This window comes from Rana temporaria, chromosome 11 (assembly GCF_905171775.1).
Source record: "Rana temporaria chromosome 11, aRanTem1.1, whole genome shotgun sequence".
Lineage (NCBI taxonomy): Eukaryota > Metazoa > Chordata > Amphibia > Anura > Ranidae > Rana > Rana temporaria.
This window is the reverse complement of record NC_053499.1, coordinates 13899679-14043857: the sequence shown is the minus strand read 5'-3', so window position 1 is coordinate 14043857 and position 144179 is coordinate 13899679. Positions and strand designations below refer to the sequence as shown.

General features: G+C 44.5%; 1 long non-coding RNA gene across 1 annotated transcript; it reads right to left on the bottom strand.

Moving 5' to 3' along the window:
• Nucleotides 1–42403: 42403 nt before the first annotated feature.
• Nucleotides 42404–134329, bottom strand: LOC120917057. The gene is made up of 4 exons (XR_005744162.1): nt 134104–134329; nt 46267–46321; nt 43023–43156; nt 42404–42777 (listed from the first exon to the last, which is right to left on the bottom strand). It is a non-coding gene; the product is annotated as an uncharacterized LOC120917057 (long non-coding RNA).
• Between the last annotated feature and the right edge of the window lie 9850 nt (nt 134330–144179).

The following is a 144179-nucleotide window of genomic DNA, read 5'->3' as shown; positions in this document are numbered from 1 at the left end:
AAAGGGGCATTAAATACCAGGATTGCATTACATACAGAATGCAGAGTTCAGCTGGTTACACACAGAGTGCAGAGCTGTCACTTGTAAACACAGAAACCAGACTTCTGCGTTTACAAGTGATTGTAGTGAGCAGGAACCAGAGGGTCTGAGCCAGAGGTGGTGGAACTGAGTTCCCCCAAGTTCCCCCTGAAAAAAAGCCCTGACGGTAAGTATTGTCCTCTGCCTAAAAAAAGCTCTTTTAAAAGTTGGCCTACTTTCCCCACCTTAAAGTTGCCCAGTTCTTCTACGAGTCTGTGCCGACAGTATGTTGACCATTCTCTTTAAAGACTCAATGAAACGTCATCACACAAGCAACCTGAGGATTGTTTTCCTGACTCCACTCTCAGTTTTTCTTTTTTTGCTTATTCGCAGGATATAAATGGAGAAGGGGAGCAAACCGTGTCAAACTGGTGGCACTTAAGATAGGAGAAAAAAGCGTCCTTATAAATGTTTCAGCATCATGATCCTTTTGAAAAAGTTCAAGACCGGGACAAGATCTGTCATTTGCTGAAGAGTCGAGAGAGATGCCGACTCTGCGTAATGCAAGCTTGACATCAGAGGCTATCCAGACTGAATGGGGTTTTTGTGTGTTCAGATCTTAGAGAGCCAGGCTGTAGCAGGTGAACTAAGGTAAAAGTTTACTAACCACTTCAGCCCCGGACCATTTGGCTGGCCAAAGACCAGGGCACATTTTGCGATTCGGCACTGCGTCGCTTTAATTGACAATTGCGCGGTGGTGCGACCTGGCTCCCAAACAAAATTGGTGTCCTTTTTTCCCACAAATAGAGCTTTCTTTTGGTGGTATTTGATCACCTCTGCGGTTTTTATTTGTTTGCGCTATAAACAAAAAAAGAGCAACAATTTTGAAAAAAATGCAATATTTTGTACTTTTTGCTATAATAAATATCCCCAATTTTTTTAAAAAATATGTTTTAGGCCGATACGTATTCTTCTACTTATTTTTGGTAAAAAAAATATCAAGCTTATATTGATTGGTTTACGCAAAAGTTATAGGGCCAGATTCACAGAATAAGTACGCCGGAGTATCTGCTGATACTCCGGCGTACTTTCAAGTTTGCTGCGTCGTATCTTAATTTGTAATTCACAAACAAGATACGACGGCATTTGGCTAAGATCCGACAGGCGTACGGCTTCGTACGCCTTCGGATCTTAGGATGCAATACTTCGGCCGCCACTGGGTGGAGTTTGCGTAGTTTTCCAGCGTCGGGTATGCAAATTAGCTTTTACGGCGATCCACGAAGGTACGCGCGTTCGTTACATTCTCTTACGTCGGTTTTTCCCGTCGCAAAGTTAAGTGTGCTATTTACACCATCCATGTTAAAATATGGCCGCCGTTCCCGCGTCAAATTAATTTTTTTTTTTTTGCGTAAGACTTCGGAAAATATGAAAGTACGTTACGCACGTCGCCGTTCAAAAAACACATCGGGACGCCGTAATTTCGCGCAAAGCACGGCAGGAAATTTCCAAACTGAGTATGCGCAGAACGTTCGGCGCGGGAGCGCGCCTAATTTAAATGGTACACGCCCCATTTGAATTAGGCGGGCTTGCGCTGGACGGCTTTACGTTACACCGCCTTAAGTTTACACGCAAGTGCTTGGTGAATCAGGCACTTGCGCTGAAAACTTGCGGCGGTGTAACGTAAAGACGATACGTTACGCCGCCGCAGATCTATGTGAATCTGGCCCATAGCGTCTACAAAATAAGGGGATAGTTTTATGGCATTTTTATTATTACTTTTATTTTTTTTACTAGTAATGGCGGTGATCAGTGTTTTTTTTTATCGTGACTGTGACATTATGGTGGACACATGGGACACTTTTGACACATTTTTGGGACCATTGTCATTTTCACAGTAATCAGTGCTATAAAAATGCACCGATTACTGTGTAAATGACCCTGGCAGGGAAGGGGTTAACCACTAGGTGGCGCTGAAGGGGTTTAGTGTGTCCTAGGGAGTGATTCTAACTGATAGGGGGAGGAGCTACCAGTGACATTTCAGCGATCACTGCTCCCGTTATTTTCATTGTCTTCTTCTGATACGGCTAAAGTCAGCTGTTCTTTTCCAAATTTCGAACTCTCTGACTATCTGTTTGGGGGAGCATACCCTAAAAATGTCTCTTTTTTTTTTTTTTTTTCTACTGACACCCCCCTCTTCTCACCCTGGGCCTGGCTGTGGAGACACCGAAGAAAGAAACACCGGCAGTGAAATGATTTACATTAATGGAGATCCACAACTACTCAAGTAATTGAATTTCCTTCAGCTGTATCAATGTTTCCATTACGGCTAAACTTTAGTGTAACCGAGAAAGGTGGCAATCAGGCAGACAAAATACCGCTTCATTCCCACTCTATAACATTACATCACATCCACTGCAAATCAGAAGAGCCTCCAAAAAAAAAAAAAAAATATGAAAAAAAAAAAAATCATAATGAAGACGAGGATTCGGCTGGGCAAGAAATAATCAGAAAGATAAATCTCTCCTTTATATTTCTGTGGCTGTTTGCACTGTATCCATGTGTAAGCAATAGAAATATTATAGAAAGCATTTCATGTTGAACAAATGCAATCACTCTGCTCTGCTGTTTGGTAATGAGAAGGGATTAATTCCTATTCATAAATACACTAGCTGAACGCCCATTAAAATTCCGCCGGCGGTTTTGAAGATGACTTTCGGATGACAACTGAAGCCTTTTTTTTTTTTTTTTTTTTTCTAAGCACTTACCGGCACCGTTTTATCTAAATTGTAGCTTTCCTTCAAGAACACTGTCTGCTTCTTTTCTCCAACCAAGCTGGAGCTTTTAAAATGATATGCAATAGTGCAATTTATTCATCACATTTTAATTACGGAAGTCCTCCTTTGTCAAGTATTTAGCCATATTTACTCATTATTATACAATTAAGTTGTTTCCATATTAAAGTGAACCTGTATCGTTTTAATTCCCCAATCGGACTGAAGTGATAAAAAAAAAAAATAATAATTAATAGTGCATAGCCCAAGGGTGGTCTTGTCAAAGTATACATGGGTAGAGTTGAGCGAACCCGAACTGTAAAGTTCGGGTTCGGTACGGACTTTGGGGTTTTCCCGAACCCGAATAATTGGAAAAAGTTTGGGTCCGGGATCGGAGTTCGGGAAAAAAAATTCACTGAGGTCCCCGCAAATTCAATAACCAGACCCTTTAGGTCTGGTATGGATATTAAGGGGAACCCCGCCGTCAAATTTAAAAAAAAAATGACGTGCAGTTCTCCCTAAATATCCATAACCAGACCCGTTATCCGAGCACGTTGACCTGGCCGGCCGCAGAAAAGAGGGGGGGACAGAGTGCAGCCCCCCCTCTCCTGAACCGCACCAGGCCACATGCCCTCAACATGGGGAGGGTGTCCCCATGTTGATGGGGACAAGGGTCTCATCCCCACAACCCTTGCCCGGTGGTTGTGGGGGTATGCGGGCGGGAGGCTTATCAGAATCTGGAAGACCCCTTTTAAAAAAGGGGACCCCCACCATTTCACGAAGGAAGTGTAAATTCTTGTAAAAAAAAAACACACACACACAGTAGAATAAAGTCCTTTATTAATAAAAAAAAAAAAAAAAAACTCCAGCGGTGATAATCCACTCGTTCCCGGCTTCCTGCTCCAACGTTGTCCCGATCCAGCGACGGCTGCGGGTGATCTCCAGCGATGAGAAGATCCAGCGGCGGGTGATCTCCGCTCCAGCGATGAGAAGATCCATCCATCCGGAGAGCAGCATCGCCGACCTCCTCTCACCGCTGGACACAGCCCAGCGAATGACGCGCTGAAGCTGTGACATTACTTATATAGAGGAGGCAGGGCCACCCGTCACGTGACCCCGCACCCTCTGACGTACCCTCTGCTACGTCACTGGGGAAGCCCAGGAAGAGGGAAGACTCTGGGCTTCCCCAGTGACGTAGCAGAGGGTACATCAGAGGGTGCGGGGTCACGTGACGGGTGGCCCTGCCTCCCCTATATAAGTAATGTCACAGCTCCAGCGCGTCATTTACAAGAATTTACACTTTCTTCGTGAAATGGTAGGGGTACAGTGTACCCCATTACCATTTCACACAGGAGGGGGGGGGTCAGGATCTGGGGGTCCCCTTTGTTAAAGGGGTCTTCCAGATTCTGATAAGCCGCTACTCCGCCGCAACTTTGAGAGGCAAGTGCTGTATTCACAAAGCACTTGCCTCTAAAGTTACGGCGGCGTAGCGTAAATCTGCCGGCGTATGAGCGCGGAATTTAAATGTTAAAGATGTGGGCGTGTTTTATGTTAATTTTACTTGACCCAACGTAAATGACGTTTTTTCTGAACGGCGCATGCGTGGGGGTATCCCAGTGCGCATGCTCGAAACTAACCCGCAACAAGCCAATGCTTACGACGTGAATGTCATTCTACGCAAAGCCCTATTCGCGAACGACTTACGCAAATAACGTAAAACATTTTAAATTCGACGCGGGAACGACGTCCATACTTAACATTAAGTATGCCTCATATAGCAGGGGTAACTTTACGCCGAAAAAAGCCTTACGGAAACTACGTAAAAAAAATGCGCCGGCCGGACGTACATTTGTGGATTCGCGTATCTAGCTAATTTGCATACTCAGCGCGGAATTCGACGGAAGCGCCACCTAGAAGCCAGCGTAAATATGCACCTTAGATCAGATGGCGTACTAAGACGTACGCCAGTCGGATCTAGCCCAGCTTCAGGCGTATCTTGTTTTGTGGATACAAAACAAAGATACGCCGGAGCAAAATAGAAGTTACGCGGCGTATCAATAGATACGCCGTCGTAACTTCTTTGTGGATCTGCCCCTAAGTAGGTAGGAGGCAGACTGCCTCCCCTTTGCACCTATCACTCTCATGCCGCGTACACACGATCGGTCAAACCGATGAGAACGGTCTGATGGACCGTTTTCATCGGACCAAACCGATCGTGTCTGGGCTCCATCGGTTATTTATCCATAGGTTAAAAAAAATCAATCTTGTTTTAAATTTAACCGATGGATACCTAACCGATAGAAAAAAAAACGATCGTTTGTAGGCACGTCCATCGGTTAAAAATCCACGCATGCTCAGAATCAAGTCGACGCATGTTTGGAAGCATTGAACTTCGTTTTTTTTCAGCACGTCGATGTGTTTTACGTCACCGCGTTCTGACACGATCGGTTATTTAACCTATGGTGTGTAGGCGTGACGGACCATCAGTCAGCTTCATCGGTTAACCGATGAAAACGGTCCATCAGACCGTTTTCATCGGAGGGACCGATCGTGTGTACAGGGCATTAGTGCCATCATGGGGCCCCCAATTTCAGGGCAGGGTGGGCTCAAAGACCAGCTGCTTTGGGGAAAGTGCAGGGCTCACATGCAGCTGGGGCCCCTGGGCAGTGCCCAGGTGTGCCCTCTCATTAAGACAGACCTGGGTATTGGGCATTTAACATTGTCATGATATAGAAGGAAGATTATTATAACTAGCTGGGATGGTGGTTGGCACCGTCGACTTACAAAGAGACAGTGGGGTGGATTTACCAAAGGCAAATAGGCTGTTCTCTTTGCAAGGGTAATTTCCCCTTAGCTTAGTAACCACTCTATTTCATCTTAAAGGTGTTCTAGCTGGTTCAGGTCAAGACTCTGCGCAGGCCAGTCAAGTTCCTCCATCCCAAACTCCACCAAAAAAAGAAAAGAATGTTATGAAATAGAAAGGAAAACTGAAGGGATAGAAATAGAAAAGGGAAGGAAAACAGGGATAAGGAAATGGAAAGAAAAGGAAAAGGAAAGTTATAAAAGAGGAAGGGAAAGAAAAGGAAAATGGAAGGATGATAAAATAGGGGTATAAAATAAAAAGGGAAAGGTAAAGAAAAGAAAAGTGTTATAAAATAGAAAGGGAAAGGTGTGGAAAGAAAGAAAAAGGGAAAGCAAGTAAAAGGAAAGTAAAGTAAAAGGAAAGTTATAAAATATAAAGGGAAAGATGTGGAAAGCAAAAGAAAAAAGGGAAGGAATAGGGAAAGTAAGAAAAGGCAAGGAAAAGGAAAGAAAATGAAAAAAGAAACGGAAAGAGACAGAAAAGCATAGTTATAAAATAAAAAGGGAAAAGTGTGGGAAGGGAAGAGGGATGGAAAGAAAGAGCAAGGAAAAGGAGAGAATAGAAAAAGGAAAGTTATAAAATAGAAAGGGAAATGTGTGGGAAGGGAAAGAAAAGGAAAAGGTAAAAGGGATGGAAAGAAAAGAAAAGAGGGTTATAAAATTGAAAGGGAAAGGTGAAGAAAAGAGAGGAAAATAAAAGGAAATGGAAAATTATAAAATGGAAAGGGAAAAGACGTGAAAAGGGAAGTAAAGGGGAAGGAAAGGAGAAGGAAAGAAAAGGTAAGGAAAAAGAAAGTCATAAAATAAATAGGGAATGGTGTCGGAATGGAAGGAAAGAAAGGGGATGGAAAGAAGAAAAGAAAGTTATGAAATGGAATGGAAAAGGGAAGGAAAAAGGGACAAGGAAAAGAAAAGAAAAATTAAATGGCAAGAAAGGAGTAGAAATAGGGAAAAAGGGGAAAGAAAAGGTAGGGAAAAAAAAGGAAAAGAAAAAGGAAGGGAAACGTAAGGGAAAAGGGAAAGAAAAAGGAAGGGAAAGGTAAGGGAAAAGGGAAAGAAAAAGGAAGGGGAGGTAAGGGAAAAGGGAAAGAAAAAGGAAGGGGAAGGTAAGGGAAAAGGGAAAGAAAAAGGAAGGGGAAGGTAAGGGAAAGGGAAAGAAAAAGGAAGGGAAAGAAAAAGGAAGGGAAATGTAAGGGAAAGGGAAAGAAAAAGGAAGGGAACGTTAAGGGAAAGGAAAAGGAACGTAAAGAAAAGAAAAGCGGGTTATAAAATTGAAAGGAAGAGAAAGGAAAGGAAAAGGAATGGAAAGAAAAGAAAAGCGGGTTATAAAATTGAAAGGGAAAGGTGAAGTAAAGAAAGGAAAAGAAAAGTGTTATAAAATAGAAAGGGAAAAGTGTGGAAAGAAAGGAAAAGGAAAGGAAAAAGGAATGGAAAAGGAAAGGAACAGGAACAGTATAAAATAGAAAGGGGAAGACATGGAAAGGAAAGGGGAAGGAAAGAAAAGACAAGGGAAAAGGAAAGTCATAAAATAAAAAGGGAATGGTGTCGGAAGGGAAGCAAAGAAAAGGGATGGAAAGAAGAAAAGAAAAGAAAATTATGAAATAGAATGGAAAAGGGAAGGGAAAGGAAAAGGGAAGGAAAAGGGGACAAGGAAAAGGAGTAGAAAAGGGAAAAAAAGGGGAAAGAAAAGGTAGGGGAAAAAAGGGAAAGAAAAAGGAAGGGAAACGTAAGGGAAAAGGGAAAGAAAAAAGGAGGGGAAAGGTAAGGGAAAAGGGAAAGAAAAATGAAGGGAAACGTAAGGGAAAAGGGAAAGAAAAGGGAAGGGAAAGAAAAAAGGAAGGGAAACATAAGGGAAAAGGGAAAGAAAAAAGGAAAGGAAACATAAAGGGAAAAGGGAAAGAAAAAGTAAGGGAAAGGAAAGGGAAAGAACAAGGAAGGAAAAGGGGAAAGAAAAAAGGAAGGGAAAAGGGAAAGAAAAAGGAAAGGAAAGGTAAGAGAAAGGGAATTGAAAGTGAAAGAAAAACAAAAGAAAGGGAAGGGGAAAAGAAAGAGTTGAAGATTGAAAAAAGGTTAGGTAGATAGATAAATACTATCACATTACCTTTTCCCTACATGGAAAGAACCTTAGCATTCACTTTATGATATCTTTTTATCATACATTTGTTTTCTTTATACACCACTTCTACAAAATCAGATACAACTATGCTAAAGCAGTCCTACCAACGCAGCTTGAAATTCAAGAAGCAGCCCAGTGGAATGTTCCATCTGTGATAACAGAAGAAAAACCTGACTGCCTCGCTCCAAGCCCCACACACTGAAGAGCCTCAAAGCCGGCACGTGTGAAATAAAAAGACAGGCAAGCCTTGTGTCCTGGATATAGTCTGTGAGATGTCACATCCAATGACAGCCTCAGTGCGGAAGCCACTATACGAAGAGGCATTGTGTCAAAGAGATGCCCACTGTGACTCCAGTCTAATACTCCAGCTTGGCCAGCATTCAGGAAAGTGAGGAGAAATCCTTACACCAGCAGTTTTTACTGCGTCGTCTTTCTCCGGTGAAAGGACAAAATGAAGACGTGTTGTGTTTTATCATGTGTTGTAGAACAGACAGGACAAGGGAAAGGAGCAGAATAGCAAAATTCAGCTCGTCTATAGAAGACAAGAGAAGAAGATCCCTTCTGTACTGTGAAATAATTTAGGCCTTATTTTTGCATCAGTCGGTGTAATGTTATGTGGTTGAACGTTTATCTTCCGATATCTGTAAACGAGAAATTTCAGTCTTTGGTTTTCTCATTTCCTCCTCCTGCCTTTTCCAAGTCCCATTATTATAAGATTATGGTGCTTTAGCAAAGATCTTCCAACCTGACGTTATTTCTTGCTTTATAGGCCAAGCTGCCTATATTGATGTGTTCAGATCTTGAAAATATATCTCTAATGTTTTTTTGTTGTTGCAAACTGTCAACTGTACAAACAACTAAGTGGCAGTTAGATTTTTCAGGTTTGGGTGTTTATTTATTGGTATTTTATTATTAGTAATAATAATGATAACTTATTTAAAGCGGAGTTCCAGCCTGTATACCGTATATACTCGAGTATAAGCCGACCCGAATATAAGCCAAGGCCCCTAATTTGACCATAAAAAAATGGGAAAACGTATTGACTTGAGTAAAAGCCTAGGGTGTCCATCTGCATGCCTCACTTTGCCTCACTGTTTCCATCTGCATGCCTCACTTTGTCCATGCCTCACTGTGCCCATGCCTCACTGTGTCCATGCCTCACTTTGGCGAAGGCAGATGTGTCACTGTGTCCATCTGCATGCCTCACTTTGTCCATGCCTCACTGTGCCCATGCCTCACTGTGTCCATGCCTCACTTTGGCGAAGGCCATCCTCACCACTAGAGGCTCTGGTGCACACAAAGCTGGGTCTTAGACTCCGCGCCCTGGGCGATCTTGGGTTCACACTTCCTCTCTAATCACAGCAGTCGGCCATAGGGTTCACTACCCTGTGGTGCATCCCTGACCCCAACGGGGTTCACTTGTCACCTGGCCGCAGGTGACCTGACAGTTTGAACAGCCATGAATCCGGCCGACGTGTCGCTCCTCGCAAACGATCCATTACAGGGCATTGTTTGCAGACTCGAGACGCATGAAGCTAATCAGGCTCAGGTGATGCGTTTCCTTCAGGATCTGGCTTCCCGCTTTGATCAGCTTCAGACCTCGTTGGAAACCTCGAATCCGCAACCCCATGTACAACCAGCGGCTGCGCCTGTCGCACCAGTCGCAGAGTCGCATTCACTAAAGCTACCACCTCCAATCAGTTTTTCTCGAGACTTGCAGGGGTTTCCTTAGCCAATGTACTATTCATTTTGAGCTCCTGTCCCAACACTTTCTGTCTGATCGGGCTAAGATAGCCTATATTATTTCCCTTCTCTCCGGTGAAGCCTTAGCCTGGGCTGCCCCTCTGTGGGAATCGAATGATCCAGTGGTTTCTAGCCTGTCTGTTTTCTTGAAACTTTTTCGGAATATCTTCGAAGAACCGATTCGTGTCTCTTCAGCGGCCAGCGCCCTTTTACGTCTCCGCCAAGAATCCCGTTCAGTGGGACAATATGCTCTTCAGTTCCGTATCCTCTCAGCTGAATTGAGCTGGAACAATGAGGCCTTAGTCGCAACCTTTTTGCATGGCCTTTCTGATAGAGTGAAGGATGAATTAGAAGGAAGAACCATCCTCACTGATCTGGACGGAGTGATCTCCTTTTGTAACCAGATTGATATTCGCTTTCAGGAAAGGACCCTAGAAAAGCGACGCCAGCATTCCTTGGTCCTTAGTCAGCCTGAGCTCCCCTCTCTTCGACCCGTGGAGCATCTCCTGCCAACTGAGGAACCCATGCAGCTGGGTCGGACCAGGCTATCTCCCGAGGAACGTTCTAAGCGCAGAACTCTGGGCCTGTGTCTACTGTGGGGGCAAAGGTCATTTTCGTGACACTTGCTCTCTTCGCCCGGAGAAACGCTCGGGTTCAATACATCTGGAAGGTGGAGCCAAAAATATCACCTTCACCTTCCCGTCTTCTTCTTTCTGTGTCCCTTCATCTCGGTGCTTCTTCTCGTTCGGTCTTGGCATATCTAGATTCCGGAGCCGCTGGCAACTTCATGGACTGGGAAATCGCATCATCCATGAGACTTACCCTCTTGCCCCTCACCACGCCATTGGTGGTCTTGGCGATTGATGGCACTGTTCTCCCAGGGGGCCTTATTCGCTTCCAGACACTTCCTGTTAGGATTTCAGTAGGGACACTTCACCAGGAGTGGATATCCTTCCTTATCCTACCTAAGGCCTCAGCTCCTATCGTTTTGGGTCTTCCTTGGTTAAGGCTCCATTCTCCACACATTGACTGGACTGCCGGACAGATCCTGGCTTGGGGTCCCTCCTGTTCCACGTCCTGCCTACCCAAGGTTGCCCCAAAAGAGAAACTTCCTGTTGCCACCATTCCAGTATCTTTTGCTCTTCCTACTGCATGTAGTGGTGTCCGGGATGTGTCCTGCAATAGTCAGGCTGACGCACTTTCTAGCCCATCTGGCACTCTGAATGAGGAGCCCGCCTGTGAACCTGAGCCGATCATTCACTCCAGGTTACCTTTGTCTGTTCCTAAAACGCACAGCCAGGCTAACTTGTCTGCAAGTTCCACAGTCGCTACGCCTTGTGATGCAATTCATGTAGTCCCTAGACCTGACTGCGCTATTCAATCGGCCTCTGAATCAGCTATGCCAGGCCAGCCCATGCCCAGTGAGTCTCCTACCTTTTCTTGTTCAGGACCTTCTGCAACCTCGACTCATCCTAGTACTATTACGTCCATTCAAACCTGTCTAAGGGGCCTCAGAGTTCCTCTGATCTCTGTCCAGTCTGATGGTCCTGTACTAGATGCCCAGTTCATCTTTAAGGGTCTGGAGAATCCTCCTCTCATTCCCTTACGTATTCCTAAAAGGCCTTTAGTCCTCAATAAATCCTCTTGTCTTCTCCCTACTTCGGTTCTGGTCAATGAGGATATTCTAAAGTATGAGGTTACTCAAGTTCTGGATTCTCATCTCTGCAGAGGCATTCTTCAGTACCTTGTGCTTTGGAGAGGGTTTGGTCCTGAGGAGGTGTCTTGGATTTCTGCATCTGAGGTCTTTGTGCCCCATTTGTTGAGAAGGTTTCATCTGGGATTCCCCTTTAGGCCTGGGTCCAGGCTGGGGAGGGGGAGGGGCCATTAGAGGGAGGGTACTGTCATGGATATGCAATAAAGTCTGGCAGCTTACCTGATCTCCATGTGTTCATTAGAGGCCTGACCCTCCTTCTGACTGTCTTTTATCACCTTCCTCCCTGTATTGCTCCACCCTAGGCCATCCCAGGAAGCCTATATTAACCACTGCACTGCTAGTCTGCTTTGCTGTTCAACCGTGTTGTTAGCTTTAGTTCCTGTCTGCAGTGTGCTATGATTATCTTCCTGTGTATCGTTTTTTGCTCATCCCTGACTTCTCCTGTTTGCCTGTGATCCTGACCTTTTGCCTGTCCCTCGGTTACCCTTGTCTGCCTGTTGTCCTGATCTTGGCTTACCCATCACTATCGCTTGTCCTGCTTGCTGCTTCCCCTCTCTCCCTGCGGAGCGTGACCTAGGTGATCCCAAGGGTCGCGACCTGGATCCAACTGCAGCGAAGGCCATCCTCACCACTAGAGGCTCTGGTGAACACAAAGCTGGGTCTTAGACTCCGCGCCCTGGCCGATCTTGGGTTCACGCTTCCTCTCTAATCGCAGCAGTCGGCCATAGGGTTCACTGCCCTGTGGTGCATCCCTGACCCCAACGGGGGGCAACTTGTCACCTGGCCGCAGGTGACCTGACAAAAGCAACCCATCTATGGCATGAAAAGTATGCCCATGTCTGAAGAATAGCATGGTGGCAGTTATTCTTGGACCCCTGACCTCAGAGGTTTAGTAGCAGTTGAACCCCCCCCATGGGGTAACTACTACATTTATAAAATAGCAGCATTTCCAACTGCCATGGCCGTGCTCGATCCAAGCCAGGATTATATATGATCAGTGTTCTACACAGTCAAGAAACAAAAGGTGAGACCGTGTATGCTCCAATATGACCTCTGCTCACTCCGGGGAGATGATCTCCATCTGCAATATCACCGTGGCTAAGCTACTTCTAAGTACATCGACTAGACTGATATCATCAGGAGAAGAACAGAAGACACTCAGAACTGTATTTTCTGCTCTCCGCTAAAGGATTCTCTGGCTCATCTGAAGCCGCTTAGAAGTTTCATTAAGGTCGGGGAAGGAGACAGTGCAAAGCCTTCACATTTCAAAAGTTTTCGCTAAGTCTGGTCGATTCAGCTTAAGAAAAAGCCAACGGAGGGACTCGGCGGATGGGGAATCCAAGCAAGCTAAAAGGGCACCGAGGCTGTGCACGGAGGCCTGCGATATAGATTTACTTCTCCCTGACATTATAAAAAGGAAGAATAATCCACTTCTGTACATATAATTATGGCTCTGAATTAGAAAAAAAAAAGATTTAAAAGATTTTCTGTGCCGAAAGGGGACTGCGGTCTATCAGAAAACCGGTTCTCATGTTAATAAATTTTAAGGATTAAGACGGAGGCAGAAAATGAATCCTTTTACAGGGATATCTGAAAAAAAAGATATCATACACAATTTGAGAACTTGGAAGTTTTTTTTTTTTTCTTCCTTACCCACATTGAACAGAGAAGGATAAATAGAGGTTTATAAGTGAATGTCATTGGAGTCTTGTGGTGGGGTCGAAGGACTGGGCATGCTTTCAGAGATATATAAAAAGACAATGAGATGAGCAATGATAATACAAGAAGTTCTGCTCTCCATGGTGATGAATTAGGATTAAGTTTAATGAATCCTCTTGTATTGTATTGTGCTGCCTCCCTTTATATTGTAAAGTGTTGTGCAGATTGTTGGCTTTATGTAAATCATGTATAATAATAATATTAATAATAATAATCATTATTATTCTTATTATAATTTACCCTGCATCCATAAGGGCGCACGGCCACCGTCCCCTCTCTCCAGCCACCCACTCTATGACATCCCACTCTTTGACCAATGGATAGATTCATGAATCTATCTATGGCCGCCGCTGATACTCCCTATTCAGGACCCTTTTCGGGCGCCAGGCACCTGATTAGAGCCATATGCCGCATACACACGATCGGACATTCCGACAACAAAACCGTGGATTTTTTTTCAGACGGATGTTGGCTCAAACTTGTCTTGCATACACACCGTCACACAAATGTTGTCGGAAATTCCGATCGTCAAGAACGCGGTCACGTACAAGACGTACAACAGCAACGTACAAGACGTACAACGGCACTATTACAAGGAAGTTCAATACCAGTCGTGTTAGTAGAAGTTTGGTGAGAGACGATTCGCGCTTTTCAGCCTTGTGCTTTTCAGTCCGTTACAGCGGGACGAATGTGCTATCTCCATTACGAACGCTAGTTTTACCAGACCGAGCGCTTCCGTCTCTTACTTGATTCAGAGCAAGCGTGGAATTTCGCGCGTCGGAATTGTCTACACATGATCGGAATTTCCGAGAACAAATTTTTTTGTCGAAAAATTTGAGAACCAGCGCTCCAATTTTTGTTGTCGGAAATTCCGACAAAATGTTCGATGGAGCCTACACACGGTCGGAATTTCCAACAAAAAGCTCCCATCGAACATTTGTTGTTGGAAATTCCGACCGTGTGTACGCGGCATAAGGCTCTAATAGGCGTCAAAAATTGTGACCTGCGAGCACCGTGTTTGGCGCTCACAGTTCACCCAGGTGTGTTAGAACAGCGAATGAATATTCGTTGTTCTAACAAGTGGTTGTTTTCACTTGTTTATCACCTTTTTAATAAATACCTTTTTCTTTCACTTATATGCGTTTCTGGTCTCCTCTATGCAGTCACACAGTCTGGTCTACTAGCTTCCCTGACAATATTAAAGCCTATTTAAGCCTCTGGCTTTAATCAGTGCTTCAAAAAAAACAGCCCCTCCCCATGCGCCGGTGTCCTGAAAGGGGTGGACCCATGGATGGGGAGGAGGCGATGGACGGGCGGGGCGCGCCCGTTCGCACTTAAAGTTTGGGCCGCCCCTGGTCTTCTCCTCCTACCAAAAAAAGTAAGAAGCATAAAAATGTGCCACAAAAAAAGCATCAATCGCACGTGCATAGATTTTAACCTAGCCTTGTATACATATATTAGGATATATTGCCATGTGTCGCAGACATGTGCGCTTTTCTTTCATTTACTCCAGGTAGAGTGCCATACCGAGGTGGTGGGGGAGGGGATTTCTCTTTGTCTGCCTGTCAGCCGGTGAAGATAAATGTTTCTTTGGCAAAGACGTGTCAATATAAAGAGCAGTGCATCACCGGGGTCGGGCTGGGAGAGGCGGCAATCCTTTCACTGATCACAGGCTCGGAAGGTTCATTAATAATGAGCAGATGACACATGACAGCAGATGAGATAATCTGCAAAGAAACCCGAGATAATGACTGATTTCTACATCAAGAGAAAGACTGGATCACCAAGACGACGCCTACCGTAAGTCTCCGCACAAACGCCCGCCGCGCTAAATACGAAGGCATCGCCATTATTATTTTCTCAGCTTGTATTATGAGAGTAACATAATTGTGGGGATCGGACAGGTACAGACGGAGGTGAGTTACCGTACATCTGCGCTGAGCTCATTTATCACAATACGAGGCAGAAGACACAATGGTGGTTCGCTCTTCAGTGTGGAAAAAATATACCGATAATGGGCACGTCACATATCTTATTTAAAGCGGAACTTTTTGTAACTTTTTTAGTAGTTTTCATCGCAAGTGCTTTGTGAATCAGGCACTTGCGATGAAAACCTGCGGCGGTGTAACTTATCTACGATACGTTACGCCGCCGCGATTCTACGTGAATCTGGCCCTTAGTTACTCTTTAGAATTTTCGGATTTTATTTCTATTTTTCGGATTTTCTCATTTTTGATTTTACAAATTTATGAATTTTGCAAAAATTGCGATCATAACAAATGACCCCAAAACGAAAAAAAAAAAATTAAATTTTTCGTTCACACAACTGGGTGGCCTCATAGTTACAAAGTTACATAGTAGGTGATGTTGAAAAAAGACACAAGTCCATCAAGTCCAACCTGTGTGTGTGATTATATGTCAGTATTGCCTCGTATGTTGTGGTCGTTCAGGTGCTTATATAATAGTTTCTTGAAACTATCGATTCTCCCCGCTGAGACCACCGCCTGTGGAAGGCAATTCCACATCCTTGCCACTCTTACAGTAAAGAACCCTCTATGTACTTTAAGGTTAAACCTCTTTTCTTCTAATTTTCTTTTCTTCTAATTTTAATGAGTCTTATTCAATTCCCTTCCGCAAAAAAAGTATTGTACATTAAAATCATACCCTCCTCTCAAGCGTCTCTTCTCCAGAGAGAATAAGTTCAGTGCTTGCAACCTTTTGTCACATACCTTACAGCGGACGCTGAGAAATTGGGGGCGGCCTCTCGCACGGTCCCGGTCCCGGCACCCCCTGGAGGTGAGGACAGGGAATGCAAGGGGCACTAGAGGGTGCAGGTGCCTGCTGTTTTAGAGATAGTCTCTTAAAGGCGCTGGGAACCTTTTCAAGTGCAGGAGCTGCAGCAACCAGACGTCAGATCCGTTCAGGGAAGATCAATATGGATAACAGGTGAAGGCAGGAGTCGGCAGCAGACAGGCGGTGAGGAACCAAATCAGGAAACAAGATCGTAGTCAAAGTCCAGGCCGGGGTCAGTATAACAGGCAGAGGCAGGCAGGCAGGAAAGGAGAAGGGTAGTCAAATAAGCCAGTTATTTCAGGAACAGGTCAATCCGGGTAAACAGGAACACAGGTATAGCTGAAGAGACAATCCAGCACTGACGCTCAGGGGATTCACATTTAAATAGAGCGCCGCATGCCACGTGCCGGGTCCTATACGACCCATTCTAAGTGTCCGTGCATGCGCATTAGCGCTCACAGGCCAGGAATTCCTTGCTGACACCCGGAAGTGGGTGTTTGCAGCACTGGGTCTCTGACACCTTTCCTCATAACTAATATCCTCCAGACCCTTTATTATGTTTGTTTCTCTTTGTTGTACTCGCTCCATGCTCTGGGAGCGCTCTGCGCGCCGAGGCCACCCTTTTTGGTAACCTATTACAGCCTCTGGCTCTAATCAGGTGTTTTAACCACTTAAGGACCGCCTAACGCCGATATACGTCGGCAGAGTGGTACGGCTGGGCACAGGCACGTACCTGTACGTTCTCTTTAAGTGCCCAGCCCTTGAGTCGCAGGTACGCGCCTGCAACCCGGTCCGAAGCTCCGTGACCGCAGGACTCGCGGACCCAATCGCTGCCGGAGTCCCGCAATCGGTCACAGGAGCTGAAGAACTGGGAGAGGTGTGTGTAAATAGTCGCAGTGCCGAATAGACATGTGCACACTGAAATATTTTGTTTCGTAATTTTGTTTTCGTCCGAAAAATAAATTTATTTAGTTACTCCCGAAATTCGTTTTTATTTATTTTGTTTTTCGTAAAAAAAATGCATTCGTCCGAAAATCCAAAAAAGATTCGACAGAATCTTTAAAAAAAAAAAAAAAATGTGACTCTTCGTGTCTCTCTACGTCGAATCTTCATGTCTCTCTACGTCGAATCTTCATGTCTCTCTATGTGGAATCTTCATGTCTCTCTATGTCGAATCTTCATGTCTCTCTACGTCGAATCTTCATGTCTCTCTACGTCGAATCTTCATGTCTCTCTATGTGGAATCTTCATGTCTCTCTACGTCGAATCTTCATGTCTCTCTACGTCGAATCTTCATGTCTCTCTATGTGGAATCTTCATGTCTCTCTATGTCGAATCTTCATGTCTCTCTATGTCGAATCTTCATGTCTCTCTACGTCGAATCTTCATGTCTCTCTATGTGGAATCTTCATGTCTCTCTATGTCGAATCTTCATGTCTCTCTGTGTCGAATCTTCATGTCTCTCTATGTCGAATCTTCATGTCTCTCTATGTCGAATCTTCATGTCTCTCTATGTCGAATCTTCATGTCTCTCTATGTCGAATCTTCATGTCTCTCTATGTCGAATCTTCATGTCTCTCTATGTCGAATCTTCATGTCTCTCTATGTCGAATCTTCTCTCTCTATGTCGAATCTTTTCTCTCTATGTCGAATCTTTTCACTTTATGTAGAATAATATTGGACTAATAGAGTTAAGGTTAGGCACATTCGACCGCAACGAAAACGAAAATAAAGCATTTGTTTATGTTGGATCTTTCGGTTTTCGTTTTCTGTGCTTTCGTTATCGTTTGACAGGGGGGTCAAACTACAACTGCCAACAAGTAAACTGGGAGTGTGGAAGTGACACCACTAAAAATGTGGTGTCACTCTCCTGGGCTTGTGATGTCTGGCACATAAGAGAGCTGGCATATGTATATTTCAACTGTGTTTTACCTGTTCTCCCGGAGATCAGCTTTATTCGAATTGAACGATTTCTTCAGATGAAAAAAGTATTCCCAATAAGAAAACTCGAGTTCCATTTTCATAGCAGGGAGAACACTGTCAGCCGTCCCTGTGATTTCTTCACAAGATGACGGATCGCATCGCCTCTGCTTCTTCCCTTCATGCCCACAAACCAATCAACGATAAAAGGCACGTGTAATAATTCATAAGCCAGGTGGTGTCACTTATTTCATGAAGCTTAAACTTCTTCTTTTCTCTCTCTCTCTCTCGGTCTCTCTCTCTAACTCGTCCCCATTTCCCCAGAAAGCTGATGACAACACGAAAGCAAATCCCATCTCAGGGTCTTTCAGGCTTCAGGAGAAATATTTTGCTGACGCGTCTTAAAAGCTTGTATGAAAGATTTAACAATAGCAGAGGAAAGTGTTGAATGTGGCTTTCTCCGAAACCTTCTTGACATGCAGATGGAAGTGGAGTGTCTCAAGACGCAGCATTTTCGTTGTGGTTGACTGGCTAACCCTTTCATCACCAGATGTTGTGCATCACTCCCAATCCCCCCCCCCCCGCAACGGAGCCATGTTGTTCTGCTGGCAAGACTGCGTGAAGGAGAGAAAAAGACACAAAAAAGTGTAAATTTTTTAAAGTTAACTGCTTGAGGACCACCGCACGCATGTATACGTCTGCAGAATGGCATGGCTGGGCACAAGGGCATACAGGTACGTCCTCTTTAAGTGCCCAGCCGTGAGTCGCAGGCACATGCCCGTAACCCGGTCCGAAGCTCCGTGACCGCAGGACTCGCGGACCCGATCGCTGCCGGAGTCCCGCGATCGGTCACAGGAGCTGAAGAACGGGGAGAGGTGTGTGTAAACAGTCGCAGTGCCGAATAGACATGTGCACACTGAAATATTTTGTATACCCTCAGGCTTTCACACTGAGACTGCAGGGCAGGAGATTTTCAGGCGGGAATTTAGGTGCTATTTTTAGCGCTAAAACGCCTGAAAAACTCCTCAGTGTGAAAGGGGTCTTAGGATTGTTTAAGCATCTTAAACGCTTGGGCGTTAATTCATTTTATTGGCCAGAATAATAATTTATTGAATAGATTTACCACTTTAAATAATAATAGTGTCCGTCTTTAAATTTGAAACATCATATCAAATTGTAAGTGTGCAAGGATTTTCCCTAATGCCTCGTACACACGATTAGAATATCCGATGGAAAAATTCAGATTTATGCCCCATCAGACTTTTTCAGTCGGAAATTCCGATGGAGTTAGAAAGCGAAAGGAACTCCGACAGAGAAAAAAACACGCATGCTTGGAAACAATTTGATGCATGCTCGAAAGCATTGAACTTCATTTTTCTAGGCTGGTCGTAGTGTTGTACGTCACCGCGTTTTTGACGGTTGGAATTTGGTGTGTCTGTGTGTATGCAAGACAGCTTGAACGGAATTCCATCTGAAAAACCGGTCGGAGTTTATTCCGAGGGAAAAAATGGTCGTGTGTACAGGGCCAGTGGCGTAGCGTGGGGGGTGCAAGGGGGGCCACCGCCCCGGGCGCAAAATTTAGAGGGGCGCTGTCACGAGTGTGGAGTGGAGGGAGCGCCAACAACAGATGGGACATAGCAACATATGCATGAGGGTCACCACTCCAGGCTTCACCAGTCATTATCAAGCCGGCTCTCCTCTTCCCTACAGCCACCGCTGTCTCACACAGTGGTTCATATGACCAGACTGGAGCTAGCTGAAAATAGGCAAGTCCATGGGTCAGGGGGGCGCAATATACTTGCCTCGCCCCAGGCGCTGACAACCCACGCTACGCCACTGTACAGGGCATTAGGTCCGTCACCACCACCAATATACTGTATAGCCGTACTCCTCACCATGTGGTTTGACCCCTTATCAATGGAGGTCTCTTAGGGTTTAAAACCTCTCAAATGGCCCACAGGGCACTTGCTCCAAAATGGTCTCGCTAATATCAATCTCCGGTAAATTCCATGAATGATGAGAGCAAAAAGGAAGCATAGCACACATAGCGTAATGCTGTTAAAAAAATGCCAGTTTATTGTTAGCAATTGTACTCACGTAAGACAGAAGTTACTCATCGAGATTCAAAACCCAGCACATAATGTGATGATGTCAGTCAACGTGCCCCACCCGACGCGTTTCATTAAAAATACAGTCTTCAGGGGAACCAGGAAGCACTTCCTACAGAAAGTTGATGGTGACTGTAACGGTAGTCACTTTTGGGCACAGATTGAGCCAGGAAATAAGGGACATATGTTGGATTGTTTTAGCATGGGACAGTAATCCACAATATACTCAAGAATGTCTAGAAGAACTAACCCAACAGGTCAATAATTAGTGTGAGTCATTCAATGTGGGGACACATACTGTTGAGGTGTTAATTGAGTCTGGCTCCTAAAATATTTCATTGTGCTATGCTAACTAACCCTGTATTGTGTGAAAGTTCTATTGATGCTAATATGTGTTGTGAGTTAACACACTCTAAAAGTCACGATGTTTGCCATGTCAGCTATAGTAATTGATTCATGTAGAGTCGGTGCCAAAAAGTCTGTCTAAGATGTGGATTGAGGGGGACTCGTTAAGCACCCATTGTGTGATGTTGTGGGTGGAGTGAGTCATTGTCCAGATTTGTAGGTAGATTCAGGTAGACTGGATTACATTTAGGGCGGCGTAGCCTAGCCTGTTTAGGCTACACCGCCGTAAATTAGCTAGGCTAGTAGTGATTTGCAATCTACTTACCTGCTAATCTACGGCGGCGTAGCCTCAAACGAGCGGGCGTAAGGGCGCCTAATTCAAATTGGTTGGAGCGGGGCGTGTTGTATGGAAATGAGGCTTGACCTCACGTTTTTTGACGTTTTTTGCTACTGCGCATGCGCCGGGCGCCTACATTTCCCAGTGCGCATTGCGGCTAAGGACGCCGTACGGGCCTATTGATTTCGATGTGGACGTAAACGACGTAACTCCCGATTCGCGGACGACTTGCGCAAACGACGTAAAAAAATCGAACCTCGCGGCGGGAACGGCGGCCATACTTTAACATTCCACTTCATAGGCGGAATAACTTTAGGCCGCCTAAGGCCTTACGGAAACAACGTAATTCGACTGCGGCGGCCGCGCGTACGTTCGTGAATCGGCGTACAAGCTCATTTACATAATCTACACCGGCCGCAATGGAAGCGCCATCTAGCGGCCATCAACAACATTGCAATCTAAGATAGGACGGCGCAAGCCTTCGTATCTTAGATATGTTTAAGTGTATCTCTGTTAGAGAATACACTTAAACATAGGTCGGTGCAGATTCAGAGTTAGGTTGGCTTATCTGTAGATAAGCCGGCCTAACTCTTTCTGAATCTACCTATTGGTTTCTAACTGTATATAACCAGCTGAGTTTACCATTAAAGTGTTCATCCGTTTGGAACCAGAGAACAGAGCTGTGTGTCTTGTTATTCTGGGGAATGGAATGGGTCGTGTCTGCTGGATTGTGGAATGTCGGATAAGCTGTTTTGGGTTGGTGGAATGGAATATCGTAAACGGTGGTAACCCCTGACCGTTACAGTGACCCTAGATGATGCCTGAACAAAGATGAAACCATCCTTCTGGAGAAAAAAAAATCAGAAGCAGGCATTGTTACGGGGAATACTGTGATCTTTGTAAGAGGTAATAATTGCAAGTGTTATACTGACAATTTATTAAACATTCATCACTTAACATGAAAAAATATGAGCCTAGCTTTAACTAGGCCTCTAGAAACTCATTATTCAATATGTATTTTTCTTTTTTATGTCTCCTAATTGCCATGCTTAGTAGGTAGGCATTACAAAACACTGACAATATAGAGTAAGCAAGCACAAGGTGAACAAGAGACTAATAATTTATTTCAAAGCCGCTTTGAACTTCACCTCTTTTGTAGCGAGAAGAGAGGAATGGTGGGAACATACTGAAAAAAAAAAATGAAAAAAAAAATCTGTTTCAAAGTAACGTAAAACCTCAGAGACCAATTATGAGACAACTGTGTACCTACACGGTTCATGTCTCTATAATTTTTAACATAGTATTTTGGAAATAATCTTTTAATCTTAAAAAAAAAAAAAAAAAATACACAACGGATGGAGGATTGTCATCACAGGCCTATAGCAGTCAGTATGCGAAGGAAGATGTAATGGGCCGAGGTGTTCAGTTTTTAATGGTAAGGTTTCCTATTTTTGATATCGGTTATATCTTCCTCTCCGGAGATTAAGAGCAGCCAAGCAGATACTTGGCTACACCTGGATCAGTCTAATAAAAGGCAGATGTAGTAGGAACCATAATGCCTCTGGAATTGGTTAGCAGGTTACACAGTGAGAAAAAAAGCAACCCTACTGAGAGCAGCTGCAGTATTTAAAGAGGAACTGAGCTCTTGAAGGCTCTGCCTAGAGCAAGAGGCAAGAAGAGGTCAAAGGACTAGTCAACGGCATTACCTTTGGTCTTCCTGAAGCTGATCTTTTCCCCATTACTTACCATTGCTTGTTCTGCGCTGTGTCTTCGTGTAGAGGTGGCCATCTGGTAGAGGAGCGAGGCTTTATATAACGTTACTCCTGCTAACGTTACTCCTGCTATATGAGGCATAGCCAATGTTAAGTATGGACGTCGTTCCCGCGTCAAATTTTGAAAATTTTACGTCGTTTGCGTAAGTCGTTCGCGAATAGGGCTTTGCGGAATTTACATTCACGTCGAAAGCATTGACTATTTGCGACGTGATTAGGAGCCGTGAGAAACGTCATTTACGTGGGGTCATGTTTTTTTTACATAAAACACGCCCACCTCTTGACAATTTGAATTCGGTGCGCTTACGCCGGCAGATTTCCGATACGCCGCCACAACTTACGGAGCAAGTGCTTTGTGAATACTGCACTTGCCTCTCTAAATTGTGGCGGCGTAGCGTAAATAACATACGCTACGCCCGCACAAATTTACGTGGCCGTACCTAAATCTAGCCCATAGCCTCTACAAATCAGGGGGTAGTTTTATGGCATTTTTATTAATATTTTTTTTTTACTAGTAATGGCAGCGATCTGCGATTTTTATCAGTACTGCGACCTTATGGCGGGCACTTCGGACCCATTTTTGGGACCATTGGCATTTTTATTGAGATCAGTGCTATAAAAATGCAGTGATTACTGTAAAAATTTCACTGGCAGGAAATGGGTTAACACTAGGGGGCGAGAAAGGGGTTAATTATGTTCCCTAGGTGTGTTCTAACTGAAGGGGGGATGGGACTGACTAGGGGAAATGACAGATCGCTGTTCATACATTGTATGAACAGACGGTCAGCCATTTCTCCCCCTGACAGGACCAGGAGCTGTGTGTTTACACACACAGCTCCCCGGTTCTCGCTCTGTAACGAGCGATCGCGGGTGCCCGGCGGTGATCGCGCCCGCCGGGCACGCACACTGGCACCAGGGGCGAGCATTGGGCGCCGGAGGCGCGTGCGCGCCCCTAGTGCCTGAAATGCGAAATGACGTTATATTACGTGATTTCGCGCAGCCGAGCCGACGGCTGGTCGGCTAGCGGTTAAACTCTAATGTACACAATGTTATTAATTCTATGGGCACCTGCCGACATGATGACTGGTAATCTGATGACTGGTGGGGTAAATGATGAAGATGCACCAGGGGAGGTAGAGAAAGCACTGACCCACAAAATGAATGAAATAGAAGCAGGGGGATTCGCAGGGGGAATTGCATTCAGGCGAACGGAAATTCCGATAGAAATGTGTTTCATCGGAAAAATACACACAGACAGAATATCCGATGAAAAGCTTCCGTCTGACTTTTTCCGTCGGAAATTCCGCTTGTGTGTACAAGGCATTAGTATTCACAAGCATCTAGACCAGTGGTCTCCAAACTGCGGCCCAAGGGCCCGATGCGGCCCTTTGCTTGCCTTTATACGGCCCTTGGGGCACTATCCCTCCCACTGATATGAGACACTATTCTGCTATCTGACACCGACAATGGGGCACCATTTCTCCCACTGACACAACTAATAGAGCACTATTACTCCCTATGATACCAGCAATGGGGCACTATTCCTCCCCCTAATACCAGATGTTCACCAACAATGATGCCAGGAAAATTTCTACTCCAGCTGGCCAAAGTCCGGCCCTCCAAGAGTCTGAAGGACAATAAACCGGCCCTTTGGAGACCCCTGATCTAGACCTATGCACATTCCCAGTTGAGGCTCTTTCTTTATCTGCGGTTAAAGTATTCACCATCTCAGTTCTTACATCGTGGTGAAGAGCTTTAAGATGTTACTTCTAGAATAAGCAAGGGTTATTTCTCCTGAGCATGCCCCATGACATTCGATATTTTCCTTTTCTACAATTCCATTCCGTTTCCCTCGTTAACATATGATGTTCTATTTTTTCTATCTATATTTAATGAACATTTGGTTATTTTTGTGTGTGGGAGATGAAGAATCTTTCGAGTAATGAATATTTTATTTAAAACTTTTTTTTTTGTTAATTTCAATGAGTTGTTCATCATCTAGAGCAAACAAGCTGGAATACAAACCTTTAAAAGGACGTCTTTACATATCAATATGCATTCAGCGCTGCCTTATATGGATGCTTATGAATGTTTAATGAATATTTATATTTTAGCTGGATAGTTTGTTACCAGCGAGGGGTTAAGCATGAAATTATTGATGGGATGGAGTTAAAAAAATTATGTGTTTTTTTGTTTTTTTTTTAGGTTGAGTTGTGTGAGGAAGAGAGAGAATGAGAGCATGGGGAGACATAGGAATACAGGTGGGGAGGTGGAGAGAAAAAGAAGGAAAAAAGGAAAGAAACATGTGAACCATGGATGAGAATAAAAGAGAGAGACAGAGGGATGTGGACATACAGGGCCGATCCTAGGCAGGGTGCACAGGGTGCATTGCACCCAGGCACCTGCAGAGGTGGGGGCGCCGAACATCTAACAGACTCTCTAACAGAAGGCCTCTCTGTGTCCATCACAGAGGCATCTCTCCAGGTCCCCAATGAAGCACTCTGTTCTCTTCCTGTATTTTGTTTATTGTTAAGAGATCATGTAAGGATCCCACGTTAATGAAGACTGGGGGAGCATCTCTGTGGTTGAGTGATATAGAAACATTTGTAAAGGGGGGAGTTAGTAAAATGACGACGCCCATATGGGGGCGCCAGAAATATTTCTGCACCCGGGCGCCTGTGACCCTAGGATCGGCCCTGTGGACATAGGGGGGGAAAAGGTGAAAGAGAGAAAAAAAGCGCAGGAGAGAAAGAGAGAGAAAGACAGAGAGCAAGAGAGAGAGAAGGGGAATGTGGACAAATGGTGAAAAAAGAGAGAGACAGAGTGAGGTGGGCAAAGGATGAGAAAGAGAAAGAGGTGGTGGGTTATGGACAAAGGGTGAGAAAAAGAGAGAGACGGTGGGAGGTGGACAAAGGGTGGGAAAAGGTGAGAGAGAGAAAGAGAGGGGGAGAGAAGGAGAGAGAAAGAGAGAGGAATGTGGACAAATGGTGATAAAAGAGAGAGACGGAGCGAGGTGGGCAAAGGATGAGAAAGAGAGAGAGGTGGTGGACAAAGGGTGGGGAAGAGAGAGAGAGATACAGTTAATGGGTGAACAGTTCGAGCCATGCAAAAGTTTGGCCCAAACATCATCTGTTCGTGTGAACACCCAAATTTTCGGGACGCTCGGCGGGATTTTCGGCCCTCACATCACAAGGGGGTGGTACCACCAAATGACGTCACCAGGTGGCCCTGCCCTTTACCTTGTTAAAAAATGTCAAACGGCATTCACCGGTTAGTCTTCACAAGAAAAGCATTTTTTTGCTTTTTTTTTGCGGGTCTGGCTGTGCGACGGGCGTCGTGATTGACGCTGGATCGAGGGACTTTATTTTTTTTATTGTTAAAGGGGTCTTCTAGATTTCGATAAGCCCCCTGCACACAGACCCCCACAACCACAGCCCAGGATTGTTGGGAAGAGGCCATTGTCCCCATCAACATGGGAAAAAGGTGCTTTGGGTTGGGGAGGGGCACCCCCCAATGTTGAGGGCATCTGGCCTGGTATGGTTCAGGAGAGGGGCGTGCTCGCCAACCCCACCCCCTTTTCTGACCTGCTGGGCTGCATGCTCAGATAAGGGTCTGGTATGGATTTTGGGGAAACCCCACGCCATTTAAAAAAAAGTGTGAAGTTCCCTTTAATATCCATACCAGACCCAACGGGCCTGGTATGGATTGGGGGGAGGGTACACCATTTTTGGTAAACATTTTTGTATTTTTTGTCTTTTTTTTTCTTTATAAATAGCAGTTTTGCTGCAGCAGGTTCAATACACAGTGCAGATGCACCACTTTACAGGCAGACTAAGGGGACCCCCAGGCACGATATTTAAAGCGTAACTCCACTTTTGTTGAGAAAAAAACATTCCCCTCTGGGAGATCTATGTACATTGCTAGGATTATAACAACCTTTGTTGCAGATTCCTACCTTTTGTTATTCTGAAGTTATCCATGTGTGTCTGTCTGTGTCTCTGTTCTGTTTGGGTCTAATGGGAGTGGTTTCATAATTAACTGTCAGGTGTGACAGCTGCAGGGCACTAATGAGGAAATCTGCTGGGCCTGCATCCCTTAGATGTGTTCCTATTGAAAGTATCTCTCAAAAATGTTTATTTTTGTTGCAGAGGATGCCTGAAATGTGATTTATATCTTAGACAGACTTCTAGGAAAATGGTGAGCACTTGCGTGTAAACTTACGGTGGTGTAACATAAAGGCGTCCGGCGCAAGCCTGCCTAATTCAAATGGGGCTTATACCATTTAAATTAGGCACGCTCCCGCGCCGGACGTACTGCGCATGCTCCGTTTTGAAATTCCCGCCATGCTTTGCGCGAAGTGACGTCATTTTTTTGAACGGCGACGTGCGTAAAAAAAAAAAAATTGAAATTCGACCCGGGAACGACGACCATACTTTAACATGGCTCGTCTAAAGTTGAGCCATGTTAAAGCAGGCTTAACTTTGCGACGGGAAAAAACGACTAGCGACGACGTAACGAACGTGAAAACCTTTGTGGATCGCCGTAAAAGCTCATTTGCATACCCGACGCTGGAAAACTACGCAAACTCCACCCAGCGGCGGCCGAAGTATTGCATCCTAAGATCCGACGGTGTAAGTCAATTACACCTGTCGGATCTTAGGGCTATCTATGCGTAACTGATTCTATGAATCAGCCGCATAGATACGACGGTGTATCAGGAGATACGCCGTCGTATCTCCTCTGTGAATCTGGCCCTCTGTGTACAGAACAACTCCATGTAGCCATATTGCAATGCATTCTCAGAAAATTACAGCGGCTGCAGATTGAAAAGGAACGGTAATTTTTAATATCATTAAATTACAATATAATTAGTGGCGTAATTATATGTGCTATTTTATTTACCCTTTAAAAGAATTTTTCACTTTTAGTGTTTCACTTAAAGCATAATTAAAATCACAACTCCTGTAAAAAGGATCTTTAAAAAAAAAAAAAAAGGTTTTGCATTGATACATGTCCTCCAGGGCAGTACCCAGGCTCCCATACCCTTTTTTATGACCAATAACGTGTATATAAGCTTTCAAAATGGGCACTTTAGATTTGTTTTAAGTACAGGTCCCATAGACTTTAATAGGCTTTGTGGTGTTCGGGTCTGTTTGAGAGTTCTGGCGCAAACTGAACCGGGGAGGGGGGGGGGGTGTTTGGCCCAACTCTATTTGTTTTGTTTCGGGAATTATTTGTTTATTTTTATTTTTTACTTCTTTTCTTTTAGTGCCGGTTCACACAGGGGCAACCCGACTTACAGCGTGACTTTGCAAGGCAACGTCAGCGCGACTTCAGCGCGACTTGTAAGAACTTACAACGCAACTTAAAGTTGCCTCCAGGACAGGCGACTTTGGCTGTGGCCAATCACAAAATAATCAGCTCTGTGGGAGGGAGGGGTTTGCCTGAGTAAACTATTTTCTCTTCCTGTAAAGTTGCTTCAGTTAAGACAGTGATCCGACTTTGGAGGCGACTTCCATTGAAATCAGTAGTTGCCTTGAAGTAGTACAGGAACCTTTTCTAAAGTCGGAGCGGCTTCCGTAGTGAGCATTAAGACGGCTCTCATTCACTTCAATTGAATTTCTCATGTCGCGCGACTTGGAACGTCACAAGTTGGATCCAAGTCCGCGGTAGTGTGTACCGGCACTTACGTTTTTTACTTATCTTAACCTTTGTAAATCAATAAAACAGAATAAAAAAATAAAAAAAAAGAGAAAGACTGAACATTTAAATTCTTTCCTACGTTGAGCCATGACAGGTTCTCTTTAAACATTATTTTTTGTGCAGTCATTTCCATTTTCAAAATCAGGGCATGCAGATAATACAGGGGTGATTACTATGGTATAAAACTGGGAAGCATCATGTTTGACACACAAAATCTAAACCTTCATTGTAACATCAGACGCGATATGCGGATATTGGTGCATTTAACAAGACACTCATTAAAATTAATAAGATGTATAACTGTATTCTAGACTCCTGCGTGGCTCGGAGAACAGAGTTAATTAACCTCATTTTATAGTACATATTGTGAACAATTAGGCTCCTTTTTAGCACTCATTGTTCACCCCCCATCATTAGATAAAAAGGCGAAATGCTGAGTGGACTCTAGCACTCTGGGAGCAACTAATAAATACACAGCGGACCCCCCGTATGAAAAATGGTTCTGAACAGAAAGTGTTTGTGCCACCAGTAGCACCTGATTCTTATGTTCTGTACTTCTATGGACACGATGCTAGCAAGAAACTGAATGGTTATCATGGACAGTTTTCAAAACTGCGATCAAACTTATTTAACCTCTTTGCGCTGGCAGTACACATATATTCGGCCTCTTGGCGGGTGGGCCTTAACGCCAAGAGGCCACATATATGCCTACCAGAATGTGGGCTCCCAACTCAGTTACCGGCGGCTTTTGGAAAGCTCCTGATCTCTACTTGCGCTTGGGAGCTTTCCGATCATGTGACCACTGTGACAGCCAATCACAGTAGTCACATGATCAGAGACCCCCCCCCCCCCCTCAGGGCATCAGAAACCTCTTGAAGTGTTGGGAGGCACCAGTGTTTTCAAGTTTAAAGGATAACCTTTTAGGGCAAATAAAAATAATACAGCATATATCGTTACAGAAGCCATATTGTATTTTAATGTTACTAAAAATGACCTTTTCTTCTCAATCTGCAGCCGCTGTAATTTTCAACTTCTCCATTTAACCTCCCTGGCGGTATGAAATTTGGCGTTTTATACTGTAGGTCTGTAATTCTTAGGAATAACTCACTTAAATCTGGCCAAACAGGAGTCTAGTAGGCATCCCGGGTATGAATTTTTTTAAAAAACAAAATTATAATATAATAAATAATTATAAATAATTATAACAAATAATAATATAATTATAATAAAAATTATTCAATAATGTAATCAACTCAAAATCACTGAAATTTGCTCAGTTGCAGAATTGTCGCTGTCATTACTTTTATTTTTTTATGACGAATTTCCCCACAAATCGCTATCGCACAATTCTGCAAGTGATTATAATTTATTATCGCTGTTTTCTAGCTGCTCTAAAACCATTTTTGACATAAAGGGACACTTTTGGTTGCTATGGACAATCTACAGTTTGCAGGCAGAAAGAACAGTTTTTATTTTATAAACGTACATGTAGGGCACTGGGCAGACCACTAGGGACAAGGGGGTGTGTATTTTTTACATACAGTACTGTAATCTATTAGATTACAGTATACTGTATGTATTGTGTTTGTTTACCTTTTTGAATTTGGTGCTGTTCTCCGCTCCCGTGCGTCGTAACGTCTCAGGGAACGGAGATCGGAGGCACACAGAGGCACTGTGTGAATCGAGCGAGGTCCCGCTCACTCACACAGCGCGGTGGCATCGCTGGATCCAGGAACAAGGTAAGTAAACCTAGCCTGTGGATTCAGCGACTTACCGATCATAGCACAAAAATCTCACCCTGAGTCAGACTCGGGAATACCGCCAGGGGGGTTAAAGTGACATACATCTAGCATCTAGATTTAGGCTTTCTTCATAATTACGAAGTTTATTCTTCAAGAAGGACAGGCAAAAGACAATGCTTACATATTGGCAGCTGATAACACAACATGGCAAGACGGTAATTCAGATGGTTTCAGAATTAGATGGTACATCTCTCTGCTGGGCTTCCATAGTGAAAGCTTCCTGCTGGGTGGGCTTCCTACCCCCATCTCCCTGCAGGGTCGGGTGACCCCGAGGTCCTTAGCTAGCTACTTAAACCACATGGATTCTTATACTGTTTTAAAAGCCAAGCTAAGCATATTTACTTTTAGAATAGCTCCAAGAGTGGTGATGAGCTCCTGTCACAAACGTAACACCCACTTGTATATATTAAGTAACACATCTCCATCCATTGTCTTGACATAGAACTCCAAAAATACATGTAACCTACACAGCAACTGACCTTCGTCTGTCCTCAAGAAACCTCGAAATGACCATGTTTAAATATTGATTCTCAGAAACTTTTATCACATAGAATAGTAATAAATTCGAAATCTAACATACCGCAAGCACAGCACCCAGTTTGCCCTGGATCAGCATCATGACTTGCCATGGTGCTGGGATGGCAGTTGCCAGCACCATACCGACCAATGGTACTTTAGGACCAGGACGCATTCTTTGCTTTAGTAATGGCGGCTGACCCGCCCACGATGTGCCAACGCATGATGCTGATCCAGTGAAAACTGGAGTGCCACAATATTTTGCACACTTCTAAAGCCTCATACACACAGCCAGTTTTCCCGTCGGGGAAAACTGTGAGGATAGCTTTTGGCTGGGAATCCCGGCAGTGTGTATGCTCCTCGCAGTTTTTCTGACAGGAAAACTGCCCAAAAACCGCCGGACAAAAAAAGAGAACCAGCTCTCTTTTTTCTCACTGGGAAAACCGGCAGACTTTTGTAGAGGGAAAGACTGACCGAGCAGGTTCTCGGCTTTCCCCTCGGGATTTCCCATGGGAACTTTTCCCATGGGAAATCCTGCACGTGTGTACGGGGCATAAGAGTGCCATTACAGAAATGCCCCGTACACATGTGTGGAATTTCCGACGGGAAAAGTTCCCGTCGGAAATCCTGAGGGGAAAGCCGAGAACCTGCTCAGTCAGTCTTTCCCCCTACACAGGTTTTCCAAACAGGAATGCTCCATGCTCCATCGCAGTTTTTCCCATAGGAAAACTGCCAAAAAACGTCTGGCAAAAGTCTGCCGGTTTTTCTGGAGGGAAAAAAGAGAACTGGTTCTCTTTTTTTGTCCGACGTTTTTTGGGCAGTTTTCCCATCTGGAAAACCGGCCGTGTGTACGAGGCTAAAAAGACTGAGGCCCGGATTCACGTAGAGCCGCGTAAAATTGTGCGGGCGTAACGTATCTGATTTACGTTACTCTCCGCAACTTACACGGGCAAGTGCTGTATTCTCAAAGCACTTGCTCCGTAAGTTGCGGAGGCGTAGCGTTAATCGACCGGCGTAAGCCCGCCTAATTCAAATTTGGATCAGGGGGGCGTGTTTTATGCAAAACTACTGTGACCCGACGTGATTGACGTTTTTGCGGAATGGCGCATGCGCCGTCCGTGGAATTTCCCAGTGTGCATTGCTTCAACGTACGCCGCAAGGACGTCATTGGTTTTCGACGTGAACGTAAATGACGTCCAGCCCCATTCACGGACGACTTACTACGCAAACTACGTAACTTTTTCAAATTTCGACGTGGGAACGACGGCCATACTTAACATTGGCTGCGCCTCATATAGCAGGGGCAACTTTACGCCGGGAAAAGCCTAACGTAAACGTCGTAACTCTACTGCGTCGGCCGCGCGTACGTTCGGGAATTCGCGTATCTAGCATACTCGACGCGGAATTCGACGGAAGCGCCACCTAGTGGTCAAAAAAAAAATGCAGTTAAGATCCGACGGCGTAAGAGACTTACGCCTGTCGGATCTAATGGATATCTATGCGTAACTGATTCTAAGAATCAGACGCATAGATTAGACGGGTCAGATTAGGACTTACGACGGCGTACATGGCGCTGCGCCGTCGTAAGTCCTTTGGGAATCTGGGCCTGAGAATCTGCACTTGCGTTATATATTTATTTCATGCAAAGCACAGCATTTACTATTTCTATTTCATAAACTTTTCCTCTTTCTGTCCAATTCAATCACATTTAGTTTCCCCATTCTTGTTATTGAATATCATTCCGGATGTGCCCATCTGTAATTTCAGAGTCAGTACTTTTAGCATCTGCCTGTTTATATTTAAATAAGAAGCCTTTTAATTCACAATCCATCTCACATCTATTGAGACAACATAAAGATTTGAAGTGGCTATTATGACGTGAGCAAACATTAATTTACATGGAAAATTAGACTGCAGGGCTGCAGGTGAGCACAGTGTGTGCGAGGTGAGAGATGAAGGACATACATAAAAATATAATCATAATGTAATATTAATGCGCAGGAAATAATGTGCATGCTGATGTAGGAGTGCGAATTGCATGCAAATGCAGACATGTAACTCCCACATAATATTGTATATACTGCACATATTGCATTAAAATGAAAATATTATGTATTTATGGCAAGCTTACAATTTATTTGTATTATTTTATTATAATTGTATACTATTCTAAGCTATTAATGTTGAGTTTATCTTAACAAGTACACTTCTCATGCTCTTTTTTGAGTGGTGTCCTCTGTCCTGGCACCAAATGCTGCCAGTGTGCACCACTCTATCACCATAGATAGATTCAGGCGCTGTGATTGGACGCCTGATAGAGAGGAAGGAAGAAGACATTGAGAAGCGTGCAGGACACCGCCAATGACCCGCTGCGAGAAAGGTAAGTCCCGGGCGATGCACACTGGCAGCATTTGATGGGGCACAGTAGCGGCAATTGATGGGCATACTGGCAGCATTTAATGGGGCACAGTAGTGGCAATTGATGGGCACACTGGCAGCAATTGATGTGCACACTGGCAGTAATTGATAGGTACACTGGCAGCAATTGATGGCACAGTGGCTATGTTTGATGGGCACAGTGGCGCCGTTTGATGGGCACAATAGCTGCGTTCGATGGGCACAGTGGCTGCGCTTGATGGGCACAGTGTCTATGCTTGATGGGCACAGTGGCTGCTTTTGATGGCACAGTGGCTTTGTTTGATGGGCACAGTGGCTGTGTTTGATGGCACAGTAGTTGCGTTGGATGGGCACAGTGGCTGCAATTGATGGGGGGTTTTTTTCAGTTTGTTTGCGTCCCCTCAAATAATGTTGGCACCAGCCGACACTGGTCTCAGCAATTTATTTAATCCATCCATGGCCAGTTTTTTTCAGCCCCTAGCTTCTTTTATATTTGCATCCTCCAATAGTGAGCACTCCTTGCCATAATTCCCAGCTCTGTCCCAGTCCACCCAGGAGTTTGGGGTTTTTCTCGACCCAAAACGTTGTCTTTTTCAGCTCCCTTTAAACAAAAGTACATGAACTGCAACAACAGAAAGTAAAACGTTTCCACTCTCTGCAACTGTTAATTTGTCTGCAATTATCGGGGTGTGACTGCCGTAATGAATGTCTACAATTCTCCTCGCCTACTGTAGGCGGCTGGAAGTTGTCAATGGCAAATTAGCTTCAGCTGTAAGCAATTGACCAACTGGCGGATCCGTATGATGCCAAGCTGGCAGTGATGACTTGAGCAAACGGGATACAACACATCTCTGCTGCATCATGACAGCATCAGCAAACAAACACTTCAGTGTTTTTCTTCTTCTTTGGAATTTGTGGCTTCAGCTTAAGTATGTTTGACTCATGCTCAATTAAGCTCCTCAGCAGTAAAGTGACATTCATTCTCATGGGATCTTCCACATCTGTCACATCGTCCCAGCTAGTCTGATTGCTTGTTGTAAAGTAGAGTGGGAATCAGCATGCATCTGCAATCAGATCTATTAAGAATATATGAAACCCCTACACCATTAGGGTGCCCACGTGTCCCGGATTGCCCGGGACTGTCCCGCAATTGACATGTCTGTCCTGTGTCCCGGGCACCTACATTCCGGGACAATACAATGTCCCGGAATGAAATAGAGCACACAGTCACTCCCTACTAACTAATAACTACATTTCCGGAACTGATTGCTAGGGCCAGCGCTGCCTGGTGTCTTGCAACCAGTGACAATTTACTCTCAAACAGTGAGGCTCGGGATCAAGGCCTGCGCCTAGTGCAGCGCTGCTGTCCCCACCCACCTCGGCACCTCCTCCTTCTCTGGCACCCAGCGGCAAGCAGCAGGGACTTGTAGGATCTTCACTCCCCAGATAGCGACTCCACTCCTTTCCTTCAATGCACGGGCTCATGCAGAGGGAGTGACAGCAACACTGCATCTGGTGGCAGGCTATGGGTGGCAAGCAGCACTGCATCTGATGGCAAGTGGCACATTCAGCTGACAAATAATCCACCGCCAAATTCCCCAACCCCGCCCCCCTCATCTTTTTTTGGGGAAGGTGAGGGGGGCGGGGTGTCCCTGATTAGCAGTTTTGAAATGTGGTCACCCTATACACCGTGGCCCGGATTCACATACATTGTCGTATCTTTTCGGCGGGCGTAACGTATCTCAGATACGTTACGCCACCGTAAATTAGGGTGCAAGTTCCGTATTCAGAAAGAACTTGTGCCCTAAGTTACGGCGGCAGTATGTGGTCCGGCGTAAGCCCGCCTAATTCAAATGTGGATGATGAGGGCGTGTTTTATTTAAATTAATGGTGACCCCACGTACTTGACGTTTTTTTACGAACAGCGCATGCGCCGTTCGTGAAAGAATCCCAGTGCGCATGCTCGAAATTACGCCGCAAGAATGCTTTAGATGTGAACGTAACTTACGTACAGCCCTATTCGAGAACGACTTACGCAAACGACATAACATTTTCAAAATTCGACGCAGGACGATGTCCATACTTAACATAGGATACCCCTCATATAGCAGGGGTAACTTTACGCCGGAAAAAGCCTAACGTAAACAACGTAAAAAAAATGCGCCGGGCGTACGTAAGTTTGTGAATCGGCGTATCTACCTTATTTGCATATTCCTCGCGTAAATATACGGAAGCGCCACCTAGCGGCCAGCATAAATATACAGCCTAAGATTAGACGGTGTAAGACACTTACGCCGGTCGGATCTTAGGGAAATCTATGCGTAACTGATTCTATGAATCAGTCGCATACTGTAGATATGACCCCGCACACTCCGAGTTACGACGGCGTATCCGGAGATACGCCGTCGTAACTCCTTTCTGAATCCGGGCCCATATGTGGAAGTATAGTGTGGTTGACATGGCAGCACAGTTTGGCCTTATAGGTCTGCATACTGGTGAAACCAATTACTATTATCTTATTTATCGGCGTATACCGCGCACTTTTTTGCCCTAAAAATCAGGGCAAAATCGTGGGTGTGCGATATACGCCAATACCCGATTTCCCGCGCCGAGTTTAAATACTGCGCCGGCATATACCGAGCGCAGTACACTCGTGTATAGTCGGGCAGGCTCGGCTCCTCTCGCGCTCACGTCCTGGACGTACAGGACGTGCACGCGAGAGTAGCCGAGCCTGCCCGACTATACACGAGTGTACTGTGCTCAGTATATGCCGGCGCAGTATTCAAACTCAGCGCGGGAAAGTGGGGATCGAGCGGGGAGGACGCCGCAGAAAGATGTCGGACCCGACGAAGAGGACACCCGAAGCTGCAGACGGACGCCGGACCCGACGAGGCCGCCGATGGACGCCGCGCAAGACACCAAAACTGTAAGTACTAAAATCTTTTTTTACAGGAATGTCGGGTCCACTTTAGGGGTGCGCGCTATACGCCGGAGCGTGCAATACCCCGATAAATACGGTACTCTACTGGTGTTTCTTGACAATCTCCTCTAGCTTTGCACCTCTTACCTTTGGTGGGTGATGGGAGACGCAGAAGAGGCAAGACCCCATGCCAGTGGCTGAAAGTTTGCTAAGGACATCAGTAATAGTGAAAGAGGGAGCACAAACTAAGGCGACGTACCTGTACGTGCCTGTGCCCAGTCGTGCCATTCTGCCGACGTATATAGTCGGTAGGGGGTCTATGGTTAAAGCCATAGATGGCCAAGTTTTCAGTACAGAGCATAAGACGAGCTCCCATATACATGCATGCTGTGACAGCCAATCACAGTGGCCACATGATTGGGAAGCCTGCCCTACCCCCCTTCCCCCCTTTCCTAGGTGTAAAGACCCACTTAATGGGATGACAGGACTGGGCAGGAAGGGGTTTTTCTGACTGGTTGCTATAACTTCCTATGACTGACTTAAAAACAAGTCTTGTTGTTCTTTGCCTAATTGAATTAACCTAATTATTATGTGGATATCGTATGTTGCAGGTCGCCCTTTAACATGCTATGCATATGCTATATATATTTTTGGTTATCTAGCGCTTTATATTTTACAGATCCTTGGATGGTAGCCAGCCTTTTTCATTCTATGATCCAAGCATTGTTTGCTTCTGAATAATACCTTATTGGAATTTCGTTTTAACTTTGCAGAGGAATGATTCAGATAATTCAGTGCTACTTTATCTATTTGCTTTCATAAGCTTTGGTTTAATATAAAGCTTCCAGAGCGCAGCTGACATTCTATCTTGCCATTATCAGTAATACGCCATAAAAATAATAATAGCCATCTTGGCCATCTTGTGTCAGATACTGCAAAATGGGAAGATCCAGCTCTCCTTAAAGTATTTGTGAAGTCAACTGAAAAAAATATAGCAAAGTATTCCAAATTAGTTTCTCATGCTCTAGTAACCCCTATTTTATAGCAAAAATCTATCATATACCTTATTCAGTGGTCACTAAAGCCTCCCTTCCTGTCCTTCTTCCAAGTATGGCCATTGTAAGGGGTTAAGGTTCTGAAGCTAGGGTCCTTCCTTAACTGTTACATATGGTTGTAAGGGGTTTCAGAGTGAATATTATTTCACCCATTTTAGTAGAATTCTAAAAAGCCTTGCACACATAGGCCCGGATTCAGAAAGAATTTACGTCAGCGTATCTATTGATACGCCGCGTAAATTCTAGCATGCGCCGGCGTATCTTCTTTCTGTATTCAGAAAGCAAGATACGCCGAAATTTGGCTAAGATACGACTGGCGTAAGTCTCTTACAACCCTTTACAACCCCTTTATAATTTAAAGGGGTTGTAAAAGTAAAAAAAAATGTTTCCCTAAATAGCTTCCTTTACCTCAGTGCAGTCCTCCTTCACTTACCTTATTCTTCCATTTTGCTTTTAAATGTCCTTATTTCTTCTGAGAAATCCTCACTTCCTGTTCTTCTTTCTGTAACTCCACACAGTAATGCAATGCTTTCTCCCTGGTGTGGAGAAAGCCTCTTGAGGGGGGAGGGGGCGAGCAGGAGTGTCAGGATGCCCACTAACACACAGCTCATTTCTCTATCTGCAAAGTAGAGAGCGTCCCGACCCTCCTGCTCGCCCCCTCATTTTTTATCATTTTTTTTTACAGATAGAGCTTTCTTTTGGTGGTATTTAATCACCAATGGGTTTTTTTTGTAATGAAAATGTTTTTCTTCCTTAACCACTTAAGCCCCGGACCAAAATGCTGCCTAAAGACCCAAGGGGTTTTTACAGTTCGGGACTGCGTCGCTTTAACAGACAATTGCGCGGTCGTACGACGTGGCTCCCAAACAAAATTGGCGTCCTTTTTTCCCCACAAATAGAGCTTTCTTTTGGTGGTATTTGATCACCTCTGCGGTTTTTATTTTTTGCGCTATAAACAAAAATAGAGCGACAATTTTGAAAAAAATGCAATATTTTTTACTTTTTGCTGTAATAAATATCCCCCAAAAACATATATAAAACATTTTTTTTCCTCAGTTTAGGCCGATACATATTCTTCTACCTATTTTTGGTAAAAAAAATCGCAATAATCGTTTATCGGTTGGTTTGCGCAAAATTTATAGCGTTTACAAAATAGGGGATAGTTTTATTGCATTTTTATTTTTTTATTTTTTTTTACTACTAATGGCGGCGATCAGCGATTTTTTTCGTGACTGCGACATTATGGCGGACACTTCGGACAATTTTGACACATTTTTGGGACAATTGTCATTTTCACAGCAAAAAATGCATTTAAATTGCATTCTTTATTGTGAAAATGACAGTTGCAGTTTGGGAGTTAACCACAGGGGGCGCTGTAGGAGTTAGGGTTCAGTGTGTGTTTACAACAGTAGGGGGGTGTGGCTGTAGGATTGACATCATCGATCGAGTCTCCCTTATAAAAGGGATCACTCGATCGATGCGCCGCCATAGTGAAGCACAGGGAAGCCGTGTTTACACACGGCTCTCCCCGTTCTTCAGCTCCGGGGAGCGATCGCGACGAAGCGGCTATAAACGAATAGCCGCTCCGTCGTCCCGGATCGCTCCCCGAGGCTTGCCGACCGCCGCATGTACCGGGGGGGGTCCCGATCGGACCCCCCACCCGCATCAAGCAGAGGACGTATAGGTACGTTAATGTGCCTGTCCGTGCCATTCTGCTGACGTATATTTACATGAGGAGGTCGGCAAGTGGTTAAAAAACAGTTGCAACTGGTAACCATGAACTGGTGGGAATGTATAACAGCTGGTTAATAAAGTAATAACTTTACTGTTGTGTTATTTTTTGATTTAAAAAAGTGTTTTTTTTTTTTTCAAAAGTGTAAGACCGCTGCACAAATACGGTGTGACCAAAAGTATTGAAATGACTGTCATTTTATTCTCTAGGGTGTTAGAAAAAAGAAAAATATAATGTTTGGGGGACCCAAGTCATTTTCTAGCAAAAAAAAAAAACCAACAAGTTTGAAAAATAGGCCCGGTCCTTAAAGTGGAGGTCCACCCTTAAAAAAAATAGCCAAAAAGGCTACAAAAAATGTGAAAACTTTTTTTTTTTATACTTACCAGAAGTGGCTGTTACTAGGCAGATCTCCTAATCTGCCACGTCCTTTTCCGCGGTGGCTTTCTTTCTTCGCCTCCTCGCGCTGCCTCCTGGGAAATGGGGGAGCGGTGTCTTCTTGGACCTTGTGTGTGTCCCAGGAGACATCCGCCCATTCACATAGTGCCGCGCGGCTCGCGCATGCGCAGTAGGAAATCGGGCAGTGAAGCCGCAATGATTCACTTCCTGATTTCCTCACCGAGGATGGCGGCGGGCCAGCCGAGACCCAATCGATTACTCGGCTTCGGGCTGCCGACGTCGCTGGGACCATGGACAGGTAAGTGTCCTTATTAAAAGTAATAAGCACAGTGTTTGTAGCTGCTGACTTTTTTTTTTTTTTTTAAGCCGGACCTCCGCTTTAAGTGGTTAAAAAAAATAAAAAGTTACCTTATGATATACTACATATACTGTATGTTGCTATCTATACATCATGTATTTTTATTTTTTCTGTGGCCAAATCCATGTTTAGCTCATGTCCTCAAAGAAATGTCTCCATCGACTAATTATAGAGATGGAAATATGCATTCACAGAACTGCCACCATCCAAATGGCACATACTGATACATACTGAGGTGGGGGGCGTTTTGCACTGACCTTGTGTGGCTTTGCTGTTGTCCTTGTGAGTTGAAGTGTTCAGCTGAAGATTTCTTGCATATACTTTGAATATATTTGAATGTAATAATCCATCTACAATGTAAAGACTCAATTTCTATAGACCAAAGTGTACTTTGCCTTTTTCGTATATCTTTTTAAAGACTGAACAATTTTATTTTCCACTCTGTGGGTTGAGTATAATGTGCCCCTTTTTGTATCTAAGTAATTTAAAGCTAAAAAATAATCGAAATAAATAAAGTCTAGATATTGTAGTCATGTATAATAATTGAAACCTGTTCTCTGTTGATGTTTTCCAGATCTGTACCGTTTTATCGCATGAAACAGCTCTACCTTTCCTCTGTGCAGAAGCTTCCTGTAAGCAAGACCGCTCACTGCTGCTCTCTCTCCTTGTGCAGAGTGACTGGTCTTGTCTCCGCCCCCTCCTATAGTTTTCTACAGGCAGCCTGTAGTGGGTGGAGCCTACTGGGTCCCTCCTAGGGATGAGCTTCGAGTTCGAGTCGAACTCATGTTCGACTCGAACATTGCCTGTTCGCCGAACAACGAACAATTAGGGGTGTTCGCGGCAAATTCGAAAAGCCGCAGAACACCCTGTTAAAGTCTATGGGAGAAATCTAAAGTCTTTCAGGGTCTTTCCCAGTGACGTACGAGGGTGCGTCAGAGGTGGCGGGGTCACGTGACGGGTGGCCGCTTCCCCTATATAAGAAATGTCACAGCTCCAGCGCGTCATTCCGCTGGGCTGTGTCCAGCGGAGAGTGGAGCTCCCCTGCTGCGCTCTGGACGGATGGATCTTCTGCATCGCTGGACCGGACCGCTGATCATCCGTCGCTGGAGAGATCATCCATCGCTGGATAGGAGACAGTGGATTCACATCGCTGGATTTTTTATTTTTTTTATTAATAAAGGATTTTTTTCTACGGTGTCTGTGTGGTTTTTTTTTTTTAACTATTTACACTTCCTTCGTGAAATAGTAGAGGTACAGTGTACCCCATTACCAATTCACATAGGGGGGGCCAGGATCTGGGGGTCCCCTTTGTTAAAGGGGTCTTCCAGATTCTGATAAGCCCCCTGCCCGCAGACCCCCACAACCACCGGGCAAGGGATCTGGGGATGAGGCCCTTGTCCCCATCAACATGGGGACATCCTCCCCATGTTGTGGGCATGTGGCCTGGTGCGGTTCAGGAGAGGGGGGGACGCACTCTGTCCCCCCGTCTTTTCTGCAGCCGGCCAGGTTAACGTGCTCGGATAAGGGTCTGGTGTGGATTTTTAGGGGCACTCCATGCCATTTTTTTTTTTTTATTTGGGGAGGAGTTCCCCTTAAAATCCACACCAGACCTGAAGGGCCTGGTAATTTAATTTGGGGGACCCCCACACATTTTTTTTTTCTTTATGAATGAATCATCTCTGTAATTGCCAGAGCCGACAATTCATTAGAGCCGCAAAGCCGGTTTTAAATGCTGTTTTTTCTTTCAGAAATGACACTTTGTGCAGGGACAGTTCTATGTACGGGAAACATGCGCTTTTTCACATGCTGACTTTACACCCCCCCCAGGTACGAAATTTAAAGTAATATTTCACTTTTATTGTTTCACTTTTAGCATTATTAAATTCACTGCTCCTGAAAAAACGGCAGTTTTTAAAACTTTTTTTGCATTGATACATGTCCCCTGGGACAGGACCCAGGTCCCCAAACACTTTTTAGGACAATAACTTGCATATTAGCCTTTAAAATTAACACTTTAGGTTTCAAATGTTCGAGTCCCATAGACTTTAACAGGGTTCTAAAGTTCACACGAACATTTGGTGTGTTCGCAAGTTCTGATGTGAACCGAACAGGGGGGTGTTTGGCTCATCCTTAGTCCCTCCCATAGCTCTGCACAGGCTATGTACAGCACAGTGATGATGTCACTGTTGCTTTTATATGACAATATCAGAGTTTGCAATGGCATTGGTTGCACACAGAGTGGATTTGTAGCCTTTGGGGCTATTTAAACTTTTGTTTGTGCCTATTGTTTAGATTCAAACATTTAGATACGATGATCTGCATATTATTTATCTTTCTTGGGTTATATTGTAGAAGAATCCAGACCACTGTCTTGATCGGTGAGAATATAACATGTGTTTATTGAACAAATATACTTGGAACTTAAATGTACTAGATACAAAGGTTTAAATCTATTCCTCAATAGCCCCAAAGGCTACAAATCCACTCTGTGTGCAACCAATGCCATTGCAAACCCTGATATTGTCATATAAAAGCAACAGTGACATCATCACTGTGCTGTACATAGCCTGTGCAGAGGTATGGGAGGGACCCAGTAGGCTCCACCCACTACAGAAGGCAGCTCGCCTCCATTTCCCAGGAGGCATCGTGAGGAGGCGAACACTGCGGAAGAGTAAGAGGCAGATTAGAACGATCTGCCTAGTAACAGCAATTTCTGGTAAGTACCGTATTTATCGGTGTATACCGCGCACTTTTTTGCCCTGAAATTCAGGGCAAAATCGTGGGTGCGCGATATACGCCGACACCCGCTTCCCGCGCTGAGTTTTAACTACTGCGCCGGCATATACCGAGCGCAGTACACTCGTGTATAGTCGGGCAGGCTCGGCTCCTCTCGCAGTCACGTCCTAGACGTACAGGACGCACTGGACGTGACCGCGAGAGGAGACGAGCCTGCCCGACTATACATGAGTGTACTGCGCTCGGTATATGCCGGCGCAGTAGTTCAAACTCAGCGCGGGAAGCGGAGATCGAGCGGGGAGGACACCGCAGAAGGACGCCGGACCCGACGAGGACACCACCGAAGCCGCGGGCGAACGCCGGACCCGACGAGGTCGCCGATGGACGCCGCGCAAGACACCAAAACTGTAAGTACTAAAATCTTTTTTTCACAGGAATGCGGGTCCACTTTAGGGGTGCGCGCTATACGCCGGAGCGCGCAATACCCCGATAAATATGGTATATATTTTTTTTTATTATTATTTTTTACCCTTTTTAGCTTTTTTTTTTTTTTTTTTTTAGGGTGGACCTCCACTTCAATATTCGTTCCCTTTAATTGCATCCCTTTTTTATGATCCTGAGCAGATCCTTTCTGCCAAATACAAATGTTTTGAAAATTAAACCTCCGGTGGTCATAAGATGTAAGTTGAAGTTTTAGGACGATTTCCAGCACTTAATGCGTGCCGCACTTATGCCCATTCTCTTTCTCTGAATACATAAAAATGCTCACATTGAAGGTGAGAGGTATATTTCATGCTTCCCCAGATGGATGTGTGGGTTTTAATTCTGACATTCTCAAATGCATTGCTCCAAGCTTAACCACCTATTTTTTATTGAAGGAAATATTATAAATGGTAAATCTGCTGGTTCTCCACTTCTTCCTTTTATCTCTTAATTTCCGAAACCTGAAGCGTTTAGAAAAAAAAAAAGAAAAAAAAATTGGTGAACTTTTCTTGAAAAGGAGAAGAGAACAGACAAACCCCAATGGACTCCCTTTGTATTCATGCTATCTAGTTCAATGTTCTTCTATTCAATAAATTGTTCTATGGAAATTCAGTGAATAATAATAACTAAAACACTTTCAAATACTGGCCTACTGTGAATGTATATTTCGCACACATTTGTGGTAAAGGACCAAAGTGATATTTACCGTAGTTATAGGTGGAGCCTGGTGGGCTGAGTCAGCCTTGGCTTCTTTTATAGTTTGGGAGCCCCAACAGCGTGACCACGTCTTTTATTTCTAAGCCGGTCCTATAAATATTTCGGACATAAAGCCCCAGTGGTCTGTAAGATAAAGTTGAGGTTTTAGGCTGACTTTCAACCGCAAATGCGTGCCGCACTTAGCCTTTTCTCCTTCTCTCCGAATACATAAAAATGCTCACATTGAAGGTGAGAGGTATATTTCATGCTTCCCCTGATGGATGTGTGGGGGTTTCATTCTGACATTCTCAAATGCATTGCTCCAAGCTTAACCACCAATTTTTTATTGAAGGAAATATTATAAATGGTAAATCTGCTGGTTCTCCACTTCTTCCTTTTATCTCTTAATTTCTTCAACCTTAAAGCGGGGGTTCACCCTTAGAGGGCACTTTTTCCCCTTAGCTTCATGCTCGTTTTTACTAGGGGAATCGGCTATTTGTATTAAAATATGTGCAGTACTTACCCGTTTTCGAGCTGCATCTTCTTCCGTCGCTTCCGGGTATGGGCTTCGGGAATGGGCGTTCCTTCTTGATTGACAGTCTTCCGAGAGGCTTCCGACGGTCGCATCCATCGCGTCACGATTTTCCGAAAGAAGCCGAACGTCGGTGCGCAGGCGCAGTATAGAGCCGCACCGACGTTCGGCTTCTTTCGGCTACGAGTGACGCGATGGATGCGACCGTCGGAAGCCTCTCGGAAGAATGTCAATCAAGAAGGAACGCCCGCTCCCGAAGACCCATACCCGGAAGCGACGGAAGAAGATGCAGCTCGAAAACGGGTAAGTACGGCTCATATTTTAATACAAATAGCCGATTCCCCTAGACCGAACGAGCAGGAATCTAAGGGGAAGAAATTTTTTTATTTTAGAAATGGGTGAACTCCCGCTTTAAGCATTTAAAGGGGTTGTAAAGGTACAATTTTTTTCCTAAATATCTTCCTTTACCTTAGTGCAGTCCTCCTTCACTTTCCTCATCCTTCCATTTTGCTTTTAAATGTCCTTATTTCTTCTGAGAAATCCTCACTTCCTGTTCTTCTGTCTGTAACTACACACCGTAATGCGAGGCTTTCTCCCTGGTGTGGAGTGTCGTGCTCGCCCCCTCCCTTGGACTACAGGAAAATCAGGACACCCACTAACACACAGCTTCTTTCTCTATCTGCAACGTAGAGAGCGTCCTGATGTAGTCCAAGGGAGGGGGCGAGCACGACACTCCACACCAGGGAGAAAGCCTTGCATTACTGTGTGGAGTTACAGACAGAAGAACAGGAAGTGAGGATTTCTCAGAAGAAATAAGGACATTTAAAAGCAAAATGGAAGGATGAGGTAAGTGAAGGAGCACTGCACTAAGGTAAAGGAAGATATTTAGGGAAAAAAAATTGTACCTTTACAACCCCTTTAAGTGGTTAATGCCGATTGATGTAGGATTCACTGGAAACAACATGGGGATGTTTAAAAAAAAAATCAGCTTTAAGTTAGTTTACTATCACTTTAACCACTTAAAGACCGCCTAATGCCAATATACGTCGGCAGAATGGCACGGCTGGGCACAATCACGTACCTGTACGTGATTGTATAATGCCCAGCCGTGGGTCGCGGCGCGTACCCGCGACCCGGTCCGAAGCTCCGTGACCTCGGCCGTGGGACTCGCGGACCCGATCGCCGCTAGAGTCACGCGATCGGTCCCCGGAGCAGAAGAACGGGGAGAGCTGTGTGTAAACACAGCTTCCCCATTCTTCACTGTGGCGGCGTCATCGATCGTGTGATCCCTTTTATAGGGATACACAATCAATGACGTCACACCTACAGCCACACCCCCCTACAGTTGTAAACACACATGAGGTCACACATAACCCCATCAGCGCCCCCTAGTGGTTAACTCCCAAACTGCAATTGTCATTTTATGATCGCCGCTATTAGTAGTAAAAAAAAAAAAATAATAAAAATGCAATAAATTATCCCCTATTTTGTAAACGCTATACATTTTGCGCAAACCAATCAATAAACACTTTTTGCGTTTCTTTTTTTACCAAAAATATGTAGAATAATACGTATCGGCCTAAACTGAGGAAAAAAAAAGTTTTTTTATATATTTTTGGGGGATATTTATTATAGCAACAAGTAAAAAATATTGAATTTTTTTCAAAATTGTCGCTCTATTTTTGTTTATAGCGCAAAAAATAAAAACCGCAGAGGTGATCAAATACCACCAAAAGAAAGCTCTATTTGTGGGGAAAAAAGGACACCAATTTTGTTTGGGAGTCACGTCGCACGACCGCGCAATTGTCAGTTAAAGCGATGCAGTGCCGAATCGCAAAAACTGGCCGGGTCCTTTACCTGCATTTTGGTCCGGGTCTTAAGTGGTCAACAAGTCTACATGAGAACATCTCAGATATTTCATAGTATACAGAAAATATATGATTTTAAAGTGGAGTTCCACCCATAAATATAACATTACATCAGTAGTTTTAAAAAAATGTCATTAGTCCTTTACGAAAACATTTTTTTTTTTTAGATGCCTTCAAAGTGTTGTTGCTAGGCAGAATAGTTAATCTTCCCACTTCCTGCACCTAGGTGCTTAATGCTTCCTAACCTACACCGCACAGACTCCTGGGAATGTAGTGGGTGTAACTTTCCAGGAGTCTGTGCACTCCCCAGTCTCAAAGAATCATGTGACTTGGACAGCACAGGTGCTGAAACCTGATCTGACACTTCTTGTGCAGCACTGAGCATGTGCGAGATCTGCAAGGCTGAAATCCAGGAAGTCATACAGTCTGGCTTCATGATGCCCACACTTAAGATGGCCCCAGTCAATTTCTATTTTATAAAGTGTCTAAATGCTGTAACAACCTAACAAAACGGACCTTAGTTTACAGACTAACTTTACTAGAATACATTAAGCTTGTGTATTACAGGGGTATTTATATATAAAAAGTGAAATTGTGGCCGGAACTCCGCTTTAAGAAATACAAAAATAACCCCTCGAACTCAAGTTTTACCATGCGTTTCCGCAATGCAAACTCTGCATAGGGTCTTACCTTCTCTTATTCAAATGACAATGGCGGTATCAGGAAAAAGAGCCGTAAGGACGCAAATTACTTCTAACTTATCTAAAAAGGCTAATTTGTCCGACAGATACCCACACCATTTGTATTCCTGATACAAGTAAAATTATTCTGTAAAAGCCATTGCATTTTATTACCTCAATCTGCAAGTACAGTCATTAATTTGGAAGAAGGTGAGCAGCATCTGTTAATCTGAAAAAATACAAAAAAAATTAATAAAAACGTATTTTTTGGCAGCTGATGACCAAATAATTAAACAGCTTGAAATAGTTCAATACCAATTAGATTCTGCATATTAGACAGTTAATTTAAAGGATGCCAAAAAAAAGAAAAAAAAAAGAAAAGTAAATTGATCAGCATGTAGCAACTGGGCACGGATTATTATTTTGATAGTTGAAATTAATTAATGTGCGCTAAATAAATAAATGATTCATGTTGGAGAGCAAATAATTATTTTAAGGAGCAGAACAAAGCGTAGGATTAAATGACATTTTGATGATGGATCTTGTGCCGTCTTGAAATCGTTTCAGTATTATAAACCTTTTCTGTTTTTTTTTGTGTGTTTGTTGTATAAAAATAAGAAGATGCAATTATCCCTCGGATGCAAATATCTTCGGAGAGGCCACGTTTCCGAGTTCACTTGCGATGCTTTCATCGCACATTCTGCTGGACAAGGCTTTAACCACTTGCCTACTGGGCACATACACCCCCTGCCTGCCCAGACGAAATTTTAGCTTCCGGCACTGCGTCGCTTTTACTGACAATTGCGCGGTCGTGCGACGTGGCTCTCAAACAAAATTAACGTTCTTTTTTCCCCACAAATAGAGCTTTCTTTTGGTGGTATTTGATCGCCTGTGCGTTTTTTTGTTTTTGTTTTGGGCTATAAACAAAAAAAGAGCGTAAATTTTGAAAAAAAAAACACAATGGCCCAGATCCACGAAGCAGTTACGTCGGCGTATCTATTGATACGCCGCGTAACTTCTAGGATGCTCCGGCGTATCTTTGTTTTGCATCCACAAAACAAGATACGCCTGAAGCTGGGCTAGAACTGACTGACATATGTCTTAGTACGCCGTCAGATCTAAGGTGCATTTTTCCGGCGGCCGCTAGGTGGCGTTTCCGTCGAATCCCGAGTCGAGTATGCAAATTAGCTAGATACGGCGATCCACGAACGTACGTCCGGCCGGCGCATTTTTTTTACGTCGTTTGCGTTCGGCTTTTTCCGGCGTATAGTTACCCCTGCTATATGAGGCGTACTCAATGTTAAGTATGGCCGTCGTTCCGGCGTCGAATTTTGAATATTTTACGTCATTTGCGTAAGTCGTTCGCGAATAGGGATTTGCGTAGAATGACGTCACCGTCGGAAGCATTGGCTTGTTCCGGTTTAATTTCGAGCATGCGCACTGGGATACCCCCACGGACGGCGCATGCGCCGTTAAAAAAAACCCGTTGTTTAGTGATTGTCAGCCAGATGCAGTCGTATCTTGTTTTGTAGATACAAAACAAAGATACGACGCGGGAACTTTGAAATTAATCAATATGTAGATACGCCGGCGTAATTCTTCTGTGGATCTGGCCCTTAATGTCTGTTTACCTGCACTGTCATCAGGGGCAGACTGACCATTGTGGCACTCGGGCACTGCTCGAGGGCCCCATGCCACTAGGGGGCCCCATCAGGGTTGCAAGGCTAAGTAAAACCAGGGACAGTATGTACAAATCCTTTTTTTTTTTTTTTTAACATCTGTCCCTGATATGTCTGAAAACGACATGCTTTTGATGTGAAATTCCTCAGATTTTGGCTGTCCCACCTCTGCATTGCCTCTTGGCGTAGTGGCCATCTGCAAGCCCAGGGGCCCCATAATCTTCTATTGCCCGGGGGCCCCATGAGTTGTCAGTCCGCCCCTGACTGTCATCATTGTAGGGGCCCCAGAGCATTACTTTGCCCAGGGGCCCATGAGGCTATTAAGACGGCCCTGTTTACACTAGCGTTGGCCACAGTGGATTGTTCTTCAGAGGGTGTTTGACTGGCCATGAGCAGGTGTTATGTCTCTTCCTCACCACCTTTTTTTAACCCCTAAAAACGGATATCACTATGCTGCAACCATATGCATTCAACCAAGTTTTAACTTTGTTTGCATTGGTACTTGTCCCCCTGGCAGTGCCCAGGTGCCCAGGGTCTTTGTCAATCCCTTCCCTGTTAGCCTTGAAAAGTGATTTTCAAGACTCTCCTTCAATGGACTTTAATGGTGTTTCGCATTAAAGTTCACAATTTGTGGATTTTTGGAACCTGCCCTCGAATCAAAAACCCAAGTAGATTCGCTCATTGCCATTGACGACCATGGCAGCAATCAGGGGAGCCATCAGGAATTATGGGGCCCCTTACACAGCTTCAGGCATGGGCCCCCTGGAGCAGAGAAGCGGGGGGGGGGGGGGGCTGCTGCAAATTGAGAAGCGGGGGGGGGCCCTTTACAAAAAAAAGAAGAAATAAAGAAAAATATGTATTAAAAAAAGGGGGGGGGGTAGACATCCGGGGCCCTAGGGACCTTTGTGCCTTTTAATAAAAAATAAATAAATATATATGAGTATATATATATATATATATATATATATATATATATATATATATATATATATATACAGTATATATATACACACAATTTTTTTTTTTTTTTTTTTATAAAAATAGATTACAAAAAAGGGGGGTTGCCATCCGGGACCTCTGGGCCCTTTAATAATAATTAAAAAAGAAACCTCTGGGCCCTTTAATAAACAATATATATATATATATATATATATATATATATATATAAAAACATTTATAAAAAATAAAAAAGGGGTTTTGCCACATGGGGCCCTGGGGACCTCTGAGCCCTTTAATAAAAAAAAAAAATATATATATATATATATATATATATATATAAAAAAGAAAAAAAAGAAATAAAATAATATAAAAAAAAACATTTTTTTATAAAAAAAAGGGGTGTTGCCATCCGGGGCCATGGGGATCTCCGGGCCCCCCCTACCCCTAAAAAAAAAATTGTCCCTTTAATAAAAAATTTTATAAAAATATATTTAAAAAAATCTTTTTTTATAAAAAATAAATAAAAAAAAGAGGAGTTGCCATCTGGGGCCCTGTGGGCCTCCGGGCCCCTTACAGGTGTACTGCCTGTACCCCCCTGATGGCGGCCCTGGCAGCAATACACCAGAGAACAACGGCTGTGTGATGTTGCTGCATATAAAGCCATTAGCAGACAACTTTGGCTATTAATACTAATCAGAACTTTTATTTTGTTCCAGCCAGCCAGTACACAAAGCCAAATCGTTCCCCCGACAGACTGCAGCTAAAACAGCACAATAAACACCTAATTTACCAGGAGGATATAAAAATAATTATCCCACTCCATCCTCCTGGAGAAAAGTGCACATCAGCAAGCCCTTCTCAAAAAAAAAAAAATTAAAATAAATAAGTCACTAATCTCTTAATAAATAGACGTATGTCGCCCGGTTGCCGTGGCAACCCAATGCTCACGATGGCAGGGAGTTCCGCAATAAAGAAAGATCACGCAGTGCAAATCAAAATATTAATCAGCCGATAAGAGCAAAACAAATAATGACGAGGCAACCGCTAAGACGAGCCGGCGATATGAGTTCATGGCGACGGGGAGAGCGGCGTGGTTAGAGAGACAGGATGTAATTAACGAAATTACAGGGGCACTCTGAGTGAACTTTCAACGAGAAGTAAAGAAATAAAAGTTTGGAACACTTTGGCGCGATTGTTTTTTTTCTTTTCTTCTTCTTTTTTTTTTTTGTAGCAGCATTTCACTCGTTCTGTCTGCCTCAATTATCAGTCTAGGCCAGGGATCCTCCAACTACAGCCCAAACTACGGCCCTCCAGCACATCCCATGCAGGGCCGTCTTTATAGCATGGGCCCCTGGGCAAAGTAATGCTCTGGGGCCCCTACCATGATGACATACAGTTAAACAGACATCAAGAAGGTAGGAGGCAGACTGCCCCCCCCCCTGTGTATCTATCACTCTCAGTGCCATTATTGGGCCCCCAATTTTGGGGCAGCGGGGGCTCAAGGACCAGCTGCTTTGGGGAAAGTGCAGGGCCCCCCCATGCAGCTGGGGCCCCTGGGCAGTGTCCAGGTGTGTCCTCTCATTAAAGCGGGGGTTCACCCTAAAAAAAAATAAAAAATTCTACCATGCCATCCAGCATACTAGCGCAAGCTACAGTATGCCTTTCTTTTATTTTTTGGCGCCGTACTCACAGTTTAATCCCTTAGTTAAGTCTCCCTAATAATGGATTCCTACTAAACTTTGGTCGTTGTTTATGTTTTCTAACCTTCAGCCAATATATATGTTACAGATCTTTGATCCCTATTTGTTTACTGCTGCTCCAGGAACCGCGATTGCTGAACCATAGCAATATCTGATTTTTGGTGGGTTTTATCCCCCTCCCGTTCCTTTTGAGTACCTTCAATCGGACACTGCTGTATATGCTCTATGACAGTAAGTTAATATAATTGCTTTGTTCCCTTGCAGTCAGCTATTTCAAATACGAGTTTATATCATTTTTTCTCAAAAAAATGTTCTTTCTTTTTACTCAGGCCCCATACACACGAGAGGATTTATCCGCAGATACGGTCCAGCGGACCGTATCCGCGGATACGGTCCGCTGGACCGTATCTGCGGATAAATCCTCTCGTGGATTTCAGAAGATTTCTATGCGATGGCGTGTACACACCATCGCATTGAAATCCGCGCTGAAATCCTCTGCCGATGACGTGTCGCGCCGTCGCCGCTATTATGACGCGGCGACGGGCGCGACGCTGTCATATAAGGAATTCCACGCATGCGTCAAATCATTACGACGCGTGCGGGGAATCCCTTTGGACGAATGGATCCGGTAAGTCTGTACAGACGAGCGGATCCATCCGTTGGAATGGATTCCAGCAGATGGATTTGTTGAGCATGTCAGCAAATATCCATCTGCTGGAAATCCATCCCAGGGGAGATTTCTCTGCGGATAAATATCCGTTGGCGTGTACACACCATAGGATCTATCCGCAGAAACCCATTTGATGGGATTTATCTGCGGATAGATTCTATGGTGTGTATGGGGCCTCACTCTAATGATCTATACTACCTAGTTGACTATACTGTATATCCTCGTCCCTACTGTGCATTCTCCAGGGCAATTGGTAGCCGCGATGAGCCTCGGCCCGCCTTCCTTTTTGATGTCCCTATGGGGTCTCCCTCCATTGACTGATCTGCTCACATCTATGTTCACCTTGCCTCTTTAGAGTCGGTTCACACTAGGGCGACACGACTTCCAGCGCGACTTTCAGAGGCGACTCCGACACGACTTGAACATGAACCACAGGGCGATCTGGGGAGATTTACAACACGACTTGAAGTCGTCTCCAGGACAGGAGACTTTCCAGTGGCCAATCAAACAACAATCAGCTCTGGGAGAGGGAGGGGGAGGGAGAGGTTTGCCTGAGAAATGTATGTTATCTTCCTGGAAAGTCGCTTCAGTTAAGACAGTGATCCGACTTCTGAGGCGACTTCCATTAAAAATCTATGGGTACAAATCGCCTACAAGTCAGATTGAAGTAGTATAGGAACCTTTTCTGAAGTCGGATCGCCTTGAGTCGTGTGTATTAACACCGCTCCCATTCACTTCCATTGTTTTTCTCTACAGCGCGACTTGGGACGACTTGAGGGGACATGAAGTCAGATCGCAAGTCGCCCCAGTGTGAACCGGCTCTTAGACATACAATTGGTATAAATATTAACAATGAATTGTTGTTTGTTGTTTTTATGCTAATTTATCTATATATTCTCCTTGTCATTATAGCAAACTTAATTTAGAGGCTTTTTGAAGAAGCGCTACAATAGGCGCGAAACATGTCAAGCCACAGCTTTGTAAACAACATCATACAGACATCGAGTCTACGGCTCCTCAATCTCTTACAGGATGTACCCATTATGTAAACTGTTGGAGTCTATATCTCCTAGAATTGTTTCCTTAGTACTTGTCGATATCATTATATGTAATCCTATAAGATTTGATGGGCTATTACAAAGGCTGTTAAGTTTGTTTCTATACAGTTCTCCTTGAACTGAGCTTTTATATGTAAATTGTCTCCCCTTTTGTAATAAATCTCTTTTTTTATATAAAACTTATTTTGAAATTTGACTATATCCTTACCAGAACACAGTGCCTATAAAGTCCATGACTTGCCCAATTGGTCATTTTCTTTCTCTCAAACTTATTTAGGACGTGGCACATTGAATACCCTTATGTATCCACATGAACACTACATGTGATGATACACTTGAATTCTCCCTTTTTTACTTATAACGTGCCTGCAATTTTTGCAAAGTTTCTGGTTTCCTGGAATTCAGCTTTAAGGTTTAGCATACATAGACATCAGACTCAGACAAAGGCGTGCGCACAGGGTGTGCCAGGTGTGCCCAGGCACACCCTAATCACCCTGTGCAGAACAGATTCCCCCTTCTGACCTGGCTCCCTCCTTCCCCCCACAGCACTGCCGAATTCCCTCCTCTCCCACCGGTTGTTACTTTGAAAGTTTTAGGATGAGTGGGGGAAGGGGCCAGTAAATATGCCATTTACTGGCCCCTTCCCTTTCTGAATAAACATGGTGAGTGATCGGTAGAGTGTGTTTGAGCTTTGGGGTGCACACCCTAATGCCAAAGGCTGCGCACACCTATGGACTCAGAAGAAAGGCAAATACAAATATGCATAGCATGCCAGACACGTTTAGTATTGATATTCTGTACATCATATCGTATTCGAGAGACGGTAAGAAGTCAAACTAGGCCAAGTCTGAGAATGCTTCTCCCGTATCACAAGCAGGGGTTCCCAAGTGCTGATCAATGGGACGGGGTGAACCAGCGCACTAAACCTGAAGGCTGAAGTAGGCTGTACTTCGCTTGTGAATCTCAAGGTTTGATTTTCATTCACGCCCGGAGTGTACCTTTAAGATGAAATGCTGTTCAAGGTCATTGTCTGATAAGTCCATGGTAATTTATTTATGAAAGGAGGTCACTGTGGGAGACATTTTGCAAGAACTGCCTTTAGGGGTTAATTTGTATTTTTTTTTTTTATGAGTATCATGTTTGAAAGTATCACGCATGGGGTTGGCCTAATTTATTTTTTTAATTAGTTTCTGGGCGTAAGGCAATTAGAATGTGTGTGCGTGTGTATTTAGAATGTGCTTAATTAAAATGAGAATAAATTATATTTCATGTGTACATAATACACATTTTCTCAGCAAGTTACCCCGACGACGTGGAGGGTTTTAATTAATAACAGTCATAAAAAAAAACTTTGAACAGCAGATTACAAGACAAATAACTGAGCGGCCAAGAGTGCGGAGGCTTTTCTTCTGAGATTACAAAGGCTGCCTTGTGATTTATTCATAGTTAAAGTCATAGGGGCAGATTCTCGTAGAATGGCGCAAAAATGGGCGGGCGTAACGTATCTCATTTACGTTACGCCGCCGCAAGTTTTTCAGGCAAGTGCTTTATTCACAAAGCACTTGCCTGTAAAGTTGCGGCGGCGTAGCGTAAAACACCCGGCGGAATTCAAATTCGGCGGGTAGGGGGCGTGTTTCATTTAAATGAAGCGCGTCCCCGCGCCGAACGAACTGCGCATGCGCCATCCCTAAAATTTCCCGGCGTGCATTGCGCTAAATGACGTCGCAAGGACGTCATTGGTTTTGACGTGGACGTAAATTACGTCCAGCACCATTCACGGACGACTTACGCAAAAGACGTAATTTTATAAATTTTCGACGCGGGAACGACGGCCATACTTAACATTGACTGCGCCTCATAGACCCAGGGGCAACTTTATGCCGGGAAAAGCCTAACGTAAACGTCGTAACTTTACTGCGTCGGCCGCGCGTACGTTCGGGAATTCGCGTATCTAGCTAATTTGCATACTCGACGTGGAAAACGACGGAAGCGCCACCTAGCGGGGAAAAAAAATTGCAGTTACGATCCTACGGTGTAAGAGACTTACGCCTGTCGGATCGAATGGATATCTATGCGTAACTGATTCTAAGAATCAGTCGCATAGATACGACGGCCCAGATTAGGACTTACGACGGTGTACATGGAGCTGCGCCGTCATAAGCCCTTTGAGAATCTGGGCCATAGGGTCAGTCCATTTTTGGTAAGTGCTAAAGAGTTAACTTGGGGCCCAGCCAAAGCCCATATCCCGCTTTGTCCCCAGATTCCCCCAAATGGGCTGTTATGCTGAGTTTATATTACTATACTTACCAATGGCGGTTCGTCCATAGAGGGCGCAGCAGCGCCGCCCCCTCTGGCTCTCACCGCCACTGAGTCTAATAACATGTTATTGTCGCCGCTGCCGCCCACTATTCAGCTGGCCGGATGTTGAGCGCCAGCCAGCTGAATAACGGCAGCTGGTTGGCTGTAGGGAAGTGCCTATCAGAGCCCTCTGGGTCCCCGGAAGCTTATCCTCAGAACGCACGGGGGGGGTGCATTCCTTGGAAAAGACTGACAGGCTTCTCAGCCAATCAGGTTGGCCAGTTCTGGCTACCGGTAACCTGATTGGCTGAAGCGTCATCGAGGGCGGAGAAGACATCGAGGGTCGAGGACGTGGATCTCTGACTCCAGTAAAGGTAAGTGCCGGGCGGGGGGGGGGGATTTTACAGGGCACAGCGGCGACGAAGGGCACAGTGACATCAATGGGCACAGTGGCGACAATAGGCACAGTGGGGATAATGGAGACAATTGGCACAGCGGCATGAATGGGCACAGTGGCTACAATTAAAGGGCACAGTGACATCAATGGGCACAGTGGCGACAATTAAAGGGCACAGTGGTGACAATTGGCACAGTGGCGACAATTGATGGCACAGTGGCTGTGTTTGATGGCATGGCACAGTGGTGACAATTGATGGCACAGTGGCTGTGTTTGATGGCACGGCACAGTGGTGACAATTGATGGCACAGTGGCTGCGTTTGATGGCATGGCACAGTGGCTGCGTTTAATGGCATGGCACAGTGGTGCAAATTGATGGCACAGTGGCTGCGTTTGATGGCATGGCACAGTGGCTGTGTTTAATGGCATGGCACAGTGGTGCAAATTGATGGCACAGTGGCTGCGTTTAATGGCATGGCACAGTGGTGCGAATTGATGGCACAGTGGCTGCGTTTGATGGCATGGCATAATGACTGCATTTGATGGCATGGAACAATGGTTTTACAATAAAAATAAATAAATAAGCTGATCATTGCAAGCACCCCTTTCATTGATAAATGGTTTGTCTCATCTCTGTAACTGATACATTCTGCTGGAGAGCTTGTTCTTTTGAAAAAAACACATACTTGCTGGCTGGATCGCCGGATAAAACTAGAAGAAAGAAAGCATAAAAAAAATAAAATGAATGCAGCCATCACATGCAGGAAATGGTGAACTGTAATATAATAAATATTTGCTTTTTGGTTTAATACAACTTTAAAAACATCAGCAGGGCCCTGCTAAATAAACCATACTATAATGTTCATATCTATAAAAGATGTATAGCCTCAGTGGTTATTATCCATGGGGGAAATAGGAAATCCTCTCCCCCCCATAGATGATAACTACTGAGGCTATACATATTTTATAGATATGAACATTATAGTATGGTTTATTTAGCAGGGCCCTGCTGATGTTTTTAACCTTTTTATAGGGTGTTAAGATTGTTTTTCTTTTTCTCTTTGTATGTATGTGTGGCTTAAATATGATAAGATTACACAGTATTGCTATTATATTTTTTTGAGTACTGTATATAACATGCATTATAAGCAACGTTATCACAGGCCATATGTTTTTTCTCATTATGGGGTGACAGCTGCATTCATTTTCTTCTTTCAATCTTCTTTTGCTTTATTATCACCTGGTAATCCTGCAAATAACACACTTCCTATCCCTGGGTGGCTATGTCACTCCTCCACTGTATCTATGGAGGGAACCATGGTTGGCAGTGGCACCCTAAGCTGCTCTCCTGATTTGGACTACAAACATGTCCATATCTCTCCATCTCCAGTACACGGGCAGGGCTTGTGGGAATTAGATGAAAGGAAGAAAGATATTCTTTAGTGTGCCTCACAGGAAGTGATAAGTACACCGCTTTTCTGGTTAGGATCAACACATGTTTTCTGTATTTGCTTGTAGGATAGGGTGACTAGACATCCCCAATTCCCGGGGACAGTCCCCAGATTGAGGGCACTGTCCCCAAAGCCAGTCTGTCCCCAAAATTGTCCCCAGGTTGCAGTGGCATGGGGGGGGGGCATCTGGTACTCTCACCCCGGGCGCAACATTTGGGGGGGGGGGCCCAGCCCAGGGACTCCTATAGTCCAGTGTGTCCCGTGTGTGTGAGAACATCGGAGGGGAGGGGTGGTGCAGAGCGTACGACAGCTATTGGAGAAGCTCTTGGCAGGAGATACTGAGGCGCGACTGGGTGTCGGGAACAGTATCTGGTCCTGGGAGAAGCCCTGCTTAGATTATCATGGAGGCCATGGAGAGGTGAGCAAATTCAACCGATCTACACTGTTCATGTAGGGGGGGGGGGGTGAGTAGTGCAGGAATCAGGTAGTTCAGTGTAGTGGTCAGTATAGAACTCAGGTAGGTCAATGTAGGAATCAGGTCGTTTAGTGTAGTGGTCAGTGTAGGGATCAGGTAGATCAGTGTAGGAATCCGGTAGGTTAGTGTAGTGGATAGTGTAGGAATCAGGTAGGTCAGTATAGGGATAAAGTAGGTTAGTGTAGTGGTCAGTGTAGTTGTCAGTGTGGAATCAGGTAGGTCAGTGTAGTGGTCAGTATAGGAATCAGGTAGGTCAGTGTAGTGGTCAGTATAGGAATCAGGTAGGTCAGTGTAGTGGTCAGTATAGGAATCAGGTAGGTCAGTGTAGTGGTCAGTATACGAATCAGGTAGGTCAGTGTAGTGGTCAGTGTAGGAATCAGCTAGGTCAGTGTAGTGGTCAGTGAAGGAATCAGGTAGGTTAGTGCAGTGGTCAGTATAGGAATCAGGTAGGTCAGTGTAGTGGTCAGTGTAGGAATCAGGTAGGTCAGTGTAGTGGTCAGTGTAGGAATCAGGTAGGTCAGTGTAGTGGTCAGTGTAGGAATCAGGTAGGTCAGTGCAGTGGTCAGTGTAGGAATCAGGTAGGTCAGTGTAGTGGTCAGTGTAGGAATCAGGTAGGTCAGTGCAGTGGTCAGTGTAGGAATCAGGTAGGTCAGTGTAGTGGTCAGTGTAGGAATCAGGTAGGTCAGTGCAGTGGTCAGTGTAGGAATCAGGTAGGTCAGTGTAGTGGTCAGTGTAGGAATCAGGTAGGTCAGTGTAGTGGTCAGTGTAGGAATCAGGTAGGTCAGTGTGGGAATCAGGTAGGTCAGTGTAGGAATCAGGTAGGTCAGTGTAGTGGTCAGTGTAGGAATCAGGTAGGTCAGTGTAGTGGTCAGTGTAGGAATCAGGAAGGTCAGTGTAGTGGTCAGTGTAGGAATCAGGTAGGTCAGTGTGGGAATCAGGTAGGTCAGTCTAGGAATCAGGTAGGTCAGTGTAGTGGTCAGTGTAGGAATCAGGTAGGTCAGTGCAGTGGTCAGGTAGGTCAGTGTAGGAATCAGGTTGGTCAGTACTATTGTACTAGTGGAAGGGACTCAGGAAGTGCTAAAAGTCTGGTGGGGGTGCAAATTCCTTGCCTTGTCCCGGGCGCTGACAACCTACACCACTGACTGCATATATAATTTGAGGAGAATATGTGTATAAAATAGATTACCATTTGCCAATAAAAAAAAAAATATGTCCCCGGATTTCATTTTAAAAATCTGGTCACCTTATTGTAAGAAGGATTCCATTATTAGCTATTAACCATTTTAAGACCAGGCCTTTTTCTGTCACTTTTTAAAAATAACTTTATTTTGCCCAAAAATTACTTGAAACCCCCTCCAAAAATTATATATAGATTTATTTTGTTAGCAGAGACCCTAGAGAATAAAATGGCGGTCATTGCAATATATCATGTCACACTGTATTTGCATGGCGCGCTTTCAAACGCAATGTGTTTGTTGCAGTTTTGTTCTTTGGTTTAGTTATCCATTTTTGTTAGGCGGCCCACTTTCAGATAAAAGTGATCCCAGCAGCAGATTCGCCATGGGATGACTTTTATAGGTTGTTTCCAGGTTTACCGGAGCCGAAAGGTAAACCCGGAAGTGATCCATTCTGCCCGATGGTTGGACAGGAAGTGAGGGCCTCACTTGGCTCTATGCCCTTGGAGGACCAGAGCGACCTCTGACATCACTTCCGATTCTTGGCCATCAACTTTTTTTTTTTAAGTCAAAATTACATTTTTTTTATTTTGCTTTTAAGGGTAAATATGAGATCTGGGGTCTTTTTGACCCAAGATCTCTCAATAAAGAGGACCTGCCATGCTTATTTCTACTACATGTGATAACAAAATAAATAGAGGGACAGTGTAAAATACAAAACAAAAAGTAATATAGATACGATTTTTTTTTTTGTAAGTGCTGCATCCCTCTGTGCTCGCACACAGCAGCGAACGCATATGTAAATGGTGTTCAAACCACACATGTGAGGTATCATCGCATTCGCAATCATTAGAGCAAGAGCAATAATTCTAGCACAGGAGATTTTTAAGTACTGTAGTTTGTCACAATTCCACAAATGTGCGCAATTTTAAAGCGTGACATGTTGGGTATCAATTTACTCGGCGTAACATCATCTTTCACCTTATATAAGAAATTGGGCTAACTTTACTTTTTTTTTCTGTTTTTTTTTTTATTCATTAAAGTGTATTTTTTCCCAAAAAATTGCATTATGTCACACTGTGTCACACTGTGCCTGGCGCATCTTTCCGCCAGGCGCAGCGTATCTAAGATACACTACGCCGCCGTAACTTATTTTTTTCGAATACTCAAAGAATTTGCGCTGTAAGTTACGGCGGCGTAGTGTATCTTTGGCGGCGTAAGGGCGCGGGATTCAAATGGATGTGATGGGGGCGTGTTTTATGTAAATACGTCGTGACCCGACGTAAACAACGTATTTTTTTAACGGCGCATGTGCCGTCCGTGGGGGTATCCCAGTGCGCATGCTCAAAATGAAACCGGAACAAGCCAATGTTTAAGACGCTGAGGTCATTCTACGCAAATCACTATTCGCGAACGACTTACGCAAACGACGTAAAAAATTTAAAATGCGAGGCGGGAACGACGACCATACTTAACATTGAGTACGCCTCATAATAGCAGGTTTAACCGGCCGGACGTACGATCGTGGATCGCCGTAACTAGCTAATTTGCATACTCAACGCGGAATTCGACGGAAACGCCACCTAGCGGCCAGTGGAAAAAATGCATCTACCATCCGATGGCGTACTAAGACGGATGGATCCGAGATGCAGTCGTATCTTGTTTTGCGGATAGAAAACAAAGGTACTACTGTGTACCTTGATGTTTATCCCATTTACCGTACTGATGTTTGTAATGACGCGGTGGCTCCTATGGACCCCCTTTTTCCCTGTTTATAAATAAAGAATAAAAAAACAAAAAAAAAAAAACAAAGGTACGACGCGCAAAATTTTAAATTACGCGGTGTATCAAGAGATACGCCGGCGTGATTCTTTCATGGATCTGGCCCACAGTGTGACATAAAATATTGCAACAATCGCCATTTTATTCTCTAGGGCAGGGGTCTCCAAACTTTCTAAGCAAAGGGCCAGCTTATTTTCCTTCAGAGTTTAGGAGGGCCGGACTGTGACCAACGGGAGTAGAAAATAGAAGTGTGCGCTGCCAAAAAATGTATTTGTTTTTAGTTCTTTCATTTCATTGTTTTTTTTTTTAATAATCGATTTTTCATTATTTTGAACACATTTTTAACTTCGGAAAAATTTAAATTCATTACATTGGAATACGGTATTCGTTGTCAGTTATTTCGAATTTTAGAAATTTTGTTCGTATTTTTGAATTATCGAAATAACGAACTATTAAATTATAGGTATTGGAATTTCCTTTCAAATATAACTTTATCCGAAGTTAGAAATTGTCCAAAATAACAAAAGCTGCATCTAAATGAATGGAACTAATTAATAATAATAATAATAAAACATTTTTTAATATTTATTTGTTATGCTCCATTTGTTTAGATGCGGCATTCGTTATTTCGGATAAATTTACGTTCACCAAAAGCCAAATCTGAAAGGAAATTCCAAAACCTATAATTTAATAGTTATCATTTTGGATTTTCGTTCTTTTGAATTTTCAGGTTTTTCGTTCTTTCAAAGTTTCTGATTTTTATCCTTTTGAATTTTAGAATTTTTGTTCTTTTTGAATTTTTGGATTCTTGTTTTTTTAGAATTTTTGGATTTTCGTTCTTTTAGATTTTCACTGTTTTCGGATTTTTGGTCTTTTGTTCTGTCTTTCAGATTTCCAGAAAAATTTAACGGGTTTTCGTTTAGTTAAATCTTTCCTAATTAACAAATTTGTCAAATTTTGTCGAAAAACGAATTTGGAAACAAAAATAATTGCACATGTCTAGTAGAAAATGCACCAGCCTCAGATGTCCCATGTTCGGTTTTAGTGTGAGGAATAGTCCCATCATGTGTCGGTTGTGGATGGAATAGTGCCCCAAGGGTAGGATAGAGTCAAGCAAAGGGCCACATCCGGCCCCAGGGCCACAGTTTAGAGACCACTGCTCTAGGGTCTCTGCTATCTGCTAAATAAAAATATACAGTGGAACCTTGGTTTACAAGTAACGCAGTTAACTAGCCTTTTGAAAGAAGAGAAACTTTTCTTTTAGGCCCCGTACACACGAGAGGATCTATCCGCTGGTATTTATCCGCGGATCCGTTCCAGCGGATAGATCCTGTGGTGTGTACGGCCCAGCGGATATTTATCCGCGGATTTTTTTCGGGCCGATGGATTTCCAGCGGATAAAAAATTCTTAGCATGCTAAGAAATCTATCCGCTGGAATCCTGTCCAGCGGATTGATCCGGTGGTCTGTACAGACTCACCGGATCAATCCGTCCGATCACCTCCCTCGCATGCGTTGTAATGATTCGACGCATGCGTTGGAAGCCTTTACCTTCCAGCGTCGCGCACGTCGCCGTGTCATCATCGCGGCGACGGTGCGACACGTCACCGCGGATGGATTCCATGCGGATTTCGATCTGATGGTTAGTACAACCATCAGATCAAAATCCGCCAGAGGATTTATCCGCGGGAACGGTCCGGAGGACCGTTCCCAGCGGATAATCCTCCCGTGTGTACGGGGCCTCAAAGTTCTTGGTTTGCGAGTGTTGTCTCGCAAAATGAGCAGATTTCAAGCTAATGGGGTTTGCAGTACGGCATTTGGCCAGAGGTGACACTCGGTACTGTTCAGAGCTGTTCGGAAATACTCGGAATCATTCAGACATACTTGGAAATACTCTGTTCCTGGGTGTTTCCAAGCCTTTTCGAGGTCAGTCGAGCTGTCCCTGAGCATTTTTGAAGCTCTCTGGCGCCCCCACCTCTAGCCAAATGCAGTATTGCATGCCATAGAAGTCAATGTGGAACAAATTATTTTCGTTTCCATTGACTTCTATGAGGAAACTCGCTTTGATATGCGAGTGCTTTGGATTACAAGCATTCTCCTGGAACGGATTATGCTCGTCATTCAAGGTTCCACTGTATAGTGTTTGGGGGTTCTAAGTAATTTTCTAGCATAAATGACAGATTTTTGCTCGTAAACAACAAATGTCAGAAAAGGGTCTGGTCTTACTTGCCAACCTCTATGCAAAATGAAAATACCAGTTATAAGTGGAGTTGACCATTGACAAAGCATGTCAGCTACATGACTGAGGCGCTTGCTAACCCCAGTGCAAGCCCGTTGCGACAGGACAGGCAAGCCAAGTAATTGCTTGGGGCCCCGTGCTGGCTTGGGGCCCCTCCCTTTCTTTTTTTTTTTTAAAGTGTATTTGTGCGTGTACTCGAGAGAGGAGCCGGACTGCAGGAGTTGGGAGTAGGCAGGCCTCCCCCAGAGGCAATCTGCCACCTTTCTCCATGCCACGGGTGGCAATGGCCGGTGTGTGAGGGGGTCCTCCCACACAGCCCGCCCTACCTGCTCCGCTTTGAAGCCCAACGGGGCAGAGGGAGTGAGAGGATTTGCCCGCTCAACCAGCCCCTCTCTTTTTTAGAGACCGCGTGGTCAAAGTGCGTGCATGTTAACCCAATTTCGAGTGCGTGTAAGTGTGGTGGTTTGTGTGGGAGGGGGGTGGGCGTACTAAGCGCAGGCTTACCTTGCATAGCACACCCACGGGAGCTGTGCTGAGACCACCAAACTCAATTCACATGTAGCCGAGACCGGGATCCGAACCCCTAGCTGCAGAGGTGAATGGCTTGTCAGCGCAGTGCCAATCGCGTTGAGCCACCGCAGCTCCCGGGCCCCTCCCTTTCAACTCGCTCACTGCACGAAGAAGTAATCTTCAGTAGCCGCCTAAACCCCCCTCCCCCCTGCTTCTCATCTTACAAAGTTGTTTCTCAACTTGAATTAACTGGGAAAAACTCAGCAGCACCCCCACCGCTTTTCAACTTGAAAACAAATGTCGTAGTACATTTTGCTTGGGGCCCCAAAATTCCTTCAAATGGCCCTGCCCCAGTGCAAAAAAAAGGTTCATCAAGTTAAAAGACATGAAAACTGACTGTCAAGCTCACAAAACCTATTTACGGAAAGCTGCAGCTTTGACCCGGAACGAGCGCATTGTACATCGCGTCATCGCCAAATGTTGACAGGATTCAAAATCACCGAATAAAGAGAGCGTTCCGGATGAAAATGACTTTTTTGTGGTCGTAACGCAGGGGGAAAAAAATCCTAAAGGTTTATAAAATGGAAAAATCGGGAGCCTTGGACTTTACTTAGAAACTTTGAGCTTTTTCCTATTAGCATATAAAAGTGTTTATAGATTAATTCAACCTGTTGACAGAATAGAAATTGCTTCCTTGTGAGAAGGATTTATGGATTTTGTAAGCCAGCGGTCTCTGCGCGCTCGCTCGCTCCTCTTTCCCCCTGCGCTCTTTAGAAGGGATAGGGCAGATATGGAAACCGGCTTGATAATCTGCCAGATAGAGCCGTACAGTGTTGTGACCTTTCTTAAAGGAAATGTCCCTTCGTGCCCCAAGGATTTGCTCAGCTCTTCTATAAATACTCAAAGAGATTTGCTTTTTACTCACAGCTTGGAGATACCAAGTTTATTAATAAAGATCCACAGCAGGGGCTGATAGTGATTATATAGAGCAGCCATGTCCAAAGTCCGGCCCGGGGGCCAATTGCGGCCCGTGGTTTAATGCGGCCCCACTGGTAATATGGATTATATCTCTTTTGTAGCCCCCAACGAATCCCAGAGCATCGTGCATTCAGAGGCTGCATTCATGTAAATGGTTGGGCTGCATTCATGGCAATAGAGGAGCTGCATTCAGAGACTGCATTCATGGCACTTGTGAGGCTGCATTAATGGCAATGGTGAGTCTGCATTCAGAGGCTGCATTCATGGCACTTGTGAGGCTGCATTAATGGCAATGGTGAGTCTGCATTCAGAGACTGCATTCATGGCACTTGTGAGGCTGCATTCATGGCAATGGTGAGGCTGCAGATGGGCACTGACTAGGCTGCATTGATGGGCAATGACCCTTATTTTGCTTCACAATTCTTTATTTAAAATTAAAAAAAATCCTGAAACTTCCCTCTTACAGTTAACCACTTAAGGACCGCCTCCTGCACATATACGTCGGCAGAATGGCACGGCTGGGCACAAGCACGTACAGTAGGGTGACCAGACATCCCCAGTTTCAGGGGACAGTCCCCTGATTGAGGACACTGTCCCCGGACCAAGTCTGTCCCTGGTTTTGTCCCCAGATTGGATTTAATAGGGGGCAGGGTCAAAGGCAGAATTAAAATAAAAAAATTGAATTACACCCCCCCGCTCCGCCGTGCCTGCTAGCATAGGGGGGTTGTATTTTTCCCATTATCTGGGCCCCTTTCTGATGATCATGTGCTGGTCGTAGCGGAGGGAATATTTCTTCAGTTTTCGGGCGCATGTTCTTCTGCCTTGCTTTCCCTGGTGGAGGGATCTTCCTCCGCTCCCCATCCAGTAGTAGCCGGGGCCCGAAGAGTAAGACTTGAGAGGCTGTGAGGCGGGCGGCGACGGGCAGAGAGTCGCTGATTGCCGCCATTACTAGTAAAGAAAAAATATGTCCCCGGATTTCATTTTAAAAATCTGGTCACCTTAACGTACAGGTAAGTCCTCTTTAAAAGCCAAGCCGTGGGTCGCGGGCGCATCCCGTTACCCGGTCCAAAGCTCCGTGACTGCGGACCCGATCGCCGCTGGAGTCCCGCGATCGGTTCCTGGAGCTGAAGAACGGGGAGAGCCGTGTGTAAACACAGCTTCTCCGTTCTTCACTGTGGCGCCGTCACCGATCGTGTGTTCCCTTATATAGGGAACCACAATCGATGACGTTGTACCTAAAGCCACACCCCCCTACAGTTAGAAACACAGATGAGGTCATACAGAACCCCTTTAGCGCCCCCTATGGTTAACTCCCAAACTGCAATTGTCATTTTCACAGTAAACAATGCATTTTAAATGCATTTTTTGCTGTGAAAATGACAATGGTCCAAAAAATGTGTCAAAATTGTCTGATGTGTCCGCAATAATGTCGCAGTCACGTAAAAAATCGTTGATCGCCACCATTAGTAGTAAAAAAAAAAAAATTCATAAAAATGCAATAAAACTATCCCCTATTTTGTAAACGCTATAAATTTTGCGCAAACCAACCGATAAACGCTTATTGCGATTTTTTTTCACCAAAAATAGGTAGAAGAATACGTATCGGCCTAAACTGGGGAAAAAAAATATATATATATTTTTGGGGGATATTTATTATAGCAAAAAGTAAAAAATATTGCATTTTTTTCAAAATTGGCGCTCCATTTTTGTTAATAGCGCAAAAAATAAAAACCACAGAGGTGATCAAATACCACCAAAAGAAAGCTCTATTTGTGGGTTACAGAGTGGGTGCCCGACGGCGATCGCGCCTGCCGGACACATGCGCGGGAGTCAGGGACAAGCGGGGGGGCCCTAGTGGCCGCTTAGAGAGCCGACGTATAGCTACGCGCTCTCGCGCAGGGGAGCCGACCTGCCGCCGTATAACTGTTATACGGCGGCTGGTCGGCAAGTAGTTAAAACTACATTAAGATAAAAGAACATTAAAAATGCATAAACTGAAAAATATGAATTTAAAATAAATGGACCAAAAAAAAATATGTAGTTTTCCCTTTAAAAAGAGGTTATGCCTGCAATCAGTACCCTTGATAGGGTTCGTTGCCCAGGGAAGGTGGCAGGCTAGGGTTATATTCCCTGCTAGCACCATTAAACAACGCTGTCCTCAATTTTTCTAATATGTCTTCAAATTATATTATTTGCAAGTCATGTTTATGTGATTAATGAGCTGTGATGCCTTACCACGAACATGACAATGATAAGTACATATCACTTAATGCACTCAGACACAAGTTGGTGCCCTCTGGATTCCAATCATGCTATATTGTTGCAAAGAAATGTTAATGTCTAACTAATAACAGAAACGAGCTGTGAAGTGACAAAGCTCTCGTGTTAGAGTAAATCGGGATGGAAATTTCAATTTATATACTGTACGGGACGCCAAGGATGGGTTCTGGACGGGTGCTATGTGGCACCAATATATGTGTTGTGGTCCCTTTAAGGGAAATGTGTGTGCACTCAGGGGGGTCTCACCTGTGATGGGTGAGGAATTCCGGGGTAGTCATGTAAGGGAGAGGACTAAAGCCTCGTACACACGCTCCGTTTTCTCGGCAAGAACCAGCAAGAAAACTGCTGGCAGAGCTTTCTTACCGAGTAAACCGAGCGTCTGTACGAGGCTTTCAGGTCTCTCATCTGGAAATCTGGCCAGAATCTCGACGAGAAAAATAGAGAACCTGCTCTCTATTTTCTCATCGAGATTCTTGTCGGCCTGTTTCCCGACGAGAAACCTGAAAGTGTGTATACTTACCTGTCGCCGTGGAAACCCATGCATGATCGAAATGACTTAGACGCATGCGCAGTAGCTTCCACGGCATAGGTGTGGTGAAGCAAGATGGCGGCCACGGCATTGGGAGGAATATCACCCCGTGATTGGTATCATTAGGAGAAATAGTGCCCCATCGTTGGTATCATTGGGAGGAATAGCGCTCCGTCATTGGTATCATTGGGAGAAACAGTGCCCCATCGTTGATATCATTGGGAGGAATAGCACCCCATCGTTGGTATCATTGGGAGGAATAGCGTCCCATCGTTGGTATCATTGGGAGGAATAGCGCCCCATCATTGGTATCATTGGGAGGAATAGCATCCCATTGTTGGTATCATTGGGAGGAATAGCACCCTGTTGGTATCAATGGTAGAAATAGTGGCCCATCGTTGGTATCATTGAGAGGAAGGGCGGCCCATCATTGGTATCATTTGGAGGAATAGCATCCCATCGTTGGTATCATTGGGAGGAATAGCGCCCCATCATTGATATCATTGGGAGGAATAGCACCCCATCGTTAGTATTATTGGAAGGAATAGCACCCTGTTGGTATCAATGGTAGAAATAGTGGCCCATCGTTGGTATCATTGGGAGGAATAGCACCCCATCATTGGTATCATTGGGAGGAATAGTGCTCCACCGTTGATATCATTGGGAGGAATAGTGCTCCACCGTTGATATCATTGGGAGAAATAGCACCCCATCATTGGTATCATTGGGAGGAATAGCACCCCGTTGTTGGTATCAATGGTAGGAATAGGGGCCCATCGTTGGTATCAATGAGAGGAATATCACCCTGTCATTGGTATCATTAAGAGGAATAGCGCCCCATCATTGATATCATTAGGAGGAATAGCACCCCATCGTTGGTATCATTGGGAGGAATAGCGCTCCGTCATTGGTATCATTGGGAGGAATAGCGCCCCATCATTGTAATGTGGTATCATTTGGACGAATAATGCCCCATTGTTGGTGTCAATGGGAGAAGTGTGCCCCATTGTTGATATCAGTGGGAGGAGAAGTGCCTCAAGGGCCGGATAAAGGAAAGCAAAGGGCCGCAGTTTTGAGACCACGGCTATGGAGGGATATGCTTTCTTCACATTTCATGCCTGAAGCTTACAACCAGTTTAAGCATCTTCTGGTGCCCCTTTATAAGACTTAGATCAGGATTAGTACATCAGAGAAAACACAGATGTAGTTTGAGAATATATTAAACATTTGCCACATGCACATATGAAGAGCACAACTTGGCTGCATAATGCGCGCACTGGAAGGGAATGTTTCGTAGAACCTCTGCCAAATGTGAGCAGCATTATATAGAATTATCCTCGGGAAACAGGGAATTCCTGCCAGCTAATTTATCTGCCAGCATAAGACGATGTCAGCGCAATTCCTACAATTCTCTGAATTATACATGTATGTTATTTCATGTGTATTGCAAATATGTAGGTGGAAGAAGTGACCAAAGGGGACGATGTTTACAATGATTCTCCCCCATCTGTCCTCCTGTATTTGTTATCGGTGAGGATTGTTTCTGCCTGGAGTGGATGCATAGACTATTGTATTTCCTTTCGCTGCTTTTATTTTCCCTTCTCTTCTTCTTTTGCCCTCTCATTAATATGGTAATAAAATATTAAAGAACATCTTTCTGTTTTACTACATACTGTACTATATTTTAGTAACTAAAACTTTACATACAGTGTTACAAATATTAACCACTTACGGACCAGGCCTTTTTTTGGACATTTATGTTTACGATAAATGGCTTTGCACGTGGTCCCGAGGAGCTCTACCCCAGGAATTTTACAATTACAACAGATAGGAAAAGGTTCCTTTAAAGGGAGTCTATTGAGGTAGAATTATGGGAGGTGTAGGATTGAAACTCCGTCATTGGCACCATGGGAGGAATAGCACCCCTCCTCATCCTCGTCCGTGGCTGGGCTTTGTTACACTGGACGGCCGCCGACTGCAGTTAAGACTGCACGACACAATTAGAGATCAGGTACATGAGGCATGCAGATAGGAACAGTGAGGCATGCAGATGGTCACAGTAAGGCATGCAGATGGTCACAGTGAGGCATGCAGATGGGCACAATAAGGCATGCAGATCGACATAGTGAGGCATGCAGATCGACATAGTGAGGCATGCAGATGGGCACAGTGAGGCCTGCAGATGGGCACAGTGAGGCCTGCAGATCATCAGTGCCCTAACTACAGTATAGAAATTGAGTGTCACCAATCAGTGCCCACCATTGCCCACCAGTGCCAGCAATCACTGCCCACCAGTGGCACCAATCAGTGCCCACCACTGCCCACAAGTGCCACCAATCCGTGCCCATTAGCAATGCCAGTCATTGCTGGCTATCATTGTTGCCTATCAGTGCTGCCCATCAATGCCCATCACTGCTGTCGTTCAATGCTCATCAGTGTCACCCATCAGTGCTGCCCATCAGTGCCCATCAGTACCGCCTATCCATGCCGCCTATTAGTGCCCACCAACGCCGCCTATTAGTGCCCATCAGTGCCGCCTATTGGTGCCCACCAGTGCCGCCTATTAGTGCCCACCAGTGCTGCCTAACAGTGCCCATCAATGTCACATATCAGTGCCCATAAGTGCGTAGGTTGCCATAACTAACCTGTACTTCTGAAAATGCTAGGTGCCTGATTTCCATGTAGATCCGGCATCCTCAATACTTTCCAAGCCTCTGAAAAATATGAAGATTAGTAGCTAGATTCACATAGAGTTAGGTCGGCGTATCAGTATATACGCCGACCTAACTCGGAATCTGCGCCGACCTAAGTTTAAGTGTATTCTCAAATGGAGATACACTTAAACCTATCTAAGATACGACGGCTTGCGCCGTCCTATCTTAGGGTGCAATATTTAGGCTGGCCGCTAGGTGGCGCTTCCATTGCGGTCGGCGTAGAATATGTAAATCACTAGATACGCCTATTCACGAACGTATGCCCGGCCGACGCAGTACAGATACGCCGTTTCCGTAAAAGATAGGCTGCCTAAAGATAAACATGCCCCCTAGGTGGCGTAGCCAATGTTAAAGTATGGCCGCCGTTCCCGCTTCAAAATTCGAAAATTTTACGTCGTTTGCGTAAGTCGTCCGTGAATAGGGATTTACGTCATTTACGTCCACGTCTAAATCAATAGGACCGTGCGGCGTACTTAGCCGCAATGCACACTGGGAAATGTAGGCGGACGGCGCATGCACCGTTCCAAAAAAACGTCAATCACGTCAGGTCAAAGCAAATTATCATAAAACACGGCCCCTCAACCTATTTCGAATTAGGCGCGCTTGCGCCCGCCGCATTTACGCTACGCCGCCGTAAGTTAGGAGGCAAGTACTTTGTGAATACAGTACTTGCCTCTCTGACTTAGGGAGGCGTAGCGTAAATACGATACGCTACGCCGCCTTAAAGTTGCGCGGGGCTACCTGAATCTAGCTATAGGAGTTCAGACTCGGGTTACTACATGCTTGTTCCAGGCCAGTGACTCAAAGCATTGAGGCTGGAGGTGGCCATGCAGGTTGCATTTTCTTAAGGTGGTCAGCCAGTACAAATTTTCTTTTAAAGCCCATCTCCAGGCACAGGTTGTCCACTATCTCCAATGTTTTAAAAAAAAAATCCCATAGCAAAACTCTATTTTAAAGGTAAACAAGATGACTAGAGAGGTTAAACCTCACTAATGGGGCCACAGACAGCAATAAAAACTTGACAGGCATTGTAATCCCTCTCCACTCTATTCAAAACAAAAAAAGTAAAAGCTGTGCCTTTAGTTATACTTTAAGGTAAGTAGGCTTAATATGTTTTTTTGCACAGTTCCGATTTCTCATGGCTGATATTGGCATTAACAGTTTGCCCCATTGGTTCCATTGCCCCAAGTCCCTTTTTTTTGCAGCTTAGAATTAAAGAACTAAAATGTAAATAAAAATAAAATAAGAACGCGGCGCTGATAATCTCTGCCGTATAGCAATAAATAATTAATGTACATCAAGGGACAAGATGCAAAGCATGGCATTTCTTTTGCTGCCTCCGAGTGAAAAGATTTGACCTGTGCTCTCATCTCTGAAGATGCACATTAAAAGGGCTTTATGACAGCTCGGAGCCCACTAACCCATGCAAATTGGAGCTTTCCCCTGGAGCGCGGTGATGGATAGGATTTGGACTTGCTGATTCAGTCACATTTGCTGGAGTGAAAGCCTGAGAGCAGGAACTGTTCTTTCAGCACCAACCAGGTCCCAGAGGGGACATGAGATGTTTCCAGTGGATCATGTCAGTTACAGACGAGGTGTCAAGGGCTCCCGGTGCAATAAATACTTCACTTATCTTGGCATTTTGATTTGTGCCTCTTAGACACCAGCGTAAAAGGCTGTGCAGGGCATGATGTGTTACGCAGGTGGCAAGTCTACATACATAGTAAATGTATAATTAAAAAAACGATAAGCCCTTTTACGACCAAAGGTCATTGATGCCCAAGCCGAATTTAGCAGTGTCAGTTAAAGGTCAACTGTGAGTATTTGTAAAGTTTGACTTTGTAGTACACTCTCACACATGTCTAACCCTTTACTGCAAGGATTAAAAGTTCACTTAGTCTAGGGTAGCGGTTCTCAAACACTAGGCCATGGCCTTATGAGGCACTAGTACACTCTCACGCATGTCTAACCCTTCACTGCAAGGATTAAATGTTCACTTAGTCTAGGGTAGTGGTTCTCAAACACTAGGCCATGGCCCTATGAGGCACTAGTACACTCTCACGCATTTCTAACCCTTCACTGCAAGGATTAAATGTTCACTTAGTCTAAGGTAGCGGTTCTCAAACACTAGGCCATGGCCCTATGAGGCACTAGTACACTCTCACGCATGTCTAACCCTTCACTGCAAGGATTAAATGTTCACTTAGTCTAGGGTAGTGGTTCTCAAACACTAGGCAATGGCCCTATGAGGCACTAGTACACTCTCACACGTGTCTAACCCTTCACTGCAAGGATTAAATGTTCACTTAGTCTAGTGTAGTGGTTCTCAAACACTAGGCCATGGCCCTATGAGGCACTAGTACACTCTCACGCATGTCTAACCCTTCACTGCAAGGATTAAATGTTCACTTATTCTAGGGTAGCGGTTCTCAAACACTAGGCCATGGCCCTATGAGGCACTAGTACACTCTCACACAAGTCTAACCCTTCACTGCAAGTATTAAATGTTCACTTAGTCTAGGGTAGTGGTTCTCAAACACTAGGCCATGGCCCTATGAGGCACTAGTACACTCTCACGCATGGCTAAACCTTCACTGCAAGGATTAAATGTTCACTTAGTCTAGGGTAGTGGTTCTCAAACACCGGGCCATGGCCCTATGAGGCACTAGTACACTCACACACAAGTCTAACCCTTTACTGCAAGGATTAAATGTCCACTTAGTCTAGGGTGGCGGTTCTCAAACACTAGGTCATGGCCCTATGAGGCACTAGTACACTCTCACACAAGTCTAACCCTTTACTGCAAGGATTAAATGTTCACTTAGTCTAGGGTAGCAGTTCTCAAACACCGGGCCATGGCATGCTGCAGAGCTGTGGCCTCTATCCTTTTGGTTGGGACTTTAGATGGGGATGGGTGTGGAGATGGGGATTCTGGAAGGGGACTTGGTGGGCCTGGAGACAATGAGGTTTCTGAAGTGGGTTGGGGGTACCTGTGAGGGGTTAATGAGGTTCCTGGAAGGAGCTGAGGGTCTCTACAAGAGGCTGGGGAGTTTTCAGGGGCAAAATGGGAGACTGGAGTTTGCTGAAGGAGCCGGGGCACATGAGAGGTTGTGAGGCATTATTTTACCCTGTTGGTGGTTGAGGGCACTAGTACACTCTCACACATATCCAACCCTTTACTGCAAGGATTAAATGTTCAGTAAATCTAGAGTAGCGGTTCTCAAACACCGGGTCATGGCATGCTGCCGAGCTGTGGCCTCCCTCCTGCTGGTTGGGGTTTTAGATGGGGATGGGTGTCATTGTGTGGAGATGGGGATTCTGGAAGGGGACTTGGTGGGCCTGGAGAGGATGAGGTTTCTGAAGGGGGTTGCGGGAACCTGTGAGGGATGGATGAGGTTCCTGGAAGGAGCTGAGGGTCTCTCCAGGAGGCTGGGGAGTTTGCAGGGGCAATATGGGAGACTGGAGGGTGCTGAAGGAGCTGGGGCACATGAGAGGTTGTGAGGCATTATTTTACCCTGTTGGAAGTTGAGGGCACTATGAGGGGCTGGTGGCTCTTCAGTAGGCTGACATTTTTCTGAGAGACTATCCACCTTAAAAATCCCAGAGACTTGTTGGCTGCCTTATGGGTAGAACGTTTATAAGCCCCCCACCGTTTTACTTACCTGAGCCCTGGAATGTCCCACGCCCAGGACACGCTGTCTCTCTGCCCGGGGTTCTCGGCTCTTCACTGGATAGATTGATAACAGCGCAGCCATTTTGTCAATCAAATCCAGTGACACAGGTGTCGGGGGGTGGGGCAGAGTCCTGCATTCGGCGGCTATAGCCGCCAAATGCGGGACTCGGAAGTGCGACCGTAAGGTGACCCCCCCGGGAGAGTGCTTCTCCTAGGGGGTTATGTAATGCGGGAGGAACTGCCGAGGGACCCCAGAAGAGGACGATCGGGGCCACACTATACGAACTGCACAGTGGAGGTAAGTATGACATGTTTGTTATTTTTTTATCAAAATAAAACCTTTAGTATCACTTTAAGTCCATGTCAGTCTACTATATATATATATATATATATATATACTTGAGTACATGCCGAGTTTTTCAGCACATTTTTTTGTGCTGCAAATGCCCCCCTCGGCTTATACTTGAGTCACCTTTTTGTGCCTGATCTCCCGGACTTTGGGGACCCAGTACCGGTACCACTCTTCCTCTTCAAATGTGCAAAGTTTGTTGTCTGGGAGACCTATGGCTGAGGAGCACCGTTTTTTTATAAATCTAGGCACCCCTTCCATAGACTCCCATGTTAAATGTCAGTCTAGTCATGGACACAGTGAGGCAGGGGCATAGTGAGGCATGGTCACAGTGAGGCATTGTCACAGTAAGGCATGGACACAGTGAGGCAAGGACACAGTGATGCATGAGCACAGTGAGGCATGCACATTGACACAGTGAGGCATGCAGATGGGCACCCAAGGCTTATATTTGAGTCAATATGTTTTCCCAGTTATTTGTGGTAAAATTAGGTGCCTTGGCTTATATTTCGGTCGGCTTATAGTCGAGTATATACGGTGTATGTATATATATATATATATATATATATATATATATATATATATATATATTTATTTTTTTTTATTTATTTTTTTATTATATTTTTTCACAAAAGTGGAATTTCTCTTTAAACATTAAGGTCTGTTGAGTTTTGGCCAGCAGGTAAAAATGTGAATTTCTAAAGTTTCAGCTAATCCTTCATATTTCCATATTTGTGCAGAAATTTCAGACCCATATTAAAGTCGTAATGGTTCGCGAAGCAAGTGGTAAACATGCCCAGCCAATGATCATTAATCAAAAGTGCTGGCGTGGAAGCGTTGCGTGCTTATTATAACCCATAACTTATTGTTCTTTCAAGAGAAATAGTAAAAAAAAATGCAAATTGAAACTCGGAAAGAGAAATTGAGATTGCGGTAAGATTTACGCGCTGTCATTTGTTTCGCCTATTTTTTCTCCTCCTTGATAAACATAAACACAGCAAATTACAACATATTTCAATTGGAAAGCTCTTAAAATGCTCTAATTTTCCGATCCTGAACAGGTAGCGGCGGAGCCCCCGGCACAATGTATATGAACAATCATTACCTGGGAATTAATCTCGCCTTCTAAACAGAAATGGCTTTCCTTGTCCCAATGGGAATGACCTGGAAAGTTTACCTTAAAATTGATATTGCGGGCATGTTTAATAAACCTGTTTGTTCATTCCTTGCCTCCGAAGATAGCCGACAACGATTGTATTTTATGAATAGATTTTATTATTTCCTCTGTTTTTGTCTCACAGGTGGAATGAATCGTATCTAGTTCAAAAGACAAGGCAGCTAATTAACTGGCCGCAGATGGTAATTAGATAAAAAAAATAAATAAACAGAACTGTCAGCTTGAAACTTTGTTTTTCTTTTTAACCCAATTCTCCCAGAAAAATAATATTTTGAGAGGCTTTTTGGTGATATAATGTCATAATGGCTTGGCCACCACAGTGGCATAGTGGTTAGCACCCTTGGCTTGCAGTACTAGGGTGCCTGGCTTGGATCCCAACCAGGGCACTGTCTGCATGGAGTTTGTATGTTCTCCATGTGCATTTACTTTTTCCCATGCTCTATGAGTTAGGGTTGCCACATTTCTGGGATTCATCCAGTGGCGGCTGGTGGAGTTTGAGGATGGGGGCACGCCAGACCCCGCCCTTCCTTTTTAATACATCCCACTTCTCATAAGCCCCACCCCTTATATAATCCACCCACTCTGTCCCCTGTATTCCAATTGCTTCCACCCATAGTGTCAGGAGTATACAGCTCAGCATCACAGAGTATACAGCTCCAGATCGAATCACAGGACAGAATATACAGCTCAGCATCACAGGACAGAGTATACAGCTCCAGAATCACAGGACAGAGTATACAGCTCAGCATCACAAGACAGTGTATACAGCTCAGCATCACAGGACAGAGTATACAGCTTAACATTACAGGACAGAGTTTACAGCTCAGCATCACAGGACAGAGTATACAGCTCAGCATCACAGGACAGTGTATACAGATCAGCATCACAGGACAGTGTATACAGCTCAGCATCACAGGACAGAGTATACAGCTCAGCATCACAGGACAGAGTATACAGCTCAGCATCACAGGACAGAGTATACAGCTCAGCGTCAAAGGACAGAGTATATAGCCCCAGAATCACAGGGCAGTGTATACATCTCAGCATCACAGGACAGTGTATACAGCTCAGCATCACAGGACAGTGTATACAGCTCAGCATCACAGGACAGAGTATACAGCTCAGCATCACAGGACAGTGTATACAGCTCAGCATCACAGGACAGAGTATACAGCTCAGCGTCAAAGGACAGAGTATATAGCCCCAGAATCACAGGGCAGTGTATACATCTCAGCATCACAGGACAGTGTATACAGCTCAGCATCACAGGACAGTGTATACAGCTCAGCATCACAGGACAGAGTATACAGCTCAGCATCACAGGGCAGAGTATACAGCTCAGCATCACAGGACAGAGTATACAGCTCAGCATCACAGGACAGAGTATACAGCTCAGCATCACAGGACAGTGTATACAGCTCAGTATCACAGGACAGAGTTTACAGCTCAGCATCACAGGACAGAGTATATAGCCCCAGAATCACAGGACAACGTATACAGCTCAGCATCACAGGACAGAGTATACAGCCCCAGAATCACAAGACACGAGTACAAGAGTATTCATGCACCGTATACAGCTCAGCATTACAGATAGGGTATATAGATTAGCATTACAGATACAGTATATAATACAGTATATAGATAAGCATCACAAATAGGGTATATAGATCCGCATCACAGATACAGTATATAGATAAGCATCACAGATACAGTATATAGCTAAGCATCACAGATAGGGTATATATATCAGTATCACAGATTGGGTATATATATCAGCATCACAGATAGGGTATATAGATTTTGTATTTTTATTTAAATGTTGCATTTTAATTTATGTATTTATTTTTCTAAGAAATCTTTCCAATCACAGTCTACTGCAGCCAAAAATAAATACAATTCTTTCGCCTTCAATGGAAAAAAATCTGGTTGCTTCTTGTGGAAAGTGAAACCTACTTTTCTGCAAATAAGAGCGGCAGAACATAATTTGTTTTACTGCTGTTGTAGCAAATTCCGCCTCATTCACTTTTGTACACCAACAGGGGGGGGAAGGTATCCTTTGTGACAAGCGCTGGGCTGACCGCGTTACCTATCGGCCGGCCTCAGTCTCACCCAATTTCACAGCTACGCTCAGCTCTCCGTACCGACCTAACGGCTCTGCCTTCTGCAGCCAGCGATAGCTCTATGTATTATCCAGCGTATTCGCAGCCCTAACCGAGGCGATCGGGAAATAATCTCCGCCGCTAAGAAGATAAATTGACTCGGCGTGTTACTTACTTTATCAGGACCCGAGTTGCGTTGCAGCCCCAGAAACAATTATGAATGATTAAATCGGGTATTGTGTTATGGTGATCGAGTATTATAGCAAATCCGTTCCTTAAGTAATGGAGGAGTTTATAAATCAATACAAGCCATATGCATGCTGTTAAAGGGGACCTGCGTTGAGTATTAACCACTTGCCTACCGGGCACTTTTACCCCCCTTTCCTGCCCAGGCCAATTTTCAGATTTCAGCGCTCTCACACTTTGATGACACTGAACGTGCGTAGGCGAGTCAGGCTGGAGAGGAATCACGTTGGGAAAAACTATTTTTTTCCTGCCGAGAAAAATGGTTGCGTATACGAGGCATTAGTGCATGGGTCTTCAAACTACGGCCCTCCAGTTGTTCAGGAACTACATTTCCCATCATGCCCAGTCATGTCTGTGTTACAATGCCTCATGGGATGTGTAGTTCTACAACAGCTGTAGGGCCGTAGTTTGAGGATACCTGCATTAGTGTGTGAATCTGGCTGCCATGACTTGGCCTGGGCAGGAAGGGAGTAAAAGTGCCCGATATTAAAATGGTTAAAGGGGTTGTAAAGGTGAAAAAAAAAATCCTAAATAGCTTCCTTTACCTTAGTGCAGTCCTCCTTCACTTACCTCATCCTTCCATTTTGCTTTTAAATGTCCTTATTTCTTCTGAGAAATCCTCACTTCCTGTTCTTCTGTCTGTAACTCCACACAGTAATGCGAGGCTTTCTCCCTGGTGTGGAGTGTCGTGTTCGCCCCCTCCCTTGGACTACAGGAGAGTCAGGATGCTCACTAATGCCACGTACACACGATCGTTTCATCCGATGAGAACGGACCGATGGATTTTTTTATCAGATATCCGATATCCGATAAAGCTGACTTTTATCAGTCTTGCCTGATCAGTTAAAAATCTGATCGTGTCCAACGCGGTGACGTAAAACACAACGACGTGCAGAGAAAAATGAAGTTCAATGCTCCCGAGCATGCGTCGGCTTGATTCTGAGCATGCATGGATTTTTGACCGATGGATTTCCCCACAGACGATCGTTTTTTTCTATATCGGTTTTTTAACTATCAGAAAATTTTAAAACAGGTTCTATTTTTTTTCACCGATGGGGAAAAAAAACGATGGGGCCCACACACGATGGGATCGTCCGATGAGAACGGTCCAGTTTTCATCAGACGAACCGATCGTGTGCACAGGGCATAACACACAGCTCCTTTCTCTATCTGCAACGTAGAGAGCGTCCTGACTCTCCCGTAGTCCAAGGGAGGGAGCGAGCACGACACTCCACACCAGGGAGAAAGCCTCACATTACTGTGTGGAGTTACAGACAGAAGAACAGGAAGTGAGGCTTTCTCAGAAGAAATAAGGACATTTAAAAGCAAAATGGAAGGATGAGGTAAGTGAAAGAGGACTGCACTAAGGTAAAGGAAGCTATTTAGGAAAATAAATGTTTACCTTTACAACCCCTTTAACCACTTAAGGACCCCTTCGCGCCGATATACGTCGGCAGAATGGCACGGCTGGGCACATCAACGTACCTGTACGTTGCCCTTTAAGCCCAGCCGTGGGGTCGCGCGTGCGGCCGGTGCGTGCACACGACCCGGTCCGAAGCTCCGTGACCGCGGCCGTGGGACTCGCGGACCCGATCACTGCTGGAGTCCCGCGATCGGTCCCCGGAGCTGAAGAACGGGGAGAGCCGTGTGTAAACACAGCTTCCCCGTTCTTCACTGTGGCGCCGTCATCGATCGTGTGTTCCCTTTTATAGGGAAACACAATCGATGATGTCACACTTACAGCCACACCCCCCTACAGTTAGAAACAGACATGAGGTCACACACAACCCCTTCAGCGCCCCCTTGTGGTTAACTCCCAAACTGCAATTGTCATTTTCACAGTAAACAATGCATTTTTTGCTGTGAAAATGACAATGGTCCCAAAAATGTGTCAAAATTGTCCGAAGTGTCCGCCATAATGTCGCAGTCACGAAAAAAAAATCGCTGATCGCCGCCATTAGTAGTAAAGAAAAAAAAAATTAATAAAAATGCAATAAAACTATCCCCTATTTTGTAAATGCTATAAATTTTGCGCAAACCAACCGATAAACGCTTATTGCGATTGTTTTTTTTTACCAAAAATAGGTAGAAGAATACGTATCGGCCTAAACTGAGGAAAAATATTTTTTTTATATATATATATTTTTGGGGGATATTTATTATAGCAAAAAGTAAAAAATATTGAATTTTTTTCAAAATTGTCGCTCTATTTTTGTTTATAGCGCAAAAAATAAAAACCGCAGAGGTGATCAAATACCACCAAAAGAAAGCTCTAGTTGCGGGGAAAAAAAGGACGGCAATTTTGTTTGGGAGCCACGTCGCACGACCGCACAATTGTCAGTTAAAGCGACGCAGTGCCGAATCGGCAAAACTGGCCGTGTCCTTTAGCTGCCTTAAGATCCGGGTCTTAAGTGGTTAATGGTCATTTGACCACAAAGATTGCTATCTGGATTATGCTAATTTATGCAAATGCCACATAGACATTACTTATTTTTCCGATTGCACTGATAACATCGTATAATATAACAGAATAAAAAATATCATATCTGTTATTGAAAATAATACGGGGCGCCTCCTAAGCCTGCTACTACGGCTGCATGCAGACATGTAATCCCCGCAGACCGAAACGCCATCACAAGCACATAAACTGCCTCTGGGATCGTGCAGCGCGCTTGCCAGGTCAGTCCAATTTTTTCCCCATTGTTTGCCGGTAATTTGTTCTGTCTGCCAGCCTCTCTGGCAGCTCCTATAAAGCAATAACGTTAAGATCCCGGGGTGGATTCCCAGAGGTGCTCCATATCATGTCCCTCCCTGGGCAACAAGCCTATTAGGGACCCGAAAGAGGACTTCGGAAAAGTAAAAGAAGGCGAAGTGGAGGCGGCAGTGAATTACGACTCCAGGAAACGGTCCTTATGAGCTGCGTGATTTGTGGGCTGCTTATTAATGTCGGGATATCAAGATAAACTTTATTCCGCTGAATTATGGGTGGAAGCACGCTGACGGCGCGCTGCCTGTGCTAAAGATGTAACTCACCTTGCCGCGGAGGGTGGAACTTTAAATCTAAATCTGCAAAGCCAATACTGGGAGCGACTTAAGTCGTAAGTCTCGGCGCGCTATAACTTCATAAGGTGCCGAGCTGATGGGTTGCAGGAGATGTAATAGCTCAGCACACGGGAGATTATTGTCATTGAAGCTTGCTTCAGCTTCAGCTTCAGCTTCAGGTTACTAAACCCACAACAGTAAAATCAGTGGCCCAGATTCAAGAAGCTATTGCGCCCGCGCAACCATAGGTTGCGCGGCGCAATAGCTGTTTTGCTCCCGCGTAGCGAATGCCCCTGATTCAGGAACATCGCTACGCGGACTGCAGCCTAGGATATGACAGACATAAGCCTCCTTATGCCTTCATATCTCAGGCTGCATTCTTGCGTTGGCCGCTAGGGGGCGCGGCCATTGTGATCGGCGTATAGTATGCAAATTGCATACTACCACCGATTCACAAAAGTTGCGCGGGCCCTGCGCACGCAAGGTACGGAGTTTCCGTACGGCGACTTTAGCGCAAGGTTGCTCCTGCTGTAGCAGGGGCAGCCAATGCTAAAGTATAGCCGCCCTTCCCGCTCGTGAAATTTAAATTTCACGTCGTTTACGTAAGTGATTCGTGAATGGCGCTGGACGCCATTCACGTTCACTTAGAAGCAAATGACGTCCTTGCGACGTCATTTGCCGCAATGCACGTCGGGAAAGTTTCCCGACGGAGCATGCGCTGTTCGCTCGGCGCGGGAGCGCGCCTAATTTAAATGATTTCCGCCCCCGGCGGGATCATTTACATTAGGCGCCCTTACGCCGGGCTATTTAGCATAGCGCCCGCGCAATTTACGGAGCTACTGCACCGTGAATCGCGGGCATATCAAAATATTTGCGTGGGCGCAGAGCAAAAATCGTTGCCCTTTGCCCACGCAAATATTGCGCGGATCTACCTGAATCTGGCCCAGTCTCTATATGCAGTAAAGCATGCTTGTTATACTCACTGTGGAATCTAAGGGGTTAATTCTGTGCATTGCGTAAAAAGGCTGTTTGATCCTGTCTTCTCTGATCCTCCACTTCTTCAACTGTCCCCAAATCATCTCCTGATAGAACAGAGCCTTGGACATGTTCACTTTGGTGTGTATTGGTAGAGAGTTTTTATTTTTCCTTGGGAGGGTGTATGTCATCAGCACAGGGCCAATCAGCACTGTCCAGACAGAGGGTCATGGGTCCTGCAGTCTCATAGGACAGTCAAAGGAGAATGAAAACCCCTCCTACAAGCTTTAGCAAAGGGCCAATCAGCACTGTCCAGACAGAGGGTCAGGGGTCCTGCAGTCTCATTGGACAGTCAAAGGAGAATGAAAACCCCTCCTACAAGCTTTAGCAAAGGGCCAATCAGCACTGTCCAGACAGAGGGTCAGGGGTCCTGCAGCCTCATAGGACAGTCAGAGTAGAATGAACATTTCTGCTACAAGCTTTAACCAGACACTGATAGAAGTCACAAGACTGCTATATGCTGCTGATGAGAAAAGGAATTGAGTAGTTTATATTTACTAAAATAATAAAGTTTCCATGTTCTGTGTACTGTGGGAGATCAGATATAGTGACTGCAGGGTCCTGGCTATAGTAACATTTTAAAGGCATTATAAATATTGGGGCACAGTTCCTCCCACTGACACCAATGATGGGGCACTATTCCTCCCACTGACACCAATGATGGGGCATTATCCCTTTAACTGACACCAATGATGGGACATGTTTTATTCCCACTCACCACAGTTTGACCCTTTTCAAAAACGCAGGGGATTAGACACTCCAGCTCCAGCTATGCAGTCCGGTATCAACACTGCAGGAGGTCTGTGCATTTGCAGCTCTCTTGTAATAGGGATGCCTGTTTGAATGGCTGTTTTACCAGGTTGGTTTTTTTGTTTGCAGAAGGGGAGACTTTAAAGGGTAACTCCACTTTCCTGGGGAAAAAATTTAGCAAATAAATATTTAGAAAAATTAATATAGCGCATATAATTGCGACACTAATCATATTGTAATTGAATGTTATTAAAAATTACCTTTCCTTTCTAAATTGCAGCCAATGTAATTTTCTAAGAACGCATTGCAATATGGCTCCCTGGGGTTGTTCTGTACACAGAGGGCCAGATTCAGGTAGGAGATACGCCAGCGTATCTCTGAGTGTGAGGCGTCGTATCTTGGCGCCTGATTCAAAGAATCAGATACGCCAGAATTTCACTAAGATACGACCAGCGTAAGTCTCCTACGCCGTCGTAACTTAACTGCATATTTACGCTGGCCGCTAGGGGCGTGTACGCTGATTTACGCCTAGAATATGTAAATCAGTTAGATACGCCTATTCACGAACGTACGCCCGGCTGTCGCAGTACAGATACGCCGTTTACGTTAGGCTTTTTCCTGCGTAAAGTTACCCCTGCTATATGAGGCGCAGCCAATGTTAAGTATGGACGTCGGGCCAGCGTCAAATTTTCCGTCTATTACGTCGTTTGCGTAACTCGTTTGCGAATAGGGCTGGGCGTCATTTACGTTCACGTCAAAAGCATTGGCTTATTGTGGGTTAATTTGGAGCATGCGCACTGGGATACTTTCACGGACGGCGCATGCGCCGTTCGGAAAAAGCGTCATTTACACGGGGTCACAATAAATTAACATAAAACACGCCCACATCTTCCACATTTGAATTAGGCGGGCTTACGCAGGCCTATTTACGATACGCCGCCGCAACTTTGCTTTGTGAATACTGCACTTGCCTGTCAAAGTTGCGGAGGTGTAGCGTAAATAGGATACGTTACGCCCGCAACACAAATACGCGCTCCCTACGTGAATCTACCCCAGAATGTCTACTGACCACTCCCCAGAAACATAATTTCCTAATTGTGTGATTGGCTCACAAATTTTCCCAGAAATCTGCACTAAGATACAAGATAGATTTCAGGCATCCCCTGCAACAGAAATGTCATTTTTGGGGAGATACTCCCAATAGGAACACGTCTAAAGGGATGCAGGCCCAGCAGATTTCCTCATTAGTGCTCTGTAGCTGCACACCTGATGGTTAATTATGAAACCACTCCCATTAGACCCACTCAGAACAGAGGCACAGAGAAACACAGAGGGGTTTCTTCAGAATAACAAAAGGTAGGGACCTGCAACACAGTTTGTTATAATCCTTGCAATCTACAGAGATTACCCAGAGGGGAGTGTTTTTTTCTTAACAAAAGTGGAGTTACACTTTAAATAAAAAAAAAAAAGGGGGGAAAAAGTGCATTGACAGATTTGAAACTTAAGAATAAAACTGCTGAAAAAGATGTACTTTTGTTTGTTGCAGCCGTACTTGTCTATTACAGATTGGGAATTACAGACCAGGGGGCAGATCCCCGTACAATTGCATGGGCGCAGCGTATGTGAGATACGCTACGCCGCTGTAACTTACTTTTTTAATCTTTGAATCCACAAAGAATTTGCGTCGTAAGTTACGGCGGCGTAGTGTATCTCTCGCGGCGTAACGGCGCGTAATTCAAATCGGCGAGTAGGGGGCGTGTTTCATTTAAATGAAGCGCGTCCCCGCGCCGAACGAACTGCGCATGCGCCATCCCTAAATTTCCCGCCGTGCATTGCGCTAAATGACGTCGCAAGGACGTCGTTGTTTTGACGTGGACGTAAATTACGTCCAGCCCCATTCACAGACGACTTATGCAAACAAAATAAAATATTTTCAAATTCGACGCGGGAACGATGGCCATACTTAACATTGCGCGTACGCCACCAAATAGCAGCTTTAACTATACGCCGAAAAAAGCCGAACGGAAACTACGTAAAAAAATGCGACGGTCGCTCGTACGTTCGTGGATCGTCGGAAATAGCTAATTTGCATACTCGACGCGGAATACGCCGGGAACGCCACCCAGCGGACGCCGAAGAATTGCATCTAAGATCCGAAGGCGTACGAAGACGTACGCCTGTCGGATCTAACCCAGATGCCATCGTATTTTGTTTTGAGGATTCAAAACAAAGATACGACGCGGGAAATTTGAAAGTACGCCGGAGTATCACTAGATACGCCGGCGTACTCTCTTTGTGGATCTGCCCCCAGCTCTTTGCAGCTGTGGGTAGGTTTTCAATAGCTGGAGAAGCTGCTGGAGGGCCCTACAGATGCTGAATTTTTGACAAAGATGGGTTCTATTACCCGTTACAGTCTATAAATTTAAAAAAGATATAATAAGTAAATAAACAACAGCCAACAGTACAATTTTCCTTTATTCATTATGAATAAACTGTGTATTTTGTTCCGGTATTGTCCTTAAAGTGGAGTTCCACCCATTTATTTATGTTTGTCTGTGCTGCATGCCCTAATCTCATAGTGTTCAGAATGGACAATTTTTATTTATTTTGTTGCTTGTAAATACCTTTATTTTGTAGTCCTTCATTACTTCCTCCTCCTTATTAGCCTAGGCTATTAAGTCACAAGGCTATTCGCAAGGGTTTCTGGGATAGGCATCATGTATCCCAGTAGTCCTTGCAAATAGCCTATTTGCATAGAGAAGGGGCGGCAACTTCCTCTGACACTCCCGTTGCTATGGAAACCTGACTGAAACCTATTACATCGGTTGTGCAGCGCTGAGCATGTGTGAGATCTGCAAGGCTGAAATCCAGGAAGTCATACAGTCTGGCTTCATGATGCCCACACTTAAAGCGGGGGTTCGCCCTGTTAAAAAAAAAAAAAAAAGTTTTTTTTTATTAGACCATTAAATTCGGCATCGTAGCGCGAGCTACGGTATGCCGGTCTTACATTTTTTATGCCCGTACTCACTGCGGTATCGCTGATTGAAGAATCCGGGGAATGGGCGTTCCTATGGTGAGAGAAGGTGATTGACGGCCGGCCCTGGCACGTCACGCTTCTCCGGAAATAGCCGAAATAGGCTTGGCTATTCACGGCGCCTGCGCATAGCCTGTGCGCAGGCGTCGTGAATAGCCGAGACCTACTCCGGCTGTCTTCGGGGAGCGTGACGTGCCAGAGCCGGCCGTCAATCATCCTCCCTCTCCATAGGCACGCCCATTCCCCGCGGGAGTCGATTTCTTCAATCAGCGATACCACAGTGAGTACGGGGATTAAAAATTTAAGACCGGCATACCGTAGCTCGCGCTACGATGCCGAATTTAATGGTCTAATGATGGAAAGGAGGGTGAACTACCGCTTTAAGATGGCCACGGTCTATTTCTAGATTATAAACTAACTAAATGCTGTAACAACCTAACAAAACGGACCTTAGTTTACAGACTAACTTTACTAGAATACATTAAGCTTGTGTATTACAGGGGTATTTATATTTAAAAAGTGAAATTGTGGATGGAACTCCCCTTTAAACTCCAACAGAAAAGCGTGGTGTAACACTGATACAGGACACTAGGGGGCAGAAGAGGTTGTTGTGGCAATGAAGTCTCGACTGAAATAATACGAAGTTTCTTCCGCTGCATATCACAAACTACTTACTGCAATTTTGACTTTAGAAGAAGCTATTTCTGAAATTAATTGGCATTTTACATATTAAAAACTCATCAATTTCCATTTCACCTGAAAGTCATTTTCCACTAATTTCCGCTAGACGGAACTAAACGCGGGGCCGTGCAAAGTTATTTACTGCTTAGTAAACTAAACTTGGAAATATAATTTAGCCTTTTAATTTTGCATTATGCTAAATAAATAAATGGTGCACGCTGTGATTAGTAAAAGGATATAAAAACTCATTTTCTCGCAACAAATGTTCTTATTAAATGCATGAAGGTAATAAACTGGCATTGTCAGATTATCAAGCAAGGGCTTCGAGGTCTGCCTAATTGGTGAAGTTATTTTCTGGGTGAGAAAAGACAAATAGAGGGCTGGCTTAAAGAGGAACTCTGGCTCAACTTTTGGAATTGGCCCATCATGTCTAACCACTTGCCGACCTCCTCATGTACATTTACGTTGGCAGAATGGCACGGACAGGCACAATCACGTATCTGTACATCCTCTACTTGACGTGGGTGGGGGGTCCGATCGGGACCCCCCCCCCGGTACATGCGGAGGTCGGGTCCCCTCGGTGAGCGATCCGGGACGACGGCGCGGCTATTTGTTTATAGCCGCTCCGTCGCGATCGCTCCCTGGAGCTGAAGAACGGGGAGAGCCGTGTGTAAACACGGCTTCCCCGTGCTTCACTGTGGCGGCGCATCGATCGAGTGATCCCCTTTATAGGGGAGACTCGATCGATGATGTCAGTCCTACAGCCACACCCCCCTACACTAGTAAACACATACACAGTGAACACTAAATGTTACAGCGCCCCCTGTGTTTAACTCCCAAACTGCAACTGTCATTTTCACAATAAACAATGCAATTTAAATGCATTTTTTTGCTGTGAAAATGACAATGGTCCCAAAAATGTGTCAAAATTGTCCGAAGTGTCCGCCATAATGTCGCAGTCACGAAAAAAATCGCTGATCGCCGCCATTAGTAGTAAAAAAAATAAAAAAAATAAAAATGCAAAAAAACTATCCCCTATTTTGTAAACGCTATACATTTTGCGCAAACCAACCGATAAACGATTATTGCGATTTTTTTTACCAAAAATAGGTAGAAGAATACGTATCGGCCTAAACTGAGAAAAAAAAAATTATATATGTTTTTGGGGGATATTTATTATAGCAAAAAGTAAAAAATATTGCATTTTTTTCAAAATTGTCGCTCTATTTTTGTTTATAGCGCAAAAAATAAAAACCGCAGAGGTGATCAAATACCACCAAAAGAAAGCTCTATTTGTGGGGAAAAAAGGACGCCAATTTTGTTTGGGAGCCACGTCGCACGACCGCACAATTGTCTGTTAAAGCGACGCAGTCCCGAACTGTAAAAACCCCTTGGGTCTTTAGCCAGCATATTGGTCCGGGGCTTAAGCTCTACACCAGGGGTCGGGAACCTTTTTGGCTGAGAGAGCCATGAACGCCACATATTTTAAAATTTAATTCCGTGAGAGCCATATAATATGTTTAAAACTATAATATCCACATCTCCCCCCACTGTAATATCCACATCTCCCCCCACTGTAATATCCACATCTCCTCCACTGTAATATCCACATCTCCCCCAGTGTAATATCCACATCTCCCCACTGTAATATCCACATCTCCCCCACTGTAAAATCCACATCTCCCCCACTGTAATATCCACAACTCCCCACTGTAATATCCACAACTCCCCCACTGTAAAATCCACATCTCTCCCACTGTAATATCCACATCTCCCCACTGTAATATCCACATCTCCCCCACTGTAATATCCACATCTCCCCCACTGTAATATCCACATCTCCCCCCACTATAATACAGGCATACCCCACTTTTAAGTACACAATGGGACCAGAGCATGTATGTAAAATGAAAATGTACTTAAAGTGAAACAATACCTTTTTTTCACTTCTAGGGTGTAGTGGGGGGTCAGGGGCTGTAGTGGGGGTGTCAGGAGCTGTAGTTGAGGTCTCAGGGGCTGTAGTGGAGGTGTCAGGGGCACACTGGAACAGGGCGGGCTATGCTCTCAGAGCTTCAGCTCCTTCTACTGCGGCTGAAAAATGTCTGTACAGTACTTGTAAGGCACTTTACATACACTCGCTGGTATGTCCTTACTCGCGAGTGTATGTAAAGTGAGTGTACTTAAAGCGGGGTATGCCTGTATCCACATCTCCCCACTGTAATATCCACATCTCCCCCACTGTAATATCTACATCTCCCCCCATGTAATATCCACATCTCCCCACTGTAATATCCACATCTCCCCACTGTAATATCCACATCTCCCCACTGTAATATCCACATCTCCCCACTGTAATATCCACATCTCCCCCACTGTAATATCCACATCTCCCCACTGTAATATCCACATCTCCCCCACTGTAAGATCCACATCTCCCCCACTGTAATATCCACATCTCCCCCACTGTAATATCCACATCTCCCCCCACTGTATATACAATTGTCTGCTTGCTTACCACTACACAAGCAGGCAGATCCACGAGCAGTTGAGGCGGGTGATGACGACGTCAGCGCGCCGCTCACCTAGGCCGCCGCCGGGTGTACCAAGATGGCCGCCACTCCGGAGCTAGGCCGAAGCAGTGGCCTTTCCTATGGGCTCATTTCGCAAATCAGCACACCATGCGATCCGCGGATTGAGAGGCGATTACCGATCAAAATAATTTTGATCCCCCAAAAAAATTAGCGCTTAATTGAGGAATTAATCGTTAATTTCCGCAGCCCTATTATTTTTTACGTTAATATTTTTTTTTTTTTTTTAAAGATTTGTCTGCGAGCCAGATGCAACCATCAAAAGAGCCACATCTGGCTCGCGAGCCATAGGCTCCTGACCCCTGCTCTATACCATATAAAGATATGTACTGTATTTTCATATTTTTGTTATTCTTCATGTTACATTCCAGCCCTGGTGAAAGGGGCATAATATTCTCCCTAAAATGCATTGACTTTTGTTTATAACTTGCCTTTTGAATAAATGTATTTTTAGACATTTTATTTTTGGATGTAGCATGATGGTTTTGTATTTAACCCTGATGTTCAGAGGCTGGGGGTAACTGGAATAAGTTGGAGGACCTGGAACAAGTCCGCACATCTTATTATGGCTTTACTGGTCTGCATTATTGTTCTAGGTCGGTGGCCATCAACCCTGTCCTCAGGGCCCACTAACAGGCCAGGTTTGCAAGATAACTCAAATACATTACAGGTGATATAATTTGCTGCTCAGTGACTGCAGTATTCTGGTCTGCATCTCCACAAGGTAATACATAAAACCTGGCCTGTTAGTGGGCCCTGAGGACAGGGTTGATGACCACTGTTCTAGGTGATGCAGAGAAATGAAAATAAGGGAAAAGAAAATGGAAGAGGGTCCAATAAAAAGAATGGAAAATGAAGGGGAATGGGAAAAAAGGAAAGGGAAAGAAAAAGGAAAATGGAAAGAGAAAGAGGTAGGAAAAGAAAATATAAAAAAAAAAACAAGACGGTAAGTGGAGGAGAGAAAAGGAAAAGTAAGAAGGAAAGGAAAGAGCAAGGGAAAGAAAGGAAGGAAAAAGGAAAGGAAAGAGCAAGGGAAAAAAAGGAATGGGAAAGGAAAGGCAAGAAATGGGAATGTTAAAAGGAAAGGAAAACAATTAGGGGAAGAGAAAATGAAAAAAGGGAAAGAAAAAAGGGATAGAAAAGGAAAATGAAAAAAAAGGAAAGGGATAAATTAAGAGATGGGGAAGAGAAAGGGAAAAGAGGAGGGAAAAAAAGGGAAAAGAAAGAAAAATGAAGGAGGTAGAAAAGGAAAATGAAAAAACAAAAGGCGAGGGGAGGAGACTATCACAAGGGAAAGGGAAGGAAAGAAAGGGTTTTCCACTGTGACATAAGACTGAATAGCTTTCAGATTTTGCACCATTGGCTTTTAGTTTTTCCTCTGATCTGAAAGGAAAGGCAAGGGAATGGAAGGGAACAGAAAAAAGCAAGAGAAGAGAAAGGCTAGGTTCACACTGCTGCGAATTCAAAATCGCTGTAAAATCTCGATTTTACTGCGATTTTGCGGCTGCGATTTTGCCACGATTACGGCCGCGAATTAAGAGACATCTGTGCAGTGTTCAATGTAAATCGCGGCCCGAAATCACAAAAAGGAGTACAGGAACTACTTTTTGAAATCGGTGCAGCGGCGTCGCACTGATTAGGACAGTGCCATTGCCGACAATAGCCGGCAAATGCCGCCGATTTGAGATGCGATTTGACATGTGAAATCGCATCTCAAATCGTATTCAGTGTGAACCTGGGCAAAGGGAAAAAAGGGGAAGGGAAAGAAAAAGGGTTAGGAAAGGAACATTTTAAATTAGGACATAGGAAAGAGAAAAGGAATAAAGGGTTTTCTATTGTGACATAAGACTGAACAGCTTTCAGATTTTGCACCATTGGTTTTTCAGTTCTCCTCTGAACTGAAAGGTAAAGAATTAAAAAAAGGGAAGGGAAATAAGAAGGGAAAGGGGCAGGAAAGGAAAATAAAATACAAAGGAGAGGAGAGGACCATCACAGGGTTTTTCATTGAGACATAAGACGGAACAGCTTTCATATTTTGCACCATTGGCTTTTAGTTCCTCCTCTGATCTGAAATGAAAGGAAAGGGAAGGGAATGGAAGGGAAGGGAAAGAAACTGAAAAAAGTAAGAGAAGAGAAAGGGAAAAAAGGGAAAGGAAATAGAAAGGGAAAGAAAAAGAGGTAGGAAAGGAAAATGAAAAATTAGGACACAAGAACGAGAAAAGGAATAAAGAGTTTTCTATTGTGACATAAGACTGAACAGCTTTCAGATTTTGCACCTTTGGTTTTTAATTTCTCCTCTGATCTAAAAGAAAAAAAAATAAGAAAAGAGAAATTAAAAAAAGAGAAAGGAAATAGAAAGGGAAAGGGGCAGGAAAGGAAAATACAATACAAAGGAGAGGAGAGAAGAAGAGAAGAAGAGGACCATCACAGGGTTTTCCATTGAGACATAAGACGGAACAGCTTTTAAATTTTGCAACATTGGTTTTTAATTTCTCTTCTGATCTGAAAAGAAAAAATTAAACAAAGGGAAAGGAAATAAGAAGGAAAAGGGGCAGGAAAGCAAAAAAAACAAAGGAGAGAAGAGAAGAGGATTATCACAGGGTTTTCCATTGAGACATAAGACGGAACAGCTTTCAGATTTTGCACCATTGGCTTTTAGTTCCTCTGATCTGAAAGGAAAGGCAAGGGAATGGAAAGGAACAGAAAAAAGTAAGAGAAGAGAAAGGGAAAAAAGGGAAAGGAAATAGGGAGGAAAAGTAAAAGAAAAAGAAGTAGGAAAGGAAAATTTAAAAAAGGAAAGGGAAGAATGAAGACATAGGAAAGAGAAAGGGAATAAAGGGTTTTCCATTGTGACATAAAACTGAACAGCTTTCAGATTTTGCACCATTGGTTTCTCCTCTGATCTTGACGGTGTCACTTTCATTGCTGGATTTACCATATCAGTCATATATATAGTCATATGAAAAACCCTATTATTAAATAAATCTGCTTTATAGCGCTTGGCTTTGTTCTTCCAAAAACGATAGACTCTGCAAGTTTCGTAAAGATAAAGAGCCCCAAGTGAGGCCTTTCTCACTGAACTCCCTCATTCCCAGAATAGAGGCAGTCAAATTGACTCTCCTCCGCTTCCAACTTTAAAAGATGCAGAATGTTGTAATAATGAGCGTGACTGAGATTTGCAGTACCCTAATTACCCGCACTGTCCTGGCCACTTTGGGGAGCCGTGTGACACCAGACTATATTTTATGTTCTAAATTTAAAGCAGGGTGATCTCTTGATGTTCTCTGCTGACACCAGAGTTATTTTCCAAGTTTGTCAACTTATGACTTTATTGATTTCCATGACTTCATATTTTTTCCTGCTAACTAGATGTAGAAAAAGGAGTAAAACTTGTGAAAATTGACCTCAGCGGCACTTAAGTGGAGTTCCGTGAAATCGCTAATAAAAAATAACAGTCTTTCATTATGCTGAGGAGGAAGACAAGACATATAATTTGCACGTTCAAAAATTTAACAGGAGATGAGAATGTGTTGGGTCAGGAACTTACGTCAAATTATCCACTTTGAGGATTTATCACAAAGTCAAGCTAAAACTTGCCTGTAAAAATAAAGTAATCAATCGACATGCTCATTTTTTTCCTTAACTAAAAGTTTTGCCAACTATATATCTGCAAAATGTTCTAGTATATGCAGTCTGAATGTTGTTTATGTCTTTCTAGCATGACCCTGTTATGCCTTGTACACAGGACAAGAGTCCAATTGTCACGATCAGGCGTCAGGCTCAGAGGCCAGTAGCTACAGCAGTGGCAAGACAGGCATACAGGCAGTCACTTCTGGCAGATGACACAGGCTTCCCTGAGGTGCGGAGTCTAAGTACTAGCTGGTGTTTACCAGAGCTCCTGATGGTGGAGATGGATTTAGCTGCGAGCTAGTACCAGGTTGCGGTCCTCAAGTTTTTCCCCACCAGGGTTTGAGCAAGCCAGGGTACAGCAGCGGATAGGCAGACAAGGATGAAGCAGCAGCATAGTCAGTAAACCAATACAGGGTTTTTACTGGCTTCTCACAAGTTCTTTGATAAGTTCAGACTTGGGCTTCACAGGGTTTTTACAGGGTCATCACAGGGTCTTCACACGTTCTACACAGGGTCTTCATTGAGTCCTTACAGGGAGTTCACATGGTCTCTACAAGATCTAATCTTAGTCCTAACATTGTCTTCACTGGGTTCTCACAGGGTCTTCACAGGGTCTCTACAGGGTCCTCACAGGGTCCTCAAGTACTCCAATGTCATGACAAAAGGGTCTTCACTGTGTTCCCAGAGGGACTTCACAGTGTTCTTACAGGGTCTTCGCAGGTTCCTCACAGGATCTTCATTGAGTCTCTACAGGGACCAGGGGCGGACTGAGGGCCCCATCAGGGTTGCCAAGCTCAGTAAAACCAGGGACAGTATGTAAAAATCTGTGTTTTATTTACATCTGTCCCAGACATGTCCAAAACCGACATGCTTTTGATGTGAATATCCAGAGATTTTAGCTGCCCCGCCTCTGTACTGCCTCCTGGCTTGGTGGCCATCTGTAAGCCTGGGGGCCCCATAATCTTCTATTGCCCGGGGGCCCCATGAGTTGTCAGTCCGCCCCTGACAGGGACTTAACATAGTCTTCACATGGTCTATCCTTAGTCCTAACAGGCTTCCTACAGGGACTTCCCTGGGTTCTCACAGGGTCGTCAGTGGGGTTCTCACTAGGTCTTCACAGGGTCTCTACAGGGTCTTCACAAGGTCTGTACAGGGTCTTCACAGGGTCCTCGTCAGGTCATTACAGAATCCTCAAGTCTTCCAATTTCACGATGTCCAGTATCAGAAGAGACACTGCAGATTATCATGCAACAGTGGACTCTGGTAAATGAAATTAGGTCCTAGAATCTTAAAAAAAATTAAAATAATAATAATAATGATAAATATTTTACGTGGACTTTAAAAACAAAGTTTTTGTTTGTTTCTTTAAATACCACGGTAAATAAAAAAAATTACCATTTCCTCTCATTTGCTTTCGTACATTAGCTGAAAGCATCAATGCAATGCTTTTAGCAATTAAAATGGTGCGAAAATATAAGTGACTCTTATTAGCTGATATAACAGCCAGCAAACCATTAGAGCAATTAATATACCACGGTAATGAGCTCACATGACTTAATAACGTTGGTATTAGCGCATTAGTGCATAACCCGCATGCTTAGTAAGAGAAGTTAGTAAGAGGAGTTAGCTAAAGGCTTTTAATACTATACAGTGATATGTGCAATCATGTGTGCCGGGTTGGTATACATGCACATTTGTGTACAAACATAGATTACTGTTTCTTTTGTTTTTCTAAATGTAATAGAATAATAAAAACATACAATTTGGTCTGTGCAAAAATGTAGGAACCCTGTCAGTCAAACCGATCTGTTTATGCTATACTACACCATGGCTAATTGTTTGTGGACCTGACCATTGCACTTATTTGAGTCTATTGGATACCCTATTCCAAAACCTTGGGCATTAATATGGAGTTGGTGTTTTTTGGGCAGTATAGGAGCCACCACTCTTCTGGGAAGGTTTTCCACAATTGCAGTTTGTGGAAATGTGTGTCCATTCAGCCAGAAGAACCTTTGTGAGCTCAGGTACTAATGTTGGAACAGAAGAACTTGTTCATAACTGGTGTTCCAATTCACACCAATAGTCCTCAGTAGGGATGAGCTTCGAGTTCGAGTCGAACTCATGTTCGACTCAAACATTGCCTGTTCACTGAACAGCGAACAATTTGGGGTGTTCGCGGCAAATTCGAAAAGCCGCAGAACACCCTGGAAAAGTCTATGGGAGAAATCTAAAGTGCTAATTTTAAAAGCTTGTATGCAAGTTATTGTCCTAAAAAGGCCCCAGGGGACATGTATCAAGGCAAAAAAAAAGTTTTTTTTAAAAAATGCATTTTTTTCGGGATCAGTGATTTTAATAATGCTTAAAGTGAAACAATAAAAGTGAAATATTCCTTTAAATTTTGTACCTAGGGGGTGTGTAAATTATGCCTGTAAAGCAGCGCTTGTTTCCCGTGCTTAGAACTGTCCCTGCACAAAATGTAATTTCTGAAGGAAAAAAAGTAATTTAAAATCACTGCTCCCGAAAAAACTGCAGTTTTTAAAACAGTTTTTTGCATTGATACATGTCCCCAGGGGCAGGACCCCGGTCCCCAAACACTTTTTAGGATAATAACTTGCATATTAGCCTTTAAAATTAGCACTTTAGATTTCAAATGTTCGAGTCCCATAGACCTAAATGGGGTTCTAAAGTTCACACAAACTTTTGGTCTGTTCGCAGGTTCTGGTGCGAACCGAACGGGGAGGGGGGTTCGGCTCATCCCTAGTCCTCAGTAGACATGTGCACACTAAGAAAGTTTGTTTCGAAATTTCATTTTCGTACGAAAAATAAATTTATTTAGTTACTCCCGAAATTCATTTTTATTTATTTTGTTTTATTAAAAAATGCATTCGTCCGAAAATCCGAATGAATTAAGGTTGAATCTGTCAAATGAAGGCTTGTGGTGTCAGTTAAATGTTCTAAAAAGATTTGACGAAGCAGCTTAACTGTACGGCGCCACAATCGTACATTTCCAGTCGAATGCTCCACCCACAAGCTATAGTAGAATTCTAATGTTGTATGACACAAGTAATAATTATATTTATTTCTTCTTCTTCTTCTTCTTCTTCTTCTTCTTCTTCTTCTTCTTCTTCTTCTTCTTCTTCTTCTTCTTCTTCTTCTTCTTCTTCTTCTTCTTCTTTTCCTTCTTCTTCTTCTTCTTCTTCTTTTCCTTCTTCTTCTTTTCCTTCTTCTTCTTCTTCTTCTTCTTCTTCTTCTTTTCCCTCTTTCTTCTTCTTCTTCTTCTTCTTCTTCTTTTCCTTCTTCTTCTTCTTTTCCTTCTTCTTCTTCTTCTTCTTTTCCTTCTTCTTCTTCTTCTTCTTTTCCTTCTTCTTCTTCTTCTTCTTCTTCTTCTTCTTTTCCTTCTTCTTCTTCTTTTCCTTCTTCTTCTTCTTCTTCTTTTCCTTCTTCTTCTTCTTCTTCTTTTCCCTCTTCTTCTTTTCCCTCTTCTTCTTTTCCCTCTTCTTCTTTTCCCTCTTCTTCTTTTCCCTCTTCTTCTTTTCCCTCTTCTTCTTCTTCTTCTTCTTCTTCTTCTTTTCCCTCTTCTTCTTCTTCTTTTCCCTCTTCTTCTTCTTCTTTTCCCTCTTCTTCTTCTTCTTCTTCTTCTTCTTCTTCTTCTTTTCCCTCTTCTTCTAATATTAATATTTTTTGCTTTTATTATAATATTTTTATTTATATTTTTATTATTCCTTCTTCTTTATCTTCTTCTTTATATTATTTTTATTTCTTGGTAATTTTTTTGCAACTTGACATACTTTATTTTTTCATGCAACAAATGACTCCACATATTCCCCCAAGATTCCTTATCCTGAGGAACTTTATGTTTATGCGAGATAATCTTTTATTGACTCACGCCATTGATGGCTACTCTCGCTTCTAAGCAACAAACCTTGTGATTTTTAAAAGTTTGTTTTGAACATCTCTTGGGCTGTTGGAACATTGACGGATTCCTTCCCTCCTCGCTCTTCCCTTAGACGCCCCAGCTGTTGACCTATCGGCTAAGCGATATTCATGAGAACATGAAAGGGCTGAGACTTTGTGACCGCGGCTCACTAATTATCCTTGAAAGGTATTTAATCAAACAATTGATTCCTTCAATTTGGAGCAGCCTGTCTATTAAAGTCTGCTATTGACATACTGTCAAGGATCAAGTTGATAAGCTGAACACTGGGGAAGTATAAGCATAGCACGTTGGTGGAATGGACCTTTTTTATTCTCTGTTCCCCATAGAATTTTGTAAACGTGCACAAAGAACCTGCCCTAATGATGTTCTGTACATGATGATGTCTTTGGATCAAAACGGAGCACAGAGGGAATAGCATTAAATATATATATAGTTAATTTACTGAGATACTGTATTAATTTGGGTATTGACCACAGTGTGCGAGCCTGAAACACCTTCAGATATTTCTTCAAAACCTATATATGTTTTCTGGGAGAGCTCATCTTCTAAATCCAAATGTAAACTACCGTATTTATCGGCGTATAACACACACTTTTTTTCCCTTAAAATCAGGGGAAAATCGTGGGTGCGTGTTATACGCCCAACGGCTGCCTCGGAGGGGAAGGAAGGAATGAGCGCTGCCGAAATAGACAGGGCCAGGTATACTTTGTACTCGGCTCCGCTCACAGTCACGCCCAGTCATGCCTTCCATCATTGGACTGGTGTTATGTCCATCATAGGAGTCGGGCCAAGGGGCGGGACTGTGAAACGAGCTGAGAGGAGCCGAGTACACAGGACATCCGGCTCGGTCTATCCTCGGCAGGCAGATGTGTGGGCAAGGCTGCAGATGGACACTGTTGGGGACAAGGCTGAAGATGGACACTGATCATTCTGCAATGATGGGCAAGGCTGCAGATGGACACTGTTGGGCAAGGCTGCAGATGGACACTGATAAGGCTGCATTGATGGGCATTTAAAATGTAGGTTTTTTTCCTTAAACTTTCCTCCTGAAAGTTTTTTCCTTAAACTTCCCTCCTAAACTTGGGGTGCGTGTTATACGCCGATAAATACGGTAAATCAATTTTTTGTTTAAAGACTTAAACATGAAGTGCCCAGTGCGCTTAAATATGTAAAATACGCTGCAATACTCACCTCCTTTTGGTGCTTTACTCACATATTTACGGCTCAGAACAGCTGTTATGCCTACCCCTAGCATTGGTGGTCAGACACTATAGTTGGCTTCTGTGTTCTTTGCCTATAACAGTCCCCCTTTCCCATAAGTCAAGCAGTTAGTTTGCCCCCAGGTCTTATACACAATCCTGTAGTCCCTGGCTACCATCCCGTGGCAGGCGCAAACTAATCACAGTGAACAGGTACTGGTACTGGTTTGCAGACAGGCAGGGTGGTCCAGTGACAGTCTGGGTTAAGGGCAGGTTAAGTTCCCGGGCATAGTCAAAATCCAATCCAAGGTCATCAACAAGGGAATCCAAACTAGCTGGCAGGTGAAGATGGAGGTCAAGGCATGGGAATAAGTCAGGAAGACAGGAAACTTATTGCAAACTCTATCACAAGCATGATGCTGAGGGCTTGGCAAGCTTAAAACAGGTTTGAATACCACCCAGAGGCTGTGTCTGGCAATCACTGTGCTGGTGGACAGACAAACAGGGAGAGTGCAGCTCAGCCTAACCCAGAATGATGGATGGAGACCAGAAGCTATCATTGGTCAAGAGTGTTACACGCTCCTGACACCATCACTGCCCATTCTTTTCCATACTAAATGACACCCAGCATCACTTAACTCACTTCCTGTATGCTCAGGCCATTGTGGACACACCCACTGTGGGTGCATCACCACACTAGCCTGGGTCCAATGGGAGAATGGTGGCCATGTTGCTATACGAGCCCATTGTCTGCATCAAGCAGAAAGTCCTTGGCTGGAGAAGAACACAAGATGAAGAAGACTCTGTGACATTGAGTGTTGGATAATTTAAATATCAATCACTTTCTTAATGTTGGCTTTGCCAAGCAAGCAATTGGAATATCCTGTTAATAAAAATACTGCAGAGGTACATCCCTTTGGTAAGTGCGTACTTGGGGGGGAGGGGACGTTTGAAGAGTCACCAAATTTGTAGATTAAAATTATTTTTTCACTTTACCACAATTTTTTATGAACTTTAAAATTGAATGGATTCTATATGAATTTTTTGTTATACTGATGTTCTTTTGCTGATCTATACACTTTGGAACCACTAAAGAAATAGACACGTGTTGGACACAAACAAATTGATCAGATATTTGAACACTTTATTAAGTGTTTTGCACCCACCAAAAGGCCCCCACATCCAATTATTGTATATCATGAGAGGGAGAGAGAGAGAGAGAGAGAGAGAGAGAGAGAGAGAGTGAAAGAGAGAGAGAGGTGGGAGTGAGAGAGAGGGGGGTTCAGGGAAAGGGGATGAGAGAGGGGGTGAGTGCAAGAGAGAGTAAGTGAGAGAAAGGTGGGCTGAGAGACAGAGGGAGTGGGGGCTGAGAGACAGGGGGCTGAGAGACAGAGGGGGGGGTGAGAGCCAGAGGGGGGCTGAGAGACAGAGGGGGTGGCTGAGTGACAGAGGGGGTGGCTGAGAGACAGGGGGGCAGAGAGACAGAGGAGGGCTGAGAGACAGAGGGGGTGACTGAGAGACAGGGGGCAGAGAGACAGAGGGGAGCTGAGAGAAATAGGGGAGGGCTGAGACAGACCACATAGCACTGTCCCTATCTGCAGTCAGTCCTTTGCCTCCCCCCCACAGACTCTGTGTACAGGCAGGTATGTGTGGCGCCGAGTCTCCCTCTTGATCTGGGCATGTCCTCACTGCTCTGCTCTTTCCAGCAGCTCCTTGGCAGCCTCCACCTACTGCATGTGATTTTACTCTGGGCCCCCAGTCAGCCTGTCCTCTGGCCCGGCCACCCTGTTATTAGATCAGAGAGGAGGTGGAGGAATCAAGATTCTGGGAGTGCAGGGGTGGCCACACCCGCTCCTGTTCGCCTCTTTGGAGGTCAGGGAGGGAGTGGACCTCTTCTCCCTCCCGGGCTCTTACATCCAACTGCCCTCCTCGCTGGCCACCTTCCCTAAATCCCCACTGCTGTTTGCTGCCACGCTCCCGCTGTTGCTGAACTCTGCATAAAAACTGGCCCACTGAGCCATCGGCCCACTGGGAAACTCCCGGTAGTCCCGATGGCCAGTACATGCCTACTTGCACGCCCATATGGGCGCTGCTTCACAGCAGAGCTCACAGAGCACTGTCTGCTTGTGTAGGAGTGCACGCCAGGCCATCAAGCTTCCTGGGTTGCCAAGATGAAGCACATTTCGGGGGCTTGTCCTCCTTTCTCCAGTCTCTTGAATCTTAGTAAGTGGGAAAGATCAGCTCATCACATGATCCCTGTGATTGTCTGTTACAGTGGTCACATGCAGGACTGCTAATAGAAATCACAGGGCCCCGTACAGCCTACCTGACAGCCCCCCCCCTAAATATCAAATTATATTTTTGCTAAAATAGCTGTTTGTTTTTTTTTGTTTGTTTTTGCACATTGGTTTTACAGTTTATGTGTTTTTTTTTTTTATTATTTTATTTAGAACCAGTATTTGATTTGTGAATCAAGTTAGAGCCAGCAATGGATAGATTCCTTAACCACATCAATTGCTTTGAAACACAAGTAGTTTATCACAGGATTACAATAGCTCATTCAGCCATAATCAGCCTTGATTTCCTACAACCTAAAAAAATAAATAAGTGTTTGCATGCACGTGGTTCAGTAATATACCATCTTCATTTTACAAATAATACAACACCTCACTCTACAGCTGAGTGTATCTCTTCAGTTTGGAATGCATGCAGTGAAATAACTACAGTGCAATCAATATTTCTAATAAACAATACTCTGTATCCTTGACCCCTGTGTCCCAGCCATCACCGGAAAAAGTTTTGCAGATTAGCTTATGCAGCACTAAACTTCAGGTCATTTTTTATTTCATATTGAGCCAACAGATACAAATAACTGTTTCTATCGAAGCACTTGGCACAAGTGGTGCTTGTTATTGGAGCTAAAGAGCTCCTTTTCTGAGCTAAACAGGATGGCCCAGATTCAAAAAGCACTTACGCCGACGTATAACAAGTTACGCTGACGTAAGTGCAAATGTGCGCCGTCGTATCTGTGCGCCAGACCCACAAACTAAGATACGCCTAAAAACAGGCTTCACCCCACCGACGTAACTTGCCTATCCCGGCGTAGGGTGGGAGCGCCCATTTAGGCTGGACGCATGATGGCGCTCCCATTGATCAGCCATTTAAATATGCAAATGAGGGAACTACGGCGATTCACAAACCTGCGTGCGCCCGACGCAGGCTACGCGAGGTGCGCGTAAGTTGTACGTCCGGCGTTAAGTTATTCCCCATAAAGGAGGTGCAACCCAGCAGCAGACATGCAAAGGTCTGCTCCAGGGAACACAAGCCGGCGTATTTTACGTTGGACGTGTGTCTGGCTGGGCGTAGGTTACGTTCACGCCGTACGCAGTGATCCGACGTAGTTTATGCAGTTGTTCCGACGTGGTTGTGAGCAGGCGCAGGGGGATGCGTTCACGTCACGGCGCATGCGCAGTTCGTGATACGTATCTGTCTGGCGCTCGGCCCATCATTTGCATGGGGTCACGCCTCATTTGCATGGCTCACGCCCACTTCCACCTACGCCGGCGTACGCCTTCGAAAGCCACGCTGGCGCAGCGTTGGGAGCACTGGCTTGCTGAATTCCATGCTTGCCTCTCTGCGCTGCGTTGGCGTAGCGTACATTGGTTATTCTACGGTGGCGTAATGTGCGCCGTGCTCTCTGTGAATCTGGGCCGATGATTTTATACAGAAAATAGATTAAAAAAAAATGTATGCTGTCTAAAAAAGAAAGATTCCAATACAAGTTGTCATTTTTTAGTGCAGGATGGAATTTGGGAACTAAAATTAAACAGGGTTGAGGTCTATCAGGTTGAGGCAGGCCAGTCAAGTTCCTGTACCCCAAACTAGCTCATCTATATCTTTATGGACCTTGCTTTGTGCTCTGGTCCAAATCATTTGGTGGAGGGGGGGGGGGGATTATGGTGTGGTGGAAGGGGGATTATGGTGTGGGGTTGTTTTTCAGGGGTTGGGATTGGCCCCTTAGTTCCAGTGAAGGGAACTCTTAAGACGTCAGCATACCAAGACATTTTGGACAATTTCATGTTCCCAACTTTGTGGGAACTGTTTGGGGACGGCCCCTTCCTGTTCCAACATGACTGCACACCAGTCCACAAGGCAAGGTCCATAAAGACATGGATGAGCGAGTTTGGAGTGGAGAAACTTGACTGGCCTGCGCAGAGTCCTGACCTCAACCTGAAAGAACACCTTTGGGATTCATTTGAGTAGAGACTGCGAGCCAGGTCTTCTTGTGCAGCATCAGTGCCTAACCTCACAAATGCGCTTCTGGAAGAATGGTCAAACATTCCCATAAAGAAAAAAAAAGGTAAGGTGGCGCAAGGTTAGACAGATTACAGACAACAGTGGCCCATGAATATAAATGGAATTATTCTGGATAAGGAAGTGGTATAACAAATTAATGATAGGTGAATAATAGTAGTCCTTATCTCTGAAAAATTATATATCTGAATAAAGTCCATATGCTCTTAGCGGCAGCAACCCCAAAAAGCAGAAGCACGCTCTGAAAATAGTAGACAAAGAAAGAACAAGGATGCGCCAATCTAAGTGCAGTATGAAAGTAATTTAATAAAATAAACGAAACACACAGCCAAATGGCTAAAGATAGATGGATCTGATGAAACAGCGGAGCTGTGAAACGCGTCATCCGATCGGTCCGTTCCCGTAGGCCACACCACGTCACGTCCGGTGCGACGATCCCTGTTTGCGGTCCACCCTGAGATGCACGCCATCCTGTACGGCTTCCTGCACGTTCTGCTGTCCTCCTGTGTGGTTGTCTCCAGCGCCATATCGTTTTGTCTGCAGCTCCCTCGTCGGACATATCGGACACCAGTGACCACGGACCATATTTACCTGAAATGCCTGTAACCGCATAATAATTGTGAGTAGCCATTTGACTGTGTGTTTCGTTTATTTTATTAAATTCCTTTCATACTGCACTTAGATTGGCGCATCCTTGTTCTTTCTTTGCAAACATTCCCATAGACACTCCTAAACCTTGTGGACGGCCTTCCCAGAAAAGTTGAAGCCTTTATAGCTGCAAAAGCTTTGCCAACGCAATAATAAACCCTACAGATTAGGGCTGGGATGCCATTAAAGTTTATGGGCCAGATTCTCGTAGATTGGAGTAAAACTATGTGGGCGTAACGTATCTCGTTTACGCTACGCGGCCACAAGTTTTACGGGCAAGTGCTTGATTCACAAAGCACTTGTCTGTAAAATTGCCACGGCGTAGGGTAAATTCTCTGGCGCAAGCCCGTCTAATTCAAATGATCCAGGTAGGGGGCGTGGATCATTTAAATTAGGCGCGTTCCCGCACCGATCATAATGCGCATGCGCCGTCCCTAAAATTTCCCGACGTGCATTGCGCTAAATGACATTGCAAGGATGTCATTGGTTTCAACATTAACGTAAATGGCGTCCAGCGCCATTCACGGACGACTTACGCAAACAACGTAACATTTTCAAATTTCGACGCGGGAATAACGGCCATACTTAACATTGGATACGCCACCTAGGGGGCATGTTTATCTTTACGCCGCGTATCTCTTAAGGAAACAACGTAAACTTACTGCGAAGGGCAAGCGTATGTTCGTGAATCGGCGTAACGACTCATTTGCATATTCTGCGCCGACCGCAATGGAAGTGCCACCTAGCGGCCAGCGTAAATATTGCGCAGGCCGTCGTATCTTAGGCATGTTTAAGTGTATCTCAGTTTGAGAATACATTTAGACATACGACGGGCTTAGATTCGGAGTTACGTCGGCGTATCTGCTGATACGCCGGCGTAACTCTGAGAATCTGGCCCTTTGTGTGTGTAAAGGCAGGTGTCCCAATACTTTTGACAAATTAGTGTAGCTTCTGATGCTAGACTATCCTCTTATTTCCTATTTCATCTTATCAAGACATACTTCATAATTCACTACTATGGCAAACTTCACTCTCTCAATCAACATTATTTTCAATCCCTATGCTGCTAGCATTAATAAATAGATGGAAAAGTATATCATATTTACTTGGTTTAAACTTTTTATTTTTTATTTTTTCAAACACTTCCTGGTTTCCAGGCCATGGCAAATTATGTCACACATAAGGGGGAGGCGTTTTCTCTGCTGAGCACACCCTCCTGCCTGCATGACATCATTATGTGGCATGAATCATCTGCCCTTACTCAAGATGGCCACTGCTAAAATGCTAGGGAGGTGTTTTTCAGAGTGATTTCTCTGCAAAGTAAAGCATGGAGACATAGATGGATGGGGGAGTTTACTTTAAATATTAAAAAAAAAAAATTTAATAGCATTTTTTGAATAAGGTTTTAACCACTTCAGCTCTGCTAGGTTTACCTCCCTTCATGACCAGGCCATTTTTTGCGATACAACACTGCGGTATTTTAACTGACAATTGCACGACTGCGATGCTGTGCCCAAATAAAATTAACGTCCTTTTTTCCCCACAAATAGAGATTTCTTTTGGTGGTATTCGATCACCTCTGTGGTTTTAATTTTTTGCACTATAAACCAAAAAAAACAACTCCGGCATAGAAAAGTTACGCCGGTAGGAAGAAGTCTATTTTGAGGCGTATCTGGTTCTGTGGGTACGGCGCAGAGATACGACGGTGCACATTTAGACTTACACCGCGCATCTCGAGATACGCCGGCGACGGCGTAAGTGCTACATGAATCTGGTGATGAAATATGTAGCGCTAATAGAAAATACTTATAAAAGGTACATAAGTGAAAACCATACATCAATGTGGTTAAATCACAGTAGCATGTGAATGAGTGTCCATTGAAAATAAAAATAACACAAACAAAAGTCCGTCAATAAGAGGTATATGGCCACATCCTCGTCATGAGAAGGACATTCTGCACGATGAAACAGGAGTAGATGGAATACTCTTACCGGATAGCGTAGATCTGCTTGTCAGCGACAACAGATCATAAACGCATGGAAGGACTCCACTCGAATCTGCTCGGCTGGACGGTGGCCCAATGGTAGACTCCACACAGGATATCACAATGAATGGCTGTAAGCCTGGACTGGAACCTCACCGTGGGTGTACTTTTCCCCACGACTCAGATTCTCAGACAGGAACGGAAGGTCAACTTGTTTCAAAGCGACAATCGGTGGTGTAAACAGTGGTATCCACTGAAGGAAGGTGAGCACAATCGTGGAGTATGAAAAACGTTATATCCAAGCAGGTCATGCAGGAGAAAGACAAAACAGTGCTCCAGATGGTGCAGGTAAAAGAGGGTAGGTTTTATTGTAATAAAACCAAATTACATTAAAAGTGATCACTTCAGCATAAAATGGATAAAAGCAAAATGGGGAGCAGGTATAGCAAGCCCGACGCGTTTCGTCCAAATGGACTTCAACTGGGGCATACATGAATCTGGCCCACTATCTTCTGGCTGGACTGATCTCACCGGGAAGCACTACACTTGAGTGAAACACTATAATATCATGATACATTTTAACAAAATGTTCCCTTTATCCAACTTCTAAATGACTTCTACACATTGTACACCTACAGATTGGCCGCATATAAGGTTTTCAGAGAACTCATTATATCGCCTGGCAGTCGCCCAATACTAGGAAGTGTCCTTGTGTGACTCGAGTTTTTTCCCTTTTTACTCTCCAAGTTCCGCCAGGTGAAAGGCAGCTGATTAATGTTGTGAATGGAATTTAACAAACTCAATGGAACAGCTGTTTGGCTGCGATACATTAACGAACGGTGAACTGTAAGATCACATACAGAAGATTATAGACAGAGGCAAGCCTGATGACACGGAACATCAGAGGACTGCCAAATGCGCACCTGTGGGGGATAATCGCACACTTTTCTTCGTTCTAAACAATTGCCGCAGACTGAGACGTTGAATAATTGTACAAGGGAGCGCTCAACAATTAGCATAATGTGGGAAAAGAGCTAAGTACTAACTGTGGCTTGTAGAAAAGCTTTGCTAAGCACTTAAATATGGCCAAATACAATGCACACTATCAGGCCCGGACTGGGACAAAAAATAGGCCCGGGCATTTTAGACTGAGCAGCCCGGGGGGGGGGGGGCACGCGGCGGGGGTTAATGATGGAATGCCCGCACAGAGAGAGAGAGACTGCTCCACATTTGTGGCACAGAGAGAGAAATCACTCCACATTGCTGGAACAGAGAGAAATCGGTGGACATTTGCCATTGTTGTACTGAAGTCAGTTGGTAGATCGGAGTCTGTATAACCAGTCTGCACATTGGTAGATTGAAATTTCTGCTGAACTGGCAGAATTTCAATCTGTTTATGATGGCCTAAGTCCACCAGTCTCTGAGTTTAATAATATCCTCAAATCTTCTGAAAGGGGTTCTCCACTTCGGTTTAGAAATTCACTTTGAACTCCACCTTATTTCCAGAACTCTCATTATGTATTAGATGTGCAAAGAATAAGGTGAGAGAACATCTAATACCTATAAAGAGTAATGAAAATAAGGTAGAGTACAAAGTGAAATATCTGGAGGGACTGGCTGAGGTTAAATCAGGCAGGGAGGGAATTAGGCATCACCTCCTTACTGTCTGTCAAATGCCTCTGAAAAGTGACATGAGAATTGATAACTTTTCAGTGGAGTATCTGTGAGTGCAAGCCTTTTGGCTCACACTGGTGCTCAACATTTTTTTGGGGGGAAGCAATCAAACTGAACAAAAACATCAAATGCAGCCACTGTGCCCCATTATATGCAGCCACTGTGCCCCATCAAATGCAGCCACTGTGCCCCATCAAATGCAGCCACTGTGCCCCATCAAATGCAGCCACTGTGCCCATCAAATGCAGCCACTGTGCTACATCAAATGCAGCCATTGTGTCACATCAAATGCAGCCACTGTGCCCCATCAAATGCAGCCACTGTTCCCCATTAAATTCAGCCACTTTGTCCCATCAAATGCAGCCACTGTGCCCCATCAAATGCAGCCACTGTGCCCCATCAAATGCAGCCACTGTGCCCCATCAAATGCAGCCACTGTGCCCCATCAAATGCAGCCACTGTGCCCCATCAAATGCAGCCACTGTGCCCCATCAAATGCAGCCACTGTGTCCCATCAAATGCAGCCACTGTGCCCCATCAAATGCAGCCACTGTGCCCCATCAAATGCAGCCACTTTGTCCCATCAAATGCAGCCACTGTGCCCCATCAAATGCAGCCACTGTGCCCCATCAAATGCAGCCACTGTGTCCCATCAAATGCAGCCACTGTGCCCCATCAAATGCAGCCACTTTGTCCCATCAAATGCAGGCCAGCAGGCCATTTGGGCATTTTTTTCAACTGCCCCTGAACACATTTAATGTAGGAAAAAAGAACCAACTCACATATGATAGCATGTAGTTGCCATCATCCCATAGTACTACAAATATATCGAAAATACCTCATGAAGTGGGATTGTATAGGCAACGAATAAAATTTTCAAAAATATATATGAAAAAATAACAATTTATTACAAAAATAGTTACAACATGTACAAAAATATCTCGAGCATTATAGAAATATACATAGTACAAAAACAAAACATGGATGATGCAGATACTGTCCGGCATACGGTACCATCACCATAAGGGAGGTAAAGTTGTAGCTGAAAGGCCGACGCGTTTCGAATGCTACGCATCCTTCATCAAGGCATAAAACAAGTATTGCATCTAGAGTAGAGCAAAAAATATTTTAAATACATTCACATTAAATCATTGTATTCTCTCCATTGAAGTGCAAAAGCACATACACATCCTCTTCCTCGAGTAGGGAAAAGGCATAATTCACAATGAAGAGGACTCACCTATTGCTTAAAAAGCTCCACGCCCAGGAGTGTGGGGCAGAAGGCCCCCGGGTGTTCAGGGACGCCGATGTCTCCTATGGCAGGTTGCACCATTTAAAACAAATCCCCATTTGAATGTCACTCATAGAGTGGATAGAACCAATTGGTTCAATTTGGGTGGTGTTTTTGCAGTCCTATATAAAGGAGATATATCAAAGACTTGTGTCAAAAATAATAACCCAGCATTTGAGCCTCAAAAAACTGGTTGGGAATTGTATTCCAAACCGTTCATGGAAAACTCACCACCAGTAGTTTGAAGTCTTTGTATCCAAAGAAGGGGAGAGCCGGGTGCAGGTAAATCCTGAAAAGATTTGGGTTGCCCAGACAGATTCCCCTTGGAGAGGAAAGACAGCTCCTTGTTCTCCTACATATGGAGAGGGAATGACACCACCCAACCCTCTTGGCCCTCCTTAAGTACTTACCTTAACTGTATTCAGGTGCTGTAGTCCTCCCCCTCATCACCCATCAATTAAAACATGTTGTTCCTGAGAAGCCATGTGTGGCTCCTTATTGTTTTCAAACAAACCGCCGCTGTTACAAGGCGCATTGTAGCGCCGTCATTCAGTGTATACCGATCCGCGTCATTTCCGGGACCGGAAGTATCGCCGCGGCCATTTTGGTAGTGGGATTCGAGTGCCAATCGATTCACCGTTGTGAATTGCCATTCGATTGCCACCCGAATGCCACCCCAATGGGATTAAGTTGTCATTCGACTCGCCATCGCGAATTGCCATTCAATTGCAATTCGATTGCCATACAATTCGCCCCCGTAGCCATTTTTTTGGTTGGTTAAATCAGGGATATCTGAAAACCTCTCAGCCGGATCCGGAAGTTCCCCGGCGGCCATTTTACAAAAGGGCATAGACCTGAATTGGACGTTTGATTGTATGTCTTGTTAGAGAGTAGCAACTTGATTGAAAAGGGTGCAACTATAAGGGGTGATAGTAGGAGGATAAAAACGTTCAAAAGATGACCTTGATCACAGTTTGAAACAGTCATCATAAGGGCAAAATCGAGCCCAAGTTTGTGTGTGTTATGGTAGGCACTATTCTCCTGTAGTTCTTGAATGAACCACTGGGAGATCTTTGGGAGAAAAAAGCCACAGCTGCCTTCTATATCTACCCAAGGGGATATGACTATCCCCCTTTTCGGTAAATTTGATGACATTTGGGTGCAAAGCCCAAAGTCTCCCCTGGCAGCTGCTGAGTCAAACAAATTGAGGAAAAATGGAAAACAACCTGCATAATAGCCATAGAGACACCGATGTCCACTCGACCGGGGTGGTTGGCCCGTGACCCACACCTCCGAGCTATAGAACCAAGAGAGCAAATTTAGGTTAAGTGCAAGAAAGAAAAACAAATATCAAAATCTCAATTATGACAAAGAATCCCTTCAATTCAGTCCGCATAAATACGGTGGAAGGGAAACATCGAGTCAAACAACATATCAATTATAATAAAGATATTTAATGTTATCCTATGTGTCCATGCACACATTCGTTTTTTTTTGCGTTTTAAAGCAGTTGGGTTTAGGCTCGTTTTTTCAGAAGCAAAATTTTGGGTTCAGACGCAAAAGTTTTCGCGTTTCAGACGCAAATCGCGGCAAATCGCTGCTAAAAGCGGCAAAATGCGGTACTGGCGTTTTGCCGCGATTTCGTTTATAGGCGTTTTTAAAGGTGACCTATTTTTTTACATTAGAAATCTCAAAAATGATGGCAAATTATGAAAAACCATAAAAAAAAACATTAAAAAATGTAATTGCTTGCATTGCATTGTGGACAATCCACAACTTGTGGCAGGTGACGTGGCCAGGTGATTTGGCAAGTGGATAATCCACTTGTGGCAGGTGACGTGACAAGTGGACAATCCACAACTTGTGGCAGGTGACATGGCCAGGTGGCATGGCCAGGTGACATGGCAGATGATGTGGCAAGTGGACAATCCACAACTTGTGGCAGGTGACGTGGCCAGGTGACGTGGCCAGTGGACATTCCACAACTTGTGGCAGGTGACGTGGCCAGGTGACGTGGCCAGGTGACGTGGCAGGTGACGTGGACAGGTGACATGGCAAGTGGACAATCCACAACTTGTGGCAGGTGACGTGGCCAGGTGACGTGGCCAGTGGACAATCCACAACTTGTGGCAGGTGGCGTGGCCAGGTGACATGGCAGATGACGTGGCAAGTGGACAATACACAACTTGAGGCAGGTGACGTGGCAAGTGGACAATCCACAACTTGTGGCAGGTGACGTGGCCAGTTGACGTGGCAGGTGACGTGGCCAGTGGACATTCCACAACTTGTGGCAGGTGACGTGGCCAGGTGATGTGGCAGGTGACGTGGCCAGGTGACGTGGCAGGTGACGTGGCCAGTGGACAATCCACAACTTGTGGCAGGTGACGTGGCCAGGTGACGTGGCCAGTGGACAATCCACAACTTGTGGCAGGTGGCGTGGTCAGGTGACATGGCAGATGACATGGCAAGTGGACAATACACAACCTGAAGCAGGTGACATGGCAAGTGGACAATCCACAACTTGTGGTAAGTGACGTGGCCAGGTGATGTGGCAGGTGACGTGGTAAGGTCACGTGGCCAGTGGACAATCCACAACTTGTGGCAATTGACGTGGCCAGTTGACGTGGCAGGTGACGTGGCTAGTGGACAATCCACAACTTGTGGCAGGTGACGTGGCCAGGTGACGTGGCAGGTGATGTGGCCAGGTGACATGGCAGGTGACGTGGCCAGGTGACATGGCAAGTGGACAATCCACAACTTGTGGCCAGGTGACATGGCCAGGTGACGTGGACAATCCACAACTTGTGGCAGGTGACGTGGCCAGGTGATTTGGCAAGTGCATAATCCACTTGTGGCAGGTGAAGTGGCAAGTGGACAATCCACAACTTGTGGCAGGTGTCGTGGTCAGGTGACGTGGCAAGTGGACAATCCACAACTTGTGGCAGGTGACGTGGCCAGTTGACGTGGCAGGTGACGTGGCCAGTGGACAATCCACAACTTGTGGCAGGTGATGTGGCCAGGTGATGTGGCAGGTGATGTGGCCAGGTGACGTGGCAGGTGACGTGGCCAGGTGACGTGGCAAGTGGACAATCCACAATTTGTGGCAGGTGACGTGGCCAGGTGACATGGCAGGTGACGTGGCCAGTGGACAATCCACAACTTGTGGCAGGTGGCGCACTCGGCCAGCTCAGTGGCCTTTTTGCAGGACATTAGAGCAGCCCAGGGGGCAAATGCATTCTTGCAACCCAGCCCAGTCCGCCCCAAGGGCCTTGGTACACCTCTGGGAAGAAGTGACATGCGGGCCGCCGAGGGCCGTTCGCGGGCCGCGATCGGCCCGCGGGCCGCCAAGGGCCATTCGCGGGCCGCTACCGGCCCGCGGGCCGCCGCGGCCCACCGGGCATATGCCCGGTATGCCCTATGGCCAGTCCGGGCCTGCACACTATAGTTTTAGAACAAAAAAAAAACGTTTTTTTATATTTTAAAGCAACTCCATCCGGTCTTTAAAAATTTCCAACGTCTACTCTCTTGAGAAAGAGGTAATATTCTAACTTTTCCTGTAGACCTTGGGTGTCGAGTCTGTTGCCCTCAAGCTGTTGTGGAACTACAGAACCCATAAGGCATTGCAAGGAACGTGGCATTGGATATCGGGGAACTGAAGAAAGTGCAGAGAAGGACAACCAAACTGATAAGAGACATGGAGAGTTGCTGTAATGCTAATGCTAGTGGAAAAAGGGAGAGAGAGTGAAAAGAAGGGGGAGAGAAAGCAAAAAAGGGAGATAGAGAGTGCGAGAGTGTGTGAGAGAGAAAGGGGAAGGGGGAGATAGAGTAGGGGAGAGAGGGAAAGGGGAAGGGAAAGGGAGAAAGAGGGGGGAGAGAGAAAGGGAGGGGAGAGAGAAAGGGAGGGGAGAGAGAAAGGGAGGGGAGAGAGAGGGAGGGGGGAGAGAGAGAAAGCAATAAAGAAGAGAGAAATAGAGTGCAAGAAAGGGGGAGAGAGGGAGAGAGAAAGGGGAAGGGAGAGCGAGAGAAAGGGGAAGGGAGAGAGAGAGAGAAAGGGAGAGAGAGTGAAAGGGGAAGGGAGAGAGAGAAAGGGGAAGGGAAAGAGAGAAAGGGGAAGGGAAAGAGTGAGGAAGGGGGAGAGAGCGAGGGGGAGAGAGAGAAAGGGAGGAGAGAGATGTAGAGAAAGAGGGAAGGGAGATAGAGAGAAAGAAGGAGGGAGGGGCAGAGGGAGAGAGAAAGAGGGAGAGGGAAGGGAGATAGAAAGGAAGGGGAGAGAGAGAGATAGGGAAAGGGGAAGGGAGAGAGAGAGAGGGAAAGGGGAGAGAGAAACAAAATGGAAGGGAGATAGAGAAGGGGAAGGGGGAGAGAGAAAGGGGAACGGAGAGAGAGAGAGAGAGAAAGGGGAAGAGAGAGGGGAGAGAGAGAGTCAGGAAGGGAGAGAATAAGAAAGAGGGAGCCAGAAAGAGAGAGGGAAAATAAAAGGGGGATAGAGATAAAGGGGAAGGGGGAGAGAGAGAGAGGGGAAGGGGGAGAGAGAGAGAAAGGGGAAGAAGGAGAGAGAGAGAGGGGAAGGGGGAGAGAGATGAAGGTGGAGAGAGAGAGAGAAATGGGAAGGGGGAGAGAGAGAAAGGGGAAGGGGGAGAGAGAGAGGGGGGAAGGGGGAGAGAGAGAAAGGGGAAGGGGGAGAGAGAGATGGGGAGAGGGGGAGAGAGAGAAAGGGGAAGGGGGAGAGAGGGGGGAAGGGGAGAGCGAGAGGAAGGGGAAGGGGGAGAGAGAGATGGGGAGAGGGGGAGAGAGAGAAAGGGGGAGAGAGGGGGGAAGGGGGAGAGCGAGAGGAAGGGGAAGGGGGAGAGAGAGAGAAAGGGGGAGGGAGAGAGAGAAAGGGGAAGAGAGAAAGGGGAAGGGGAGAGAGAGAGGGGAAGGGGAGAGAGAGAGAGGGGGGAAGGGGGAGAGAGAGAGGGGGAAGGGGGAGAGAGAGAGAGAAAGGGGAAGGGGGAGAGAGAGGGGGGAAGGGGGAGAAAGAGAGAGAGGAAGGGGGGAGAGAGAGAGAGAAAGGGGAAGGGGAGAGAGGGAGTAAGGGGAAGGGGGAGAAAATGAGAGAGGAAGGGGGGAGTGAGAGAGAGAGAGAGAGGAGGGGAGGGGGGAGAGAGAGAGAAAGGGGAAGGGGGAGAAAGAGAGAGAGAAAGGGGAAGGGGGAGAGGGAGAGAGAGAGAGAAAGGGGAAGGGGGGAGAGAGAGCGTGGGAGAAATGCCTGATATTTCTCTTTGTATAACATATTCCTTATCATGAAACATTTGATTTTATTGTTGTTTGTTTTTTTAGATTTAGATGTTCCACTTAAAATAAAGAAATAAATAAAAAACTCCAAATCCAAAATAATAATCACTTCCCTGGAAACGACAAGCACATTTTGGGTTTAATACATCATTTTAAACCAGAACTGAGCATTGCAGCGCCCGTCCTCCAATTTATCTTTTCCCTTCACTCAGTAAACATGACGCACCCGGCGCCGCACACATCCGCTCCATGTGAAAGCATCAACGTTCAGACCTTTTGCGCTGACATCCAAGTCCCGGGCCCAGCAGGAAATGGATGTCACACAATCGATGGATGTCACAGACGAAATGAAATCTCACACTCTGTAGTGGGGATGTCACAGCAAATACTGATCAAAGCTCAGCCGCGCGTTCAGCGGGTCACGTGACTAGCACACCAGTCACACAGGAGGAGTTAATACAAGATGTGTGCGGCATCGATTTTCTGTCCTGTGTGCAAAGACACAACGAGGGGATTAATATCTGGGGCATGGGATAGCCGTATCTGCGGTGTGTAAAAACAGGCGTTTTACTATCAGGGCACTTCACCGCAATTTCCAACTGGCTTACATCAATCGTTTCTATCGCATCCAATAAAAACATCAATGTATAAAAGTATCAGAAAGATCTGAATATATTTAAAGCTGACCTCCAGCCACAGTTTTCTCTCCTGGACTTAAAAGGCTTTCTCTGATTTCACTGCACACTGTGAGCTTCTCGCAATGTGCATTAGAAGCTGCAGCATCCTATAGCCCTGGGAGACAGCATCATATAGCCCTTTCCTCCCCAACCTGACTGTCCCTGACTGATCCCTTTCATTCACTTGTGCTCATAAGTAGTGTTGCTCACGAATATTCGTATTGCGAATATTCGGCTCGAATATGGCATATTCGAGTATTCGCGAATATCTCGAATTTCGCGGCCAATATTCGCTATTCCGAATATAAAAAAAAAATTGCGAAATTTCGCTAATGCAAATTTATTGTGAACATTTTGCGGAGAAAGTATTCTCGAATATTCGGAAATCGAATATTCGGAATATTTTATCAAAAAAAAAATGTTGTGAAATATTTTGACAACTGTGGTAGGAGAACTCTGATTGGCTCTGATGCAAAAGAAGGGCGGAGAAAGTATTCGCAAATATTCGGAAATCGAATATTGGTGATATTTTATCGAAATTTCGCTAATGCGAATGCGAAATTGATTGCGAGATTTTGACAACTCTGATTGGCTCTGATGCAAAAAAAGGGTGGAGAAAGTATTCGGGAATATTCGATTTCCGAATATTCGCAAATACTTTCTCCACCCTTCTTTTGCATCAGAGCCAATCAGAGTTCTCCTACCACAGTTGTCAAAATATTTCACAACATTTTTTTTTTTTTGATAAAATATTCCGAATATTCGATTTCCGAATATTCGAGAATACTTTCTCCGCCCTTCTTTTGCATCAGAGCCAATCAGAAAAAAAAAAAAAAAAAAATTCGCAAAATGTTCACAATAAATTCGCATTAGCGAAATTTCGCAATTTTTTTTTTTTTTAAATATCACGAATATTCGATTTTAGCGAATATTTCACGAATATTCGGCTATATATTCGTGATATATCGCAAAATCGAATATGGCGTATTCCGCTCAACACTACTCATAAGTTTATATACCCTGGAAGAATTTATGATTTCTTGGCCATTTTTCAGAGAATATGAATGAGAACACAAAAACTTTTCTTTCACTCATGGTTAGTGATTGGCTGAAGCCATTTATTATCAATCAACTATGTTTACTCTTTTTATATCATAATGGTGACAGAAACGACCCAAATGACCCTGATCAAAAGTTTACATACCCCAGTTCTTAATACTGGCCCGGATTCAGAAAGGAGATACGACGGCGTATCTCCAGATACGCCGTCGTATCTCTGAGTGCGGGCGGTCGTATCTATGCGCCTGATTCAGAGAATCAGCTACGCATAGATTTCCCTAAGATCCGACCGGCGTAAGTGTCTTACACCGTCGTATCTTAGGCTGCATATTTACGCTGGCCGCTAGGTGGCGCTTCCGTATAGTTACGCAAGGAATATGCTCATTAGGTATTTATGCCGATTCTGAAATGTATGTCCCGCCGGCGCATTTTGTTACGTCGTTTACGTTAGGCTTTTTTCGACGTATAGTTACCCCTGCTATATGAGGCGTAGCTAATGTTAAGTATGGACGTCGTTCAACGTTTTACGTTGTTTGTGTAAGTCGTTCGCGAATAGGGCTGGACATCATTTACGTTCACGTCGAATCCAATACGTCCTTGCGGTGTACTTTGGAGCAATGCACACTGGGATATTTCACGGACGGCGCATGCGCCGTTAAAAAAAAACTTCAAATACGCGTGGTCATCTTAAATTTAAATAAAACACGCCCACAACATCCCCATTTGAATTAGGCGGGCTTACGCCGTCACACATACATAACGCCGCCGTAACTAAGGGCGCAAGTTCTTTCTGCATACGGAACTTGCGCCTAAAGTTACAGCGGCGTAACGTATCTAAGATACGTTACGCCCGCACATAGATAGAGCATTCTATCTGAATCCGGGTCACTGTGTATTGCCCCCTTTAACATCAATGTCAGTTTGAAGTCTTTTGTGGTATTTGTGGATGAGGCTCTTTATCTTCTCAGATGGTGAAGCTTCCCATTCCTCTTGGCAAAAAGCCTCCGGTTCCTTTCTTGGGCTGTCTTGTATGAGCTGCACATTTGAGATTTCCCCAGAGTGGCTCAATGATATTGAGGTCAGGAGACTGAGATGGCCACTCCAGAGCCTTCACTTTATTCTGCTGTAGCCAATGACAGGTGGACTTGGCCTTGTGTTTTGGATCATTGTCATGTTAGAATGTCCAAGTTCGTCCCATGCGCAGCTTCCTGGCTGATGAATGCAAATGTTGCTCCAGTATTTTTTGATCACATACTGCATTCATCTTGCCATCAATTTTATCCAAATTTCCTGTGCCTTTGTAGCTCACACAACCCCAAAACATCAGCGATCCACCTCCGTGTTTCACAGTAGGTATGGTGGACCTTTAATCATAGGCCTTGTTGACTCCTCTCCAAATGAAGTGTTTATGGTTGTGGCCAAAACACTCAATTTTGGTCTCATCACTCCAAATGACTTTGTGGCAGAAGGTTTGAGGTTTGTCTCTGTGCTGTTTGGCGTATTGTAAGTGGGATACTTTGTGGCATTTGCGTAGTAATGACTTTCTTCTGGCCACTCGACCACGCTGCCCATCTTTCTTTAAGTGCCTCCTTATTGTGCATCTTGAAACAGCCACATCACATGTTTTCAGAGAGTCCTGTATTTCCACTGAAGTAATTTGTGGGATTTTCTTTGCATCCCGAATTTTCCTGGCAGTTTTGGCTGAAATCTTAGTTGGTCTACCTGACCGTGGTTTGGTTTTAACAGAACCCCTCATTTTCCACTTCTTGATTAGAGTTTTAACACTGCCAATTGGTATTCTCACTTCCTTGGATATCTTTTAATATCCCTTTCCTGTTTTGTACAGTTCAACCACCTTTTCCTTCAGATCCTTTGATAATTATGTTGCTTTCCCCAAGATCCAGAATCCAGAAACTTCAGTGCAGCACTGGATGAAAGATGCAAGGGTCTGTCAGGAGTCCAGAAACTCATTGACCTTTTACACACACTAATTACAAGCAAACAGATCACAGTTGAGGATGGTTACCTTTAAAGTGGTTGTTAACCCATTCTAACAAGTTTATGCTACAGGTAAGCCTATATTAAGGCATACCTGTAGCTACCTTGGATATCTCCTAAACCTTTACGGTTTAGGAGATACCCCCCTGTGTCTGCATGTGCCAAAGTGATCGGCACATGCACACTGAAGCAACAGCACGCTGTGCCGTTGCTTCAGTTAGATATGCCGTTAACGGTGGCTCCCACGCCCATGCGCAGGAGTGACGTCATCGTGGCTCCGGCCAATCACAGCGCTAGAGCTGCAATACCCAGAAGTAAGCTCCGGGAGAGATCTCCGTGGCCGGGGGGGGGGGGGGGGACGGCTGCGGGGGCTTCGATCTAAGGTAAGTAGTACATAATGAGCTAGTATGCTATGCAAACTAGTTTATTCTGCCTTTAGACTTGCATTTTTTTTTTACGGGTTTCTAACCACTTTATTAACCATTCAAACCCATTTGTGTCAACTTGTGTGCATGTTATCAGGCCAAAATCACCAGGGTATGTAAACTTTTGATCAGAGTAATTTGGATGGTTTCTGTTTTCATTATGATTTAAATAGAGTAAACGCAGTTGATTGATAATAAATGACTTCAGCCAAACACTAACCATGAGTGAAAGAAATGTTTTTGTGTTATCATTCATATTCTCTGAAAAATGGCCAAGAAATCATAAATTCTGCCAGGGTATGTAAACTTATGAGCGCAACTGCACTACTCTCCTGTAGTCCAAGGGAGGGGGCGAGCACGACACCCCACACCAGGGAGAAAGCCTTGCATTACTGTGTGGAGTTACAGACAGAAGGACAGGAAGTGAGGATTTCTCAGAAGAAATAAGGACATTTAAAAGCAAAATGGAAGGATGAGGTAAGTGAAGGAGGACTGCACTAAGGTAAAGGAAGCTATTTAGGGGGAAATAATTACCTTTACAACCCCTTTAATTAGGAGAAATGTTACTCTATGGAAGCGTCTTACATGTAAAACTATGATCGGCCAATGTAATAGTACAATGATACATATACTATAAGTCCTTATTTAGCCACAATGTGACCAATATTGTGAACTTAAAGTAATCTTTGCTATTGCTTTTTGTACTATAATGCCACATACACACGATCGGACATTCCGACAACAAAACCGTGGATTTTTTTTCCGACGGAATGTTGGCTCAAACTTGTCTTGCATACACATAGGTAGATTCAGGTACAATGGATTAACTTTAGGGCGGCGTAGCCTAGCCTGTTTAGGCTACACCGCCGTAAATTAGCTAGGTTAGTAATGATTCTCAATCTTCTTACCTGCTAATCTACGGCGGCGTAGCCTCAAACGAGCGGGCGTAAGGGCGCCTAATTCAAATGACTTGAATGGTAATGAGGCTTGACCTCACGTTTTCGAGGTTTTTTGTCACTGCGCATGCCCTGGGTGACTACATTTCCCAGTGCACATTGCGGCTAAGTACGCCGTACGGGCCTATTGATTTCGACGTGGACGTAAACGACGTAACTCCTGATTCGCGGACGACTTACGCAAACGACGTAAAAAATTTGAACCTCGCGGCGGGAACGGCGGCCATACTTTAACATTGTTATTTCACCCCACTTCTTGTTTCTTGTCTGGTCATTAGCTTAGGCTTATGACATCATGCACAGCTTTCTCTCTAACTTCTGTGATAAGAATGAGAGCTGCAGAGCTGGAGGTGTGCCTCTGTGTAAATCCAGGAAGTGAACAGGCAGCAACTTCAGCTGCCCAAAGTTAAAATGGCTGCAGCCAGACTCAGTGGAGGGAGATTTCCGCAGCATATTTGGCACAGTACAGAATCACAGTATATATAAAATAGTACGCAAAGTGGTTTGGGCGAAGCTTCAGAATGGCAAAGATGTTTTTATTACAAATAATGTGAGCAGACTGCTGTTCTTCTTCCTATACGTCAGCAAAAATGGCACGGCTGGGCTCTTAAAGGAGGCGTACAGGTACGTGCCTGTGCCCAGCCGTGCCATTCTGCTGACGTATATCGGCATTAGGCGGTCCTTAAGTGGCTCCGTGGACCGGTCCGAAGCTCCGTAACCGCACCTCTGGGACCCGCGGACCCGATCGCTGCCGGTGTCCCACGATTGGGTCACATGAGGTGAGTGTAAACACACCTTCCCCATTCTTCTCTGTGGCAGTGTCACTGATCGTCTGTTCCCTGATATAGGGAACGACAATCAGTGACGTCACACCTACAGCCACGCCCCCCTACAGTAAGAATCACTTCCTTAGGGCACACTAAACCCCTTAGAGCCCCCTAGTGGTTAACCCCTTCACTGCCTTTGTCATTTTCACAGTAATCAGTGCATTTTTATAGCACTTTTCGCTGTGAAAATGACAATGGTCCCACAAATTAGTCAAAAGTGTCCGTTGTGTCCGCCATAATGTCGCAGTCACGAAAAAATCGCTGATCACCGCCATTACTAGTAAAAAAAAATATATTAATGAAAATGCCATAAAACTATCCCCTATTTTGTAAACGCTATAACTTTTGTGCAAACCAATCAATAAACGCTTATTGTGATTTTTTTTACCAAAAATATGTAGAAGAATACGTATCGGCCTAAACTGAGGAAAAATATGTTTTTTTTGGGGGGGGGATATTTATTATAGCAAAAAGTAAAAAATATTGAATTTTTTTCAAAATTGTCACTCTATTTTTGTTTATAGTGCAAAAAATAAAAACCGCAGAGGTGATCAAATACCACCAAAAGAAAGCGCTATTTGTGGGGAAAAAAGGACGCCAATTTTGTTTGGGAGCCACGTCGCACGACCGCGCAATTGTCAGTTAATGCAGGGATCGACAAATCCCGGGCGCCAGGTCGCCATGGCGACTAGAAATAGTGTCCTGGCGACTTTTTTTTTGTGAGCTGGTGCCATCTGGTGGTGAGCCGTTGGTATTACAAGTTAAGCATTACAAGTTAAACAGCAATTCTAATGTAATTTTTCACTATTTTCACTGCCATCTTCTTCCCTCTAATTAGAACCCCCAAACATTATATATATTTGTTTTATCCTAACACCCTAGAGAATAAAATGGCGATCGTTGCAATACTTTCTGCCACGCCGTATTTGTGCAGCGATCTTACAAGCGCACTTTTTTGGGAAAAAATTACACTTTTTTTAATTAAAAAATAAGACAACAGTAAAGTTATCCCCATTTTTTTTAATATTATGAAAGATAATGTTACGCTGAGTAAATTCATACCCAACATGTCATGCTTCAAAATTGCGTTTGAACACCGTTTACATATGCGGGCGCTGCTCACGTATGTGTTCGCTTCTGCGCGCAAGCTCGTCGGGATGGGGTGCGTTTTCTGGCTCCTAACTTTTTTAGCTGGCTCCTAGATTCCGAACAAATTTGTCAACCCTGAGTTAATGCGACCCAGTGCCGAATCGCAAAAAGGGGCAAGGTCCTTAACCTGCATATGGTCCGGGGCTTAAGTGGTTAAGTTCCTCCATGCAAAGCAATTATGCAAGCTAAAAATGTATTGTGTCTGAGACAAGCATGAAACGCGTAGAGTGTGGAGGATTGGTTTGTTATTCTGATTGCACACAGACATCTAATTTAAGTCATCAACTCTAACACCCTCTTTGGAAAGGCTTGGGGGCTCAGTGAAGTTGTGGATTGCCTTCACACCTTGTGGCAACTGAGAATCGCCCTGAAGCTCTGTGACTGGCATCCCTAAGCATCAGGGCAGTTATCACTCTGATAGGGCTTGGCATAAGCTGCTAAACTGGGTTAATATTATTTGACAGCTTTTTCTTTTTTTTTCTTGAACTGTCCATTTACACAATGTTAAAGTCCAGTGCAATGCGCCTAGGATGGCAGCTGTGTGCCAAGGAAGATGACTTGAGCAAGCTTATTATCATGAGAAAAGTTTATACGTATGTCACATCACATCTGTCAAAAGATCTGGGGTAAAAACCTCGGCACAGCGTCTCTCAGGAGATCCGAGAGGAAGAAACTGGCATTGGCAAGAAACTTTGTAAATAACTTCACCCGTCAGTTGTTACTGAGATAAAAGAAATAACACAAGCATAGTTTGGTTATCGAACTTAAAAAAAACATACAAATGGTTCGTTGCTTTAAGAAAGAATAGGCAAGCTGGTAGCAATCGACTCTGCCCCAGTTTTCTATCTGGTACTGCTGATCCATAGAAACATGGCAGAGAGACACCAGAAAAAGACCAATCCATCAGTCCATCTAATCAGCCCCATTTTTCATATATAGATCTATCTATAGATCTATCTATCTATCTATCTATCTATCTATCTATCTATCTATCTATCTATCTATCTATGTATATAGATATATAGATAGTGTCATGGATATGCAATAAAGTCTGGCAGCTTACCTGTCTCATGTGTTCATTAGAGGCCTGACCCTCTTTCTGGCTGTCTTTTATCACCTTCCTCCCTGTATGGCTCCACCCCAGGCCATCCTAGGAAGCCTATATTAACCACTGCACTGCTAGTCTGCTTTGCTGTTCAACCTTTGTTTGTAGCTTGTTCCTGTCTGCAGTGTGTTACGTTTACCTTCCTGTGTACCGACCTTGGCTCGTCTCTGACTTCTCCTGTTTGCCTGTTTCCCTGACCCTTGGCCTGTTCCTTGTTTACCCTTGTCTGCCAGTTGCCCCGACCTCGGCTTACCCATCACTATCGCTTGTCCTGGTTGCTGCTTCCCCTCTCTCCCTGCGGAGCGTGACCTTGGGGACCCCAGGGGTCGCAACCTGGATCCAGCTGCAGCGAAGGACATCCTCACCACCAGAGGCTCTGGTGAATACAAAGCTGGGTCTTAGACTCGGCGCCCTGGGGAATCTTGGGCTCACGCTTCCTCTCTGATCACAGCAGTCGGCCATAGGGTTCACTACCCTGTGGTGCATCCCTGACCCCAACGGGGTGCACTTGTCACCTGGCCACAGGTGACCTGACAGATAGATTTATATATATAGATAAATCAAAATGTATTTATAAATATATATATATATATATATATATATATATATATATAGATAGATAGATAGATAGATATTATATCTATCTATCTATCTATCTATCTATCTATCTATCTATCTATATATATATATATATATATATATATATATATATATATATATAGTATATATATATATATATATATATATATATATATATATATATATATATTGTAAGGGGTTAGCTCGGTAGCGGGTGTGTGACCCCCTGGATGGGTTCACTACACACTGAATTTATACAGACAGGCAGTCGAAGACGGTTGAAAACAAAGATTTTGGTTTATTCTTCCATCTTGCTGGAAACAAGTGCAAGCATCGAAACGGCATAAACAAAATCAAACATAAAATAAACCCTGACCACTTTTGGGCGTCTACCTTCACCACACAGGAACCTATCTATGGAGTCTGGCACAGCCTAGTGCTGGGCAGACAGTGCTGGTCATACAGCAGAAAACAATAGTCTTTTGATTTTTATCACATAGAAAAATCAATCCTCTCCTCACCTCCTCAGAAGACTTTCAGTACTGCTCTCTTTCACTCAGAAAGCCTCAGCATGCAGCAAATTAGTGGTAATCCTCTGGACTACTTATAGAGGCCTTAATTGCCTCATTCTGAACAGCTGAAGTCTTCCAACGCCCTCCAACCTTTCCTGGCTATTTCTCGCAGCCGACGCCTAATAACAATTGGTGTATTGTCTAACAAGGCAGAAATGTATGTCCCGTCTGTGACAACACCCACAGATTTACCTGACTTCCTGTCACAATATATATATATATATATATATATATATATATATATATATATATATAGATAGATAGACAGATAGATAGATAGATAGATGGATGGATGGATGGATAGATAGATAGATAGATAGATAGATAGATACAGTGGAACCTTGGATTAGGAGTATAATCCGTTTCAGGAGAATGCTCGTAATCCAAAGTACTCGCATATCAAAGTGAGTTTCCCCATTGAAGTCAATAGAAACAAAAAATATTAGTTCCGCATTGACTTCAATGGGATGCAATACCGCATGCGGCCAGAGCCCGGGGGCCCTCGGAAACGGCTGAAAAGACGCAAGGACACTTCGGCTGACCTCGGAAAGACTTCCTACCCGAGATTTGCCAGGGTCAGCCGTGCTGTCCTCTGGCCTTTCCGTGCATTTCTGAATGGCGCCGATCGGCTGCGATTGGCGACGTTCGGCTCTGCTCAGCTCCGACGCCCCCCCACCTCAGGTCAAAAGCGGTACTGCACACCACTTTGGCCTGAATCGTCAACACTCGCAAACCGAGCCATGTTTATTTATAATACAGTACTCATATTGCCAAACGCTTGTTAACCACGTTATTCACAATCTGAGGTTCCACTGTATATATATATATATAGTTATATAGATAGACATATCTATCTATCTATATATGTATATCTATCTATAGACATATCTATCTATATATATATATATATATATATATACATATATATATATAGATATAGATATATCTATATATAGATATATCTATATCTATATATATACAGTAAAAGAGAAGAGAGGCGCCTCTAAGTGTAGCAATTAGAATTAGAGCGGAGATTGCGAGGCAGACCTTCTCGTCCAAAATCAGTGCCTGACCTCACAAATGCTCTTCTGGAAGAATGGTGAAACATTCCCATAGACCAGGCATGTTCAAAGTCCGGCCCGGGGGCCAATTGCGGCCCCCCTGGTGATTTATTATGGCCCCCCTGGGGATTTGGATATATATAGCCATTGTAGCCTCACATGTGCCCTGTGCCCTGGGGGCCACAAAATATATATACCGTATTTATCGGCGCTGCCTCGAAGGGGACAGGACATGTGCCGTCAGATTACATAAAGAGAATCTCCTGGTTACTCAGCGGCATCTGTAATAGGAAGTCCCGTTTCCTGGGATGCCATTGGATGACTGTTCTGTTTATCATAGGAGGCGGGACTTTGTATTTAAGAGGCCACAAGGAAACAAAAATTTTCCTGTTTGTAATCTGACGGCACTTGTCCCTCCCGGTCCCCTCCGAGGCTGCAGATGGGCATCGATCAGGCTGCACTGATAGCAATGGTAAGGCTGCATTCATGGCACATGTGAGGTTGCATTGATTGCAATGGTGAGGCTGCATTCATGGCAATGGTAAGCCTGTACGTGTTATACGCTGATAAATACGGTATATCCAAATAACATGCCCAAGCTCAATCTTAGTCCTGAGCAGCACTCAGGGATTCGTTGGGGCCACAAAAGAGATATATAAAGTATATCCAAATAACACGCCTGAGCTTATCTCTTCACCACACACAGCTACAAAGGCAAGATAATTCTCGTTGTGCAGTGTATTAGTGCTCGGGAAAACACACTTAGATCAAATTTTAATGGTTCAAAGAATGTCAGGCAAAATGGTCGGCCCTCGAGCATGTTCTCTTCATCAAATGTGGCCCTCTTTGAAAAAAGTTTGGACACCCTTGCCATAGACACACTCCTAAACCTTGTGGACAGCCTTCCCAGAAGAGTTGAAGTTGTTATAGCTGCAAAGGGTGAGCTAACTCAATATTGAACCCTACAGACTAAGAAAAAAAAGCTGATGGCTATTGATTTTGAGTTTTCACAAAATTAGATCTTTCCCAATTTTTTCAAAAATGTTTAACCTCTTAAATATTTAATCTTACCCTTTTATAAATCTGAAAAGTAAAAAGAAGGAAAAAATAAATAAATGTGCCTTAAATCTTCTCTCAAACGCATTGCATCTTGGTGCATTCCGATATTCTCTATGCTTAAAGAAAACGGGTATATTGGAGCACAGGATGGCTCTTTCCGAAGACGTTACAATTTAATTTTGGCGGCTGGAGGAATGAAATGATTTAACACAGTTCAGCAAGAGACCAGTATTGAAATTCAAATTGAATTCTGCTCATCTGAAGTGGCAGCCATTTACTGTCAGGCACATTTTGTGTCTTAGGAAGCCGGCGAGCTCCCCTGTGACCGCTGAGATCGTCTGCGAACCTCTTTTCTTTAGATGTCATGGAGAGGACAATATCTCCCTCTGTGAACAGTTCACAGGCTCCATTCCAAGACATTTCAGGACCTCGGACAGCTCCCCCTCTTACAGGCTATGATGACAGCCTTTGTCCATGTGACACTTCTGTACAGAAGGGAAGAGGATTCTAGATTACAGCTGTATGCATTATATTATGGAAGAGAAGTATAGTAAATAAGTCCAGGAAAAAAATATATTAAATTCAGTGTAATCTCCCTCCGTCCTTTCCTGTCCTTATAATACAGGATCGCCCTCCCTATCTTCTTCTATTTCCTTTGCTCTCTTGCAACGCCTCCTCACTTTTACTTCTTAAAGCGGTTTTCCAGCCTTTTTTTAAATTTATTAAAAGTCAGCAGCTACAAAAAGTGTAGCTGCTGGCTTTTAATAAACAGACACTTACCTGCTCCACGGCTCCAGCGACGCGCCGGCCGGGGCTCCGCTCCTCGCCCCCCCTTGCCGGCCGGCGTCTTCATTCCTAGTATGGGCACCCGGCAGTGACAGCTTTCGGCTTCACGGCCGGGCACCCACTGCGCATGCGCGAGCGGCACTGCGCATGCGCGAGCGGCGCGGTGCCTTCCGATTGGACAGGCGCTCGCCTACAGGGAGGGGCTGCAAGAAGGCGATTAAGCTAATCGCCTTTCCAGCCCCTCGGTGGAAGGAGGAAGTGGGACAGGAAGTCCCCTTCTCCTGAAGCCCCCACTCCCCCCCCCCAAAAAAATGACATGCCAAATGTGGCATGTAAGGGGGCGAGGAGTGGGTTAAGAGGAAGTTCCATTTTTAGGTGGAACTCCGCTTTAAATAATTTTTCCTTCTTTCTCTCTCTTATGTGTAATTTTTCTCATTATCTTTCCTTATTCCCTTTCTATTACTTGTTTCTTATTTCTTTCTCTCTTGTTATCTTTCTCCTTACCCTCCCTCTCCTTCTAACTTCCCAAATTTTTCTATTGTTTTATTTTTTTTTCTCTCAATCTCTCTTTTTTCTTTCTTCTTTTTTTTTTAAATATGTTTTTTTTTTTATTTTTAGTTTATATCCATGCATAGGGCGTGCACAGCCTTTTGCATTAGGGTGTGCACCCCAAAACTCAACACATACTACCGATCACTCACGTTGAAAGGGAAGGGGTCGGTAAGTTACATATTTACAATGTTGGCACTGGTGAGCAGGGGCTGCAATGTTGGCACAGGTGAGCAAAGGCTGCAATGATCGGTGGAATCCATGTTTTTGCCTTGGAAGGTATGTTTTCACTTGAAAAATAGGGGGTCGTCAGGGGCATAACTAGAAATCACAGGGCCCCATAGCAAAATGTTGTGTGGGGCCCCCCAGAGCCGCCCTAGTGTCAATGCAGCGTGACCTGTGCCCCATACAGCGTGACCTGTGCACCATACAGCGTGACCTGTGCCTCATACAGCATGACCTGTGCCCTATACAGCATGACCTGTGCCCCATGCAGCGTGACCTGTGCCCAATGCAGTGTGACCTGTGCCCCATAAAGCGTTCCCCGTGCCCAATACAGCCTGGCCTGCCTGTGCCCAATACAGCCTGGCCTGCCTGTGCCCAATACAGCCTGGCCAGCCTGTGCCCCATACAGCGTGACCTGTGCCCAATACAGCATTGCCTGTGCCCAATGCGGCATGACCTGTGCCCAATGCGGCATGACCTGTGCCCAATACAGCGTTGCCTGTGCCCAATACAGCCTGGCCTGCCTGTGCCCAATACAGTCTGAACTGCCTGTGCCCCATACAGCGTGACCTGTGCCCTATACAGCAGAGAGAGGGATTGCCCGCTGTAATAGCTTTCATTTGAATTTCCCGTCTTCCCAGGGCTCATCGTCACACCTCTTAGCACCTCTTAGCCCAGCGCCTTTGATGACGTCACATGTCCGACACTGGACCGGCGTTCTGTCGATCAAAGGTGCCGGACCAAGAGGTGGAGCTATGTGACATGAGCCCCGGGAACACTGGAAGTTCTAATGAAAGCTATTGCAGCGGGCAATTCCGCTCTCTGCTGATACGGACAGCTCGCCTCTTCCTCTCCTCTCTCTTCCCCTGGCTGGGAGACCGTGCCGGCGATGCTCTTATCCTCACCGGGCCCCCCCTGATCCTCACTCAGCTGCGGGCCCCATAGCGCCCACGTGGGTCGCTATGGCGGTAGTTCCGCCACTGGGGGTCGTTTTATACACCGGAAAATACAGTAATAAAATATAATATATTATAAAAAAAGGTGATCACAATTCATAGGAATTAAAGCGGAGTTCCGGCCACAATTTCACTTTTTAAATATAAATACCCCTGTAATACACAAGCTTAATGTATTCTAGTAAAGTTAGTCTGTAAACTAAGGTCCGTTTTGTTAGGTTGTTACAGCATTTAGACACTTTATAAAATAGAAATTGACTGGGGCCATCTTAAGTGTGGGCATCATGAAGCCAGACTGTATGACTTCCTGGATTTCAGCCTTGCAGATCTTGCACATGCTCAGTGCTGCACAAGCAGTGTCAGATCAGGTTTCAGCACCTGTGCTGTCCAAGTCACATGATTCTTTGAGACTGGGGAGTGCACAGACTCCTGGAAAGTTACACCCACTACATTCCCAGGAGTCTGTGCGGTGTAGGTTAGGAAGCATTAAGCACCTAGGTGCAGGAAGTGGGAAGATTAACTATTCTGCCTAGCAACAACACTTTGAAGGCATCTAAAAAAAAAAAAAAATCCGTAAAGGACTAATGACATTTTTTTTAAAACTACTGATGTAATGTTATATTTATGGGTGGAACTCCACTTTAAAAGCAATATGGGGAGCAAAATGCATAGCCCGACACGTTTCGATCCAATAGGACGTCTACAGGGGCATGAGAGATTACCAGCGGGAAGGAATCTGCATACTTTTGGCTAATTATTGTATCAAAACTCAATAGGGAAGGTAAAGTCTCCCAAGGTATCTATTTTGTTTATTTCAGTAAAATACCTTTGCAAAGTCGTTACTTTCTAAGCCGATTGAGTATCTGAGCAGAACAGGTTAAATTAAAAGTTCAGATTTAATTATAAGTTGTGTTTGGAATGATAATAATCAGGATTCAGCACACAGCTCATTAACCTTTCCCTTAATGTAATAAAATAACCATTTCTTGCAAATTAGGAGCATTTCGTACCGAGACGCCATTTGGGTCTCAACAGTAACTTGTATTTTCATATTTTAAGCCCCCCGCAGATCCGGGAGCAAAAAAAAAAAAAGGGACTCCTCCTCTTCGCCAAGTTTCCAATAAATAAATCTCCGTGATCGTTTTGTTTTTTCCACTGTAAATCTCTGGGTAATATTTAGTCATTGCGTTGGCTCAATCAAGCAGTAATTGTCTTTTCTCATAGGAATAAACGGCATATCGCAGAATTTCCGATAAGGGGGAGGGAAATGAATTCTACTTCACGCCGCCAAAACCACGAATAATTCTAAAGTTAGCCCCGGTGTCTGATCAATAGAACGCTGATAAGGTCAGAAACATTGCAGAAAGTAATGGATTCCTTTCCAATTTGTAAACAGCCAATTATTACGGGAGATAATGTTATTATGCGCTTATTTACTACACATTCCGACAGGAATAATGACGGCTTTATAGAATTCAATAAGAAGAAAGGGCCAGATTCACATAGAATTCCGGCGGCGTAACGTATCTCATTTACGTTACACCGCCGCAAGTTTTACGGGCAAGTGCTTGATTCACAAAGCACTTGCCTGTAAAGTTGAGGCGGCGTAGCGTAAAGTCCACCGGCGCAAGCCCGCCTAATTCAAATGATCCAGGTAGGGGGCGTGGATCATTTAAATTAGGCGCGTTCCCGCGCCGATCGTACTGCGCATGCTCCATCTCTAAATTTCCCACCGTGCTTTGCGCGAAATTACGTCGCAGCGACGTCGTTTTTAGAACCTCGACGCGACTTACGTCCATTCCTATTCACGGACGACTTACGCAAAAAAAAATAATTCAAATTTCGACGCGGGAACGACGGCCATACTTTAACATGGCATGTCTATCTATACGCCACAAAATAGCAGCTTTAACTATACGCCGGAAAAAGCCGACTACAGACGACGTAAGAGAATGCGACGACCGCTCGTACGTTTGTGGATCGACGGAAATAGCTACTTTGCATACCCGACGCGGAAAACGGCGCAAACTCCACCCAGCGGGCGCGGAAGTATTGCATCTAAGATCCGACGGCGTACGAAGCCGTACACCTGTCGGATCTTACACAAATGCCGTTGTATCTTGGTTTGAGAATACAAACTAAAGATACGACGCGAGTAATTTGAAAGTACGCCGGAGTATCAGCAGATACGCCGGCGTACTTCTTCTGTGAATCTGCCCCAAAAGTTTAAAAAAACTGGCCCCATTCACATGTGAACGACGAGAAGCGTCTACACTTGAATGAACTGCCCTATGCACTTAAAATGTGCCAAAGTAGCTCCTTTGGGTCAGTGACGAAACGCGTCGGTGGGGCCAGCGACGTCATCGCGTTAATACTGGAAGTGAAATGACAAAGTAGCTCCTATACCCTTTATGGGGAGGATTTTTGTGCGTCTTGTACCACTGCATTTCTGTGCGCTGTTCACTCCCATTGTTTTAGGGTGTTTGGGGTATTTATTAATAAATGGCACCCAAATGCCAAAGTCAGCAGCTACAAGCACTGACTGTGCTATAGCCGAATGACAGCTACAGCGCGGCCGGGAGGCGATCATATGACGGCCTCCTGTGATCACGCCGCCGCGTGCCATCTGCGGGGTGCAGGGGGGCAAGCTCTGTGATAGCAGTGTCCTCCTCCGGACACTGCTGATCGCGGATACGGGTAAAGAGCCAATCAGCGGCTCTTTACCGCATGATCAGCTGTGTCCAATGACAGCTGATCACAGATGTAAACAGAAGCCGGTTATCGGCAATCCTTTCCTCGCGCTGACAGAATGAGGAGAAGAGAGCGGCTTGTGTAAAAAAGCCACATACATTGATTATCATTGCAGTCCCAACAGTGCCCACCAGTGCTTCCAATCAGTACCCATTAGTGCCTACTCATCAGTGTCACGTTTTACAGCCTGATCATCAGTGCCCATCAGTGCAGCCTCAACAGTGGCCATTAGTGCCGCCTATCAGTGGCCATCGGTGCAGTCTATCATTGGCTATCAGTGCCACCTCATGAACGCCACATCATCAGTGCCCATCAGTGCTGCCTATCAATCAGTGCCCATCAGTGCAGCCCATCAGTGCCGCCTCATCAGAGCCCATCATTGCAGCCTCATCAGTGCCCATCAGTGCCACCTATCTGTGTCACCTGAGAAGAGGAGTCACCGTTCCGGGTGGATCTTTAGCAGGCAAATCAAGGGACCTCCCAGGAATCCAAGGTGCTGGCAATGCACTAGGCAAACATGGAAAAGTGGAAATGGATGGACAAGCCGCACTCCAAAGGAACTTGAAGAAGTAGTCTTTATTAATAAAAACTGGACATGCAAATCCAAAAATGCAGTCACATAAGGGGACAGCCGATGCGTTTCGCACACAGTTAGTGCTTAGCCATGACTAAGCACTAACTGTGTGCAAAACGCGTCTGGGACTGGGAAGACTGACATCTAGTGGCAGGGATGAAATACTGCAGGGGACAGCTCCCTCTTTGCCAAAGGGGCAAGCAACTTCTTGTTCCGGGTTCCAATCCATGCCTCAACTTTTCCTCTCTGTTGCATTACAAATTTGTGAGTGATGAAAAGCATGGTGATCTCTCTGTTAATTGCTCTGCCTGTTTGTGTCTGTGTCAGACCTAATTACCATTTAGCTTTAACCTGCAGGTGACCACACTGAGTGACCCAGGGATTGTGGTATATGTAGTTTCTTCACAGGAAGTGTCAGTTCTTAGACTACAGATAGAGGTCATGCATTAATCTGTGCAGTGTCGTGCCGCATGCCTCATGTTTCATGTTTCAAAAACAAACAGAAACTTCTGACACTGGAATGTGAAAGTTTACTCTACTGTAGGCCCTCAGCCATGACAACTCTGAGGCCTCTAGAACAGCTGCACAGTCCATGGGCTACCTGACCAGAGCAGTTCATCAGGCTTTGGAATGCTTCTGGGAAGAAGGAACCCAATTCTCCAAGTTCTCCAATGCTTAATTATTTATCACCTTTCCAGCCCCTTTCTGGACACTCCTCTTTAGGGATTGGCCAGAGCGTGATAAATATTAAGGCTGGTTATATACATCTCCCTCACTAAGAAGCTCTGAAAACAATTACACCTGTCGGATCTTAGGGATATCTATGCGTAACTGATTCTATGAATCAGTCGCATAGATACTCAGAGATACGACGGAGTATCTGAGATACTCCGTCGTATCTCCTTTGTGAATCTGGGCCATAGTGCCTATTCTGCCTATTTGGTAATCAGGCACTGTGTCGGATAAAAATTGACGTGTCTTTTGGAGAGTTGTTGAAGGTGCTTATTCAGGAGGTAACCATGCTGGGCAAACAGTCCAAGGCAGTGGTGGCTGGTGCTCAAAGCTTTTGAGGGGGCGCAAAAAAAAAATGTTCAGCCTCACTGTGCCCATCAAATGCAGCCACTGTGCCTTCCATTGTTACCACTGTGCCATGCCATCAAACGCAGCCACTGTGCCATCAATTGTCACCACTGTGCCATGCCATCAAACGCAGCCACTGTGGCATCAATTGTCACCACTGTGCCATGCCATCAAACGCAGCCACTGTGGCATCAATTGTCACCACTGTGCCATGCCATCAAACGCAGCCACTGTGGCATCAATTGTCACCACTGTGCCATGCCATCAAACGCAGCCACTGTGGCATCAATTGTCAGCACTGTGCCATGCCATCAAACGCAGCCACTGTGTCATCAATTGTCACCACTGTGCCATGCCATCAAACGCAGCCACTGTGGCATCAATTGTCACCACTGTGCCATGCCATCAAACGCAGCCACTGTGGCATCAATTGTCACCACTGTGCCATGCCATCAAATGCAGTCACTATGCCATCAATTGTCACCACTGTGCCATGCCATCAAATGCAGTCACTGTGGCATCAATTGTCACCACTGTGCCATGCCATCAAACGCAGCCACTGTGCCATCAATTTTCACCACTGTGCCATGCCATCAAACGCAGCCACTGTGCCATCAATTGTCACCACTGTGCCATGCCATCAAATGCAGTCAATATGCCATCAATTCGCACCACTGTGCCATGCCATCAAACGCAGTCACTGTGCCATGCCATCAAACGCAGCCACTGTGCCATGCCATCAAACACAGCCACTGTGCCATCAATTGTCACCACTGTGCCATGCCATCAAACGCAGCCACTGTGCCCCTCAATTGTCGCCACTGTGCCAATTGTCACCACTGTGCCCTTTAATTGCAATGCATAAATGTATGTTATTTGCGAGAGCCAGAGGGGGCGGCGCTGCAGTCAATATTAGTAAAAACGACATTCTTAAATTCTTAAAGGGCCCATTTTTTTTTTTTTTTTTTATGACTTCAGGAGAAGGGGGGGGGGGGGGTACGGCGCCCGGGTGCCCCCTATGATTGGGCCGCAACTGGGCCAAGGTCTAAAGGAGATATGTCAAAAGCTAAAGTAATACTTGAAACAAAACAGACCCTAACAGAGGCGGTGCATAATAATAAAAAAATAGTAATATTAATGACATAGTTCTAATGAGCAGTTGCCTGTGGTTGTGCATTATAAGATATTTTCGAATTATAGCTTTTTCCACTCACAGTCTGTATTAGTGTCAGAAAGCAATTAAAACTGCTAATTAGCAAATAATGCATGCAAATGCTCTTAAACGGTTACAAAGCTCAGCTGATTATTCCTCTCAAACTGAAAAACCTCCCAGAGCTCCCCCAGTTTGCGCCAAGCAGATGTGACAAGTGAAGTCAGCTGTTGAGCGGCCAGTGGACACCAACCACGGGGACATTACTTATTTAGAGAAGCTTGAAATCGGCAGAAGTGCGGCGGTCGGTATAAAAGCGCGGGGCTTATGTGGATGAGATTTCATTAATTAGATATGCAGTAGGAACTTAAGCTGATAGGAGCCTCAAGCCCTGTAAACACGATCGGTTTGTCTGATGAAAACAGACCGATGGACCGTTTTCATCGGACGAACCGATCGTGGGTGGCCCCCATCGGTTTGTTTTCCATCGGTGAAAAAAACATGTTTTAAATTCATCCTATGGATAAAAAAACGATAGAAAAAAAAGATCGTCTGTGTGGAAGTCCATCGGTCAAAGATCCACGCATGCTCAGAATCAAGTCGACGCATGCTCGGAAGCATTGAACTTCATTTTTCTCAGCACGCCGTAGCGTTTTACGTCACCGCGTTTTGGCACAGTCGGATTTTTGACTGATGGTGTGTAGGCAAGACTGATGAAAGTCAGCTTCATCGGATATCTGTAGAAAAAATCCATCGGATTAGATTCCATCAGATATCTGATCGTGTGTATGAGGCTTTAAAGGACAGGAGGAGGAAGAAAGCTGCTTGAGGGTCCCACCAGAGAGCAGAACAAACGGTAAAAGGAGGGAATTACTGGCGGACAGGATAGCGTCACTGTTTGTGCCACCTGAGGCTTGGATCCTATGGACATGAGATAACTAAACTTCGCAAACAAAATTGTAAGTTTAACGTGGTTGTAGACTAAAAAAAAAACATAAAAATAAATAAAAACCTGCAAGACAAAGGCATAATGAGCTAGTATGACTAGCATATTATCAATTACTTACCTTAGATCGAAGCCCCCGCAGCGACCCTCGTTCCTCTCCTCTGCCGCCGCCATAATACCCATAGCGACTTTTGGCTATCGCCGCTCCGGCGCTGTGATTGGCCGGATCGGCGATGATGTCACTCTCGCGCATGCGCGCTTTTCCGGCACGAACCTGCGCATGCACGCTTTTCCGGCACGAACCTGCGCATGCGCGCTTTTCCGGCACTATCCCATTCAAGACCCGGCACGCTCAGTGCGCCTGCGCCGTTGTCTACCGTGTAGGTTAAAGTGGATGTAAACCCACTCTCATCCTTTCTAAACTAATTCCATAGTACTGATCTATAAGGATATACATGTCTCCTGCATGTATAGAAAGAAAGATGACCGCTCAGTAGTAATCAAGGAGCCTCCTCACTAGAACCAAAACCTGGGTGCCGGCAATGCAATGGTAATGCAAAAATATAAAGGAAACTTGGACAGCCGCACTCCAAAAAATTTCCCTTTAATTAAAATCACTCACAAAAAGAACATGCCACAGCAAAAATTGGACAAAAGCCAACGCGTTTCGCACTGTAGCTTCAGTGCTTACTCATAGCTAGTACATCTCCTGCATGTATCCTTACCTGTCAAATGTCTCCCCTCTGTCTGTTATAAGAACTGAAAAACTGCAGATTCTGTGGATGGATCTGTTGTCTGAGAAGAGGAGAATAAGGGGGGATATGATCCACATGTACAAATATATAAGGGGTCCATACAGTGAACTTGGTGTTGAGTTATTCACTTTACGGTCAACACTGAGGACAAGGGGGCACTCTTTACGTCTAGAGGAAAAGAGATTTCGGGGCTATATCCACAGACGAAGTACGCCGGCGTATCTACTCATACACCGGTGTACTTTCAAATTTCCCACGTCGTATCGTTGTTTTGAATCCTCAAACCAAGATACGACGGCTTCTGGGTTAGATCCGACGGGTGTGTGTCTTCGTACGCCTTCGGATCTAAGATGCAATACTTCGGCGTCCGCTGGGTGGCGTTTTCCGCGTCGGGTATGCAAATTACCGATTTACGACGATCCACGAACGTAACCGCGGCCGTCGCATTTTCTAACGTCGTCTGTAGTCGGCTTTTTCCGGCGTATGGTTAAAGCTGGTATTTTTCGGCGTATACATAGACTTGCCATGTTAAGTATGGCCGTCGTTCCCGCGTCGAAATTTGATTTTTTTTTTTTTTTGCGTAAGTCGTCTGTGAATAGGGATGGACGTAACTCACGTCTAAGTTAAAAAAATGACGTCGTTGCGACTTCATTTCGTGCAAAGCACGGCGGGAAATTTCTTGACGACGCATGCGCATTTCATTCGGCGCGGGGACGCGCTTCATTTAAACGAAACCCGCCCCCAACCCGCCCAATTTCAAATCCGCCGCCAGAAATACACTACGCTGCCGTAACTTACGTCGCAAAATCGCTGAGGATTCGAAAATGCGCCAGGTAAGGTACGGCGGCTTAGTGTATCTCTGATACGCTGCGTCGATCTACATGTATGTGGATCTGGCCCTTCATCTCCAAATACGGAAAGGTTTCTTCATGTCCACTTAAACTATAGGATAGTTAATTTATCCCTTAACTACCCCCATTTGTGAGGGTCGGGGTTTTTGTTTAAAGTCCCATGCAAATCAATGGGAAATGTATGTTCCCACATAACTTCTGTACGCCTGGAGATATTTCAATAATACCTGGTACACATATTACTTATATGCCAAATAAAAATATATGACACTTAAATTAACCCTTACCTACACCCTTATATAAAAGATGGGTATATTTATATTACTATGATTTTCCTCCCCAAAAGGTTAAGATAGGAAGACCGGGCAACGCCGTGTATTCAGCTAGTTTAGCATAAAAGACAGGATTGAAGATAGACTCACAGCGCCTAGGAATCCCCCGGGGACGCAGAACTCCCAGCACATACTATGGCCCCGGCAGTAACTTTTTCCAACGGATAATTATTTATGAGCATGCCGCCATGCGGAATCCCGGTATTAGCTGGAGACGGCGCCGTAAATTTTACAGCAGACGGAAACGACGATAAGTGTGAGCGATGGAACCTCGACTTTACAATCTTCCAGGCTCTCAAGCAGTTAAAGCTATATAGGGAAAAACCTCTGTGAATCGTCTGGCACCGTAATGGGTAATTATCTGCCATGAGTCAGCCTGCTCTTGCACGGTCGCCATGGCGACGGCCCATGCTGCAGGTGAGGATTTTTTGCCTTTCTGCGTTTTGCAACCATTTCCAGTAATAAAGAGCTATGCGTGCTGGGTTTTAGTCATAAGGATGAACCATGAATTACTCTTGTAATGCCGTAGACGAGGAATTATGCCTCCAGTGTTTACAATAAATTTTTGAAAATAAATAAATAAAGTGACAAGGGAAAATGATGGGTGTCTGTATAGATCTTCCTGACCTTGGGTAGAAAATTAATGTCTGATGGCGCATTAATCCCGAGGGTTGGCTGGCTCCATACTTAAAACGCACCTGTAGTTTTGTCGCAAGATGTATTCGGTAAAAAGGAGGAGAGGGAAGGTTTGCACTGTTTTTTCTTTTCAATTACGAATATTAAAGTTTTTTTTTAAGCTGTTATTTTATAGCTGGGCTCCAGGCAAACAATTAAATACACAAATAAAATGCATACATGGCACCGTGTTACTTTCAAGATACCATCCAGAACAGAGGTGCATGTGCGCCAATACGCAGGCTACAGTACATGTTGCCGAGAATGTGTTTCTAGCACGACAGCATCGCGCTGATTCTCGGCGACATGGTGCCGACATCTCGCACTCGCTGGAATAGACAAAGCACATTCCAGCGAGCGCGTCATAGAAGCGACGGGGATCCGACTTGGATTCCCGCCAATTCTAGGTGCGGCATTTGGTATGCATTCCTGAGAGGGAGAACTCCACGCCAATTTTTAAATAAAAAAACGACATGGGTCCCCCCCCCCAGGAGCATACCAGGCCCTTAGGTCTGGTATGAGTTGTAAGGAGACCCCCCCTACGCCGAAAAGCCGACGTAGGGGGTCCCCCTACAATCCATACCAGACCTGTATCCAAAGCACGCTACCCGGCCGGCCAGGAAAGGAGTGGGGACGGGTGAGCGCCCCCCCCCCTCCTGAGCCGTACCAGGCCGCATGCCCTCAACATGGGGGGGCTTTGTCTCCATCGCGACAAGCCAGCTTGGCGCTGGCTCCCGCGATGGGGCTCGTAGGTGGTCAATCTCGCCGAGAAAGGGAGCGAGATTGACACAATATCGCGGTCACCCACTGTAGGTACTTCCACCAGTATCCTGCATGGGCACGCTTGTTTGCAAAAAAAAATGCGCAGGCACGTTGGGTAGACATCTGTGCATGCAGACATATTTGCATGCATCCAATTCCTGAACTGGTACCAAATGGCCTATTTAAAGGTAAGAGTAGTGACAGATCATTAGAAAACACAAGGCAGAGAGGGCGCACAGGCCTTGCACATTATCCCAATAACACCTTTATTAATACTCCAACATGATGGTACTCACAAACACTTGTGATATCAAAGCCCATCAGAGTAAGCATTAGCATCAAAGTCGCTCAACCAACTGCACATGCTCCTCAGCTTGGAAGGACACAACCTGAATCCTATCTGGCGTAAGCGTTTCAAGGGTAGTATCCCTTCCCTCAGTTTTGCTATAAAGAAGGGGGTACTACGCTTGAAACACGTAAGCCAGCTAGGACAAGGTAGTGTCCTTCCAAGCGGAGGCGCACTTGCAGTAAATAGAGAGTAGTACCCCCTTCTTTAGAGAAAAACTGAGGGAAGTGATACTACCCTTGAAATTCATACGCCGGATGGGATTCAGGTGGTGTCCTTCCAAGCTGAGGAGCACGAGCAGTTAGTCGAGCGACTTTGATGCTAATGATTACTCTGATGGGCTTTGATATCACAAGTGTTTGTGAGTACAATTTTGTTGGAGTATTATTAAATGTGTTATTGGGATAATGCACTAGGCCAGTGCGCCCTCTCTTCTTTGTGTATGACCTTGGCTTGGATCCAGACCCCAACTCTCTTTCTCTACACCCTATTGCTCACCTGTGTATGACCATGGCTTGGATCCAGACTCCAACTCTCTCTCTCTCTACACTCTATTGCTCACCTGTGTATGCCCTTTGCTTGGATCCATACCCCAACTCTCTTCCTCTACACCCTATTACTCACCTGGGTATGACCTTAGCTTGTATCCATACCCCAACTCTCTTTCTCTACACCCTATTGCTCACCTTTGCGTGACCTTGACTTGGATCCATACCCTAACTCTCTCTCTCTCTCTTTACACCCTATTGATCCAGCCCAAACACTCTCTCTTTACACCCTATTACTCACCTGTGTATGGCTTTGGCTTGGATCCAGACCCCAACTCTCTCTCTCTCTCTCTCTCTCTCTCTCTCTCTCTCTCTATCTATCTATCTCTACATGCTGTTGCTCACATGTGTATGACCTTGGCTTGGCCCTTGACTTCGACACTTGACTTCAACACTGCTACCCTCCAGTTCTTCCCTGCTGGTCCTATTCTGCATCATCTTTATCTACCACAGGGGGGGGGGGGCTTGACAACCATTGGATCCAAGCTTGTTAAAATAATGGTCAACGATTGCCTGAAATTTTGACTTAATGGACTAACACTTATGGTATTACACCACCATCTAGAATTTAAAGTCAGTAATGTTTCCCTCATAGAATTTATGTACATTTGAGTGACAGACCCTATGCAGTTTAAATGTGGTTATACAGTCAAGGCCCAGTCCCCCTGCTATTAAAAAAAAGTCTCATCAAAAGAGAAAAGTTCAAGTTTTTTTTATCTTAACCGACACAACCCCCAACCCCCATTCCCAACTGACCTCCCTGTCTAGATGAGGATAACCTCACTCTTCTCCTAGCTAGATGCAGGGGAATACAGAGCAGCCAAAAGTGCACATTGGAACCACCTCCACCGGACTGGAACGTCTTCTTGGGAAATTTGACCTGCTCTGCATTTTCCAGGAATCTTGCTGGAAGGATGGTGAAGTCACACACAACAATGATCAGAGTGAGGTAAGTATAAAATCATTTTTTTTTTTCTTTACAGGTTGCTTTTACACCTACTAACAAAAGATGATTTTTACAGGAGTAGGGGGCCCAGACAATATATGTGGACCTTAACTTTAATATATACAGTAGGTTAAAGTGGATTTGAAGTCTTGGGTATGCCAAACTGCGAGCAGACAGACTATTATTGCAGAAGAGATATGCAATGTCTCTTCTGTAATAATAGGCACTTACCTGCCTGCTCACAGTGATCTCTGGCATGTAAACTTAGCTGCACATGCGCAACTCAGCTTACAGTGTCGGCTGATCACTCGGAGCCAGGTTAAGTGGCTCCTGCACATGTGCAGCAGGCAGGGCTGTCTTTAAAAATGATTGGACCCAGGGCAAACATTTTGTTGGGCCCTCCCGAATCCACTTGTCAACTATTTTCAGGCAGTGTAGGCTCAAAGTAGAAGCTGCTTTGGGCCCCACAACAATGACTGGGCCCGGGGTAGCAGCCCCTTTTGCCCTGCCTTACAGATGGCTCTGGCAGCAAGAGTGATGTCATCCCATGCTGGCCAATGAAGTTGGCCGAAGACTGGCACACAAAAGAAGATACATGCTCCAGTGATGGATTGGGACTGTTGGAAGAAAGGTAAATAAGGAGCCCTTTAGTCTCACTTCTAATAGCAACTGTCTTCTAAAAATGTGGGAATGTCATGCAGCTGTGCAAAACTTAGTCCTCCTTACATTATTTTATTTGTGGACAGGATTTCATAGAGTAACAATCTATTCTTTGAAAAGAAAAAGAAGAGAAATGATCTACAAACTCCACTAAAATCATCCAGAGCCTGTAATATACAACCAGATAAAAAAAAATGGGGAGAAAGAAACTGCTTAAAGACTGCAACAAACTAGTAGTTTAACACAACCTGATACGTCGTTGTATCTCTGTGATCCGCCTGTCGCAACTATGCAGCTAATTCATAGAATCAGTTCCGCATAGATAGCCCTAAGATCCGACAGGTGTAATTGACTTACACAGTCGGATCTTAGGATGCAATTCTAGGCCGGCCGCTAGGTGGCGATTCCATTGCGGTCGGCGTAGAATATGCAAATGACTAGTTACGGCGATTCACGAACGTATGCTTTACCCGTCGCTCTAAATTTACGTTGTTTCCGTCGAGATACGCCACGTAAAACTAAGGCTGCCCTCTAGGTGGTGTAACCCATGTTAAGTATGGCTGTCGTTCCCACGTCGAAATTTTAAAATTCACGTTGTTTGCGTAAGTCGTCCGTGAATGGCGCTGGACGCCATTTATGTTAACGTCGAAACCAATGACGTCCTTGCGACGTCATTTAGCACAATGCACGTCGGGTAATTTGACGGACGGAGCATGCGCAGTATGTTCAGCGCGGGAACGCGCCTAATTTAAATGGTGCCCGCCCCATTTGAATTAGGCGGGCTTGCGCCGAGCGGATTTACGTTACACCGCCGCAAGTTTACAGGTAAGAGCTTTGTGAATCAGGCACTTACGCTGTAAACCTGCGGCGGTGTAACGTAAATGGGATACGTTACGCCGCCGCAGCGTAACGTAATTGTACCTGAATCTGGCCCAGGGAGTTTGCACTACCGTGAAAGATAAAATTGAATAGCCCAAATTGCTGACTTTGTTTTGTCTACCAACATTTGTAACTGTACATATAATTAAGGATGGTATCAAGAATGCCCCATACAAATCATTTTTTTTAAATAAAATAATTTTTAATAAAAAGTTTTTGTTGTTTTTCACATAGAGAAAATAAAGAAAAGAGATGCCTGGTCAGATAAAAAGCATAACCAGACAACTGTACATTTCCTAGAGTAACAATCTATTTTTTTTAAAGAAAAAGAAGAGAAATTATCTTACAAACTCCACTAAAATCATCCAGAGCCTGTAATATACAACCAGATACAACCCAAAAAATGGGGATAAACAAACTGCTTAAAGACTGCAACAATTTAGTAGTTTAACACGAAAAAAACAATTATTCAAAATAATGAAAAAAAAAGAAAAAAATATTAACAATAGGAGTCATTTTACTACAGAAAATAATATAAAACATACCCAGATACATATGCACCCCATAAAAACAATACCCACCACAAGAAAATAAAATATATTGAGAGATATCTAAAACAATTTTGTCCCATAGTATTAACATCATCAACACATGGAATGGAAATAAATAACACAAAACAGAAAGATATACATTGTATTTTTGTTACAAAAATTTCAAAATCTTTAAAACAGGAAGTTTGCACTACCCCAAAAGATAACATTTAGTAGCACAAATTGTTGACTTTGTTTTGTCTACCAACATTTGTAACTGTACATAGAATTAAGGATGGCATCAAGAATGCCCCATACAAATATTTTTTTTAGATTAAAAAAATAATAATAATAATAATAATAATAATAATAATAATAATAATAATAATAATAATAATAATAATACATGTTTGTTGTTTTTCCCATAGAGAAAATAAAGAAAATAGATGCCTGGTCAGATAAAAAACATAACCAGACATGTTTGTTTTGTTTTGTTTTTTAAATTGATTGATTTTTAATTGCTTGTTATCTTTCATCCCTTTTATCACTATTTATAAGATTTTGACATTTTTGTAATAAATACAATGATTTTTTTCCATTTTTGTGTTATTCATTTTTATTGCATCTGTTAATGTGCTTAACAACCTCATTGTGTAGACAGGGAATGGTTATGTACTTTGAAGGTGATCAACGCTGCAATATAATAGGGGGGGACCAAGGATCACCAGTCTTGGATATATTAGTGGCTATTTTCATACTGAACAATAGATACATTATGGAAATGATTGCCACTTTATGTAATTGCCTCATCATAAATGTCTCATTACATTATATGGATCTTTTGATGGGTATTGTTTGTATGTATACCTTGGTATAATTGTATTATTTCCCGTAATAAAATTTGCCTTTTTGATGGTCCTATCGTTAATCATTTTTTTTTATTTATTATTCATTTCCATCATTATTCTGATTAACTGTAATTTTGTGTTCAAATACTAGTCAGTTGCAGTCTTTAACCCCTTCGCAACGAAATAACACAAATATTTGGCCCCAATAGCATCTTGCCGTGAGCTCCGGGCCCTGTAATAACAATCGGGACCCGGAACTCGAGATTCAGAGTCACCTGATTGCTGTGATAGCCTCTGATTGGCTATCACAGTGATCAGTCACTGTGAAGCCCGCCCTTGTGTTTCTTTTCTCTGTGAATGTAGGAGAGAAATACATTGGCCCAGATTCACAACGGAGATACGACGGCGTATCTCCAGATACGCCGTCGTATCTCAGCGTTGTGCCGTCGTATCTATGCGACTGATTCTTAGAATCAGTTACGCATAGATATCCATTAGATCCGACAGGCGTAAGTCTCTTACGCCGTCGGATCTTAACTGCATTTTTTTTTTGCCCGCTAGGTGGCGCTTCTGTCAAATTATCTAGATACGCGAATTCCCAAACGTACGCGCGGACGTAGCCGCAATGCACACTGGGAAATGTAGGTGCACGGTGCATGCGTAGTTGAAAAAAAACGTCAATCACGTCGGGTCAAGCCTCATTATCATAAAACACGCCCCCTTAGACAAATTTGAATTAGGCGCCCTTACGCCCGCCCGCTTTAGGCTACGCCGCCGTAAATTAGCAGGCAAGTACATTGTGAATCATGTACTTGCCTCGCTAACTTACGGCGGCGTAGCTTAAATGCCTTAAGCTACGCCGCCTTAAAGTTGCGGCCATCTATGTGAATCTAGCTAAAAGTATCCACATCCAACCCGCTCCCATCAGGTGGAAACTCATATATGATATGTACGGTTTTTAGTAACACATGTCAAAGTTGCAACATTGTATTTAGGCATCAAGATTTGTTTTACCCTTAGGCGTGAAGGGGTTAAAAAAAATCCAATCTCCTAAAACCTCCAAAGGGCGCCATTCTTTACCATAATTGATGGCAGAAATAACACGGCTGCAAAGACAGAGTTCCAAATCCAATTCTTCTGTACCTATTTGATATCAATGCGAGTCACATGATTAGCGCGACGTACAGTACATTCCAAGTTATCATTTCATCAATCTGCGGCTGAGAAAGGTTTATCTTGTGCCGGCCTCCTACTGGTGTGATCAATAGAACACAAGAAAACAACTATCAGTTGTAGAACATTCTTCAACTCATGGGTGTGATCTCTCGTCCCCGAGGCCATAATATAGAGAGGATTGCACTCAATCACATGCGTCGGCCTTCTTCTTTTTCTTTGCTTGTTGGGAATAGCGCATGGCATTCTGTAGCTTAGGAGCGATGGAGCGTGCCAGGATTAATCAGCGCTATTTGTCCCTCTCCGATGGATCTAATTTTGTGACATTTTAACGAAGATGAATCAGAAACTAACCAAGATGTGTCTGGTATTCAATGAGCGGATGAATTGGCCTTCGGGTTGGGAGGGAGAAGGCCACTCAGCTTGGACTGTAGTTGACTGTATGTGATGATAGCCGGTCTTGTTCCATTACAAGTTAATCTGTACACAGTATGGTAAAAGACCAACTCCACTTTAAAGCAGAGTTCTGGCTGAAATTAGAATTTTTGGATAAAAATACCCCTTCAGTACTCATGCTTGGTGTATTACAGAATACTAAGGTCCGTTTAGTCATTTTGCAGGATCAATTTCGTACTTTTGGAAGTCTCAGCAGACCACGACCATCTCTTGTGTGGGCCCAATGAATACATATTTAGTTACCCTCTTATTATTAAAATGGTTGGTTATTATTAACCACTTAAGACCCGGACCTTTAAGCAGCTAAAGTAACCGGCCAGGTTTTGCGATTCGGCACTGCGTCGCTTTAACAGGCAATTGCGCGGTCGTGCGACGTGGCTCCCAAACAAAATTGACGTCCTTTTTTTCCCACAAATAGAGCTTTCTTTTGGTGGTATTTGATCACCTCTGAGTTTTTTTTTTTTTTGCGCTATAAACAAAAAAAGAGCGACAATTTTGAAAAAAAACACAATATTTTTTACTTTTTGCTATAATAAATATCCCATTTAAAAAAAAAAAACTATGGGCCAGATTCAGGTACATTTGCGGCGGTCTAACGTATCCCATTTACGTTACACTGCCGCAAGTTTTAAGTGCAAGTGCTTGATTCACAAAGCACTTGCCTGTAAACTTGCGGCAGCGTAGCGTAAATGCGTCCGGCGCAAGCCCGCCTAATTCAAATTAGGCGTGTACCATTTAAATTAGGCTTGTTCCCGCGCTGACTGTTCTGCGCATGCAGAACATTCGGACATCTTACGCAAAAAAAATATTGAAATTTGACGCGGGAACGACGGCCATACTTTAACATGGGCTGTCTATTGTTACACCACATCAATAGCAGCCGTAACTTTGCGATGGGAAAAACCGACTAGCGACGACGTAACAAACGCGCGTACCTTCGTGGATCGCCGTAAAAGCAAATTTGCATACCCGACGCATCCTAAGATCCGAAGGCGTACTAAGGCGTACGCCTGTCGGATCTTAGCCAAATGCCGTCGTATCTTGTTTGTGAATCACACTACTCTCCTGTAGTCCAAGGGAAGGGGTCAAGCATGACACTCCACACCAGGGAGAAAGCCTTGCATTACTGTGTGGAGTTACAGACAGAAGAACAGGAAGTGAGGATTTCTCAGAAGAAATAAGGACATTTAAAAGCAAAATGGAAGGATGAGGTAAGTGAAGGAGGACGGCACTAAGGTAAAGGAAGCTATTTAGGAAAAAAAATTGTACCTTCACAACCCCTTTAATAATAACCAACTATTAATAATAAGAGGGTAACTAAATATGTATTCATTGGGCCCAAGGATTCAATATTTTTTCTAATTATTTCTTGGTGTCATTCAGAATACTGGCTATCTTTTTGTGGGTTATTATCAAAGAGATATTTTGTTTGACCTGACAGAGGGAGACTGAAGGGGGCAGATCCACAGAGAGAGTACGCCGGCGTATCTACTGATACGCCGGCGTACTTTCAAATTTCCCGCGTCGTATCTTTGGTTTGAATCCTCAAACCAAGATACGACGGCATCTGGGTTTGATCCGACAGGCGTATGGCTTCGTACACCTTTGGATCTTAGATGCAATACTTCGGCGTCTGCTGGGTGGAGTTCTCGTAGTTTTCCGCGTCGAGTATGCAAATTAGCTATTTCCGACAATCCACGAACGTACGCGCGGCCGTCGCATTCTCTTACGTCGTCTCTAGTCGGCTTTTTTCCGGCGTATAGTTAAAGCTGCTATTTTGCGGCGTATAGTTAGACTTGCCATGTTAAGTATGGCCGTCGTTCCCGCGTCGAAATTTGAATTTTTTTTTTTTTTGCGCAAGTCGTTCGTAAATCGGGATGGACGTAATTTACGTCCAGGTCAAAACCAATGACGTCCTTGCGACGTCATTTAGCGCAATGCACGGCGGGAAATTTAGGGACGGCGCATGTGCAGTTCGTTCGGTGCGGGGACACACTTCATTTAAATGAAACACGCCCCCCTACTCGCCGATTTGAATTAGGCGCCCTTACGCCGCAAGAGATACACTACGCCACCGTAACTTACGGCGCAAATTCTTTGTGGATTCAAAGCTGCCAAAAGTAAGTTACAGCGGCGTAGCGTATCTCACATACGCTGCGCCCATCTAATTGTATGTGGATCTGCCCCAAGGTTTCTTCCATGATCTAGCGGTAGTTATCTTAGCTGCTAGAAGAATACAATCATCAGATATCATTTTGTATCTCTTTCCTGTTGGTGGTTTCCAATTTTGTGATCCCAAAGCCCATACAGATTCTCTGCTCTATACATCACCATGGAACCTTT